General features: G+C 36.3%; 4 protein-coding genes, 9 non-coding genes and 2 pseudogenes across 15 annotated transcripts; 3 read left to right on the top strand and 12 right to left on the bottom strand.

The window, feature by feature from the left end:
• Positions 1–25,963: 25,963 nt before the first annotated feature.
• Positions 25,964–27,945, top strand: LOC143635666 (uncharacterized). The gene is made up of 2 exons (XM_077103440.1): positions 25,964–26,094; positions 26,597–27,945. The coding sequence occupies exons 1-2, from the start codon at positions 26,044–26,046 to the stop codon at positions 27,608–27,610; spliced, it is 1,065 nt and encodes a 354-aa protein (XP_076959555.1). The 5' UTR covers positions 25,964–26,043; the 3' UTR covers positions 27,611–27,945.
• An 8,558-nt stretch (positions 27,946–36,503) lies between these two features.
• Positions 36,504–38,635, top strand: LOC143635665 (uncharacterized; annotated as a pseudogene). The gene is made up of 2 exons (XR_013154102.1): positions 36,504–36,571; positions 37,793–38,635. The product of XR_013154102.1 is annotated as an uncharacterized LOC143635665 (transcript).
• Positions 38,636–48,224: 9,589 nt separating this feature from the next.
• On the bottom strand, positions 48,225–48,380 carry LOC143635699 (U1 spliceosomal RNA). Its single transcript, XR_013154115.1, has one exon. It is a non-coding gene; the product is annotated as a U1 spliceosomal RNA (small nuclear RNA).
• A 770-nt stretch (positions 48,381–49,150) lies between these two features.
• LOC143635691 (U1 spliceosomal RNA) lies at positions 49,151–49,306 on the bottom strand. Its single transcript, XR_013154108.1, has one exon. It is a non-coding gene; the product is annotated as a U1 spliceosomal RNA (small nuclear RNA).
• Positions 49,307–50,354: 1,048 nt separating this feature from the next.
• Positions 50,355–50,471, bottom strand: LOC143635694 (U5 spliceosomal RNA). Its single transcript, XR_013154111.1, has one exon. It is a non-coding gene; the product is annotated as a U5 spliceosomal RNA (small nuclear RNA).
• A 462-nt stretch (positions 50,472–50,933) lies between these two features.
• Positions 50,934–51,094, bottom strand: LOC143635690 (U1 spliceosomal RNA). The gene has a single exon (XR_013154107.1). It is a non-coding gene; the product is annotated as a U1 spliceosomal RNA (small nuclear RNA).
• A 625-nt stretch (positions 51,095–51,719) lies between these two features.
• LOC143635698 (U1 spliceosomal RNA) lies at positions 51,720–51,879 on the bottom strand. Its single transcript, XR_013154114.1, has one exon. It is a non-coding gene; the product is annotated as a U1 spliceosomal RNA (small nuclear RNA).
• Positions 51,880–55,367: 3,488 nt separating this feature from the next.
• On the bottom strand, positions 55,368–55,484 carry LOC143635693 (U5 spliceosomal RNA). The gene has a single exon (XR_013154110.1). It is a non-coding gene; the product is annotated as a U5 spliceosomal RNA (small nuclear RNA).
• A 929-nt stretch (positions 55,485–56,413) lies between these two features.
• On the bottom strand, positions 56,414–56,574 carry LOC143635696 (U1 spliceosomal RNA). Its single transcript, XR_013154113.1, has one exon. It is a non-coding gene; the product is annotated as a U1 spliceosomal RNA (small nuclear RNA).
• A 591-nt stretch (positions 56,575–57,165) lies between these two features.
• LOC143635692 (U5 spliceosomal RNA) lies at positions 57,166–57,284 on the bottom strand. The gene has a single exon (XR_013154109.1). It is a non-coding gene; the product is annotated as a U5 spliceosomal RNA (small nuclear RNA).
• Positions 57,285–58,108: 824 nt separating this feature from the next.
• LOC143635697 (U1 spliceosomal RNA) lies at positions 58,109–58,294 on the bottom strand (annotated as a pseudogene).
• Positions 58,295–60,588: 2,294 nt separating this feature from the next.
• LOC143635695 (U5 spliceosomal RNA) lies at positions 60,589–60,705 on the bottom strand. The gene has a single exon (XR_013154112.1). It is a non-coding gene; the product is annotated as a U5 spliceosomal RNA (small nuclear RNA).
• Positions 60,706–74,298: 13,593 nt separating this feature from the next.
• On the bottom strand, positions 74,299–78,411 carry LOC143635664 (uncharacterized). Of its 2 annotated transcripts, none has more exons than XM_077103438.1 (12): positions 78,296–78,411; positions 77,281–77,396; positions 76,922–76,951; positions 76,682–76,818; positions 76,258–76,440; positions 76,113–76,176; positions 75,905–76,012; positions 75,669–75,822; positions 75,489–75,578; positions 75,224–75,279; positions 74,957–75,014; positions 74,299–74,832 (listed from the first exon to the last, which is right to left on the bottom strand). In XM_077103438.1, the coding sequence occupies exons 1-12, from the start codon at positions 78,375–78,377 to the stop codon at positions 74,450–74,452; spliced, it is 1,461 nt and encodes a 486-aa protein (XP_076959553.1). In that variant the 5' UTR covers positions 78,378–78,411; the 3' UTR covers positions 74,299–74,449. The 2 variants fall into 2 exon arrangements, with proteins under 2 accessions (XP_076959553.1, XP_076959554.1); XM_077103439.1 differs by having other exon boundaries at positions 74,300–74,832; positions 76,258–76,437.
• Positions 78,412–81,165: 2,754 nt separating this feature from the next.
• Positions 81,166–90,361, bottom strand: LOC143635663 (3-beta-hydroxylase-like). Its single transcript, XM_077103437.1, has 4 exons — positions 90,353–90,361; positions 89,173–89,430; positions 88,478–89,092; positions 81,166–81,844 (listed from the first exon to the last, which is right to left on the bottom strand). Exons 2-4 carry the CDS (start codon positions 89,428–89,430, stop codon positions 81,218–81,220), a joined length of 1,500 nt encoding a protein of 499 aa, XP_076959552.1. The 5' UTR covers positions 90,353–90,361; the 3' UTR covers positions 81,166–81,217.
• Positions 90,362–128,398: 38,037 nt separating this feature from the next.
• LOC143635641 (uncharacterized) lies at positions 128,399–128,971 on the top strand. The gene has a single exon (XM_077103419.1). The coding sequence runs from the start codon at positions 128,399–128,401 to the stop codon at positions 128,969–128,971; it is 573 nt and encodes a 190-aa protein (XP_076959534.1).
• Positions 128,972–144,179: the final 15,208 nt, after the last annotated feature.

The raw sequence follows: 144,179 nt of genomic DNA, 5'->3' as shown, positions 1-144,179 counted from the left end.
GCCGTGCAATGACCCACTTATAAACTTGATGAATGGGATTCGTGAATCGGCATCTAAGAGGCAAAGAGGAAACACACCAAGTAGCGAACTTGGTCGATATAGTGGAGCAAACTATGTTGAGGGCGCAACGGTCGACGAAATTCGCAATATTGATTTGTTGGCTTGGTGGAAAGGTAAACAAAACGAATTTCCCATTCTATCCGCCATGGCTCGTGATTTGCTTGCCGTACAAGCTTCAACGGTTGCTTCCGAATCGGTTTTTTCTCTTAGTGGGAGGGTGTTATCTATGCGAAGAACAAAACTAACTCCCGAGTCTCTAGAGGTTTGCATTTGCCTAAAGGACCATTTGGATGCGGTTGATCGTGTACAACACAAGGCGAACTTTGAAGACGAAATACCAATAGAGCGTCATATTCATGATGAGGAGGCGGAGGACGGGGTTTCTTCCGATAACGAAGACGAGGGTGAAGACGAGAATGAAGACGAAGAAGAGTTGTAGTTATTTGTTTTGGTAAAATTATTTGCAACTTGTTCAACTAATATTTAGTTTTGATTTGTTTTATTATAATTACTTTTGTTACTCATGATTAATTTTTGTTACTTTTTTAATAACGACGAACATTTTATTTATTTAAAAAATAACTATTACAAACATTATTAAAACATAAACGATACTAAACATAACAACTAAAACATAAAAAACAAAGTCCGTCGTTTTAATCCGGAAATACTTATTTTTGGGTTGTAGAGCCGGACGACTCTCCCACTTCCGTTTTTTTAGCTTCCAACCTTCTTTTCTCTCGACAATACTTATTCGTATGTTTTCGTAATGTCGAGTTGGACCCTGCTTTAAGAAACTTCGAGCAATATTTGCAACGTGCCAACTCATGTGAGTCGGTCATGAGACACAAATCGTAATGAACCCAAACATCGGGGCATCTTGTTGTTTCGATCACCATAACAACGTCATCATAAGTTGCCATTTGTTGTCGGTTTAAGGTTAATTGTGGTTTGGAGTGTGTTTTATAGTTTTGGAATTGGTTTAACAAGTACACAAACAAACCTTGCTATTTATAGTAAGAAAATAACCTATTTGTAGTTAAAAAACCGGTTCCAACGGTCAAAAACGGCTATATAGCCGTTAGAACCGGTTCCTAACGGCTATAATATTTAAATTTAAAAAAAAACCGGTGGAACCGGTTTTTACGTAAAAGCCGGTTCCGGTTCATACCCTACCCGGTTCTTAAAAGTTAGCATATCTGGGCATTGGTTCGGGTCGGGAACCGAACCGGTTCTTGATTGGAACCGGTTCCATTTTACAACCCGGTGTGAAAAAACCGGTTTCGAACCGGTTCGGGTTTTCCAGTTGAACCCGATTTGTGCACGTCTACATCCGTAAACTACTAAACTGGATTAGTGTATTATTAGTTCACCAACATGGCCCAACCCATGATGCTATTCCAGAATGGCCGAAAGGAAAGCCCATAAACTTTCTTCAAAAACTTTTGGATGCCTGATTGCCTGGTATTTATTTATTTATATATATTTACAATTACAGGTGAACTTATGCATCAATCGTTGTACACTATGCAGTGAAATTTGTTAACGATCCACGTGTTCTTCACCGCTAATTTCTCGGCCACCGTATTATTGATTCGTCATGGGCTGCAATTATAATTTTTAAATTTTAATTTAGGTTTGAATTTGATGATATAAGTGTAGGTGTGAAGAGGCTGTCACAAGTTAAGTTTTGATCCTCCCTTGGCATGGCAAAAAATCCACTTGCATTGATTATCGTAGTGATCGGCTTCATTTTGCTTCTCATTTTGTTGGTTAAGGATTCTGCCCAACCTGGTTGTGATGCATGCTTGATCATTTGGTATGTTCATCTCTTTCTTTTGTGCTCACTATTTTCGATTACATGCGTTTTTGTTATACAACCCCATGTCCGTCCGTTGTTGATACGCGCTTAATCTTAGAATAATTAGGCGAGCATAAATTATTTATCAATTAAGTAAATCATGTCTATGATTTGTTACATATTGATGATTGATTAATCCAAAGAATGTTTTGGTTTATATATTTTTTGATTTATTGTTTCCTTAATTAGCTGTTAACGGTGAATCCATTAAATGTTAACCATTTGTATAATAGACACATCTATATTTGCATATCTTTGAACTGCTTGGGTAGCCTAAAGCAGCTATATTGCCTTTCCAAATTAGCAAACGAGGCCATTTTGGTGATGGAGGCTTGCAAGGCTCTTCGTGATCAAGCTCTGGGTCATTGTTTTCTTGAAAAATTTCCGTTTGTTGTCTTTCACAAGTCAACCTCCACTTTATTTCTGGCCACAGTAAGTAAAATTATTTAATATAATTTTTACTCTAATTATTAGGTTGTTATAAGATGAGTTTAATTTTTTTAATTCGTTTACTATATTACTTAGAATACTATATGTACACAACTCATGATTTTCCATCACAGTACTTCAATTTTTGCAGGTGTGAAGACTTGGTAGCGCACGCTAACATGATCAACTGCTAACAGGTACTTTAAAATATTATAGGATAATAGCTACGTTAAATTGTCACTGCGTTAACTTGGTATTCCTAACAGATTATGCTGCGAGGTTGGACGAAACAATGGATGCCACGAGGAATGGAGCCCCCCTTTTACGTGTAGACTTAACAGACATCAGGTTACTTTATGTCTTCAATTAGAAGTATATTACCAAAAACGCAACTACTTTAGCAAAGACTTAGCGCTCAATTTGTGTGTTAGTCATTTCATTTTTCTAAGCAAAAAGTGTGTAAACTCTAGAGTAATATATGTACACATACATGGGGTGGAGACATGTTTAAAAGGAACTCCAAAAAAATGGGTATAAATGTTAGTTAGCAACCTTTATTTTACAAACTCATGACTTTCTAAAGTGTAAACTCACAGCCAACAATTGCATCGCCTTTTGTGACCCAGGTAAACCTTGATCTAATTTTTTACTAAAAACGTGTTCATCAAAACTCGATTTCAAAATAATGTTGTTTCAGCAATGCGGGAATGCATTTTAGTTTGTTATATTTTCAATCTATATTTGAAAATTGATTCTTAGCGGTTTGATTTGACAAATTGGATTCAAGTATGGGAGTTTCTGCTACACAAAATACTACTGCGTTATATTGAAACCGTAACATAAAAAACTATGTCAATTGTGGACGAACGCTTGAAGCTAAATTTGAAGAACTGATGCAAGATGTTATTGCTGAACTGAATGATAGATGATGTTGAATCAAAGAACTTGGAGAAAATAATGCTCATTGTTGCTAAGATGTTTAGTTGCTAATGATGTAAAAAAATTGCAATACAAGCACTTCATTTTGATTTTTGTAGCATTACAATTTGTATTAACTAGAGTTTTAAGACGCTACAAAGCGCTAGGTAATACATATGTGTGTTTACTTTGTGATTTAGGTCACATTTCAATTTGTTTTTATAAAGTTTGGCTATATATTTCTTCGTTGCATTTACGTTTTGAGTCGCGTTAGTATTTTTACATGTTTACGGTTTTCTTTTGCTTTGTCATAAACTCTAAACCAACAGTCAGATAGTCCTTGCTTTGCCATAAACTCTAAACAACACTCAAATAGTCCCCGCAACGCTGGGGGGGGGGGGGGGTTAATAAAACTAGTTTCAATAGAAATAGAGGTGCAAATATTGGTTAGCCGGTTTTTAGAATATCGGTTATTAACCGTAACCAGTTATGGATCAAATGGTCAAAACCAGTTGTTACCTAATTGGACCAGTTTCTAGGCTTGAAAACTATTAACTATTATAACCGGTTAGGTTGTTAACCAAACAACTGAACCTGTAAGTGGTTAAACTAACCGGATTTCCAAAAAAAAAATTAGGAAAAAAAATAAATAATAAAAGTGTAAATAAACTCAGTATACACTTTTTTAAAAAGCTATTTTTGAAAATTTAAAACTAGCAAAACATAATCTTTTTAAAATTGTTCAACTAAATAGTTCAAATAATATAAGTTGTAAATAAACTCAGTTTATTGGTTTGAGCCTTTGAGGTCTTTGATTGTCTTTGGTTAGTGTCTAATTGTCTATCGGGTTGCACATATTCTTTTATCATAAGCGAGTTCATCAGATAATAGGGAAGCTACCCTGAATTACACTTCTTCATGTACATTTTCCTTCAACGGGGAGTTTGACTATGAGAATTCTAACATTTTGTACATGTTATTTCGTGTCCAAATGGTCTTTTAAGCAAATGCACCTTTCCATCAATGTTGGAGTGAAAATTGCTATTCGAGTTGATAAAGCACTGCAACTAAAAGAAAATGTGCATTCCGCAGCTACAGCTTATTTTGATATTTAACTAGTGAAAAGAAAAAAATGAAAATTAGTTGGCCTCAAGAAAATTCAATAGGAAAGTGTTTGATTTGTAGATTTAGAAATGAAACATACTGATTGTGAAAAACTTCATATATAAGGTTAGTAAAACTATGGATATAATGTGTCTAGTGTATATGTTTGCTATTGATTTAGGTAATTATTAATGAAGCTGCCCATGGGCCATAAGCAGATGAGGACCGAACAAGCTAACGCCCAACAGTTTTCGAGTCCAACCCAACATAACCCAAAAGTAGAGCCCATATCATGAACTTTGTTTGAAACAATTGGATATCTAGTGTTTCAACATAAATAAATAAATAACAAAAAAGGAAAAAAGAAAAAAACAAGAAAAGTAGGGTATGACCAACGGACGATGTTGTCACCAAGCCGGCGTTAATTGTGAGTACCGATGAGATTCTGTCCGTGAAAGTCCGTCGGTAAAATGGTTGTGAGTAATTCGTTGGTCACGTATTAACTGACGGATATTATTGACAACCTATATAGCAACGAAATCACCGATGAACTTTACAAGATAAAAAAAAGTTATATATTATCTGTACTAACGAAATAAATTAGCTAATTAGTTTTAAACCAAAAAATTGTAAACCAAATCTATGAAAAGTAAATAAGGGATCCGTCAACAATAATAGGATCATATCTCTCACATGATTCACTAATTAATCGATGACTAGGGTTGAAATTGATGGCTGACAGGTATGAACTATGAAGCATGGCTTTACAATCGACTATAAGACTAGAATTATCAATGCACGTCTTAAACGCGTTGCATTATCATCCCTACAATTAATGCTATCACGTTATTTGTACCAAATAAGTGTCCCAATCTAGGAGTGCTAAACAAATTGCAAGTGAACTTGATGTAAATTTAAAAGGTTTATACAAGTACAAACAAGAATTAAAACTTGTGTTAAAACATATATCCAAAAATCGTCTTAGACACATAAACACAAACATGACCCATGTAATCTCGAAATTGACACAAATAAATCCCTCTTAACCCAAAACTTATAATATTTTTTGCTTTTAGCTAGTACTACTTTAAATTCATAATTTTACAACAAAAAAATAACTTATAAAAAATAATTGCACTTAGACTACTTGCTATGGGGCGCAGAGGGTGCGAAACAACGTTGATGGACGTCGTAGATGGGGTCGCGAAAGGGGGGGGGGGCCCTTGGAATGGCCGCCGCGGAAGGGGCCCTTTTTCTCTTCATCTCTCACACACACATATATTATTGGGGCGCCCAAGAGGCTTTAAACCTTAGCGGAGAGGGCTTCGAAGCCCCATGAAGATGACATGGCACTGTGAAAGGGCTTGGAAGGCCCCCACCATAAAGACCAGCCTTAGAGTACATTCTTTTCTCTTTATGGCGAGTCACAATACCCAACCACTTTAAGTTCACTCAAATGAATCTTAAGTTATACCCTAGCATGAAAGTAGTGGCGGACTTAGCATGTAACAAGGGATAGCCTCCGCTACCCTCAACTTTTCTTAAGCAGCGGAAAATTTCCTTTTTTCGGTTGGTTTTTGTATTTCGCTCCCCTGGAAAAAATATAGCGTTACCCCTGTTTGTTTAAAGCCCAACCAAATTAAAAGGTAAAACCAATTAAAGCCCAACAAAATTTTAAAGACCAACCAAATTAAAGTTCAAACCAAATAAAACCATTATTCGATGTTCTCCTTGAATACTTGGTTTAGGCCGGACATCAACATTTAACAAAACAAAGTTTTATTCTGTCATTGTCTACCCGACGCTGCTTCCACCCCACACTGTCTAGACCCCCTGCTGCCCTCCTCCGATCACCGGACCTCCACGTCGCAGCCGAGTAGGCGATGGTCGGGGTTTTCTCAGTCCCTCTTCCACATTTCGACTTCTACTGTTTAGTTTAGACATTCTTTTACTTTTATCTAAATTTGTAATTGTTATTTTGTTTATATAAATTGTTAATTTGGATGCGTTTATGGGCAATTAAATCTTTGAATGACTGATTATAGTTTATTGAGTATTTGGATAATGTAAATTGTAATTGGTTAGAGATTTAGGGTTTATATTTTGTTTCTTCTAAAATTAGGGAACTTAGAAGATGAACTGACAAAACCTTACTAACAATCTTTTTAAACGAAAATTTCAAGAAAATGATAATATTGGTCTAACACGAAGTTAAAAAAATATATTGTATGAAATAAGGTAAAAAAATCAGTTATTGTATGAATACGATAAAAAAAATTTCGTTTAGATTGTATGAAATACGGTAAAAAATATTTTTTTTAGCGTTATCCCTAGGATTTCCGTCTAGATCCGCCACTGCATGAAAGGGTCAACATGCAAATCTTCATACCCATTCTGTTTCCAAGTTATAACCAAGAATCTAGATCGCCCTCCATAAATTTGGTTAAGCCTTCTGATCGTTCTCATGAAAAAAATCCATAGTCCGTCAACGGTATAATGTTAAAAATTCACCCACATGTCGTATAACTTGTTACGGCCAGATTTTCTAATTGACTTTTTACAAACATATAAATAAATAGCTAAAACAGTTTAACAATTAACTAGAACCTACTAACTTTGATTAGCTTTTAAATTATATTTATGTAGCCTAATATTATTTTCCATGAAAATAAATGAGAACTATTGTGTATGAAACTGAGTGCATATTACAAATTACAAAGGGACAAGCATGAGGGGCTTGGACCCACGAAGGCAAATAGTCCAAAGACGCACACCCCGACCCACTTTGTTTATCACACACAAACATTGACAAACCAAGGGGACTTGATTGGGTGCACGTACGTATACAATAGATATTGTCCACCGACCCTCCAGATTTGTCCGATAAGATATCCTTGACTTTCTCATGCATGACAAAACAGTTTTGAATAAAATCCGAAGTTAAAATAACAGTAATCTTCATAACCTTCAAAAGAAACATAATATTAATAAATAGTTAATTTACTAGATTATGGCATATGTAATATCTCACATACTAGATAAAATCTTATTAATTAATTATATGTATATTTCTTATAATTTATTAACAAGACACCATGTATAAATAGAGTGTGCTCGATTAACTGCAAATACCTAATCGATCAATTAAAGCTTGCGAATCAACAAAGGGTTCTCGATCAAGTACAGGTTGTGCTTGATCAATTACAAATACCTCGTCAATCAATTGCATATACCCAATCACTTGACCAATTGTAAATACCTAATCAACCGATCAATTTAGAGTGTGCTCGAACAAACTAAATTTCAAGCTAGTGTACTCGAGCTTGTGAAGCAACATAGGTTTATGAATCAAGTTAAACTATTTTTTTATTTCATATTATAATAGGATATATTTTAATAAATATTTTAAATTCTAAAATTATGTGTTTTACAAATTAAATATTATAGAAGTTAAACATCAAAATTTCAAAACTACAAAATTTAAACATTAAATAATAGAAAAATAACATATAAACATGACCTAAATTTGTAATCGTTGAAAAACGGTAACACAAAATGAAAAGAGAAAATGAAGTAAGGAAGAAAAATTCTATTATCTCACAATTAAAAACTACATACAAGAAACAAGCAAACCATATGCACACACACCATACATACACGGCCGTGTATGTTATACGGCGTGTAAGTTATAAGCCGTATAATATATACACGACGCGTACGTTCTTATACGCTCAACCCCCCCCCTCAAGTGGAGGTTGAGAAAGCCCCAATTTGTATAAAAGCGAGTGAAAATAAGGCCCTGGTAAGCTCTTTGCAAAATGTGAGCTAGCTAATCTTTTTTGTTCGTATGCACCAAAGTCACTAAACACTCCCGTAACTTTTCTTGAACAAAATGACAATCTATTTCAATGTGCTTAGCCTGTTCATGAAAGACATGATTCTTTGCAATATAGATTGCAGCCTGACTATCACATTTGAGTGTCACATGAGTAATGCTAGGAACATCGAACTTTGAGAGAAGTCTTGTTAGCCAGGCAAGTGCGGCCATCACACATCTAAGAGAACGGCACTCGATTTCAGCTGAGCTCAAAGAAACAGTACGCTTCTTCTTAGATTTCCAAGAAATCGGAGAGCCCCCAAGTGAAACATAAAATCCACTAACCGAGCAACGAGTATTAGGACAAGTTACAAAATGCCTGCAGAGCAAAGGAAGGATTATTGTTGAAGAATAATCCTTAAGATAAAGTTCCTTTGACATATGAGAGAGTGCGAAGTCCTACATTTCAATGAGACATCCTTGGATCTTGCATGAATTGACTGGGAACTAAACAACAAAAGCAATATCAGGTCTTGTGTAAGTAAGGTAATTAAGTTTACCAACAAGTTTCCTGTATCGTAAAGGGTTATCAAGAGCGAGTCCCTCATGAGCTTTGAGTTGTAAATGATGAAGCAATGGAGAGTTAGTAACAGAAAGATTTGAAGTATCAAATTCGGAAAGTATGTCCTTAGAAAACTTGCGTTGACACATGATAACACCTTTTGTAGTGTAAAGAACCTTCATTCCCAAAAAATAATTGAGACTTCCCAGATCTTTGATTTTGAAAGATGAATCTAGGAAAGTCTTGAGATTATTGATCTCTTCCAAATTGTTCCCAGTAATTAAAATGCCTTCAACATATACAACAACATAAACCACTGATGATCCCATAGACTTTGAAAACAATGAATGATCATTCTGAGAACCCACATACCCCCTTGACTTTAATGCGGAAGACAATTTCCCATACCATTTTCGAGAAGCCTGTTTCAAACCATATAAGGATTTATGAAGTTTAAGCACCTGATTATCAGGAAGTTGCATACTAGGTGGTGGTAACATATAGATATCCTCATCTAAATCCTCATGAAGAAAAGAATTATTAACATCAAGCTAAAAAAGATGCCAACTTCATTTTGTAGCTACAGCTACAAGGCTTCAAATGGTGGTCATCTTGACAACTAGAGAAAAAGTTTCACTATAATCAATCCCCTCTTTTTGAGTGTCGCCTCTCACTAGCAATTTTGCTTTACAACGCTCAACCACCATCTACGTTATGTTTAACTATAAACACTCATTTGCATTTAATAGCTTTCTTTCCAGGGGAAAAAGCAACAACAACCCAAGGATTAGTCTTTTTTAGAGCCTGAAACTCAGCTTTCATGTCATTTTGCCATTCAGGAATTCCGGAAGCTTCCTTATACGAAGTAGGCTCATGTAAATCAGAGATAGCTGACGTAGGTTGTTGTGGTCTACTCAAACAATTAATTTTAAAACTTAAATACCTATAATAAGTACGGGTAAATAAGGTCGTCTCCACGGGGACTCAAGGAAAGTGCTAATTTTAACATTACTAATTTAATTATTAAACTAAGTCGGACAGACGATGTCAAGCGATTTTTAGAAAAAGATTAATTAAAACTAACAATTACTTAAAAAGATTTGTAAACAATATTAATTAAAAAGTAGTCATTCTAGGTTCGGGTTATGTGTTTCATACGTTAATCACAGATTCTCTCGTCTTTGGTTCTATAATAATTGCTAATCCTATGGTTTGATTTATGATGACAAACAATAACCCAACCGAATTGTTGACATAAATAAACCCGGACTCCAGAATTGTCAAATTTATGTCTAGGACAACTAATTCAATGATAAGGTTTGATTATTCTAGTTCAATGACACAAGAGCTTAAACCCTAAATGTTGATGAACAACCAAAAAAACGTTACACAAATCAATAATCGCAAACACAACCTTTAATCAACCAAATAACTAATTAAGCAAGACAAATTCATATAAAATCAATCAAACTATATTCATTAAGCACAAGAATCTGTTCTCAACAGTATTTCACACAAAACCTTAGCCTAGAACGAACACGGGAATTTAGCCGAGCATCGACATATGGATTAAAACACTTATCTTGATGAACATATGATCAATGATGGAACCGGAAGCTTCGGGATGGATGAAAGTCGCCCTAGAACACCTCTTCTGCCTCTGGAAGTCGTAATAAACCGATTGGTGGGTTAATGGGTTTATATAAGGCAAAACCTAGATTTTTTCGGTTTTATGCATCTTCGTGTATCGCGAAGTTGCATGTCTAGCATCTTCGCGTATCATGAAGGTACAAACTGACTTTATATTCAGATTCGTCTCATTGAGAAACATGAAATTCATATATTCTGGATTCCGTAACTCATTTTCTAGGCCGAGATATGCCCGTTTTACTAAAAGACACTTTCCTGGTAACCCATCTTGTTCAGTTTTCACTTCGGCTTCAGGTTTCTCATCCAATCCTTTCCCAAATCCTTCTTAACCCTCAATATATGTTTCCCCATCCTTCCATCTTCTCGAGGCTTGCTTAATCTTCATCTAGATGGCTCTGAATTAGCTCGTTGAAGCTCCATAACTTCCAATGTCCTGAAAACACATAGCAATGCTTGAAGTACCAATGTTCATTCATTTATTTAACTAAAATTAACTAATTAATATATAAAACTAACTAACTTTTACCCAACCATCAATAGCTTGAGTGAGAGACTGACTGGAAGGAAGAAGATGAGAAGAAGAGCAAGAGATAGGATAGTGGCATGAATTAGTGATTGTAAGGAAACAATGATGAGAAGAATTAGAGTTATTACAAACATAGTCATTTAAGTATTAGGGCAGAAATGGAAATTCTCGAAGATCTACGAACAAGTTCAATAGGATTAATAGGAAGAAACTCAGGAACTGAACGGAGAATCAAGAACATTGGCAGGAGGAGGAGTGGAGGATGGATCATCAAAAAATTGATTGATGAGGTCGATAGATGGGAAAATGAAACTTTCTTTGGATTTAGTGATTGAAGGAAATAAAGCTTCAAAGAAAACGTCTCTTGATATGATTACCTTGTTTGTTTCAAGATCATATAATCTATAAGCCTTTTTACCAAGAGGATATCCCAGAAAAACACAAGGCACAACCCTTGGTTTGATTATCTCTTCCATGAGACAACGTGAAAGCATAAGCAAGATGATGTAACCCAAAGTGTACATCTTATTGCATATTTGTATTAAACTCCATGCAAATTCATTGGTTTTGGTACTGATTAGAGTTATTTGTGAAATTGCAGGTCTGGGCGCCCGCCCGACAAAGAAAACATGAAAAGAGGGCGTTTCGGGGACAAAATAAGCATTCTGCTAGACCTGCACGACCATGCTTGCCAGTGCGCTTGCCAGTGCTAGACCTGCACGACCATGCTTGCCAGTGCACTTGCCAGTGCCGAGCCGCACGACCGTGCCACTTTTTGGCATGACCGTTCCAAATCAGAGAAAACTGCAAAATTGGTCGGGAAAAAGCAAAACATTCACTTACTATATCTGGGCACGACCGTGCACTTTTTGGCACGACCGTGCCAAGTGACCAGATAGCTTATAAGCCTTCAATTCTCTTCATTTATGGTGTGGAGCCTTAGGGGAATTCTCTGAAATTGTTGGAAATTTATTGTGTATATTCAAGAGAGAATTCAAGGTTTCCATCTTGTGTGATCATCCTTGTAAGTAGCAATCATTATTTATCTTAATTTGCAATTTCTTGTTCTTAACAATGCTTTGTAAGACTATTTTGATTTTGTTTGTTGTATCAAGCCTTATGGGCTAATACTTTTGTTACTTAGATTATGTTGAAGCTTTTACTTATGTGATATTTATTTATGCATGATTTTGGCAAGTTGGTGGTCTTCAAGTTTATGATATGTTCTTGAATAGAGTTTTAATGGTTGAATGCTTGTTTTAATTCCTAGTCTTGTTAGTTTGATAGATGCTTGACCATAGTATGTTGGAAAACTATGTGTTAAGTATTTGTTTATGAACTTAGCTTGTATATACATACTTTGTTCATATCACTAAGTTAGGAATGACTAGTGGAAATTAATTTGGTTATGAATTTTAACAAGCATGAAACCTATCACTTGTTATTGGAAAATTGTATGGTGATAACATGATTCTTTGAGTTGGTTGATGTTTGCTAGAGATTAAGGCCATAATCCTTAGTTTATATTTTGCTAATTTAAAAGATTCATGTGTTTAACTAGTGTTCTTGAGCTTGTCTATTTTACATGATTTTAGGTGGTTAGTTTGTTGTTTTCATGCTAGCTTTCCATTAATTATGAGATTAGGTAGTTTTGACAAACTTACTAATCTATAGTTATTATCTTGAAAAACACCCATCATGATGTTGTGTTGTTAGTATTAGGTTGCCTTGATTGGAATTTGATATTGATGCTTAATACATGATGTTTGCCATTATCATTGTCATTTTGTCACTAAGTTTAAGTGGATGCATAGCCTAGGTAGCCTTGTTTGGATTGATTGTTAGTTGTATTTTATTTGCTTTATTATTGTTATATGTTAGTTTAGTAATTTGAAAAATCAATTTGATTGCTTGTTTGGTTAAATTAATTACAAAGATTTATTATCAAAAGTTCGCCGTGTCCATGGATTGACACTCGGTTCTTACCGATACTTTGCTACAAACGATAGGTACACTTGCCTTTCGTGTGTGGTTTGGTTATTGGTGAAAACCATTTTTAAAACCCGATTTGTGTGGAACTTTTATCCAAATATATATATATATATATATATATATATATATATATATATATATATGTATATTCACACACATCACAAGATAACCAAAAGATTTCATGTGAGCATAAGAAAGAGCCTTTCCAGTTAAAACCTTATAAGGGGTTTTAGTATGAATAATTCGGTAGAAAACCGATTGATTAACTGTGTTGCAGTTAAAACACAGTCACCCCCAAACTGAACTGGGAGCTTAGATTGAAACATAAGAGCTCTTGAGGTTTCAAGCAAATGTTCATGTTTTCGTTCAACAATTTCGTTCTGTTGAGGGACAACTACACAAGTGGTTTTATGAATAATGCCTTTACTCAACAAATACGCACTTTGAACATACCCAGAACCTTGTTCAAAAGCATTATTGGATCTGATGCATTTCACATTAGTGCCAAACTGGTTGCTAACCATTTCAATAATGGATTGAAGGATGGGAAAGGCATTGCTTTTAGTTGAAAGCAAATGTGTCCATGTGGTTCTGCTGTAATCATCCACAATGGTTAAAAAATATCTAAAACCATTGTAAGTAGCTGTACGATAAAGCCCCCAAACATCAATATGGGTTTATATTATCGTTCCTTAGAAAAAATATCACAATGATTAATAGATTTTGAAGAAGCATTAGAGATGAAAGTTAATAGTTTTAATATGCAGCTTGGTAAGTGACCAAGTCTGTTGTGCCAAAGTTGACAACTTACAACATAGTTACAAATATTATTCGAAACAAAAGAAGAGACATGAAAATGCTTAGTGGCCTCAAGGAGGTAAAGTCCATTCAGCATATCACCAAGAACCTGTGGAATCTTCAGAGAAGGGGCCTGCAAGACACATGTGTTTTTAGAGAAAAGAACAATACCATCAGTATTAGAACATAATCTTGACACAGAGAGAAGATTATTTCTAAAATGTAGCTCTAAAAGACCATTTGTCAACGATTATAAGTTAAAGGAATAATCCCATATTAATGGGCAGTGATAGATGTGTCATTAGGAAGAGTGATGAAAATTAGATTTTTAAGAAAAGAAATGCTTCAAAACAAATTTAATCATAGACATATGATCATTAGCACAATTGTCAATAATCAATTTGGAATAATATTTTAAAGAATTACAAGACATTATACCTCGGAAAGAGTCCTTATTGATGGTTGTGGCACTGTTAACAGCATATGTAGTAGAGGTACCAGGTTAAACTTTAGATTGCTGCAATAAAGCCATCAAATCATAATATTATTATTAAGTTATTTCTTGCTGCTGTTAAGACTGACTTTGGAGTTTAAGCGCGAGATGGTTTTCCTTTGAGATGCCGGATTTGGGAAAGCTAACTTATTATCTCGTAATTGAAGTTTCACAAAGCAAGGATGGGATAAAAGTTAAGCAAGAAGCGTATGCCAAGAAAATTTTAGCTGAAGCGGGAATAGGGATTTGCAATCCTACTCAGATTCCATTGGATCAGAGTATAAAAGTTTCTAAATTTTAAGATGAGGAAGACTTTGATGCTACGAAATATCGCAAGATTGTCTGGTGTCTTCAGTACCTTTTACAAACTTGTCCTGACTTGGCGTATTCGGTCGGAGTCGTAAGCCGGGTACATGCAAAACTCGAAGCAATCTCATGCAACTCTTATGAAGCAAATTCTTCGTTATATTCAAGGTACTCACAGTTTGGTATTTCTTACACTCGTGGGAAAAACTTGTTAGTTGGCTATAGTGAAAGTATCCATAGCATTGACCAAGACGATGGCAGAAGCACTACGGGGCATGTATTTTATCTTGAGTCTTCACCAATTACTTGGTTTTCTCATGGTTGCACTTTCATCATGTGAGGCAGAGTACATGGCGGCAAGCGCAGCCGCATGTCAGACAGTTTGGTTAAAGGAATTGATAGGTGAGTTACTCGACAAGGTTTTTCAAGCGGTGGTGTTACGCATCGATAATACATCAGCGATAGCTCTTGTGAAGAATCCGGTTTTCCATGGAAGGACCAAACACATTAAATCTCAATTTCACTAATTCAGGAATGTGTTGAACGTGAAGAAGTAAGTGTCGAGCATGTTAGCGGTGTTAAGCAATGTGCCGAATATCTCGACGAAGGCTTTTGGGAGAATCAAATTCATGGTGATATATGCGAGAATTACTTGGAGTTGAAGAATTGTCGGTTTCGAGTTTGACATTCCGAGGGTGATTGTTGAGAATTTCGATTTAAGAGCGTTCCTTGGCGTGCAAGGTTAAGTAACAAGATTTAAAGAGTGGATAATTATAAACAATTAAATGTGTTTAGATTTAATTGTTAGTATAATTATTATGTCCTGTTATTTAGCAATTCTAATTGCAGTCTAAACGTGATAGCTTAGATTATAAATACTCGTGCTTTAGGGTTTCGAGATTGCAATTTTGAGTAATTGAGTTTTGTGAAGTTTCTTAATAAAAATATTTGTGTTTGGGTGCTAGCCAAATTAATATTTGTGTTCGTGTTCAATACCTCATACCAATTCCATTAATTATGTCGGTGATAACACACCTAACAATCACAAGCAGAGCCTGGGCTAAATAGCCGAACTAGGAAAGAAATATTTCAATAGTGTATACAAATCATGTTTTTTTTACTTGGCATGTTTGACCCTTGTTTTTATAAAACACTCATCTTTTAACAGAACATACAAATTCGAATTTTCTCTATTCAAGACATCCAAAAAAAACAAATGTAAATGAACAAGGGTCAAGAGCCTCATATTATATATATATAGAGGAAGGATCATGCGAGAAGTGATACTATAGCGAGAAGTGCGAGAAATGAATATAAACCATTGATTATATTTAATCAGTGGTCCATATTATAAATGACAAATTCTTAATAAAAAACACATATTTATGACATATAATTTAATAAAAAGGTTAGATATTTCTTTTGTGGTGTATGCCTCATTAAACCATATTTTAATGCAAGTAGTTACATTTTTTGCTCATTTAATGCTCATTAGAAGGCTAATATTATTTTATTTTTTTCATTAAAATTATGATCTTTTTTTAAGGTTGTGTAAGTTGTTTATTTGTTTTTAGAATGTGTTCATAAAACACATAAGTTTTGCAACATTATATTGTATATTACGGACTTTTTTATATGGTACATAAAATGTATTGAAGTAAGCATATTTTTATTTTTTTTGCCAACACTTTATTATATAAACAAACTGATTACTATACAACATTAGTTTGCCTACACTATATTAGATACTACATTAGTTATAACTACACAACATTCAAAAGTGTTCATACACTACATTTTTTTTACCTACTACATTAGATATGTCTACACTATGCTAGTTACGATTACACAACCATTTGAAAGTGTACCTACACAACATTAGTTTTGTATATACTAAATTAGATATGTCTACTCAACATTAGTTTTGTCAACACTATGTTAGTTTTACCTACACCAAAATTAGTTTTGTCTACACTATATTAGATATGCTACACTACATTAATTATGATTACACAACATTAAAAGTGTGCCTACACTATATTAGATATGTCTACACTACACTAATTATAACTACACAATATTTTAAAGTGTGCTTACAGCATATTACGTAGCTACATCTACATTACATAATAATAATAATAATAATAATAATAATAATAATAATAATAATTGGCCATTTTTAAAATAAAATGATTTTAGATCAAATAGATTCCAATGGTTCAAACTTTATATGAAATAAAAAATAATAATAATAGTTTGTAACTTACCATTTGCTAGTAATTTTTCATTAATTATTAAACCATTAATGAGCATAAGTTACAAAATAAAATACTTTATATTTCACTAATATACCCTTGCATATAAATAATCAAAAAATAAAAAAGAAATTATGTGATTGTTTAGAATCTCTTCTCGCACTTCTCGCAATAAGAAACACTTCTGAAATGAACTTAATCCTATATATATATATATATATATATATGGGATGGATCTTGCGAGAAGTGATATTACAGCGAGAAGTGCGAGAAGTGAATCTCATCAATTGATTTTGTTTAATCAATGGTCATTACTCAAAATGACACTCTTGTAATTTATTTTCACAATTTTAATAAACTTTAATACCAAAAAGGGTATGTTAGTAATTTTTATGTACCATCATTAAAAAAAAAGGTGTAACTCTTAATCACTTAACTAGTTAATTAACTTTTCCCATTAAAGCCACAACTAAATCTCTCTTTTGAAAATCATTTAATATTTTTGGTGTACTATCATTTTAAAGGCTTACAAATGCTACATCTAATCTTATGGATGATGAATATCTTATTATTTGCAGATGTACATGAAGAAAATAGTAAAAACCACTTGTACCCATATGAAGTGTAGGTACGTACGTACACACATATATACGTAGGTGCATATGTACCTACGTCCCTACGTGTGTACGCTCCTACATACGCACATACATACATAGGTGCGTTTCTACCTACATCCCTATGTGCGGATATACCTACATGCCTGCGTACGTAGGTTCCTACGTGCGTAGGTACCTACGTGCCTACATATGTACATGCCTATGTAATTATGTAAATACATACATTCAAAAAGTGTATGGCGTACGTATGAGTTTCATATAACGGAATATAAACGATAATTTTGATAATTTTATAATAATTATTAAAAATTCAAGTAAGATATATGTGTCATCTAACAAACAAAATAAAATTTAAGTTTGAATATTTTGTTTTGTAACTTACTAATAATAATTAATAGTTGCCACAAAAAGAAAATTGTTTATTTGACTAACATGCCCTTATAATTAATAATTAAATAAATAAGAAGAAAAAATTATGATTGGTTCTGATCACTTCTCGTACTTCTCACCCTGAAAATACTTCTGAAAAGAACCAAATCCTATATATATATTAATAATTAGCAACCTAACATTGCATACATAGTTGTAATTTAGGCTTAATTGATTGTACTTATTTTTAATTTTTTTTTTTTATTTAATTTTACTTTTTAACCCTCATACTTTTATATCTTTTACAATTTAAGCTCAACACTTTTTCACCTTCAACTTTAGTCCCTATACTTTTCATCTTTTACAAATTATTCTTGTTACACATATTTTTCATGTTTAATGGGCTTTGCCGCAACCCGTGGATCCTAGATTAATTTAATTATTGTTTTCTATGTTTTATGTGTTTCGCATGCTTGGTTCAATGCTTTTACGTCTACTTTTTGTTCGGTTTTACCTTATCTTAGTTATTGTTTTCTATGTTTAGTTTCTTTTATTTATTTCCTTTTTACACGAGCCTTTTCAATGTTGGTGGTCAATGACGGCGGTGTGGCATTGGTGATACTTGGAACACTTTAAGCCCCTGCCTCAACACGAGGGTTTTTATAATGGTTCACGAAAATGACTCGCCATGAAAGAGGAGATGTTGAGTGAAGGTAATGGTGGTGACGATGGTGATTTCATGTTTTCAAATGAAATGAATATGTGAATAACAATTTTGCACCCGCCGTCGCAGCGCGTGGGTGTCAATTCTAGTTTTACTATAAAAGTGGACACAAACAGTACACAAACAGTACAATTTGTGTATAATATGCATTTATGATATGAAATGTATCATGTAGCCTCCATCCAAAGCCATGGTTTCAAACTCAAAGAGCAAAACAAAAATCTCTTTGATACATATCTTGTAAACACATATGTCCTATCCATGATATTTGAATATAATAACTTTGTTACCATGTGGTGTTGTGTTAGGAGATTTATAGTCTTGTCAGTTTTCTAACGTGAGACAAAGGTGTACTTAAAACTTGAAAGTGGTTAACGTTGTAACTTAATATGTAAGTCGATCTTGTATGTTTGGCGAGAATACCATGTGAACGCATGAGTGGAACCCACAAAGGATTAGTTTGACTGCACTAGAACCAAGGCTCATAAAGTTTGACCATATGCATCATGATGAGGTGGACCACATCTCATTACAACCCCACCGTATCCATCCGGTCCTTGTCTCCCGGTTTAATCGCTTCCTAAATCCACTTTTGCCGGCAACAATTCTTCTCAAAAAGCAACTCAGTTTCTCATAACTAACAATTATTATCAACTTTTATGATTTTAACTCACATGACAATCACATTATATTGGACTAACCTTTTGAATAAGAAAAAAAAAACTAGTGTATTTAGTAAAATGCTCTCTTTTTTCCCAATTAATTTCATTAAAGTTAGGTGTAAACTACAGAAATTGCAATGCTAGAATGAACAAAAAATATTATTTTCATAATTATTATGAGAAATATGTAGATTGTTTAAAATAAAATTGTCTAAAGTACATAGCTGTTGCTCATTACAAAGGTAAGCATGGAGATCGATTTATAAGTATAAATAAGTGTAAACAACCAAGCTATTCCATGGCTTAATATCCCAATTACTTTGTTTACGACACATCCTCACAACGAGTGGTCACAAATGGCTTTATTTACAGCACATCCTCGCTATGAGTTGTAACATTCGGTGCATGGAAATTATAAGTTTTGATGATATTACGTGTTAACTAATTGTGATTAAGTCAATTAACATTTAAAAAATTAGTTAAAGTTCAAATGAAAACCAAATAAAAGCTAAAATTTATAAGATAGCGAAAACTCTGGATAATCTTGTTACATGTAATAAAATCAAATGACATGATTAACAACTCATTTTTAACTGTTTTTTTAAATATAAATTTTTATGAACTTCCGTTTAGATCGAAACCATATATTAAAGATTTAAAGGGGCGTCAATACATTTTGAAATTTTCAAACTTTCTTTATGCCTAAAGTTCATTTTTTCCAAAAATAAAAATAAAAAAGCGAGGAATGGCTGCATCATAAATACCCATATTTTTTTTTACTTAATTATAAAACTAGGATAATAATCCGTGTTATACACGGGTAAAAAACATATCAACAAACAATATAAAATTTAAACTACGCATTCAGTCAACACAAATATTTGACATAAGTTTTTTACCCTCAAATGCTATAAAAGATATTAAACTATATCTATAACATAAAAAGAAAATACTTTATAAATAAACAATGTAATAAATAAGAAATAATATAACATAAATAAACCATTAGACTTGAAAAAAATAAAAAACACATATTAGTAAAAGATTTTGTAATATTAATTGAAAACTAAGTTTACAAATACATACCAGCTTTAAAATGTATCACATTAAGTTTTCGAAAATCTTTTTGTAAACAGCCTTATTTAATTTTTTTAAATGTTCCTAATTGTTCTGAAGAACTTTTTTTTCTTTTTTCTTTTAGAGTGTTTTCAATAAATAATTTTCAGAGATATCTATATTTTTATAACATTTTTCATGTCATTTCTTAATAAATAAATAAAGAAAACTTAAAGAACATTCAGTTTGATCACCATTCACCGGCTCTTCTTTTTTCCTCAAGAGTAAATTAAATAATTGACAAGGTGATTATTAATTGGAATAAATAGACTTAATCATGGAGTTAATTGCATTAATTTGAATAAATTGATTTACTTGTAGAATTAATTGAATTAAATTGGAATGCTTATTTTAATTTAGTGGATTAAAAATAATTGTGAATATGTGGAAACTATTGATATGGAAATGTGATTACATGAAATCCTATGTAAATAAGCTAGAATAAGAATATATGAAGTGAATCATCTTCCTTTAATATATTAGTAAGATTGTAGATAACCAAAAGAGCTCTTTTTTTATCAAGTGTGTAAATATTAATATTAATATTACCATTTAAATTGTTGAGATCGAGTTATGGTATCATAATGTACAAATATACAGATTTATTAGTAGAATTAGAGAACATTAATTTGTGTTAGTTGTTCTAATAAAGGTAAAATAATAATACTAAAAAAAATCAATCTGCAACTCTGCATTGTATATATTTTTAACAAATATACATAAAGCACACCTTAATTATCCGAAAACTATGTCTAAAACAGGGGCATGCTTAGGAGTTTCTCGCTGATGAAAGGTTGAATAATACTACAAATAAACAATCGAATACTATATGGCATACGAAAAAAGCTCATCAGTTTCTCATAACACCACCAAACCCTTGTAACACGTATGTTACAACTTACAAGCAGATATTATTTACTAGCTTTTGAATATATGTATTACACGAAATTTGTTAAATAATAAAAATAAATAAGGTTTGTTATTTTAAAGAAATGAACAAGCTTAAAAGTAAAAAGAAAATAAAATATATAGTACAAAAAATAATAAGTCTAGAATCTTATTTACAAATTTTTAAAAAAATCTCTTTATATACAACATTTGTCAAAATTATTTTTCATTATCCATGGATAGCTATGATTAATGAGATGAGAGATTAGAAAATTAGAGAAAAATTATAACATATTTTTCAAAATTGTTTTGACAAATAATCCATAGATAGATAGGATAAATAAAATGAGACATTAAAGAATTAGAAAGAAAAATAAAACTCATTTGCCAAAATTATTTTGACCAATGGCCCATGAATAAATGGAATGGATGAAATGGAAGATTAGAGAATTAGAAAGAAAATTATAACCCATTTGTCAAAATGGTTTTGTCCCCCATAACCCATGAATAGTTAGGATGAATGAGAAGAGAGATTAGGTCAAAAATGAACGTGAGATCGATTGTCACATTAATCTCAATTCCTCGCTATTTTCTTTTGTTAGGATTGTTAGATGTTAGACTAGATTCTTGGAGAATTCGATCTGTGTTCAAGAAGCATGAATATATATGCCAAAAATCATCATGAAGCAAACATATTATCAATACATCTACTTGCCATAGCAATGGTCCTTACTCCTTACCCACAAATCCAATTTTGGGTCCATTTCCTTTTGTCATTTTTGTTATTTGTGTTTGGAATATTAAAAAGATAAGAGTTATCCTGAAAGAAGGGAGAACAAAAGAAAGAGAAGAATAACATTTATGAGTGATCATTTTCAAAGTAAATTTTGGGAGGGTTTTTGGATCAAAATCGCCAAATTTTTTTGTGGGGGTAGGGTGGGGTGGGTGGGGAGGGGTTTGCATTTGATTTTGAACCCTAATAAAGCATAAGGAAACAAGATTGTAGATCAAGATTCTTAACCTCTATTAGGGTTTTGTTTCTTTTGGCAGGAAAAAGACATAAGGGTGGTTAAAAATTAAAGAACATATGTCAAACCTTAATGAATAAAGATGAGTGCTATCTTTGCTTTTTCAGGATGCATAGTGATACACTTGTACTCTAAGAGCCTAGCATGTTACTAGGTTATTGAATTAGAGATTACTGTTGGAATTATTTGTACGTGATAAGAGATCGTATTTGTAACTTTTAATTTGGTTAGGCTTTGCCTATATGAACTTAGCAAAAACCAACTCCAAAATGTCATCAAATTTATATAAAAAAGTTCTTTTTATAAAATATTAAATTTAATACAGAAATGCTAAATTGAATATAAAAAGGTTAAATATACTAAACTTATATAAAAATATCAACTTTACTTTTTACAAAATATTAAAAATATTAAATTTGATACGGAAATGCTAAAGTGAATATGAAAAGAAATTATATGAAACTGCTATATTTAAAATACAGTAGATTTAAAAGTAGAATTGCAGACAACTCTTAAACTGGATCGTGTTTGGTTGGGGGTATAAGGAGGGAAAGGCTGGTCTCGGAAACCCTAATCGAGTAGGATATGCTTCCTGGCCACACGGATGCCAATAAATTGGGTAGGTGGACGGGTTGGGTTTGTGGTTAGTTTTTCTGATGAAAGAAATGGGAGAAGGAGAGAAGTTTTTGCCACGCATTGACTCTGGATCCGACACTGCCGTTGGAAAAAAGGGTTGCTAGCAGGTTTCTTTGCTTTGCTGTTGCTTGTCCACCGGTGGTTGGTTGTTTGTCGGCTTTCTTCGGTGACCACCCCGACATAAGGAAATGAAAAAAAAAAAGGAATGATCAAAGGTTATTTGGTCTAATAAAATGGATGATCGACTACTTTCAACATTAATACATGACAATGGATTTCAGTAACTAGTGTAGTCTATACTAGATTCTTTCCTCTATGAAGAGGTATGTACCCGCCTTAACATCGAGCGGGGCGGGTCAACCCACAAGATATAGACAAGAGGCTTGAAATCAAGATATCATGAAGGCACAAAGCCAAAACCTATGCGCACGGCGCATATCACATATGCTCACGCATCACATATGCTCACGCATATCATATATGCTCGCGTATCACATGCTCGCGCACCATATATGCTCACGCATATCACATCTGCGCGTGGCGCATCTGCGCGTGGCGCATATCGCATGCTCACGCATCATATATGCTCACGCATATCACATCTGCGCGTGGCGCATATTACATATGCTTGCGCATATCACATCTGCGCATGAAACATCTGCGCGTGAGAATAAAGAGAAGACTTCGCGCATCCTCAGGATAGGCGCATATCACACGTGCACATAATCAACCTCGTCCTTATCCAAATCAGGATAAGGACAACCTTGATTGTGCTCGTCAGACAACCTTCCAGAAGGTATCCTTTAAGGAATAAGAATATGCTGATGTTGACAGCTGCCAATGAAATGTGGACAACTCAGCAAAACCCATGTGCTACCACGTGATTGCACATGGGTCAGGTAAAATGTCTGGGTCAGAGAATAATCAATGAAAAAGCACCAGGTGTCCTAAGGACACGTGGAGCAAAGCAATAGGAGGAGGCCAAAAAGGCCCTAATGGGATCTGAGCCCAATCATTGGAAACCCTAACACTATAAATACCACACCACCTCCACAAGGGGAGGTAAGCAAGAAAATACATTCCAATTCCTTACTCACTCTCAGATTATTATTATCTTCTCCTACAATCTCTTATTCTCACACCGGAGGGTTACCCCAAAGAGGACCCCTCTGTCCCTTTCTGAGGGGTAAGTTCACGGTGCTGCTCGTTTTGTAGGTGGAAGAACTCATACTCCGGAGAACCATCGGTGAAATAGCATACTCATACCCGAGGAAAGTTGATCGTCTACCAGTGAGCCGATGCACGTTTCTTCACTCTACAATGACACTTTTTGCCTTCAATAAACTAATTTAAGCACCATTTTTATATCTTTAGCTTATATATATCTACTATTTACTTTTTATCTTCGACTTATGTTCAAGTTAATTGTTCTATACAGTTTGTGGAACATAATACCACGCATTTATTATTATAATATAAAACAGGAGTACTTCGCAACTCGTATAGTTGATTAGTCGATCATGGTTCTTTTGAAATTGACGTATTCATGTTATAACAAAAAGAATCTTGTTTAATAAATATTTTTTTTCCTTATTATTTCCAAATACTTGATTTAAGAAATTAGAATAAAAGTTGTACACCAAAGATTTTGAATTACATGATTGAACTATTAATGATGGCCTACAAAAATTCTTGATTTATCGTTGAGTTGTCTTTTAATGATGAAAAACTCTTTTCAAGTATAAAGAAAGAACAAAGTGCCAATTTTTAGACTTAGAATATAATCATTACCAAAACTCATTGTTCATTGATCCCCTTATTGGTTCATTCCTGCTACAAATATAATCATAATTAATCTAAGTATTTTGGTTAGTTTTTCATTTTAAATAAAAGTTCAATATTTTTTAGGAAAATTTGGCATGCTAGACTTTACTCTTTTTATACGTACATAAATATAATGTGCGCATGTTATCAACTTGTTCTTTTCAAAGAGGTACAAAATGGTATTTTATCAAATATGATAATGTATAAGTTAATAATTGAAAAAAAAGATAAAAAAATAGGTAACTTTTTGATATTATGATCTTGCTAATGTAACTGTTTTATTTTTAAGGAATGCGATATTGGGACACCAGGGTGGTTTTCCGAAAACTATTTGAGGAGTACACGACTCGTATAGGCCTATACTACTAGTCATATAGGCCTAGCCTTTTGTTAGCTTGTGTCAGCCATGTGCTTGTTTGTGTTTATGTGCCTCGTATAGCCATATACGAGCCGGATAATTCTTAACGCTTGCTATTGTATTTTACCTAGAATACGGCCTGTATTGGTTGAGTAGTTCTTCAATGATTAACTATATGCTCAATAGAGTCTATATGAGCCGAGTAATCCTTGAATGATTAAATATACGACCCTTATAGGGTCTATACGAGCCACATAGACTACATAGATTACCACTCTGCTCTCTCCGTACACATGCCAGACATACATGGTCTATCCAAGTCATATATGCTTATACAGCTATCATGAAAGTGGCGTATATAACACCATATTTAACCATAGCTAGCGTATGGTTTCTGAAATTGATATTAATGTTAGCTATCAACTCATATTTAGAAAATAGTTCTAAATGTGAAAACTTGGTAAATAGTATAACCAAAGGTTGATATTTTGTTGTAAGCTTAATGCTGTGGATTTTATGTTTCAAAATTTAGAGCACATCTACAAGCTTCACCCACACACAGTTTCCACGTGGACACCATCCATTGCAACACGTCACCAAAAAAGAATTTATCCCTTGCGTGTTCCAAGCAACCTAGTGGGTCCTTCACAGACAATCCAAGACCCTACAAAGCATTCTGATCTTTCGGTTCTAAACAAAATAAAACATAATACTGTCCACATCAGTCATATGTCCCAAAATCCAACGGCCACAATCACACACCAGAAAAACCACACATGAGATCACAGCCGTCCATTTATGTTACCAGTTACCACCCTGTGTGGGGTCCACATCGGGAATGTGTCACCGACGGCAGCTTAGGGTACCCCCCCCCCACTCCCACCCACTCACCCCACCCCATGATACTTTTTCTTCCTTCTTATTTACATCCAGTCACCAACCATAGTCTCCATTGCACCATTGCATACTTCACATTCACGCTCTGTAACACACACACATACTCACAGTGTGTTAGGGTTTTGGTTCTATATCCATATCTTCGAATATCGAATGGGTTTAACGTCGCTTCAAGTTTGCATGGACTCACCCGACTGGTTTCAGGTATAAATTTTATCAACAAAATATCGATAAAATGTCTAATGTACATCTTTTTTAAATAAAAATTGTTTCTAGTAACCATTAGTACTCCATCCATAACTACCATTTAAAATTGTCCATCGATGATACTAAATGGTTAGATGTAATTCGAGCTTCGAAATATAGCATGTTTAATGTACAACTTATTTTCAAAATTTTGTTGTCGACAACCATTAGTAATTCATCCGTAATTTCTGACTAATGGTCACTCTTCAAAATTTTCCGTCGGTGATACTTATTTGTTCAAAATATAACATTATTTACATTTTGCAAATAGCAATTATTATAATGTGTAAAATGTAAATAATAATATGAATGCATGTCTTGTTCTTTCTGTACTACCTTCTGATAGAACGTTCTGAAAGTACAATTCCTGAAACCAAATAATCATGATGATAAAATCTAATGTCATAGTCAATAGCATTATTACTATTGTTATTATTATTATTATTATTATTATTTGTAGGGCATAATTCAAGAAGGAGGAATGGACTCATCATCACCATCAGCAATGACTGATCCAATGCTTGCATGTTCACGGCCGCTAATGGAACGCCGGCTGCGGCCGCAACATGATCAAGCTCTCAAATGTCCCCGGTGTGACTCCGCACACACCAAATTCTGCTACTACAATAACTACTCACTCACCCAACCACGTTACTTTTGCAAAACGTGCCGCCGGTACTGGACCAAAGGCGGCACACTCCGAAACATCCCCGTTGGGGGTGGATGCCGCAAAAACAAGAAAGTTTCATCTGGTGCAAAGAAATCCAATTCCACCCAGGCAAACACCAACAATGAGAGTCATAATAATATTAATAATAATATCCAGAACAACAACCTACAAAACTCACATTTGATGCATCTTAACCCTAACCCTAACAATAACCCTAATCATAACCATAATCATAATCATCAGTTGATTATGAACTCTACTGATCTTCAACTGTCATATCCTGAACCATGCATGCAGTTTTCTGGGACTAATATGTTTGGAATTGGGAATACAAGTAATAATATTATTCCGGGTTTTATGTTTGAGAATTTGAGTACTAATGTGACTAGGGCTATTGATTTCATGGAGAATAATAGTGGTGGTGAGAGTCAGATGATTGGGATGATGGGAAATGGTGGGTACGCCGCGGAGATGGGTGGTGTGAATGTGATGGGGCAAGGTTATCATGGTGGTAACCTTTGCTCGCCGTTTGGAGGGATGACGCTCGATTCGATTAATAATCCGTTCATGGAAAGGGGTTTGATTGAGTATAGTCATGAAGGGGGTGTTGTGAATGAGGATGGTGTTAGTTCTGTTGATGTAAAGCCAAAGATTTTGGCTTTAGAATGGCAAGATCAAAGTGGTGGTGGTGGTGCGAGTTCTGGTGGTGGTAGTGGTGGTGGTGTGTACTTGACGGGTCTTGGGTCGTCGTGGGGTGGGTTAATGAGTGGATACGGACCGTCGACGACGAACCCATTGGTGTAATCGATTCGAATAATGGTTGTATGCAGGGCTTTTTTATTATTCTGTTTGAAACCGATTAAACTGAAACTTTTTTATTAGATTGTTAGAAGTTTTTAGTATGAATGGAAGACCAAAAATGACTGCTTTGGTGGAATTTGGATCTTGGTGTTTTTAATGTTATCATATTTAGTGGTGTGGGTGGATGTATTTTAATGACATTCAGGATCGTAGGATTTTGTGACACATCAAGAAAGCTAATTAGTGTGTTTTTTATGTTTTTAAAACTAATATATCCAAGTTATATATGATCTTCTAAGATTCTATCAAGAGAATGTCTTTTTCGATCGTTGTGTTTTTCTAGATGAATATTTGTCTCCATCTATTTGTGTTTTGTCGGCTTCTTTAGTTTCATAGACTGCATTTAATATAACTTTTTTTTAACTACAAACTTCATTAACACAAGCCAAACATCTTACTAGCAAGAAGCTAGAAAGAGCAGGCAACCAAATAACACAAAAACAACATATTCTAGAATTGCATAGCAAGCATACTTCATCTAGTCCAATCTAAATCTAAATGTTAGTGATATATGTGTGTGTGAATGGTTTTTATTTTTGGCTAGAAATCGATCAATCGGCTTTTACTTTCTACTAAACAACAAAGAATCAAGAAATTCATAAAAAGTGTTCTTAATTAATTGTGCACCAAATTACGTTGAGAGGTCCCATTTGATGAAAACTCAGGTTCAAATCTGGACAATATGATGTAATAAAAGAAAAATGTGTGTTTAGTTGTTTAAAAATAATTACATTGAAAGGTGATGGAAAAATTATAGCATGTACAAACTGATATACAAAAGATCTTAGTATCGCCGTAACCATCTAATTTTTTGATTATTTTTTTATCTTAGGTAGAAATTGATTATATAGGATTGTATTGTATTAGAAGATAATAGATTAATAGATCCATTGAAGAAATGGTTGTTAACCTCTCCACCCCTATATCACTATATCAAAGTGATATTAAGGCAATAGTCTTTATAAGATGTTGTAAGGTTAATTAATGGCAATCAATTTACTCATTATAATTTTCTTCAACTTAATATTTGAAGGTGAAAAGGGTTATTAATACTTTATTTTGTATAATAACATCAAGAATATATGAAACATTAATCTAAGTTTCTTCTACTTTGCTATAATCTTTCTGAGGGTCATACTTATGATGCTGACTATGCTTAACATGATAATGTAGTTTCCGTCACCACGTTGTTGGAGAGATAGAATGTTTTAATTTCTTAAGTTTTCCTTTTGTGAGGGATTCAGGTTCGATTCCTGGTTCAAATACACACTTTGAATTATAAGCTAAACCACTGTAATGAGGATTCGAACTAAGGTAATATAGATGACAAGTGTTATAACTCTTTGAAAAAGACACATTAACTATACGAAAACTGATGCCTTTGAAACTGATGGGTGTTGTAAGCTTTTTAGTAACCGGTTATCACGATAGAAACACATCATTTTTTTTAAGTGGAAACATAAGATCTTGTGTAAGAGTAGAATTATCAAAAAGTAAAAGGCAATGGTGATGAAAGCAAAGCCAAAATTGTCTTGGAATGTGCGTTCTCATTAGGATTTGACTCCTATGTCTCTTTGTGTTTTGACGGCTCTCGGAATTCCACAAACAATAAAACATTTGAATTCTTTAATCATCAATAAAAACAAAAAACATAGTTGTTTAAGGATATGTTTGATTTTGTCATATAGGTTTGCTTTGTTGTTTGTTTATATATAAATAAAAAGAAAATTTATTATAAGTTATATATTGTGATGAATGTGAGGGTTTTAGACTGTATATTTAATGTGAAAGTTATCATATAGGTTTGCTTTGTTATTTATATATTAAAAGGAAAAAAGAAAAATTATGAAGTTATGAGTTGTGATGAATACGAAATTTGAAAAACAAACATGCCATGTTGGTGTTATTTATTTCTTTTTCAGAGCGACGTCTTATTTTTGGTTTCAGACCTCTACAGTCCCTAACTTGATACTATTTATTTACTGATTATAAATAATACTTTTTATTATTTAGGAAATAAAATAATCACATGTATTGAGACTCAAACACCTAAATAAATAAATATTAAATTCAAACAAAATAAGGGATACTTCCTAAAATGACTAATTTATTGAAAGAGATTTCAAATATGACTCTCTTAATTCAAGTTTTCAGGTCTGTACCCAAGCTATCTTATCGTTGACGACATGTTAGATTATCGAAATGACGAGTTAATTATCCAACGGTAACGTGTCGCGGCCTACCTATTTTAACTACTAACGCGTTGTGACCTATCTGTTTTAACTACTAACGCATCGGGACCTACATGTTTTAACTACTAAATCGTCGTGACCTACCTGTTTTAACTACTAACGCGTCGTGACCTGCCTATTCGAGATTTGTATCAAACAATAACTTATTTTTCAAAATTTTACATAAATTATTGTGTTATACAAAGCCTTACTGTCATGGAAAACGGGTTACGGGTTATAATAGGAAAATGGGTCATGGGTCATAATATAATAGGAAATACCTGACATGACATCCACTTAGTATCCTATATGGAGGGCTTAGTTGAATGTCATGTTAAGAATAGGTCTTCTTTTAATAGCATAGTTAGTTAGATTGTTGATCTTTCCATAGTTCACAATATACAAATTGTATAATAGTCAAACGATTTATATCTTTTTTTCTTATTCTTATTGATAGGGCTGTAAACGAGCCGAACGAACACGAGCAAGACCTTGTTGATGTTCATTTTCTAAGGAAATAATGTGTTCACGAACACTTACCGAACACGATTTTATGTTCGTGATCGTTCATTAAGGAAATGAATATGTTCATGAATGATTCACGAATACAGATGAACACATATAAAATCAGTAGAGTCTAGAGATTGAGACCGATGTATTTATTAATGTGAATAATGAAAGCCTGTAACGAATCGAACGAACACGAACATTAGCATGCTCGTGTTCGCTCATTTAACTTTAAATGAACACAAACACTTAATCGAACAAATATTTATGTTCATGTTCGTTTTTAAAAAAAATGAACATTTGTGTTCGTTTATGTGCGTTTGTTTAAAATCTAAAAGAACATAACTGAACAAAGACAAACGAACATATATGAACAAATGTAAATGAACACAAATAAACATGGAACATAAATGAAAACACTTAAATGAACACAAGTTAACAAATATAAAATCTTTAAGTATATTACTCATCCAGATAATATTCAATTTCAATTATTTTATATTATTACATAAACAAACATAAATAAATATTCATGAACATAAATGAATGAACGGAACATGTGCTTATGTTCTTTCGTTTAATTAAATGAACACAAATTTTTTGTTAATGTCTACTCGTTTATTAAATAAACGAACTTCCCATCAAACGGTTCATGAACAGTTCACCGAACGTTCGGTTCGTTTACATGCCTACTTACCAAAATCAAATAATTATTATGTTTTAATTAAATTTAATTATGCTTTGACATTTCTTTACTATAAAACCGTTTTCAAATATATTAGAGTTACGACATTTCTATAAATCACTAAATATGATCATTTAATTACGGCTTCTAATTTATAATAAAGTCATTAAAATGATAAGTCATTTTGGTTTTAATAACTATATAAGGTTTCCGTTATCTTACATGTAGGGCCAATATTCTATATTGTTTTTAGGATTGTATATGTCGTTTTAGTTTGCTTTTAGTCGGTGTAGTACGTACTCGGTACGTTTAGTTTGTACGTTTATTTTGTAAGTTTTGGATAAATGGGGACCCTATAAAAGGGCCACTTAACTCATTTATCCAATAAACTCCAACCCCTTTTCACAACTCTTGGAAATAAAGAAGTTTCTTTCTCTCATCCAATTCTCTCCTTTTCTCTCTTTCAAGCAAATAAACCAAACAAACTAAGATCCGAGATCCGAGTGTCGTTGGTGATTTCCGCTAACCAACAACACAGATTGATCCGAGTCAAGTCTTGAGATCCATTCAGAGGACCTACAAGTGGTATCAAAGCAAGAAGAACTTGATTACGATGCAATGCAAGAAGAACTGTTGCAGTTCAAGAAGCTAAACGTTTGGAGCTGGTGAAGAAACCAAATCACAAGAAACCAATCGGAACAAAATGCGTGTTCCGTAACAAGAAAGATGACAAGGGGGTGATCATCAGAAATAAAGCCTGATTGGTCGTACAAGGTTTTTGGCAACGAGAAGGACTTGATTACGATGAAGTTTATGCACCTGTGGCCAGATTGGAAGCAATTCGTATCTTTTTGGCCTATGCGTCGTATATGAATTTCAAAGTATATCAGATGGATTTGAAGACTGCTTTCTTGTACGGGAAAGTAAAAGAAGAAATTTATGTGAGCCAACCTCCAGGTTTTGTAGACCCAAATTATCCTGACCACGTTTACCGACTTGACAGAGCACTTTATGGTCTTCACCAGGCTCCTCGTGCTTGGTATGCCACACTGGCTGATTATTTAGTAAAGAATGGATACAAGAGAGGCATTGTTGATCAAACTCTCTTTGTCAAGAAAGTGAAGGATGATTTGATTCTTGTTCAAGTGTATGTTGATGATATTATCTTCGGGTCCACGAATGAGACTCTGTGCAAGGAGTTTTCTGAGATCATGCAAAAGCGATTTGAAATGAGTTCCTTAGGGGAGATGACTTTCTTCCTGGGCTTACAGGTTGAGCAAAAGACGGACGGGACTTTAATTCACCAAGAAAAGTACGTTCATGACATTGTTCAGAAATTTGGATTCAATGACTCAACTGCTTTTATGACATAAATCGCTACTCGTCCTGTTCTCGCTCCTAATCCATCAGGAAAGCCAGTCGATCAACATCTTAATAGGTTAATGATTGGTTCCCTGATGTATCTCACTGTAAGCAGACCGGACATCATGTTCCCTGTTTGCCAGTGTGCCAGATATCAATCTGACCCAAAAGAATCCCACATGACTGCTATCAAACGTATCTTCAGATACTTGAAAGGGAGACCACGTTTGGGTCTTTGGTACCCAAAGAATTCTCCCTTGGAACTTCATGCTTACGCCGACAGTGATTATGGAGGATGCCACTTGGACAGAAAATCCACATCTGGTGGATGTCAATTCCTGGGAGATCGGCTGATCTCATGGCAGTGCAAGAAACAACTCACTGTGTCTACATCCACAGCCGAAGCCGAGTACATCGCCGAATCCAGCTGCTGCTCTCAAGTGATTTGGATCCAGCATCAGCCGCTGGATTACGGTTTGAATTTCTACGGATCAACGATCAAATGTGATAATGAGGCGGCCATTGCTATTGTCAAAAACCCGGTCCAGCACTCAAAGACTAAGCACATAGACATCCGAATACATTTTATTCGTGATTGTTATGATCGTAAGCTTGTCGACATAAAACGAGTCCATACTGATTTTAACTTTGTTGATCTCTTTACAAAAGCCTTCTGTCGTGCCCGATTTTTGTTTCTCGTTGAGTCATTGGGCATGATCTCCTTTCAGTAAATTTTTATTGTCTATCTTTTAGTTTAAAACTGTAAATATTTTTCAAATATGTCACATTTTTAGAGGGAGAAAATGAGTTAACTCTAACTCTAACTCTAACTCTAACTCTAACTCACCAAAAAGATTTTAAATTATGTTTCAGTAAAACAAAACCAAGTCATTTGACTTAACAAAAAGATATTAATTTTATAATTTAAAGAAAATTCAAAAAGAATTGTCCCGTTTAGAGGGAGCTCCTGCTTAGAGGGAGTCGGAAAATTAAAATTTTCAAAATTTTGAGAATTTGATCCGACTATATGGAAAATGATAGTACATTGGTTTGTAATAACTCTAGCGCGTTACAAGAAAAGAACAAAAGGCTCCAAGGTCATTAATTGATGTGTAGGTAGGCTTGACAAACAAGTAAGTGTCAAGTGATATAAACTTAAATTCTTGCCGATGCTAATGGATATACAAGTATGAAGCGGTTGCATGATTCCGTGTAGTCATATTTATGAAGGCAAAAATATAACTACACATGTCATACCCAAGCCTCTCTTTACCTGATCACAGTCGTCTTATGAAAAATCAGTGTCATTTTTAATTTTCATTGAGTCAAGAAAAAGAGTCAAATAAAGCGTCAAGAAAAGCAAGAAAAAGAAAAATCAAGAAAAAAAGTCAGAAAAAGAGTTAGTTCTAGGAATTTTAACTTCTGCTTTATTTCTTCATTTATTTTGATTCAAGCCTTGGACTTTCTCCTGTGCGATAATATGGTATTATCCGACCTGATTGTTAAGGCCCTGAATCTTCTGCTTTGTTTTATTTTCTTTCTTTTGTTCAAGCCTTGGACTTTCTCTGCGCGATAATATGGTATTATCCGACCTAATTGTTATGGCCTGAACTTCTGCTTTATTTTAATCTTTCTAGATCAAGTTAAGTGTACAAAGTTTCAAGTGCACAAAGTCAAAGTGTCAAGTGTGTTAATAAGATTACTGTGATCAACTAAGAAATGTTTAAGTCAAGTTGAGGTGACATGTGAAAACAAATTAAGCCCGAGGTATGATGGAGTCTGTAATTTGTCGGATTAAATGGGGACCACGCAAGCATTGTGCCTAATTGTACCTTAACGTATCATGTTGACATCAAAATACTTGTTAAGTTTAAAGTGGACAAATTATATTTACAATCGACTTTGGGTTCTTGGCATAATAATGTCCAAATAGAAGTGTGATCTAGAACGTTAACAGATAATGTGATTCCATGTTGTGATCTTTCTCAGAAAAATAATTTAGTAAACGTTTTCTGTAAATATTATTGATATATAATATTAATTTCATATTTACTCATATCTTTTATTGTTTATTTGGATTTTGTTTTATTTTAGTTTTAACTTCAAAATGTTATGTATATATTTTCGTTATATTTAAAATATATGAAAATGCCAAAAAGATTTTAAGTTTTTATTATGTTCGTACATATTTTGTTAAACTTTCTTTCATTCAAAATCATGTGTTTGTTGTCAAGGTCGTTCATGCAAAGTTCGTTAGAAATCTGGGACTTAAACAAATCATTTACAAGTTGAAGGATTGAAATTGGGAGGGCCTGTGAACGATTTCTTCTTGACCCTCGAGAGGGTCTGTGCGCGAATCTTATCATTCTAAGGTTTGTGCAGCTATACATGGACAGGCAGATCAAGATCAAGTCTGCTTGGAGTTGCAGATGTTGAAGCACTTAAAAAGAAAACGAGAACGTGAAAGTTGGTGGTTGAACCTAAAAAAAAAACTGATTGTATCTGAAGACAAGGAAAGAAACCAGTTGGCTCAAGAAAGTCAACAAGAGAAAATTAGATGTCGAGCCTCCCGCATATGATGTTTCTAAAATTTGCTGTTGCCGATCCTTCCTAGAAAATAAGATTGAAGTTCAAGTCTATAAGACTGAAAAATAAAGAACTGTTCAAGATCCAATCTGGTTCAAGATCCTGGATCAAGACAAGTACTAAGTTTCAAGAAATAAAGACGAAGCAAAGAACTTGACGAAGGTTCCTCGACATACTCAATCCTAGAGGGAGATTGTAGGGCCAATATTCTATATTGTTTTTAGGATTGTATATGTCGTTTTAGTTTGCTTTTAGTCGGTGTAGTACGTACTCGGTACGTTTAGTTTGTACGTTTCTTTTGTAAGTTTTGGATAAATGGGTACCCTATAAAAGGGCCACTTAACCCATTTATCCAATAAACTCCAACCCCTTTTCACAACTCTTGGAAATAAAGAAGTTTCTTTCTCTCATCCACTTCTCTCATTTTCTCTCTTTCAAGCAAATAAACCAAACAAACTAAGATCCGAGATCCGAGTGTCATTGGTGATTTTCGCTAACCAACAACACGGATTGATCCGAGTCAAGTCTTGAGATCCATTTAGAGGACCTACATTACATTTTTATCACCGATCATTCTATCTCAAACTATATAGGTTGGTTTAATCACACAACCTTTTGGAAATGTACTTTTGTTTCTTTCTTGATGTCATTATGTTGTTAGTTGTTTACTATAATGAACTACCTTTATACGAATTTATCCAGTTAATTTATTTTTTTTATATTATGTTTTTCCCTTTGATTTTGAAATCACCATGTTTTTAGCTATTACTCACAACCAAATATTTATCAAATTGTCGAGAATTCCAATTAGAACTGCTAGCTTAGTCGGACTTGAATTTGCACTGACTTTTAAGATGAAGCATGGTAGTGGGCATGCATATAATATGGTCGAAAAAGGTACGTTAAAATCAGTTCAAGATACATGTTATGTATATTCTATTATTTTGTTACCACCTTATTTTATTACAATAAAAATACACTTCCAACCTTACCTTCAAGTTTGTTGTTTACTATTTAAGGTTAAAATTTATGTTAATGTTAATTTCTATTTTTAAAAAATACACTTTTTTCGTTATAAAAGAATTCTGATACTAAATGAATTTTTCAAATTCAAATTTCTCATAATAGTAAAGAAAAAATCATAATTATCGCAATCATTTTATCTAAATTTGAATTTCGGTTCACTTTTACTCATATTTTTTTTTTGTTTTAATACCAAAATAACCCGGATTTGTAGTTTTGTACACCTCTACAATAACCCGGTTCTTTGTTAGTTGTTCTAGTAACATTAATTTAGCCCATTGGCCCAAAATATTATTGTTCTAAAGCCTGTGGGCTTTTCTAATTTAGCCCAAAAACAGTTTACCAATTTATTATTATTAGTTTGATCTCTCTCATAAACTTAAAGGTCTTAAATTGACACTAGCTAAAACCCCAAGGGCCAAAAGGACAACTTAAATACTAATAATCTGAGCATTTTGGTTTCTTTGACGGCGAACAGAGGATCAATCAAGCAAGCTTCATCGAATCACGGTTTGTTGATTTAATCTTTTGCTACATGGGTTACTACTGTTCATTTCGCTTTAAGGGTTTGTTGAATAAATTTAATTTAAGTTTGTGGGTCAATTTGAAATAGATTGTTGATAAAGTTTGTGTTTTTTGGTATCTTTATGTTGTTTTATAGTTATAAGTTTGAAACATGTGATCTGGAGCTGACCCATTTGTGATTGCTGGTGTTGTTTGAGTGATGCACGCCAGGTGTTCGATCAAATGTCTCGTATTTTTCGGAATTGAATTTATTGAGTTAGGCTTGAAAGATAGATTTTTTGGGTTTTTGTTATGCTGTTATATAGATATAAGTATGAAATATGCGATATGTGGGTGACCCATTTATGATTTCTGGTGTTGTTTTGAGAGATGCACGCCAGGTGTTCGATCAAATGTATAGTATTTTTCGGAATTGAATTTATGGTGTAAGGCTTGAAAGATAGATAGGGTTTTCGTTCTGTTGTTATATGAATATAAGTATGAAATATGTGATTTGGAGCTGACCCATTTGTGATGTTATTTGTGGGATGCACTACAGGTGTTAGATAAAATGTCTCGTGTTATGCGGAGTCAAATTTGGGGTTACTTAATTGGTTGAACCATTGAAAGTAGTGTACTTGCTAGGGAAGAAGATAGATTAGTGGCATGCTTGTGTTGTTATATGTTAATTCTTCATATGGGTTGTCAGTTTGATAGCTGATTACATTTGTATTTTTTTTTAGATTTTGGTGTTTTTGCTATGCTTATATATGTATATAAAGTATGAAATCTGTGATATGGAGCTGAGTGCTGACCCTTTTGTGGGTTCTGGTGTCATTTGGGAGATGCACTCCAGGTGTTTGATAAAATGTATCATATTATGCTGAATCCAATTTAGATTCTTTAACTGAGTGTGCCATTGAAAGCAATGAGCAATCTACATATTGGTTTGTCAATATCTTTTTTTTTTTTAATGCATATGGTGCTGATTTCTTTGTTTGTGGTGCTGTTTGAGATGCACTAACGTCTCTCATTTATTACTCAATGAATTTGTTTTCATTTTTTAGTATTTGAATTTTTATTTTTTCACAGACAATGGTTACAAGTAAATATGAACTTACAAGAAATGTAGAAATACATTTGTCAAAAACTGTTATGTTTGCTTGTAACTCCAAATTCCATACTGATTCCACATTAAACATGTTAGTAATTTTATCACTTTTTCAGGTTTAACAAGATTGAGATCAGTGTCATGCAGTTCAATACAACCATTGCTTGAATCTTCTTTCAGACCAAAACCATGAAATCTTTAACACTTTTTAAATCCATTCGCACCCGGCCCACTCACCATAACATAATCGGGCCTCTACAAACCCGTTCTTTTCAACACGATTTTGTCCCCGCAGATCCCAAAGCCCCACCCAAAAAATACAAACTACCCGCATTTTATGACCCGTATGGGCCGAGACCGCCACCATCTGAGAAAATCATCCAACTAGCTGAAAAAATCTCTGCCCTAACCCCTGAAGAGCGTGTGCAAATAGGGCCCACACTTAGAGAGAGATTAAGTCACCCTTTGATGAAGTCGGTTTCGGTTGAAGGTGTTGACTTGGGTGGTAAAGGTGGGTCCGGGCCTGGGTCTGCTAAGACTGAAGAAAAGGTTGAGAAGACCGCGTTCGATATTAAGTTGGAGAAGTTTGATGCAAATACTAAGGTTAAGGTGATTAAGGAGGTGCGTGCGTTTACTAATCTTGGATTAAAGGAAGCTAAAGATATGGTGGAGAAAGTCCCGGTGGTAATAAAACAAGGGGTTAGTAAAGACGAGGCGGAGAAGATTATTGAGAAGATTAAGGCTGCTGGTGGTGTTGCTGTGATGGAGTGATGATTTGTGAACGCACTGGTTTTTTCGGTTTAGTCTTTGTTATTTGGCAAGATTTTGAATGGAATCAAAACATTGTTTGCCAGATCTGGTTTTGGAATAGGATTATAACTGACAAGTTATGTTTTTTAATAATATTCGTAACTTGTTGCCCCATTGCGTGGCTAAGTTCTTGAGTTTCTAGTCGGTTAGTACTTGTAATATTTGATCTTGTTCTGATGAGCTCATGGAGTCATGGGTCGGTTTGGTTATTGTCGTAACTCTTAGGTGAACTTCAGTTTGTAAATTTTCACCAATTGTTATGGTGAAGGACTGTGAACCGAGGCCGAAGCTAAAGGCATATATAAACCGACTGGAATCAAAGCTGAAAAGCTTGAGTTATTAGCAGATGGTTGTGACACAACATAGTGATGCATATTAAAGAATCCCATTCAAATTTCAATTCTTTGAAAAACTTTCTGCAAACCAAACGGCCCCTTTGGTTATCGGAAAACTATAACCGATCAATTACCTGTTTTCAAAAGATGGTTTGAACCGATCACTTACCTGTTTTCAAAAGATACCGAAAATTTGAAAATATTTTTTGTTTGGTTAAATCAATTTATTTTGTCAAATTGATTAGTTGTTATACCAAGACAGTTATATTAATACATAGATTATTTCTGTATGTATATTTGCTAAATACTGATCATGATGGTGCTACACATCTAAAGCCATGTTGTTCTAATAACAATAAAAAAAAATTACATATGTTTGGTCTGAATTTTGATGAAGTGAAATGCATATAACCGAAACTAGACGACTAGAATTAGTCATTAACAAGCTACAAAATAACCATAGGTTTCTAAACTGATTGGTTAATTTGTTTTCAATATCTTTCGTTAAACTGGTTATATCTGATTTATTCGGTTTTGCTATTCACCTATGATTAGATATCACATTTTAACCCAACTTTAAACGTCCTAACAAACGAAAAAATAGAAAGAAATTTACAAACCTAATATCTAAAGTTTAGTAACCCTATACATATTTGACCATAGCCAAATTGTAAAGGGGTGTTCGGAATTCCTTATTTTACATCCTTACAAGTTTTTCCATAAGTTAATAAGTTACAACTTTGTAACTTATTAACTTATCCTCTCACAATAACACACAATAACAAATACCTTATAACTTTTTCAAAAGTTAGGTCATAAGTTGCTTAAAATAAGCAATCTCAAACACCCCCTAAATTTTCAAATTACCAATTTGAAAACACACACAAATCATATCAAGACAAGCAAACAGTGGCACAGCGCCGCCATAAACGGGTCGAGCCGAACATATAGCAAACTCAAAGAAAGGAGGTAAACGGGTTGGGCCAACTTTTTAGCAAGCTGATCTCAAATAGCTCAAAAAAAAAACATATCTAGAATCATGAAAAAGAGTCTTCTAAACTCCCACAATCATATTGTAGAATCACAAGACATACATCTAACACTAACATAACCTCCATCAATCTCCCAATCTCAATGCAATACAAAACTATCACAAAGAGAGATCAAAACACAAGGTTACAAAAGGGCCCCCAAAGTTCACCATAATTATTCTTTAGCCCCCCAACAAAAAAAAAACTAACTTCACCAATCATAGACAAGAGGAGGAAGAAGCAGACCCATCCATCACACTTAATTTCTTCATCAACCCTTTAATTTCACTCTCCAATTTTCCTCTCATCTCTGGTGACAAACTCTCCCCTGACTTCTCCAACATCATATTCATCATTTCAAGATTCTTTCTAATCACTCCCAAATCTTTATTTCCCGCGCTTTTAACAACCTGAACCGCGGGTTGAACAACTCCCAAATCTTTATTTACCGGGCTTTTAACCTGAACCGCAGATTGGACGTTATATAAATGATCAACCCGATAACTTAAAAGGGCCGGCCCGAAAGGTTGATCTTTTTGGAATTTATTAATCGTGTCACCAGCAACAGACGGGTACACAAACACAACTTGACCCGTGAAATTTTGAACACATACCCGAGTTTCGAGCTCGTTTAATTCCCCATATTTACAAAATACCAAGTTAAGATCTTGAGAACTCGGTAAAGGGTAATTTGGGGAGAATTTTAGAATGAGAGCTGTACCGGTAACCGGTTCATTACCCTGTTGAACTTTGGTGTAACTGAGATAATTATCATTGGACGGTAAACGAATTTCTTCAATTGTTTGACTTCTTTTGATGATTTGGACTTCAGAAGAGTTTGAGTTCAAATCGGGCATCATGGTTGGGCCAATGACGGCTTTTGGATCGATTGGTTTGGGCCCGGATGGGCTTTTGAGTGGAGTCTTGAACGGGACCAAAGATTCAGAACCCGTGAGATGCTGAATCTTGTAGTTAACAAGAACGGGCCCGAATGGTTTTTTGTTTTGTAATCCCCAAAATGCCCCTCCAGCACTAGAAGAATCAAGAAACACGACTTGACCGCTTAGATTTTCGTTTGATACTTGGGTTTCGGATTCGATTAAAGCACCAAACTTTGAAAATACAGAATTTAAATCTTGATTAGTTGGTAAAGGATAATCTGATGAAAACTTTAACAGAAAGGCGGTACCTTTAACTTCTGAATCATCTTGCTGCACTTTGTTATAACTGAGATCGATACACTGTACCCCTATTTCTTTACTTTTTTTCTCTCGTTTTTGTTTTTTCTGCCCGGATACACTTTCATTCGAATTTGGAGTTACGATTGAACCAGGGTTAGCCTGCGGGTTCAGGGTTGAACCAGGGTTAGCCTGCGGGTTCATGGTTGAGCCAGGGTTAGCCTGCGGGTTCAGGGTTGAGCCAGGGTTAGCCTGCGGGTTCATGGCTGAGCCAGGATAAGCCTGCGGGTTGATGGCTGAGCCATGGTAAGCCTGCGGGTTCATGGCTGAACCAGGGTAAGCCTGAGGGTTCATGGCTGAACCAGGGTTAGCCTGCGGGTTCATGGCTAAACCAGGGTAAGCCTGCGGGTTCATGGCAGGGTTCATAGCTAAACCAGGGTAAGCCTGCGGGTTCATGGCGGGGCCCATGGCAGAACCAGGGTAAGCCTGCGGGTTCATGATGGAACCAGGGTAACCCTGCGAGTTCATGGTTGAGCCAGGGTAAGCCTGCGGGTTCATCGGTAAGCCAGGGTAAGCCTGCGGGTTCATGGCTGAACCAGGGTAAGCCTGCAGGTTCATGACTGAACCAGGGTAAGCCTGCGGGTTCATGGCTGAACCAGGGTTAGTCTGCAAGTCAACATTTTTTCTTTTTCTCCCTCTTTTCTTGGGCACACGGGTCAAACCGTTTTGGCCAAGACCTGTTTGTGGTTGACCAAGGTTTCCTGTGAAATATGGTGGGGCTGACCCGAATTGGTTTGTGAAAAACGTGGGGGCTTGATATAATCCTTCCATGTGGTGGACGTTCGGTGGTTGGGTTCTGATGTCAGCATTCCAGGTGGGCTTAGAAGTAACGTTGTCAGCAACGTTCTTTGGTCTTATAGGCTCGAGTTTACAGGGTGGCGGGTGTGGCGGCGGTACATGTCCATAATTAAAAATGGTTGCTTGATTTGTTTGCCATTCTGTTTTCTTGTTTTCCATTGATTGAGCTTGAAGATTAGGCGGACCGACATTCTGGAAGTTCATAAACCGTGGATCATGATAAAAATTGTTTCCAAATGCTGGTAAAATGAACTTTTCCTTCTTTTTTCTCACCTTTTTGGGTAAAGTTTCTTGCAAGATTTGGTGGTTTACCATACCAACCGGGATTTCACTCGAGAAACTGTTTCCAAATGCTGGTGAAATGATGGTTTTGTCCTTCTTTCTCGCCTTCTTGGATAAAGTTTCTTGCAAGACTTGGTTTTTTAACACATCAACTGGGATTTCACCTGTGGGATCACTGAATGCCACTTTCCTGAATCCGGATACAAACCGTTGAACCGAATCAAAATTCTTACTTTCACATGGAAAAAAACAATCTTGAGCTGCAAACCGAAGCTGCGAAAGCACATCAGACGAACACAGATTTACTTCCACCACTTTTTTCTTTCTAGTCCACTTCTTTCGTGGCTTCTTCACCGGTTGACTTTGACCACTAGTTTGACTCAAGTCAACTCCTTCCGTAACAACCACATTTGACTCATCAATTCCGAATTCACTCGGATACGACAAAAAACTACTTTTTCTTCTTTCCCTTGTTTCATTCAACTTTTCAACATCATCACCAAAATACCCGTTTTCGTCTTCGGTTTTTATCTTCGATGGAGACCCGTTTGCAGACTTGAGTTGATGCATTGGAATTTGAAGATGCCCTAATGACCGATAAAAAGCAGATAAACAATTATGCTTAGCAACATTATCAGTCTTCTGACCCCTTGAAATATCTTTTGCAAGATCTTTTACATGCTCAAGAAACACTGCGGGTTCAAACCGGGTCACTGAATAATCACCAAGATTACATGTTTTGTCCGCTTTCATATTAAAAGAAGATAAACAAGAACAAGTGAACTCTCGTTTTACACGGTAACCAAGCACGGTTACAGCTTTCTCAAATGCAAGATGAAATTTTTTGGCCGTACTTTGATTCGGTATCTGGTCAAAATACCCGACAAACGGCCTCACCTCATACGGAGAGCACCAAATAAATTTCCCATTACCGAAAAACTTAACTAAAACATCGTCTTCTCGTGTGGGCCGGTTTGCAGCTACGTTTGCTGCATTCGCAGCATCACAAATGATCCCAGGCCACCATTTCTGTCTCTTGATTATAGCCCACACGAGATCACCGACATTGACTTCCGATTCTTGTTGACCAACACCAACATCAACCTCAACCTGTGTTTCGTGCAGCAAACGATTATTACCATTAATATCAACATCAACATTAATATCGCGTACGCTTTCCACATCCGGTTTACTCGCCACTCCGCCTTTCAAATCAACAAAAAGTGAAATACCCTTAATAGGAACATCCACATGACTACTCGAATCGACCCGGTTGACTTTACACGGGTCAATGCACCGACTTTCCGCACCACATTCAAACTTTCCCCCAAATTCATCTTGTTTAGATGACACTAAACCCTCAATTAGGGTTTCTGAACTTTTTAGGGTTTCCATACAAACACCATTAACCAAATTAACCAAATTAAAACCCTAATTCAGTATCACGAGTACAGTCTTCTTGACAACTGAACAAGAATCAGACATAAATTGCATTAGATTATCTCACTTAGAACCCTAATTGTATGTTAAAAGTAAAAAAGATTCGATTTTTAGCATATTATGAAGCGAAAAACAAGTGGTGTATGATAGAATGATGCATTTGGGTACCTGGGTATTGATCGCATTGGTGAAAGATGAATTGGGAATTAGGGTTTTGATGGGTGGAATCGATTGTGTTGAAGGTGGACGAGTGTGGGGGTGTGAGTTGGAAACTGGATCTATATTATATATGTGTATGTGTATGTGTATGTGTATGTGTATGTGTATGTGTATGTGTATGTGTATGTGTATGTGTATGTGTATGTGTATGTGTATGTGTATGTGTATGTGTATACCTGCATTGTATAAGGTGTATATTTTATTATTTTGCAACCAAACTCATTTTGGATTTATTTATTTATTATTATTACTAGGTTAGGTGCTCATGTCTTATATGAGTTTGACAACTTAAATTCTGTAAGTGATAACTTTTGATAAATAAAGTTGAGTAATATATTAAATAAGTATGAATTACAACTACTATTCACAATTTTAAAAATAAATCATAAATCTCTAAATACTTCTTTCAATACAACATTAGACGATACACGGTACAATCGGAACAATACGAACCATCCATCAATATAAGAAAGCTTCAGTCGAAGAATGTGCAACAAAAGAGAATCAATAAGGTTTTAATCGGCAACTTATGAATAGAAAGAAATAGATTACGGTTACATGGGAAAAGAAGGCAGATTGGGTTCAGTTAAAGATCCACGTATTATTAACAATGAACCCGCTAAGTAAGTTTTAAAAGCTAAAATGTTTCATATACATGTAAATGTTTCTTACATATAAAAACGATATAATTTATATTCGACAAGTTAAATAATGAAAATGTTTAGTTTATAAAAATGTTTTCTAAACAAACCTAACGTTTTTTTAAATAAAATACGTTTTGCAAAAGGAATTAGAAAAATCATTAAAAAATATATATATAAAAATGTATAATTAATAGGAGAGAGAGGTGGGAAAAAAATACTAAGATTGCATAAGGGAATGATATGTGGCAAAAGAAAACTTTTGTTTATTATTTAGTATAGATTATTATTATTATTATTTTGTAATTTTATATAAAAAAATGTTATTTTTTCATATTTTAATGTATTTTGAGTAGATGTTGGATGATTCTTGAGTTTTTGAAAAGGATATATAAATATGTTTTATTAGTGTTTTGGTTATCAGACATGCCGTTGAATCTTTTGTTTTACAGGTTTATTTATGCGATAAGTTTTAAAAACTATAGGTACTTGCCGTTGAAACCAGACAAGACAAATGCCACCTAACATTCATCTTTGGTTTGGTTCACTGCTCGATAAAATTGGGGCACATTGCAAAAGCAGATTTTGGATACGCTTACATTTCCCACTCGGGTACCAAAAATTGAAATTGAAAACCTATTGCAGCATATGATGAAATGACGGTGGTGTAGCTGAAGAAGCCAATGGAACCGAAACCACCATTCGAGGGTGTCTAGGGAAAATAAATTTAGAAATTAAGAAAACAGTGAGTTTAAAATAAAATATAAAACTACTTTAACTTTTAGTATATTTTAACATAGATATACAAGAATGTAATAGAAAAATTATACCTGATTTAAGTAAGCATAAGTTGAGGAAGGTTAAAAGTAGGTATTTGTTTCTTTTTTTATTCCTTGTGACATTTAACTTTTGTGACGTAGTTAGACCTTTTTAACTAACCTTTTATTGACAAAACATTAGTAGTTTGCCTTTTCGAATTAAGTGTGTTCACAAAATGTTTGCATTGCATTTACACCTTGTTTTTGGCAAAGGGCTATGGAAAAATAGTCCATTTTGGAATAATCTTACTTTTTACTCTAAAATAAGAGAGAAAAAGAATCTATTTAATTGGTCTGAATCACCAATTTTGTTTGTCAGAACCGGCTTTTCTCAAAACTATTTGTCCAAAATTTTGTCAGGCCGTGTTAATAGAACTGTTTATCCTAAATCCTGATTGGTTAGAAATCTAGTCAGATATATTAACTTGTTGGGCCAATGAGATTTAGGGCGGATAATTTTGAGTAGAGGCGATTTTGATGACAAAATGTTGACTTTGACTAGTCAAATTATCATTTTCTCAAAAACAAAACCTCTTTTATTTGATAAATTAAGGAAGAGTATGATGAAATTTTAAGAGGTGAAATACCTTTAGCCAACCCCTTTGAAAAAATGTTGGTGCATTACCGAGAAAACAAGCTAAAGAAAATCAAACTGGTTATTCAGTATTGATTTATTATAAAAAGCTTTTATTGTTTGGTATGCTTATTTGTGTATAAATAACTAAACTAGTTAGCGCTAAAATAAATTGTTTATGCTTTTTTACTTTTTACAAATATTATATTATGTATTTGAAAAAGTATGTTATAATTTGTTGTAATAACATATATATTAACGCCTTTTCTTCTTTATAAATTGAAACAATTGTCAGTGTTATCTTATATTATATAACTGTATTGTTAACTAAAATTAGCTTGAATTCAACACACACTCGATAGAGACTATTAACTGTCGGTTAAATAACACGTGTGCATCACATACAAAAGCATGATGAAAACCTAATGGTTTGATATAATTCACTTTTGAAAGCAAGGTTTGATTGAAAGTTTGGTACAAGTGTAGCACACGTGCTATTTTACATGTAAAATACACAAAGTGAAAGATTTTATCAAATCTATGAGAATTATCACTTCATAAACTGATATTACAACAAGGGTAAAGTTCACAACATAGAGTGTGACTAAATTCTAATGATGAATAACCAAGAGGATCCTCTCAGTCACACATGTTAAAACTTCTATCTTCTAAGGTTGGAAAAAAGCCTGATTCAAACATGTTAGATTCGAAAGATGAATACGAAATCACACAAACTAACAATGAAACACACTGTCCCTTCCATCAACTTCTGTACCAAAAGTTGATTCTTTATTATTCCAAGCTACAAGATTTTCGATAATAATCCGGTAGAACATAATACGGATGTTAGTGTTATGTAACAAATATTAGAAGGATCTTAGAGGTTATTGTTGCTTTGTTTTAATTAGGGGTGGTAAATGGGTTGGGTTGTGTCGAAACGGGTCATGGGTCGGAACGGGTTGACTGAAAAAAGGGTTGTTTTGGTTCGGGTTGGAACGGGTTAGGGTCAAAAGGTTCGGGTCATATTGGGTCAAGGTCGGAACGGGTCAAAACGGGTTTCGGGTCGGGTTTTTTTTTTAATTTATTATTATTATTATTATTTTAAGAATGAGGACAACGGCGGAAACGTTTTTGTTTTTTTACATTTTTCGTTTTCAATTTATTTTTTGAGTTATGATTAAAAATCCCTAAAAAATTCAAAAAAAATAATAAAAAAATCATAACTCAAAAAATAAATTGAAAATGAAAAATGTAAAAAAACAAAAACGTTTCCGCCGTTGTCCTCGTTCTTAAAAGAAAGCCCCGAAAAATGAACTAAAATCGAAAGTCGACGAAAACGAAACATAAACCAAAACTGAACCGAATTGATCAAAACCAAAAAAATCGATCAAAACGAAACAAAAAAACTGAAACTGAACAGAATGAAACTGAAAAAACCAGCCGCAACGAAACAAAAACCCGAAAACGAATCCAAAACCGACCAAAAACAAACAAAAGAAACCGAAACCTAACCCGTCTAGTGCTCCGAAACCTACCAAAAAGAAACAAAGGAAACCGAAACCCAACCCGTCTAGGGCGAAAACTCGTGTCGGCTCGAAACCTAAACCGAATTCGTTCCAATCCAAAACCCATTTCAACCCGATCTTGCCACTTTTCCTTAAGACACTAACCCACATGGACCCATGTCTTTAAATTTGTCGACCCATTTTGAACCGAAAATAAGAAAGTGGAATTTCAAGTGACCCATCTTATTAAAATCTATGACCCAAACTGATACGATCCTATTATTATTATTATTTATCTTTTATTTAGTTTCCTTATTATAATCAAATTATGTTTCCTTATTGTTTATCTTTTCCTATTTTTATGTTTTTGTTTCCTATATATTGTAATCTCGTTTAAGAATAATAAAAAGAAAGAATTATTATTTTGGGTCTCTTTTCTCTTCTTCTCTTGTGTTCTTGGGAGATTGACGGTTGTCTCGAATAAACTGTAACACAAACCAACCCATATGATTTTTAAAACAACCCAAATTGACTCATTTGAAATGGTTTGGGTCAACATTCCCACCTCTAGTTTTAATGAATAGTTAGTTTGTTCATCTTTTACTTAAACACGAGTAATGACTACAAGATTCATTATCATTCATTCCTTAAATGAATCAAAATCGTCTACCAGAAACACAAGTTCTTTTATTTGTTATCTAACAAGATACAGTTAAAAATATAAAAAAACACTTGGAAGTCTTATAAGATATTAGATGGTGGGTTACTTTGTGTGAAAAACAAAACCTAACACTAACTTCTTAAATTATAGACTTAAGATGCGAGGCCGTAGATAATTTAAACTTAGATATTAGGTGGAGGCCGCGCAAACGCTGGCCAATGCCAGAAATTATGACGTAGGCTCGACTATTTGGGCCGACCTTAAGCTGGCACCCCTCCGGTGTGCAATGGAGGTCACCAACCTAGGCCATGGGTCTTCTTGATCGCCCACTGAACCACATCCAGGTAAGTGAGTAATCCAAAAGCCTCTTCTCCTTTTTATATACAACAGCAACCGTTGGTCTTTTCTGACGCCACCAGTGTAGGATACCCTCAAGAGGCAGCAGAAGTAGCAACTCTCTGGCCCGGTCCCAACAACCATTGTAGCGACAATTTTCACCCGCGTATGTATAATAGAAGAAACAAATGCATTGTTGTATATGGCAAAAGTTGTATAATCATTAATCAAGAACTAGACAAGATGATACACCAAATATAATACACTCAAACTAGAATGAAAGATTATACTCTGCACATCAAGAACGAAACACGCCTTCAACATAAAGAAGACAACTTTTGGCACATGTTCGTTGCTTCAGAATTTGAGAAGCATAAACTAAAGGTCAAAACTTATGTTCTATTATCAATGTGTGTTTTATTATTGGCACATGTTCATGAACACATGATGCTTTTATACAATTGTTCAAGATGAAAGACGCGAGCCACGAAATGTGGGAAGCACAGTTCAGCAGCTTCATGCCTGGCCCAAATGATGTAATACCACATTACAGAAAACAGTTTAGAAAGATAGATACGGGTTTTTAGCGCAACTTTGAACTGGTTATTATAAACAAACATATCACGGTATAAATTGGCTAAGAGTTGCTACAATGCAAAAAACTAGTACCCTCAAGGAGAAGTGACTAAGTAAAGATTTTAAATCAGTATTAGGTCAAACTAGAAATTTTAACTTGTAATATTAGGCAGAGGCCGCACGGCAGGCCTCCACTGCCACAAATTATGACATAGGCTCAACCACAGGCCTCCACTGCCACAAGTTATGACATAGGCTCAACCACTTGGGCCAACCTTAGGCAGACACCCCTTCAGAGTGCAATGAAGGTCACCAACCTAAACCATGGGTCTTCTTGATCGCCCAACGACCCGTCCAGGTAAGTGAGTAGTCCAAAGGTCTCTTCTTCTTTTTGTATACAAATCAACACTTGGGTCTTTTTTGACACCATCGATGTGGGATACCCTCAAGATGTTACTTCTGCTACATATTCAGGTTACAGGTTACAGTACCTTCCACCACTTGCACAACTTATGTTGTGTTTGGATGATCTTATTTGGTTCAAATCAAACCACCCACTAGCTAGCTGTTTGGATAACAGAAGCCTTGTCCTTGTTAGTTGTATTGTATGCTTTTGTTGCTACAACGAGTATAGCTAACAATAAAGGTATGGTGGCTCAAGAGTATGTCACTAACAGAGCTTCCTAACCTGCTAAGAATTAAAGAAAATACAGCCGGTTAGTCTCACCGTAGGAGGGGGTCTCTTACGATCAACCTCCGTCGTGGGAATCAGTGATATGATACGATAATGAGATTGTATGAGTAAGTATGAAGAGAGAGTAGAGAAATAGATTGAATGAGAATGAAAATACCTTTGGTTGAAATGTTCCTTTTATAGACATGCAGAAACTTCTCCGAGGAAGCTTAAGCTTCTTAAGGGAAAGGGTCAATCTTCTTTCATCTTATGCAGACCGGTAATGCCATTTTCGTGCAACCTGTGTTTTGCCTTTATTTGTCATGTCGTCACTTTTACTTTATGGCATGTACCAGCTTTATGCCAGTCATGACTTTTTCTGCTGTTTCACCGTAGCCAGAGCTCCCCTTGGTCAACTTAGGAATCTTGTTGGGGAAGTTTCAAGCTTCCCTATCTGGCAACTTATGTTTGCTGCTTTTTTATTCCTAATCTTCCCCAGCTTATGAGTGGGTAGGTGTACCCACGCCATCAACTTTAAAATTCATGGCAGAATAGACGAGCTCGAGGCTACACTTGTCTTAAAATATTTAGTTTTTTAGTTACAAGTCATCAAAAAGTTTCGACAGTAAACCTTCAAAACATTTTTGTGTATTTCTTTTAATTACAAAATGACTAATTTATATAATATTGCTGAAGTTGTCAACAGAAACAATAAGAGTTTTAACTATAAATATTAGTTGGAGCCCTTCGATGAAAGGTCTCTCCAAAAGTAGCCATATGCCACTTAGCGAAACAAGCACACGGTATTCTTTAGTAAAAGGCGAAAGAATAGTTCGCTTTGTGCTCACTGCACGGCTGCATGCGTTTCAAACCACCCACCTTCTTGCCTTAGTGGGTTTCATATGATGCAGGAGCATCGGTCCATTAAGTAGGCCCGGCCCAAATGTTATTTTTATCTATAAATATGATTGTTAGGTCTTTTCATTAGTTAGTTGATTGATTTTAGTAAAGAATTTGTAAGCTTTTAAGCTTTGTTGACGGAATCATTCGGTTTGAATCGTTTGAATAGAATCATTGTGTTCTTGAGTCGTTTGATTGCTAGTCGAAACTGCATCAGTTTCACTCCTATAGTTACTCTAATACAACTTTGTGGGAGGGACTCCAAATGCCCCTTTGTTACCTTTTTTTCAGCTTCCATACCGGTTTCAAATCATGCATCAGTGTCTCAGGGTATCGGTTAAGGCTTTATTAAAGCCGTGAGTTTAAAAATAGACAATACGCAGTTAATTATTTCACAGTAAATCTTAAAACAAATATTAGGCGGAGGCCGCACAAACACAGGCCTCCATTGCCACAAATTATGATGCAAGCTCAACCACTTGTGCCTACCTTAGGCGGGCACCCCTTCAAAGTGCAATGAAGGTCACCAACCTAGGCCATGGGTCTTCTTGATTAGCCATTGACTCAGTCCAGGTAAGTGAGAAATCCAAAGGCCTCGTCTCACCTTTATATGGCAACACTTACTGCTGGTTTTTTCTTCGCAATGATGTGGGATACCCTCAAATTGCTACTTCTACTGCCTCTTCAAGTTTCATTACTTTTCACCACAGGCACAACTTGTTATACATTTATGTTTCTGTTATTGTATGTTTTTATTTTAATATTAGTTACATATCATTTTCTAAGCTAATGTCTTAGGATTAGTTTGAATTTTCCGGGTTTAAAGGGAAATGACCTTATTTTGTGATCGGATAATCTTATTTGGTTCAAATCAAACCACCTGCTATAGCTATTATACATTTATACCAAAAACATCAACGCAGATAAGAACTTCAACTTAATTCTAAATAAAAGTTTCAAACTATAAACATGTGTTCTGCTGTGGGGATATGAAAAAAAAAATTAAAAAAAAAGGCTTCATTCTTGATGGACTCCTTAGGAGAAGTAGAAAATTTAGAAAATTATGCTTAGTCAGAATGTGTTCATGAAACCTTTTAACTTTACTTAAAATAACCTGTTATAACACCACAAGAATTATTCACAATATAAGATAGTGGTATGTTTGTGTGAAAAGCAAAGCCTAACACCAACTTCTTAAATTTTAGGTAGAAGACGTTACACACAAGATATTTTAACTTACAAATTATGACGTAGGCTCGACCACCTGGGCCAACCTTAAGTTGGCACCCCTCCAAAGTGCAATGGAGGTCACCAACCTAGGCCATGGGTCTTCTTGACCGCCCATTGACCCCGTCCAGGTAAGTAAGTAATCCAAAGGCCTCTTCTCCTTCTTATATACAACAGTTCCAAAGGCCTCTTCTCCTTATATACAACTGTTGGTCTTTTCTGACGCCACCAATGCGGGATACCCTCACGTTGCTTGTAAACGATAGAAAAACGCTTTGTGTCTTTGCAGGCTGTTGGTAATACTGTAAGTTTGAAACCTGAAGAGGCATTAAAACTAGACAAGATGATACACCAAATATATAACAGACTCAAACTAGAATGAAAGATTATCAAGAACGAATCTAGATAAGAACGCAATCTAGATAAAGAAGACAATTTTTGAATGTGAAATGGTTGTAATGGGAGTGAAGAAAACTCGCTGCGATTTGGATTCTCAACTGATATTAGAGTTTCAAACTGATGAGGTGATGTTTTTATACTCCCAGATTGTTAATGTTCCACGACCTGTCGACTTTAACCTATTGTAGCACGTCCTCATACTTTGCTCATATAAAGCTTTAGTCCTTCTGGCTCAAGAAAACACCTTTCAATTTAGATATCATTTATTCTCAAACAATTAAATTACTATGCAATAATATATTGATTTTTTTAATCATAGAAGTGAACCTCTTTTTTCTATAAGGCAGAAAACACAAAGTCCACCCAAATGTTCAGCAGCTCTCTTACAAACACATGATTACCTCCTTATTATTATTAGTAGCAACACCTATAACCAAATATGATTTGAGTTCGATGTTTTATGAACTGAGTTTGACAATTTTAACATATCTTACAAATTTAAAATGCAAAAAACAAATGTTTTTAATGGCTTTTACTAAACAATTAAAAACAAGCCTTGAGACTTTTGTAAAGGTTAAAAATTAAAATACAAACCCCTCAAAAAAATATTCAAAAAAATTAATAAAAAAATAATAACTCAAAATATAAATCGAAAACGCAAAAAGTAAAATAACTAAAATGTTTCCACCGTCTTCCTCGTTCATTAAAAAAAAAAAAAAAAAAACTCGGTTTTGTCTCGGTTCAGGTTCGGTTTTTTCAATTTTTTTCCGGTTCGGTTTTGCTTTTTTTTATTTTGGTCGGTTTCGGTATATGTTCGGTTTCAATGATTTCGGTTTCGATTTCTCGGTTTCGATTTCTCGGTTTCGATTCGGTTCCGTGGGTTTTGTTTGAAATAAAATTGGATAAAACTTGTTTTAGTCCATTCTAACCTATAAACAAACCCATTCAAACCTATAACCAAAAGTCACTAGCATTTTCTCAACCCATCTTGACCCTCTTGCAAAATTCTTTTGATCCATCCTGACCCATCTCAATTTTAAAAGTTATCCAAATTGACCCAAAACAACCCATTTGGGTTTGATTTGCCACCCTTAGATAGTATGCATGGTCAGGATGTGTTCATGAAGTTGTATGTTATGCAGCTTGATGAGATGTTTGAAAAGAGAGTGGTCAACATTGACTAGTACTTGAAGGTTAACCTCTAGCACTGTCTTAATTCATCTTCCCAAAATCTTTTCTAATCAATAATGGCCGGATCTTTTCTAATCAATAATGGCGGTGAGTCGTGCCATAAGTACAGTTGAAACCGTACAGTGATAAATCAGCTTGAAATGCAACAATACACAGATGCGGTCAGTGGTCATATGGGTTGATTGAATTCCAAAAATTTCAATCTGTTGCTTACTGTTTAGATTTCAAACTGTCTGATTTCTTGTAAAATGTCCAATTTTTAAAATATAAATTGAAAATATTGGTTGTAGCCCTTCCAATAAAGAAAGGTCTCTCAAAAAATAGGCATATGCCACTTAGCACAGCGAGCACACAGTTAAAGAATAGTTCACTTTGTGCTCAATGCGTGGCTTTAAAATGGCCAACCTGCTTACCTTAAATATTGAATTTCAGTCTTATGTTTTCTTCAATCAACCGATGTGGGATGGATTGCAGATACAACTCTTTCAATTTCCAGACCATTTTGCTGGTTCAAATAATGCGCTCCTTCCCTAAATCTTAACATCGCCAGGTTTGTTGAAGAATGCTGAGTACCAGTCCGAGCGTTGCCAATATCGGGGTATCAGATGAGGCTAATAAAAACCATGAGCTTGAGATTGGAGATATTGTTTGATCAGATGAGTTGAATTTTCAAATAACTCACTATAAATCTTATGTTTGGATATCAAACTCACATGTCCAATTTTAATAATACTTGATCACTTGATTCCTGTTTTTATGCATCAGTCTCAAGCTCACACAAGATTCTGATACAACAGATCTAACTTCTTGTTCAGGCAGACTAATGTAAAAAATTTGTAGGAAAATGGAAATATAACCAACTTGATATATATACCAACTTATACCTAAGCCATCATGTGCTTAATGGACCATACCCATACCAATACACCGTACTCATGCATGTATGTTATAAGTATACGATTGACGATGATAATTATAGAAAGGATGATGAAGCCGGAGGAAGCCATCTTCATGACTGTCATGGTGACGACACCGTTAGGCAGCTAACCCCATGACCAATGAGATTCATAAGCAAGTTTCTATTAAGGTTGGGAAAGCTCTTCAACCACCATTCGGGTATTTATGGAGGAAATGCAAGGGTGAGATGGATGCATTCATCTTTCTTCTCCCCACCAATGTGGGATACTCTTAATTTGCTACCTACTTTAATTTACAGTTTTACCCCCAACAATAGTCAAACATACATATATTTATGTTTTTGTAATTAGCTCAGGGTCATTTATGCTAACTACCACGAACTTGTTTAAAGTGATATAGTGTTCTAGAATCTTAAATCTTGTGTTTATAAAGTTATGTTTGCAGGTGGCAGATGGTAACCCTTCTTTTAGCAGAAAAAACTTAAAAAAATCACTTCAAACAGTTTTTTTTAAAGAGTGCCAGAGTGGGAGTGTAACTCTAAATAAAAGTTTTTAATCATTTTTCTCTCATTTGTTTGCACAGTTTTATTTCATTGAAAACGAAGCGGGTGATGATTTACATTTTTGCTACTTTCCCAGACTCACACATATGGCTACATTTTCTTATCTATGTGCAATATGCGGCTGGTTATTGATTACTACAAGAAAAAGAATAATGTTGCAGACCACCACAAGAGCTCCAAAATGTGATTGCTCGCCAGAGACCCGTTATCAATTGCAGATTTCAATCTTTGCCTGTTTTACCCTAGGGGTTTTTTTTTTATATTTGAGCTCAAAATATCATGGGTCAACGGCATGCAGGAATTCCTTTGATTGAGTCATCGAATAAAAGACGAGCACTGTAGAGACAATGAATGAAAATATCCTTACTTTTTCTTACCTATTGCCCTATGGACGAAGATGCAAGCATATATGTCACAGATAATAAAATGGATTATTATTCCAAGAATGAATTAAGAATACATGTTAAAAACATTAAGTCGCAATGCGATTCAAATTTTATACTAACTTTAGGATGTGGTAAAAATGAACAACTTTGAACTGAAAAGATTGGTTGGAGACCTTCAATTAAAAGAAGGGTCTCCAAAAATAGGCGTATGCCACTTAGCGCAGCAAACACACGGTATTCTTTAGTAAAAGGCAAAAGAATAGTTCACTTTGCGCTCACTACATGGCTGCATGCCTTTCAATTGACCAACCTACTTGCTTTAAATAGTGGATTCCAGTCCTATGTTTTCTCTAGTCAACCGATGTGGGATGAACTCACTCTGATACAACTTTTCAATCCCGATCCTTTTTACTGGTTCAAATCATGCACTCCTTCCCAATATCTTAATATTACTAGTTTTGTTGAAGAAGTGTCGCCAATATCGGGGTATCAGTTAAGGTTTCATTAAAACCGTGAGCTTGAGGAAGAACGATATGCAGTCAGTTGAATTTTAAACTCAGTTGTCCAATTTTAATAATACTTGGTCACTTGATTCCTTTATTTATGCAGGCTCAAGCTCACCACTAGATTCTTGAAAAATTGTATATTGTTTGTTCAAAGTCCGGTCATCCTCAAACCGAACACACTAATCTAAAACAATACTGCCTCGGGTTTTATAAATTAAGAAGTTGGTTTGGTTAAGGTTTTGAAACCAGACCATACTGTAACTTAGTTAAATTGTTGCCTATATATTGTCTCTAATCTGTCTGCAACTGTAATTGTAAAGGTTGTATTAAGTTAGCAAACACCAACTAATCTTCCAAACATGCAGCTTCTAAACATGGGTATTATCCCTTCAATATTGAACCTTTTCGTGACCCGGAACCCGTTGACCCATAAACAACCCCGATTAACCCAACAGTTTTGAATGTCGTTTTATAAAGAAAAGTTTCCTTATTAACAGAAATGGAAAAAGAAAAAAACACAAAATCGACAAGAAAACCTGAAATAGTCAGACGGTAAACGGGTATGGTATTCGTTGATGTCTCCAGTTTACCTGAATCCATTTTATCTGAATTGAAACTATATCTTAATATATTGTGTAATCTTAAAATGCAGTTTCAATGCAGAAGCTTAGTAAGGCTGCAAAAAATAGTAATTTTAGACTAAGATATTAGGCAGAGACCGCGCAAACGCAGGCCTCCACTGCCACAAATTATGACGTTGGCTCGACCACTCGGGCCAACCTTAGGCGTGCACCCCTCCAAAGTGCAATGGAAGTCACCAACCTAGGCCATGGACCTTCTTGATCACCCATTGACCCCGTCCAGGTACTTAACATTATAACATTGGAATACTGGTATGCTCGTTGCATTAAGTGACATACACCTATTTTTGAATAGTAAAGGAGAAAGAATAGTTCGCTTTGTGCTCACCGCGTGGCTGCATACCGTTCAATTGCCCATCTGTTTGCTTTAATAGTGGCTTTAGTCCTATGCTTTCTTTTACCAACAAATGTGGGATGGACTCCAGTTTTTTAGCCTCTAGACCTCTTTACTTTACAGGTCAGTTTCAAATCATGCATGGACTCTCTTTCCAATATCAGTTAAAGCTTAAATAAATCCATGAGCTTGCAAATGTCTCTAAAACTGGGTGTTTGGATTTCATGTCACATGTCATTTTTTTAAACACTTGATTCCTTTATTTATGCAGCAGACTCAAGCTCACACAAGATATCGTCATGTCTGAGTTTCACCATTCAAACTCCTCAATTTAGACCCAATACTTTTGTAATAAAGTAAAATTTATAAATATTTAAGACAATCAATGCATTCACCAAAGAAAAAAGAAGTATCATAAACCTGAATACTAAGAGGCATCCTAAGTAAAGAACGTGAAATAAAATTTGGAACTAAAAAAATTGATTGGAGCCCTTCAAACGAAGAAGGGTCTCTCCAAAAATAGGCGTATGCCACTTAGCACAGCGAGCGCACGGTATTCTTTAGTAAAAGGCGAAAGAATAGTTCGCTTTGTGCTCACTGCGTGGCTGCGTGCTTTAAAACTTCCCATCTGCTTGCCTTATATAGTTAATTTCGGTCATTTGTTTTCTCTTATAAACCAATGTGGGATGGACTCACTCCAGACGCAACTTTTTAGTTTCCGAACCCTCTATGCAGCTGACCCCCGATAATTAAATTAAAACCATTGGATTCTTCAGCAATTGTCAGTTGCTTCATCTACATAGCTATCAATGACTCCGTTGACATCCACATGCGCAAACCCAACTGGTTTATTGTTTGTTCAGAACCGTATCATTCTCAAACCGAACATTGAGACAAATCCCATGGTTAGTTTCCCCAACACACAGATCTAAAACAATGTTGCCGCGTGTTTTATAAATTAAGAAATTGGTTTGGTTAAGGTTTCGAACCAGACAAAACCAAGTACCATTTTTGAGGTTGTAAAAAGTTTACCCAGGGCAACTCTTGTAGGGGTGTGCACCTTTACAAAACTGCATAATACTGTAACTTAGTTAAACCGTTGCCTATTGTCAACAGTATGGCTGCAACTGTAACTGTTGTATCGAGTTACCAAACATCTGTGGATTAATAACAAAAAGTGTGCATTGACACAGATTCTTGATCAGGTGTTTCTTGAATCTTGGATCAGGCGTGTGGTTTCTGTCTTGAACCAAATATAATTTTTAACTATTCTTAAAACATACCTTATAGCTAGAATAAAATTAGCTTAATTGTTATTTACTACCAGAATACAGCAAATAAAAAAAAACCATTCATTACCACAAGAATAAAATAAAGCATAAACATGCATAAGGCAGCAAAACAACAGCAACTTTAGACTTAGAAATTAGGCAGAGGCCGCACGAACGCAGGCCTCCACTGCCACAAATTATGACGTGCCTCCACTGCCACAAATTATGACGTAGGCTCGACCACTTGGGCCGACCTTAGGCGGGCACCCCTCCACAGTGCAATAAAGGTCACCAACCTAGGCCATGCACCTTATTGATCGCCCATTGACCCCGTCCAGGTAAGTGAGTAACCCAAATGCCTCTTCTATCTTTTATATGATAGCGCTTATCCCTGCTTTCTTCTCCCCACCGATGTGGGATAACCCTCTAATTGCTGCTACTGCTCTTCTCTCTCAGTAATTTGTATAAAAGTATTTTCTTTCTTTAACCAAGGCCATGGACAAGTAGAAAAAGGTATGATTTGCTTGTCAGGATGAATTTGTATGTTATGCAGCTGCTTTGTTAGATGATTAAACGAGAGTGGTCAACGTTGACTGGTACTTAACTTTGGAATAGAGGATGTTGAGAGGCGGCATACTAGCTAGCTGTTTGATTCAAGATCGATACATCTTGCGATTTTCATTAGCATGAATGCGTCCATTAATCACGAGTTCACGACCATAGGATCGTAATATCTCCCTCCTCTCTCTCTCTCTCTATATATATATGGAAGGGATATTTTGAGAACTATGTTGAGTTTTAAGAACTTAATAACTCAATTCTTAGCCACACATTTTATTAAATAAATTGGATTGTGTGGTTGAGATTAAATCTGACGAAAAAGTCAAAGTAGGAGAGAGAATAAAGTTGTAAGTGATTACACTAACTTTTACGTCCGTTACACATGTGTAATAAGTCGACTCGGCGCGTAAAAAATTCTATAATTTTTTTTACGTATATCTAACCTACATATATTACGCATGTGTAAAAAAATTTCGAAAAAAAAATTTGTTACACTGAGTTCTTTCGAGTTCTTAAAACTCAAAGGGGTTCTCATTTGAAATCTCCCCTATATATATATATATATATATAGGGTTATGTTAGAATAAAAACCCACTTGAGTTGTGAAAACTCTTGAAACCAATTCTCAACCACATGTTTTTAATTAAAGATTAAACATTGTGGTCCACAATTAAAGTTAATAAAAAATGTTAACATAAATATAACTTTTTCTCACTCCTAAAAACATATAAAAAACTTAGTAAAAAAATATTAAAAATAGCAAAACAATTTTTTTATGTTTCGATGTTTTGTATTAAATGTTACAACATATATTACATGTAACAAAAAAAAACGATGTTACATAGGGTTTTCGCGGATTTTCACAACTTAAATGGGTTTTCATTCTATACTTTGCCTATATATATGTGTGTATATATATATGTGTGTGTGTATATATATATATATATATATATTTGCTTGACTTGAATTAATGACATACAAACTACAAATCATCTAACTTAACTTAAAAATTTGGTGGCTTGTAAAGTGTAAACTTTAAGGCGGGTTCATAAATCGATAACATAGACGGGATAGACTACAGTTTACTAGCCTCTAGGCTCCTTTACTGCTCGGATTTAAATCATACATGCACTCTCCTTCTGGAAATCTTTTCTACTCAAATAATATCCTAGTTTTTCTGGAGATTGGCGGTCCCACAACTTGTTAGCTATAGCTTATTTAAACCGTAAGCTTGAAAATGGACGATATGCTCAAGGCCGTCTCTGACAGTTGCGAAGTTTGGACTAAGACACCGGGGGGACTCAAAATGTATAGAAGAATTCATAAACGAGGGGGCTCAAAATTCGGTCGAAAACGGCTAAATTTTCACTACATATAACAAATTTATGGTGAAAACAGGTAAATTTACACTACTGGACCCGGGGGGGGCACCCCTTGCCCTCACTATACTTCGCATGGTCTCCGAGAATCGTGAAAATTTTTTAGGCCAAAGGCAAAAAAAAAGATGGGCCTTAATATAGTTGACCTATTAGGTTTAAACATTAAGAATGCATATTTTGTTTTCAAAAAAATATATACATATAATTTTAAAAAAATCGGCCTATCGGGGTGTCGGGCTGGGGTCGGTCGACCACCCGACCCTACCTCATAGCCAGCATATGCTGTCATTTGTTTTCATCGATTGAGTTGAATTTCACTCTAAAGCTACCTGTTTGGATTTCAAATTGTTTGATTTCCCGTCACATTAATACACTTCGTTTATGCAGCAGGCTCAAGCTCACACAAGATTAACAATTGTTGCTTCATCAACTTCCTCATTTTTATTCAGGTTCTTAATTAGGTCTTGTTCCTTCTTTGAATCATGGCAAGATCCTGCTGTTTAACCTTGAGGCATTTAGGTTCTGCCCTGAACCAACACAGTTCAACACATATTTGGCTATAAGGCTTGCTAAATAAGTGAAGTTATAAGTAACATTTTTTATACATAAATACAATTGTTCTGTGCTTCAATTTCTGTAAAAAGATTAAGAATTTAAAATTATGAAAGCCAAAATAATATCTTATAAAAATTTGGTTGGAGCCCTTCAAACATAGAAGGGTTTTTCAAAAAAAATAGGCGTATGCTATTTTTGAAGCACATGGTATTCTTTAGTAAAAGGCAAAAAAATAGTTCGCTTTGTGCTCCATGCGTGGCTGCGTATTTTAAAACTTCCCATCTGCTTGCCTTATATAGTTGATTTCGGTCCTTTGGTTTCTCTAATAAACCGATGTGGGATGGACTCACTACAGAATCCAGATACCACTAGATTCTTGAGCAATTGTTGGTTGCTTCATCAACATAGCTATCAATGACTCCGTTGATATCCACGTGCCCAAACCCAACAGGTTTATTGTTTGTTCGAAATCGGATCATTCTCAAACCGAACATGACCAATACATGTTTAGTTTCCCCAACACACAAATCTAAAAAAACAATATCGCCTCGTGTTATATAAATTGAGAAGTTGGTTTGGTCAAGGTTTCGAACACAGAACAAACCATCATTTTTTAAGTTGCAGAAATTTACGTAGGACAAATCTCGTAGGGGTGTGTAACTGTGTACCGTTACAAAAGTAGACCATATTTGAAGAAACACTAAGTGACCCGGTACATATTATAGATAATCTGGGGGTTAAGTAATGTTTCCCACGGATGAGGTCTAGCTGAGAAGGCTGTTCTTCAGGAGACCTGCAAAACAAACACCGTAAGCTCGTCACTGAGAAGGGGGGAGTTCCTCCTTGTGACCACCCTCCGGCGTGAGAATCAGACTAGGTTGCTCTGAATATAAGTGTATATTAAGAGATTGCTAGATAACTGGATAGCAGATGATCTTACCATTCCAAGATATTGGAGTATTTATAGCCGAAGGTAGGTTTCCAAGAAGGTACAGCCGGCTGAATAGTATTCCTGTTCAACCAACAGTGGACTATGCACAGGCCATACTGGTTGGTGGGTAGGTTACGGCCAACAGTAACAAAGTCGGCTGCACTATTCCACCAACTGTAGATTATGCACGTCCCACTTACTGTGGATTGTACGCAGGCCATGCTGGTTGGTGAATAGGTTACGGCCAACAGTAACACTATTCCACCAACTGTAGGCCGCGCATGCTCCTCAGTAAGGGTTGGTGAGTAGGCAGCGGCTAATAGTGACAAACAGTACTAGAGGGTGCTCCTCCTCGCCCTGTTGTCGATGAGCTGTCACCCTGTGATTGGCTCATGGGCTGTTCTGGTCAGATCGTCTGTCCTATCCATACCTTGGTAGGTATGGTACAAAAGATCTTTCAGAATCAGACTGGCTCATTTAGGCGGGATTGTTCCCGCCTTGCTCATTCCTTCATGTGACTACTGAAGTAGCTAGTGTCTTGTGCGTGTAGCCCTGCTGTCTGCGGGTAGCCTTCCCTGATGGCTTGTATCCGCAACTGCGGGAACAGGCGGGGTACTTCACCATTGGGAGGCTTTCCCTGCGTGTTCAGCTTGTGTACTGCGCGTAAGATCCTATGAGCATGGTGGGTCCTGCGGGAGCAGATGGCCTTTGCGCAGACGTCCCTGTTCAAGGTGAGTCTTGCGGGACCAACTGGTCTCTGCTGGGACCTACCTCTTCAAGTCCCCCCAGTCCAATGTTCTTCTCCTGAATGTTTAATAAAGTGAGGTGAACTTTTGGACTTTAAGCAAGGGGTTTTGAAAAGGGTTTCTAGTTTTAAGGTTCTCCGTGGGAATTCTTCCCGCGGGTTTCCTAATGTCACTTGCAAAAATTCCCGATTTTTTTGCTTGATCTTTGGGTATGATGCGGGTAGGTATGTAACCTTCTCGCAAGTCAGGAGCGTTGAGTCTCACTTGTGTGGATTCTCCTTGAGGTTTTAGTGGTTTTGAACATAGTGATCAATTATGTTTAAACCACCAATTCCATCCTGGAGCCTCAAACAATGTATTTCTCGACGTTCCCGCTATGCGGGGATGTTATTTCCGTTTCCACAAGCATTGCCCAGAAGATCCTTCCTGGTTTCAATTCCCTGCCGGGCGCTAGGTATGTGAAGGGTTTTGCCTTAACACTGTACCCGCGCTCGTCTTACGGTTACTTTACTTTCAAGGTACTCCTGGCGTCAATTCCCTGCGGGTGCTAGGTACGTGAAGGGTTTTGCCTTAACACTGTATCCGCACCCGTCTTATAGTTACTTTGTTGCCGGGGTATTCTTGTCTTCAATTCCCTGCGGGTGCTAGGTATGTGGAAGGTTTTGCCTTAACACTGTACCCGCATCCGTCTTATGGTTACTTGGTTGCCAAGGTAAGGGGTATTTTCCCGCTTACCTTTGAATCTTTTTGAATTTTGAATTTTGAAATTCGAAAGGTTGGTGAGGATAAGAACAGTCCAAACATCTGAAACGTCGTGTGACGGTTTCTTCTGACTGTGTCAGGACGTGCAGGAAGTTATGGTGACGTGACAGAACATGGTCATTCCAGTCGCTTTTTCAGGCGCGTGGGCATGATTTTTCGGGCGCGTGGCCGCGAAATTACTGGCACACGTCCTTTCAACAGCTGTTGCCAGCTTGCTTTTTGCCACGTGTCATAGTTTCATTGCACCTTTGATTTCTCTCTCCTCCGCATTAAATTCACCGCATTAATTGCGATTACTATATAAAGGGGGAGAGGGTTATTTGCAATTCACACTTTTCACTCTTCTTCTTCTTCTTAGTGATTTCCGGCAAATACTCCCCTTTTTCAGGCAAGCATTTTCCCGAAATCACTCTTCTTTCTGCAAAAATGTCCTCTCGTGATGCTGAAGCTATAGCTGACGACAGGGGTACTGCTGGTGAGTGCCAGTGTGCTCTGCCCGGCGATCAGTACCGGTATGTTGTCAGGAAGTTCATGCTCGATCATCTCGAGCCTGAGTTTCCTGAATCCCACCAGACCGTGTACGATGCCCCCAGTGGCAAGATCGGGGTTTATGCTGCATTTTTTGTCTATGGGAATCTTAGATTCCCATTGACAAAATTTGTTTACCGTGTCCTTGAGAGGCACGGTGTCCATTTGACCGAGCTGCACCCCATGGCGATCGCCAAGATTCGCCATTTTGAGTGGGTGTGCCGGATTTTGGGCATCGAGCCCCATGTGGACCGCCTGATGACCTTCTATACCTGGAGGTGCATCCAAGGGTGGTACACCCTGACGACCCGTATTAAGGGTCTGAAGATTTGCGACACCGAGCGCAGTCTTCGCGCGTGGAAGCAGGAATTCTTCTACATTTCTGCCCGCGCCATCCCCCTTACCATGAAGTTTAAAAATGGCCAAGCGATACCGAGCCTTCACGCCCCCAACTACCAGGAGGCGGAATGGTTTTCGAAGATATCCCGGATCCAATCTCCGGTTTACCGGTTTGCGGAGTCCGGGATGGTCATGTTAGGGATGAGCCGGGTGTGGAAAGATGCATCTCTGGTTCCCATCCTCCTCGAATACGGTTTGAACTCTATTCCCTATGGTATGTCTTGTTTTTCTTTTTTGATACAAGTTTGTCTTCTAACTGTTTCTTTTCTTTCAGAGGGAAATGATTTGGAGTCGCTTCTGTTTCCGCGGGAAGCCGACGGTCCCGCGCGGATGGGTACTCGTGCTTTGGACGAGGGCGAGTTGCCCATCCTGGAGCAAACAGCGGATCGGTTTGTGGAGGTCTATCCGCTGGGCCACGAGATCCTGAGCCACCGGCGGCCAGGTAAGGCGATATTCTTTCCTCAACCCCTTAATGCTGTACCCGCTGTTGGAATTCTTGACCTGTCTTCTTCTGAGGAATCCTCAGATGCTCCTCCATTGGTGCGGAAGAAGAAAGCTGCTGCCGGCGGGAAAGGGAAGGAGAAGGCCTCCACGGCTGGTCCGGTGGTTCTATCTGACTCGGAGTCAGATAGTGAAGAGGTGGCGGGGAAGCCCGGTGGTGAGAAGACCACTGTTCCGGAGGCTACGACCGTTACCTCCGGAGAACCAACGAAGACGACGGTGACCGGTACCAAGAGGCCGGCTCCATCGGGTTCCTCCCCGCCCGTCCGTACGTTCAAGGTCAAGAAAACCCGTAAGTACAATCATAATGTCTTTGCAGATTTATTACTTCTTAAATTTATCTAACACTTTCTTCTTTGTGCAGGCGTGGATGTTGACGCATTCCGGGGTGAAGCGCAGGGGAGTACCTCCCCGCCAATGACGGTAGGCTCGGTCAGCCTTCCTGAGGCGTCGACCCAGGCGCCTGCGCCTGCATCCGCTGGTCCAGTTGCTCGTTCCTTTGAGCCAACTGTTCCGGCCGAGATGACGTCACCGCCGGCCGTGAGTGCGATTTTTACAGCATCCTTCACGGAGCCGGCGGTTACTGCTGCTACTGAGGAGGCGGCGACCGCGGCGGCGACCACAACGGCGACCACGGCGGCTGCCACCATGCCCGCGCCACCGGCACCTACGGCCGGACCATCAGGTACGCGCAGGGCTTCCCGCCGATCTTTGCCCCCTTCCCGTCTGCCTGACCTGTTGGATGGATTTCCTTTAGGTTCAGGTGATGGGTTTGGCGGCTATCGGCCTGTCATTGACCCTACAGGTGCGTAGGGTTACTTTCTTTTTCCCTTATGTTTTTTATCTTTTCCTTACTGCCTTTGTTTCTTTTGCAGTGTCGGATTCCAATGAAGTGTATGTTCCGCGATGGAACATACGCCGAGGAACAACCCTTCGTACCCCTGTGGAGTGCGTGGACTGGGCTCGCCACGCTGCTCCTCATGGTGCGTTGGGGGAAGCCATGGCTAGCTACCAGGAGGGTAGGCTAACCAATGAGCTTCGGGTTCTCCAAGCCCGGATGCAGCCGCGCGTCGAGCTGCTTTGTCGTGAAAACGACAAGTTGAAAGCAGCTCGCGCCAAGGACGTATCTGAGGCGCGTGCTCTCCGGGAGGAGAACCAACAGCTGGCGGCAGCTGCCGCCGACAAGGAGAAGGCCTTCAAGGCCCTCGAGGTTGAAGTTCAGGCGCGACTCGAGGCCCGCTCCAAGGCTGCCCAAGCTGTGAATGAACAGCTTCGGCTGGCCAGGGAGACTGCGCGAAACGCAACCGAGAGGGCTGCCAAGGCTGAAGCCATTGCTGTGCCTTTGCGTGTGGAGAATGAGGAGCTCAAGGCCAAATTAGATGCTCTCCAACGCGCTCATGATGCCTTGGCAATGGAAGATGCCAAGAAACTCCAGGAAATCTTGGACCAAAGAGGGGTGCTTGACCACACCGAGCGGAAGCTTAAGGGCGTCGAAGAGGCTGCCGCAAAGGAAGTTTTACTTGCCAACCTTAACAAGAGCGAAGCCGAACGCGCCCATAACGAAGCTCAAGCTGCCCTCCAATGGCTTCTTCGAGAAGCGTTGCCTCAGGTATGTTTAAATTTATCTTCTCGCTTTTCTTTTGTAAGAAAAGGTTTTAATACTTGTATTTTTTCTTTGTAGGTTGTGCGTCGGGTCTTTTCAGAGACCTCTTACGATGATGCTATGACCGCAACCCTCAACGCTTCTCATGAGGATGGGGAAAAGGCCGGCTTCCTGCTTGGTCTAGGGTTTGTTGAGAAAGGCGTCCCGCCTTCCAACTTCCCTTTGTTCGATGTGGATACCGAAGCCATTTATGACCAAGCATTGAACCAATACGCCGCCTTCCCGCATCCAGTGGTGGAAAAGGTGGACGAAGTAGCTGCTGCTGATGATGGGTTAGCTGTCCTCAAAGCGTTCCTCGAACCACCCCGTTCTTCTGACGGAGCGGGTCCAAGTGGAAGCGGCCCTGAAGCTTGATCCTGAAGATCCCTTTCCATTGCTAAGATAGACTTGTATAGATTTACTCTTTCAGGCGGGTAGTAACCCGGCCATTCTTGTAATATATCATTGAAATATAAATCTTTTTGCGGATAAGATAGTTATTTCCTTCTTTGGATTCCTTGCTTTATAAGCTCATGACTTAGTTTAAGTTAGCAATTTTCCAAGTTTTTTAGAATAAGTTAACCTGTTGAACGTGGTTGATGATGGGTTAAAGTTTCGCTTCCTCCTTCGTGATTGTGCGGGTAGAACCGTCACTTGCACTTGGTAGGATGGCTAAATTTTAACCGTCATCTGACCTGCGTGTAGGTTTTCCTCATTTTTCCTCGAAATTTCTAAGTATTTAGGATAAGTTAACCTTTGAACGTGGTTGATAGTGGGTTAAAGTTTTGCTTCCTCTTTCGTGATTGTGCGGGTTGAACCGTCACTTGCACTTGGTAGGATGGCTAAACTTTACCCATACCTGACCTGCGTGTAGGTTTTCCTTATCCTTATTTCTAAGTATTTTTTTTTTTTTTTTTTTTTTTTTAGGATAACCTTTGATCGTGGTAGATGATAGTTTGAAGTTTTGCTTCCTTATTTGTGATTGTGCGGATAAGACCGTCACTTGCACTTACAAAGATGGCTAAACTTTACTTACATCATACCTGCGTGTAGGTTTCCCTTATTTTTAACGTTGTGTTTATGCGGGTTTTGCCGCCTTCCACACGCAATGACTTACTTCTCCTCATTTATGCGGTAAATACCGGCACCAGTGGGGAGTTCATAAGGATAAAGGTAAACACATTATGAAAGGAGAATCATTTCCATTAGAAGTGGCTCTTGGCCTTTTCTTTACAAGTTTTGGAATTGATCTACATATAACATTTGCGTAATTGAGCTCCATTCCATGTTCTTGGGATGGGAGTGCCATCGAGCCTTTCGAGCCGGTATGCGCCCTTTCCCAGAACCTGTTTGATAACGTATGGCCCTTCCCAGATCGGGGCCAACTTTCCTGGGCGTTCTTGGTTCGAAGCCTCGTTGTTACGCAGTATGTAGTCTCCTTCCTTGAAGTTGCAGAGTTTTACCCGCATGTTGTAGTACTTTTGCATTTGTCGTTTGTAGTTCTCTTCACGCACTGCGGCTAAGTCTCTGCGTTCCTCGGTTAGCATAAGATCCAACCGTCTTTCCGCATCATTGTCTTCTGGCTGACTCAAGACCCTTGGTGAGGGTAGACCAATTTCGACCGGGACCATGGCTTCAGTGCCATAAGTGAGGCTGAACGGGGTTTCTCCCGTACTGGCCTTCTTCAACGTTCTGTTTGCCCAAAGGACGTGCGGAAGCTCGTCCACCCAGCCGGATCTGTGTTTCAAGAGTCTTTTCTTTATGCCTTCGACGATGCTTTTATTTGCTCTTTCCACCTCACCATTTCCTTGCGGGTGTGCCACTGAGGTAAAGGTGTGGGTGATTTGAAGTTCTTTTAGCCATTGTTGTAGCTTTTTGTCAGCAAAGTTGGTGCCGTTATCGCTCACCAAATTCTGTGGAAGTCCAAAACGACAAATTATAAATTCCCAAATAAATTTTTTGATATGCTTTGCGGTTGTTTGGGCTAAAGGTTTTGCTTCTATCCATTTGGTGAAGTAGTCGATGGCTACCACTAGGAACTGAACATTTCCTGCTGCTGTAGGAAATGGGCCTGTCACATCGATGGCCCACTTCTGAAATGGCCACGAAGAAGTGACTGGAACCAGTTCGTTTTTCGGGCGATGCGTGTTAGGTGCGTAAAGCTGGCAAGACCTGCATTTTCTGATGTATGCCAGTGCATCCGTATGCATCCCTGGCCAAAAGTATCCCGCGTTGTTTAGCTTGGCTACAACAGCGCGGGGACCTGCGTGTACCCCACAGATGCCTTCGTGTACTTCCCTTAGGAGGTAGTTGGCATCTTGGTTGTCCACGCATCTCAAGAGTGGGCCAAGAAAGTTACGTCTGTAAAGGATGTCATTGACGAGTTGATAATTCAGTGCTTTACAGCGTAGTTTTCTTGCCTGTGTTTTTGACTCTGGTAGTATTCCTGCTGCAAGGTAATTTATTATTGGTGTCATCCACGTTTCTGTACTGGTTTGGATGACACAAATTTCCTTGTGCGGGACTGATGGCGCTTCGAGGAGTTCAATGCGGATGTCCTTTCCCAGGTGGGTGAAGGCTAGTGATGCAAGCTTGCTTAACGCATCCGCAGATTTGTTTTCGCTGCGCTTGACATGTATGACTTTACAATCACTAAAATCACGCATAAGGGTTTTTGCCTGGGCGAGGTATAGGGCCATGGTGTCGTTCACAGCCGTGTATGTTCCATTTATTTGGTTGGCCACCAGCATGGAATCCACATGGGCTTCCAAGTTTTTCACTCCCATCTTACGCGCAATTCTCAAACCGGCCAAGAATGCTTCATATTCGACTTCGTTATTCGTACTTGGAAAGTCCAGCCGAATAGCGTAAGTATATTCTTGGCCCGCTGGGTCGGTTAATTTTAACCCTGCGCCTGAACCCTCGTTACTGGCTGCTCCATCAGTATAGAGTCGCCAGACATCATTGACGTCCTGTGCTGGGGAGGGTTGAGCCTCCTCCTGGCACTCTTTCTCCCGCGAAGCGGGGACTTCTGCAATAAAATCGGCCAGGACCTGGCCTTTTATGGCTGGTCTTGGCTTGTACTTAATTGCATATTCTCCCAATTCAATTGCCCATTTGGCTAGACGTCCCGATAATTCGGGTTTGCCTAGGACGTTTGAGAGTTTGAAGTTGGTGAGAATGGTGATTGGGTGGCCCTGGAAATATCGTCTTAACCTGCGTGAAGCATGTATAAGTGCTAAGACTAATTTTTCGAGGGTAGAGTACCGGGTTTCTACGTCTGTTAGTACACGGCTAACATAATAGATTGGCATCTGGATGCCCTTTCGTTCTACTAGCAGGACTGCCCCGGTTGCTCTATCTGTTGCGGAAAGGTATAGGATTAACTCCTCTCCCGCTTGTGGTGCTGTAAGTGTTGGGAGTTCGATCAGGCGTGACCGAATCTCCTGAAAAGCTGCTTCCGCTTCTGGTGTCCAGCGGAAGTGCGTTTTCTTCAAGCAGTTTCTCAATGTTGACACGAAAGGAAACGACTTATCTGCATGGTTTGCCAAGAAGCGATTAAGTGCGACTAGTCGTCCATTCAGTGTCTGAGCCTGTTTGATGGTGGTAGGTGATTCCATTTTAACAATGGCTTCGACCTTTTCAGGGTTCGCTCTAAAGCCATCTTTAGTAACAATGACTCCCAAGAACTTCCCTTCTTCCATCCCAAATGAACACTTGCTCGGGTTGAGCTTCATGTTTATCTTTCGGAGCGTGTTGAAAGTTTCTTCAATGTCTTTCAACATCGCCTCAGGCTCGAGGCTTTTGATGACCAAATCATCCATATAGACTTCCAAGTTTCTCCCGATTTCGGCATGAAACTCTTTGTCCATTAGTCGTTGGTACGTGGACCCTGCATTCTTAAGTCCGAATGGCATCATTTTATAACAAAATGTACCATCGGGCGTCCGAAATGCGGTTTTGTCCTGGTCATCAATGGCCATGTGGATTTGGTGGTACCCCTTATACGCATCCAAGAAGCATTTAAGGCGGAATGGTGCCAACGAATCCACTTTGAGATCAATTTCTGGTAACGGATAACAATCTTTGGGGCATGCTTTGTTCAAATCTTTGAAATCTATGCACATGCGCCATTGTTTGTCATTCTTCGGTACCATTACGGGATTTACAACCCATGTTTGATATCTACTAACGCGTACGATGCCTGCGTCAAGGAGTTCCTTGACTTGGGTTCTACACGCGTTAGTTTGTTCAGGCCCCATTACTCTGCGCTTTTGTACGATTGGCGTAACAGCCGGATCGCATTTGAGCTTATGCTCCGCCTTACTTCGGGGTACACCAGTCATGTCAGCTGGTGCCCACGCAAAGATGTCAGCGTTTTTCTGCAGTAAGCGTTTGAGTAAGGTGCGGGTGGGATCAACGATTGTTGGTCCAATGGTAACGGCCTGGTCGGGGTATTTGCCATTGAAGGCCCATTTTTCTGGTTCAGTGATGGTTGGTTTAGCCTTTTTCGGTTTGGGTTTAGATGAAACAGATGCAATGCATACCTGGGGAATGCCAGAGATCATTGCTACACCCTCAGCTGTTGGCCATCCCATCATGCCATGGACTGAAGATACCACGGCGTTGAATCTTGCCATCCCGTCTCTTCCGAATAGGATGTCGTACGTATGATGTGGCTTTTTCATTACGACAAAATCCACGTCTTCTGTGCGTGAATGATTCCCATCAGTAAGAGTAACGGGGAAAGATAGGATACCCAGGGGTGTTTCTGTACTTCCGTCAAACCCTTCCATTGAAGCGTAGACTGTTTCCAAGCGTTCTTTGTCTTCATCATCCAGCTTATCAAAGAACTGTCTGTACATCACTGTCGACGAAGCGCCGTTGTCAGCAAGAGTGCGTGAAGTGATGTAGTGCCCCAGCTGGCTTCTGATGACGATGGGGCCTTCTTTGCTGGGGCCTCCTGGCACTCGCGGGAAGCGCACCTCAGCTTCTTTCCACGCGCATGGTTCTGCCAGCCGTCTTTTTCTTCCTCTGACCTTGCCATGAACCATGTTGATGCTGATATCGACGGGCTTTCGTCCGTTACCTCTGTACCGGTTGTCATTCCTTCCTCCATTCCTGATCGATGCCACAAGATGTGCAAGCCTTCCGTCCTTGACAAATGTCTCAATAATATCCTTCAAGGATGTGCACTCTTCAGTACCATGACCCTTTGTCCCGTGGAAATCACAGGATTTGCTTTGATCCGCATTAGGTTTCTGCCGGATCATTGGGGCTTTAGGCCATGGCAATTTTTCCGTGGCAAATATCTCCGTGACGCTCTTCGTGAGTGGCGTCCACCGGTGTTTTCGGTTTGAAGGGTGTGTGTTGTCCCTTCCGCCAACAAGAGGGCGAGAGCTGGATGAGGTGTCAAAGTTTACCCTTGACTACCAAATACCTAGCCTCCTCTTTTTGTTCTGCCGGGCGATCCGGACATTGTTCTCTCTGGTCCTCTGCGTGTAGAGGTGTGTACTCTGGGGAAGATCTCTTCCCAGTTGCTTTTCCGTCTCGGCAAAGCGCTTTGCCGCCGTCATGATGGCATCCCAAGTTGATGGCATGCCATCCTTACCCGTCAATGTGCGGATAAGTTCTGGGTATTCGGCGCCTTGGATGAAGGCGGCGCGAACCAGATCTTCACTTATGTTGCCGAGACTAAGCTTTTTGGAGTTGAAGCGAGTGATGAAGTCTAGTAGAGATTCATCCTCCTCTCTCACGCAGTTAAGGATCGTCCACTGCTCTTCAGTGTACTTCCTCTGTTGGCTGAAATGCTGGCTGAACTTGTTCTGAAAGTCCGCCCAGTCATATATGTGGTGGATCGGTAAACGATCGAACCATGCCCTGGCCGCTCCGACCAGAGTCATCTGGAACATGTAGCACCACGTGGGTTCCGTCCAGTTGCTGACGGTAGCCCCCGCAATGAACCTGTTCAAATGGTCGTCTGGGTCGGATAGACCATCGTAAGTGCCAATGTTGGACATTTGTTTGGCACTTCTCGGGGCGATTGCTTCCGCAATGTCCCTTGCGAACTTTGACTTCCCTGCATTTGTAGCAGTTGGTCTAAAGGTTTTGGAAAAGTCACGCGGGTTTCTTTCCACGATTGGTTTAAAGGCTTCCCCAAAATTCCTTTTTGGTTGGACGTCCGTTTCCTTACGCTTCCCTTTCGCCTTATGGCGAGGGTTCGCGTCGGTGTCGGATTCCAACTCGTCGTCTGAGTACTCGCAGTCACTGCTCATATTGAGGTGTTGGCGAGTACTGGCGAATTCGTCAGCCTGTTGAACTGAACGCAAGCGTTCGTCCAATTCGGCTTGGAATTCTCTTTGCCGTGCTTCGGCCCACGCCTTCACTTGATCTAGTGTTTGGCGAGGAACCTTCGTTCGTTTTTCCAGTTGGGTATCGGAGAACCCCAATGGAATATTTACTCCACTTGCCCCGGCTTGGGTAGTCGGGGTAGTGTTCGTAAGGATTGTATAACCGCCGGTGTTCCCCCCAGTTGCTGGGGTTGTTACCGGGGTTTCTTGGTCGGTTACTGGCCTTTGAACCGGAGTAACGTTAACCATTTCTTCAGAAATTGTGAAAAAACTAAAGTAGTTCTAGCTTTTATACACGGATGGCGCCAATGAAGAAACACTAAGTGACCCGGTACAGATTATAGATAATCTGGGGGTTAAGTAATGTTTCCCACGGATGAGGTCTAGCTGAGAAGGCTGTTCTTCAGGAGACCTGCAAAACAAACACCGTAAGCTCGTCACTGAGAAGGGGGGAGTTCCTCCTTGTGACCACCCTCCGGCGTGAGAATCAGACTAGGTTGCTCTGAATATAAGTGTATATTAAGAGATTGCTAGATAACTGGATAGCAGATGATCTTACCATTCCAAGATATTGGAGTATTTATAGCCGAAGGTAGGTTTCCAAGAAGGTACAGCCGGCTGAATAGTATTCCTGTTCAACCAACAGTGGACTATGCACAGGCCATACTGGTTGGTGGGTAGGTTACGGCCAACAGTAACAAAGTCGGCTGCACTATTCCACTAACTGTAGATTATGCACGTCCCACTTACTGTGGATTGTACGCAGGCCATGCTGGTTGGTGAATAGGTTACGGCCAACAGTAACACTATTCCACCAACTGTAGGCCGCGCATGCTCCTCAGTAAGGGTTGGTGAGTAGGCAGCGGCTAATAGTGACAAACAGTACTAGAGGGTGCTCCTCCTCGCCCTGTTGTCGATGAGCTGTCACCCTGTGATTGGCTCATGGGCTGTTCTGGTCAGATCGTCTGTCCTATCCATACCTTGGTAGGTATGGTACAAAAGATCTTTCAGAATCAGACTGGCTCATTTAGGCGGGATTGTTCCCGCCTTGCTCATTCCTTCATGTGACTACTGAAGTAGCTAGTGTCTTGTGCGTGTAGCCCTGCTGTCTGCGGGTAGCCTTCCCTGATGGCTTGTATCCGCAACTGCGGGAACAGGCGGGGTACTTCACCATTGGGAGGCTTTCCCTGCGTGTTCAGCTTGTGTACTGCGCGTAAGATCCTATGAGCATGGTGGGTCCTGCGGGAGCAGATGGCCTTTGCGCAGACGTCCCTGTTCAAGGTGAGTCTTGCGGGACCAACTGGTCTCTGCTGGGACCTACCTCTTCAATATTCTAACTGTAGAGGTTGTATGGAGTTACCAAACATCTGTCGGTTAATAAGAAACGTTTATATCCCGTTTGTCATCTGGATTCAGAACACTTCAGCAACAAGTGCTGACATCAACACAGATTTTTTATCAGGGCTTGTTGTTTTCTTAATAAAAACTAGTTTAAATGTCATAATGCTGTCACTAAACAGACAAAACAATTAAGCTCATGTATATATATATATATATATGAAAGGGGTCAAGGTCGAGCTAACATGTTACTGTGACAAAACTTTTATCATTTTTAGTGAGCACACGGTTGGGACGATAACTATACCTATCTCCAACGTAGAGGTCCATGGAGCCAAGAGCATTGACATGGAGAGAGACCGCAAGGTGGACATGGATCATCTGTCAAACCAACATACATGAGTAATTTGTGTTTTGAATGATGGATTCGCCATAAAACTTGTTTATGGGGTGTTTGGGATTTGCTTAGTTTAAGCAACTTATGATTTTTAAAAAGTTATAAAATCCCGTTTGGTTTTGTGTGTTATTGTGAGAGGATAATTTAATATTACAAAGAAGAGATCAAAATATTCTCAGATCAATCCGATTTTGTTTCATACAAAACCTATCTTCTCATAAGTTAACCAATTGTTTTTACAAAATAACAAAAAACATACAATGAAACTTAAGTAAGAAATAAAGTTGTTTAGACATTCATAAAACACTATTATCATTTAATACCAGAAACATATCCTTGAAAAACCTGGTTAAAACAAATACTTCAAAACTGTTGATTATCTGTCATCATTCTTTTCTTCACTAATATATCATTACATATCAATACTTTCATCTTTCCGTTTCTTTGACTTCTTTGACTTCCCGTCCTTGCTTCTGACCTTTGACTTTTTTGGCTTTTCCTCTTCAACCGATACCGATTCTTCCTCATCATCATCTTCATCTTCAACGGTTCTTGATTTTTTGGCCTTTTTTTGTTTAGCAGAATGCGACCCATCATCGTCACCATCTGATTTCCGTGATTTTTTGGTCTTTTTATGTTTAGATGAGGGTTCCACTTCATTATCTTCATCTAAAGAGCGGGATTTTGATCTCTTTTTCTTTTTCTGTTTAATGACAGGTGGCAATTCCTCTTCTTCTACGGGCTCATCGTCGGTTTTTTGTTCATTAGTAAGAGGTGCCAAAGAACCTGCAACTTCTATTCAGGCAGATTAATGTTATATAATTTACAGGCCGTGATTCACTTTTTGTAAAATATTTATGAAACCGATATATATGAGTAAAAGAAAGTAAGAACAACAATTAACTAGAGACAGACTAACCTTCATCAACAAAATGAGAATCGAAGACGACATTTGTAAGATGCTGCTTTAAAAAGACCTGCAACAATTTACATTCATTAATTTATGTTCATTTAGAATATAAATGAATACTAACACGTACAAGAAAATACATTTGTTTAAATGTTTGTGTTTTGTCTGTTTATTTGGTTAATGTTAAACGAACGAACATACACTATGAAATTATGAATCTTGCACTTGCTGATATATTTCTATTCAATTTCCTGTATGAAATTTGCTATTGCATACCGCGGAGAGTAACTGCCTAGACTTTATATCCCAGATGCGTAAATAGCTGTCGAGCCCTACATCAAAACATTAAATTAGTCAAAACAAAGTTTTTAAAGTTAAAATATTCATCAAATATGAAAAACTTCTTATAAACAAGATGAATACTTTCAGGAATGTTATGTCACATAAAAATGGTTTTTTTTAAATAAATTAAAATACTAATTACCCATGCCAACAAAACAAGATTGTAACAAAATATGAAGTGCTTATAAAAACAACTCACCACAAGAGGCTATAACTGGGAGATCTGGATGTCTCGCTATCGATCGGATGCTTCCAGAACATTTTCCCAAAAAGCTTCCCAGTAGTTTCCCTAAAAGCATAATTATCAACCGATACGAATACCAAAACACTCAAAACTTGAATATATCAGAACTCTTTTAACATTAAAAAAACTGTGCACCTGTGCGTATATCAACAGATGCAAGATCACCAGATCCATTGCCGATATATATTGTATTACCATCTCCATCTTCAGCGACTGCCTTGATAGGCGTCTCACGGAAGTCAAATGACATCACAGGTCTTCTTTGAGCAGCCATATCATACAAACGTACCTGCATATATGATAATATATTTGCATAACTAATGACAATGCATGTAAATCACATTTCCATATAAATGGTTTCGGTAAGAAACCTGATGATTGTGGGTGCCTGCCACAAACTTGCGATGATCGTCTTTGCTTAAAAATGTTGCTGAAGTAAAACAAGTAGGCGTAAATATACCGAGGCTGTTTTTAGGAGGCTGCAATGTAAAACAAAAACAATCATACAAAGTGGGATGAATTCAGAAAACATTTGCCTTATAAATCATAAATATGTAAGTGAAGAACAAGTGAACTTACAGATTTCGCTGACCAGATTTTCGTGTGCGTTGCAAGATCCCAGATATTAACCTCTACTCCCTTCCTGAGGTGCAGCAAACCGTCACATTATTTACGATGTTTGAAAAATATATAAATATATTAATAAAGTATATACAAAACTTACCCTCCAAACAAGGCATAGTTTTCACTTTCATCTACTTTACAGCACAAAACATTACCAGCGCCACACACGTTCCATGCTGTTGGAGTATCATCAGAAGTTGAATCCCCTACTAATTTTAGAATTATTACAGATCTCATAGTTGTAAGCCCTTTTGTAGTGCAAGTAAGCAATGTGCACGACCTACTTTTAAACACAACACATTTTAGAAAACACAAATAATAAACTGAAAACGCATGGACAAATTAACAAATAGAAAAACAGCAATTGCAACTAAGCAAAAGCACGAAAATGATTCTTGCGAGACGAATAAAACTAACTACTTTTTGAAATGTCACATTTGAGAAATTAGTAAGACAAACTATTCTCAAAAACAACATATGAAGCAAGGCTTTTAGGTCAACAAAAATATAACCTAAACAGATACCTGGATGATGACTCGGATGGCTGTTTTTTGAATAAATGCAATCCAACAATGTCGTTTTCTTGAGACTGAACGTCTGTTTGGTTAGCAGAAGGTAACGAAACCCGAAGATCACCAGTAATAGGGCTAAGCAACTCAATCTGTGTGGTATAGAAAACTATAGTGAGACAAGTGACAATGTAAACACTTAAACAAACAAATATTACTTGATGACTAGAATTTATGATGATAATGCGAACTTACCACGCCATTTTTCCTTGCAACAGCTAACAACTGTAAAAAAGGGAAAAATTATCAAAAGTAAGATCAAAAGCTCTAAAGAACAGTACTCAAATGAAGAATCAGTCAAATTTCGGTGAAAATCTTTTAAGTATTTGAAAAATTATATATAAAATTTTTTGTGAATATATATCTTCCGAAGAACTACATATAAATATCCAATCCGATTAATGGCTAGTCTGTACACCCTCCGACTAGAACCTAGCGAGTTCTACAATGCTGGAAATCTGACACTTTTACATATGCAAATTCATACCGAAAACTAATACCAAAGTACACAAGTCTTAACAACTCTGAAATGGAATACAATATCCAGAACATACAGGATCAACTTTACGGTCATTAATAGAAGCTGCAAGCACACATCGAGAAGCATCCGGTTCCCCCCATCTCTCTACTACCTTAGCAACTCCTCCTTGCTTACTCCGAGCTTCCGTAACTACAATCGTAAACCACACATGAACAACCAACAATCTTTATTCTACGCAACCAACATTTAAATATAAGATTAAATACTTCAATTTCGCAAATGCATAACGATACATAATTGTCAATATGATAAGAATGTGCATGAAAACCGAAACTGAAAAACAAAACCGTATGATTTTGTAAAAATCAAGCATTCGGTTCGGTTTTGGTTTTGCATGTAATAAAAACCAAACCTGCCCGAATTATAAATTTTTCAATTTTAATTTTTTACTTTAAACAATTTATATGGATATATTAAAATTGTAACTTAAATAATTTAGCTCCAATGTTTTAACAATCAATTTGTTATTAATTAACAAAATGATTGATGCTCAAATTCATCATTTTTAGTCAAGAATTTTTCCGCCCAAAACTCTCAAGCTAAATTGAGAAAACCAAAACCAAAATCAAACAGTTTTCAAAAATTAAAAAAACCCAAGCTAAATTGTTGAATTAAACCGAAAAAAACCGGACCGTAATAAAAACTTAGTTTTATGTTTTGTAAAAACCGAGCTTACTGAAACAACCCAAATTTAAAAATTTTAATTTTTGTCTTTATTTTAAAACAATTTATAAGAGTTTAATAAAAATGTAAATTATATATATTTTAGCTCAAATGTATAATAAGTTAATAACCCATTATCAATTGGTTATTAATTAACAAAATAATTTAAGCTCAAATTTATTATTTTGGGTCAATTGTTTGACCCAAAAATTCTCAAAGCTCAATGACAAAACCGAAAAAACCCGAAAACCGAAACCGAACGATTTTCAAAAACTAAAAAAACCCAAGTTTGGGTTTTGGGTTTTTGTTTCGACTTTCTATAATAAGTTATTGGAACTAAGTACGCTAGTATTGTTGAATTAAACCTTTGATTAGACCGAGAACATCAAATGTTATGGCGCGAAGTGGAGGACACCCAGGAGTTTCTACGGTGGTTGTTCGTGGCATTGTTTTCCGGCAACGGAGTACGGCGGCGTGGTGGCGGAGGCAGCGGCGGAATAGGTTTGTTTTCCGTTAATGTGAAGTTTATAAGGCGTTTGATTGATCAAGTGCAGAATAATAATAAACCCTTTGGGCTGTTTTGTATAAAGCCCAGTCCAGTAGGCCCAGAGTTAGACTACTCAACGTGAAGATTGAAGCCCAGTCCAGTTAAAGGGGTTACCATTTTGAATAAACGGATCCGGGTCGTAAACGAGTTGGCTCGTTAACGCGATTACAAACATAGGGTTCAACCGATTTATGATGTGCGTAGCGTGCTTTACTTATTGTGTTAAATAGGTTTATAGGTTGGCATTACATGTTTATGACTCATTTATCAAAGTGACATAGTTTTAAAATTTTGTTGTTTTATAAAGGCAGATTGGATTTTAATAATCCTTCTTTTCGTAGTTGGCCAGTAATAGTCTCACTTGAGAATGATCTTGCTACCATTTCCACTATTTTTCCTCTTTGGAATTACATTTGAAAAAAAAAATCATCTCCGTTAAGTTTTATGTGGATTTCGAATTGATGTTTTAGGGATTTTGACTTGAAGTAGGATGCGAGTCAATTGATGTAAACTTATCTCAAAATGGTGCTCCAAACAATAATTAAGATTAAGTGTCTTTTAAGTGGTTTGTCGGACTTGACTCAATATTGTCATTTCTTTACTTCTTTCTCATGACTGCAGGGGATTGTTAGTTCGTTACCTTAGTTTTTCGGAGAAATCCATTATATCGTAACATTAATCATGTTTTTTGTGACACAAATGACATTGTTTGCAACATGCTTGAAGTCATGATTGCTATCTATACTATTTCATTTTCTTTTGCGAATTTGATTTATTCCCATTTCTCTTTGCTAGACATTAGGGGGTATTATATAGTTCATTTTTCCTATTCTCTTATAACATTTCTGCAAATTTATTTGAAATATAGTTTTAGCAATTGTTTTTTCGGCTCTTGGATTGCACGAGGTAAGATTGAACATGAACGAAGGTGAATTGAACTTGTTATGCGTTTCAACTTTCAAGTTTGGTTACGGAATCTAGCTTGAAAGCTCCAACTTTGTTAGACGCGAACTCAAACAAGTTACTAATTACATGCTCCAACTTTGTTACACAGGTTTAACTCAAAACATTACAGTTTTTTAAAAAGAGAAATTAGTTGCTTGTGTATGGAAGAATCATATAGGGACATTGACAAGCTTTTGGAAGAACGAAATTAAGACAGACTCCAACCAACTCTTTTAAGTTTAACCATTTGCCTCCCACTAATTAGTTATTGTTATTTGAATTTTTGTGTACATCTTTTAACGTGTTAGCGTTATGACATGTTCATAGTTAGTGACAAAACAATTATGCATGTGGTTTCTTTCTATTCTATTGTGAACTTGAGCGTGAAACACACAAGGTCGTATCATGGGTAAGCTAAATGAGACCAAGGCTTTAGGCCTCTTGCTTTATAGGACATTCATCTTAAACAGGAGTTATGTACTGTGAGATTTTAAAGTAGAGTTGTTTAGAATTAATAATCATTGATGGGTCACAAGTTAAGGGGGATTGTCTCATATCCACTATCACTGCATATGATCCAAATTCCATAATTATTGGATACTCTCTATACGCATAAAGAAAATGAAAAAAAGACTTCGCCATTTTTAGTTAGTTTTAGGTCTCCGAAGACGTTGAGTCAGCCCTGAAAACACGAATGTATCCAGGGCCGGCTCTCAATGAGGGCAAGGTGGTTGACGGGCCACGACCTGACGCACCGCTAGGCCCAAATTTTTTTTTTAATTACATATATATATATATGTGAAAACAATATCTATAGTTAATGAACTCAATTACACAACCACTAGCTTGGTCTAGTGGCATAGGGGAATGACTTCCAACTAAAAGGTTATGAGTTTTTATCTTACTTGAGGCATGTTTAAGCCTTTTTTTTATACAAAAAGTTTTATACACAATCCAAATTATAACCAACTAAATCCATTTAAAAGCCTCTTTTACTTAAAGCCTAATATTTTTAAACCTAATAAAAACCTTTTTTACTTAAGACCTGATATTTATTTTCGTCTTAGACCCAAAAAGTTTTATTAACAATTCTTAGAGACGGCCCTGGCGCCCTGCATGCATCGAGCTTTAAAAGCTCATGAAATTTACACCTTAAAAGGCAAATAGTAGCTTAGCACATTAGCTAATTTTAACCTTGGTTGCTGTAAGTAGCTACCCCTATAGATACTCTAAAACCCTCTAAGATATGAACTTATTGAATGCTCACTTAAGTACTTGAACCTACCACATTCTCATGCCATATGGTGGCCCGGGTTAGAAAAACGTTTGTTACTGTTTTGTAGGATCATGTCTTGGAAGTTGATGATACCAAGAAGTAAGAAATGTTTTTGTTAAGATACTGTTTTGACATAAATTTATCATGAACATACTATAAAAATATTGTTTTTATTTAGCTAGCCCCCTTGCTAATTCTTAAATAAAAATTTGTGACAAATTAGCTAGAATATATTCAAACACTCTCTAATAAAAACCTACAATATTTTACCAATTGTCACCTTCACATTAATCTAAAATATTTAAAACCAAAATCATTCATGATCATTTAAAAGACGAAAATAGCTAAATAAGTACTTAAATGGTTGTCTCTTGACAATGTATGATAAACTTATTATAGTTTTTGTATTTCGCTTATTTGGTTTTATTATTTAGTACACAGGTCTCAAGCCATCATACATATATAAAGTAAAATACAACGGTTTATTACAATATATATAAATAGAAAAAAAAGGATTCTTCATAACAAACCCTTGCAACAATCAAACAACTCACAAAGAGTTAGTTTGACAAGTATAGGGAGCTTCCTTCGAACGGTGGGACCATCTCTTTCTGTCATATCCAAACCCTCTTCACCAGGTAATGCAAATTCAAACTTATAAACTAAATTTGCTAAAGCAAGCTCATTAATAGCCATTGCAAATCTAATACCAGGACACCCTCGTCTTCCAGCACCAAATGGTATTAACTCGAAATGAAAACCTTTATAATCTATTGACGTGTTCAAAAACCTCTTTGGCCTAAACTCTTCAGGTTCTTCCCATATTGAAGGATCTCTACCTATCGCCCATGCGTTAATCATCACTTGTGTACCTAATGGGATGTCGTAGCCAAGCAGTTTGACATCTTTTGTAGATTCACGGGGGACGAGTAGTGGATTTGGAGCATGAAGTCGTAAGGCTTCTTTGAGAACGGCTTTTAGGTAAGGCATTTTGTCTATATCATCTTCGGGGATCATTGGTCTTCCTTGTCCTATTTTGTGTGCCTCGCGTCGCAATTCTTTCATTGCACTTGGGTTTCGTAATAGCTCACTAATTGCCCAGTCTAGGGTGGAGGATGTGGTACTAGTGCCAGCACCAAATATGTCCTAGAAATAATGAATGAAATTACATATATATTGGTGATAGTTAAAAAGAGAACAGAATACATGCAATGTATATGATATCTCAATTCTCAAATGTGACTTACGTCACATTGTACATATAAATGAAAAAGACACACGGGCACACACACATAGGTTTAAACAAAAACTCTAAAAAAATGGAAAATTGAGAAACCTCATTCCTAGCTCTTGATTATCTTCTTCTATCTTATAGTGCACCCTCGATAAACATATATTGCGTATAGAGTAAAAAAATATGTTTAGTTTGAATTATAGCGATAGTAACTGGTACTTGAGATAGGAAATATTATTACGTTTATATTTATACATAGTATATGTTTAATATTTAATTTTTATAAATATCGTATTTATGTAATTTGTCTCAATGCACATTTGTCACATACATGATATATACATGTGTTCATATACTATATATGTACAGGTACTTGTATATATGTATACTTTTACATTTTTTATGAAAAAATTAAATAGGTCGAGAATAGAATAAAATAAAGAGTGGGGGTAAATAAGTAAATCATGGTTTTATTTAATTTTATCCTAATACATTGAAGTGACAATATTAAGAATTGACATTCTCAATATATATTCTATAACTAGATTTTATCTCCCGTATTACGGGGTTGTCTTACATCATTCGTTTTTAATATATATATGGATTTTAATTTTATTTATTGTAAGAAAGTTAATAATTAATATACTTGAGGTTTGATTATAAAATTGTTTCTTAATTATAAATAATATATTTTTTAAATAAAATAGGATAATTTTTAGTATATCCCTATTTTATAGGATTTTCATATCAAATATTTGATATGATTAATTTTTAATATAATGAGATGTTATAATCCGTTTAAAAGCTATCTGAGTTTGGTGAGATCTTTACCCGTGAATTCGGGTCAAATGCGTGAGAAGCCTTCATTTACAAATAAAGTAATCTTATGGCTTGAGAGAATGGTTGTTTTACATTTTTCGTTTTTTAATATTTATTTTTTGGATTTTAATTTTCTTTATTGTAAGAAAGTTAATAATATACTTAGGGTTTGATGATGAAAAGATTTCATAAATAAATGATATGTTATAACCCGTTTAAAAGCTATCTGGATTTAGTGACCCATGACCCGCTTATATTTTTTACTATAAAATTGTTTATTAATTATAAATAATATCTTTTTCTTTTTAAATTGGATATTAAATTTTAGTATATCCGCATTTTATAGGATTTTCATATCAAATAATTGGTAAGATTAATTTTTTATTTAATGAGATGTTATAACCCGTTTAAAAGCTATCCGGTTTTGGTAAGACCCATACCCATGAATTTGGGTTAAATCAATAAGATGCCTCCATTTAAAAATCAAGCAATCCGGTGGCTTCCATAAAAGGGGGAGCGACCATATCGCGACACGTAGGATTTTAGGGTTTTCATTTATATATATTATAGATTGTTTATAAAAATAATATGGCCTTATCAATAAACTTTTATTAGATCGACATATACAATTATTATAGTTAATTATTAAAGTTATAGTCTTTTTAGAATGGCGACTTTCTTATGTTTAGTCTATCGCGCTACCCAAATTTGGAGAGTTCCGTTGTCTCACTTTGGCTAGACTATGTTGTCTTAATCGAGCCACGCCGATTTCAGAGTCTGGCTTAGGCGTTTCCTGGGAAACCATACCATGACTGCCACTTGACAATTGTTGTGCTTTCATAAGAGCATAACTCTTTAGCGTAATACACAGTGGGACGAAAACCCGGGTAGGCTCGGAATTCGAACTTACAACCTTACACATTGACTAACTCAAATCCTTCATTACCCAACTATCCAAGACTCCTACCACTAAACCACAAACAATTAATTGATTCTTATTGAGAACATGTTATTAATAGTAAAAAATTAAAAGATGCAATATTTAAAGATCAACAAATAAATAAAATTAATGAATTGTCATATTTAAATAGTTGAATTAGTTATGAAATAATTTATGATGATTAAGAATTATCGTATTTAAATAATTAAAAATTTAAAATAACAATTAAGTAATTTATAAAAAGATCATCAAAATTGTATTATTTTAAAGTGTAAATAGATATCAAAGGTATAATCACAACCTTATCAAAATCAAATATGCACCTTCAACTTGATATAGTTAAGTAGTTAATGGTTCAGGAGGATTCAGATTCTATTTCTTATATTTTGTGAGTGGTGTTTTTATAATATAAAAAGTTATTTAGGATATTATAAGAGAAGGAGAAATAAAATATAGTGATTTTTTTAATATTTTAAAACGTGATTATTTTCAACCCCTATATTTTTAAAGGGATTTTTATATATACCCCTCCCTAACTTTCTTAATTACATATTATCTTAATGCTAAACCTTAAATTACATATTTTCCTTTCAAGTTTTCAATTATCATTTTACCCTTTTACAACTATATGTAAATGCCCCTATATTTATTTGAGCTCAAGTGAATTTTATGTAATTTGATATTTTGACTTTGATACTTTTTTTATAATACTTTTTTTATTGTAATTAATAAAATCAATTGACATAAATTTATTTCATAACCTACATATAGAAAAGCAGTTGAAATTTTATATATTATATATCCATATCAGTGTATTTTATAAATTACTACGTAATTATTTGCTATATTTTAGGGAGAAGATATATGTAAAAAAATCCCTTTACATAATATTATGTGATATAGTTTGTTGATATCTTATGTTAGAAAAGTTTAACCTATAAACCATGTAAAAATTTTTTTATATTTGCTAGCGATTAAAAAAATCGACCCCAACTGAATTTATTAGCTTCGATGTGTTCGTCCTAAAACCAACTCGGTTTGGGTTTAAATTGAGGACATATGTAATTGCTACAATTAAGAAGGAGATATATGCGAATTAGTTCATTAAGGGTAAAACGGGCATATAGTTAGTTAATTTAAATAAAATGGGGAGATATGTAATATATGTGGTTTAGGGAGGGGAGATATGGAAATATATAATAAGGGAAGTTAGGGAGGAGATATATGTAAATGCCTATTTTTTAATCATTTTTAAATTGATTGTGTGTGAAGAATGGAGAAAAGATAATGATAAATGTATAAAAATTTATTATTTAATTGAAATGAGATAGAAAATCTAATGGTTTTCAGTATAATTTTAGATTTTGAGATTAAGAAAGAGACGAGAATACCATAAGGATGCGTTTGGTTCGCAGTATCTATTTGAAAAGAATTAGATTTGGAATTGGAATTGGAATTAGAATTACAATGGAATCCTTTGAAAAATCATATTGCGATTGGTATGAAACTATAGGAGGGCAAATAAACCAGTGAACCGAACCGACCTGAAAATCGAACTAAACCGAACCGGTTTGAAACCGATTATGTTGACTCCGGTTTGGAACGAATTGAAACCATAGGTTCGGAACCGGTTTGTAATTTTCTCCACCAAAACCGGTTAACCAAACAGAAACCGTACAAAACCGGGGAAATACCGGTCAAAACCCGAACCAAACACGATCAAAACCTAAACCTAAACCAATCGTAACCTGGTCAAGGAACCAACTTCAACCCGAACCGAAACCGATCATAAACATGTTTTGACTTTTGTTGACCAAACCAAACTGGTTTCAACCCAAACCGGTTGAGTTTTAAACCGATTTGTGCACCTCGATAAAGATGAGCATTTGGTATTTGGTAACCAGTACCGGTACTGAAATCGGTACCGATTTGGTACCGTTGGTACCGAATCGGTACCAAAGTTTTGAGTTTTGGGATCGGTACGGTATCGGTACCGGTACAGTACGGTACCGGTATTTCCCGAATTTTTACTTTCAATGCCGGTACCGTCCCGGTACCGGTACCGAACCGGATATTTTGGTACCGGTACTGTTACCAAGATTTGACGATTTTCGAGATCGGTATTTTCGGTACCGGTACCAGTACGGTACCGAGGTCATCCCTACACCTCGATATGCAATATTGTTGAAGGAGTTAGAATCTTTAAAAATGAAAATGACATTATTACCCTTACTAATGTAACTCCTTCAATTAGTTCGCTCCAAGTTCATATCCATGTTAATTTTAAAATCCGGTTTTCATCAATAGACTTTTATTCAAGTCGATTTCTTCCAATCGAGTTCGCATCTTCCATAATGTTCTAATTGATTTAATTTTATTTGTTTTTTTTGGAATCGTTGGTCTGTTTGCGCTATTCGTTGTGCACTTATTCCAGTTAATTTATAGTTCTATCTTATTCAAATTGAGGTTTTAGCGACATGTATGTTTCAAAGGAAAATGGATTTGTAGAAGGGATAAATAATAAATAGAATATGGGAAATTTGTGTGTGAAGAAACAAACCAAATACGAATGTATGTAGTAGTGAATGAAAAAAATATGGATCATATATGTTATAGTGATATATTAGGATAATAACCTGTGTTACATACAAGTGGAAAATATATCAAGAAACAATATAAAATGTAAAAAAACATATTCAATCAACACAAATATTTAACATAAGTTTTTTACCAGCAGATATTACAAAAGATGTTAAACTATGTCTATAATATAAAAAGAAAATACTTTATAAATAAATAACTCAATAAACATAATTCTAACAATAATTAGAATAATTAATATCATAATTACATTAATAAGTTATAAAAATATAAAAGTCAATATTATTGATTAAAATTTTAATGTGAATATGTGGAAAATAGATTTATGGAAGGTTGATGACATGAAAGCCTATGTGGACAACCTAGGTGATGGACATATGGACAAAATTGTGTTGCTTTGATATATTAGTTAGATGGGTATTTTAATTTTTAATTATGAACCTGCATATATGAAATTCTTCGAACAAAATGAGGTGTTTTTGGTAATTTTCAAACATTCCATTGGAATTTCAACAATTCCTTCTCTTATGAAGGATCCTGAAATTCAATGAATGATGGAATTGATTCCAAACACAATTCTATTTTACGTTTTGTATGTTTGAATGAGAGTTGAAAAGCCTGGAATGAAATGGACCATTATGATGTAATAAAAAAAAATATGTTTGGTTAGTCAATGGAATGGATTCACCCATTACCATGTTCATTCAATTCCTCCTAAAACGCCCCAAATTCATTCCATCCCCCCCGCCTTTTTTTTTCCAATCCATCCCTCTTTCACACTATATCACCTCCACCACCATTACGCGTTGCCCTCTCACCACCCACCACCACCCGCCTTCGCCACCACCACCAAACACTCACCACCACCTACCAACGCCACCCATCACCGCTACCACCACCCATCGCTCCCGGCCATCACCACCACCGCTTACCACCTCCACCGCCGCCACCACCACCCACTATTACCACCACCAACAATCGTACCCAGCTCTTGCCCCTCGCTAGCGCCGCCAACCACCGCCACCACCCACCACCATCATTACTACTCGCCACCCACCACCACTCACTACCATTTTTATTTTATTCCGGTTTTTTCTAGCTTACCAGAAAATAAAGACTATTAATTCATTTCATTCCTATGCAGTTATGCGGTAAAAAATCGGTTAGCGGTCAAGGGCCGCTATTTGAGATATAAGTTATCACAGTCGGATAGCGGTGGGAAAGCGGTAATTTTAATATCATGCATCATATATATATATATAGTAATATCAAAAGTAAAAAAACACAAAAGTATCAATAACTAAAACATGATTCGATCATAAGTAATGAAATCTTCCTCCGAGTCCACATCAACTAAGGAATCGTTAGTAGACGAAAGAGTGAGAACATAACTTTTATAGGGTTTGGATAAAAAAACTGGTTATAAACAAATAAAAGATTAAATTTGAAGTTTGAGCTATTTTGGTTTTTTCTTAATTTAACCCAAATATACCAACCTTGAAAATCGATGCTATAACTGCTATCTAGGAATAAAAATTCGGTCAAATAGCGGCCAATAGCGCCGCTAATAACGGTTCCGCTATTCTAGACCGCTATTAGCACTGCTATTTTTCAAAGGTTCACTAACCACCATCCCACTGCTATCTCACTACTATTGATTGCATAGTTTCATTCCCATATGGTAACCAAACCTGCCAATGGAATGGTAATTATTCATTCAATTACCTCGTTCATTCCATTTCCTCGCTCATTCCATCTCATCGTCAATTTCATTACCCCATACCAAACATGCCCTTTATCTCAATCAAACATTATATTCTATTGGAATTAATTCCAATATCAATTCAATTCCTATGAATTTCACAAACCAAAAGGGGCCTAAGTATCTTTTATGTTCTTTCTATAAAGCTTACTTAATAGTAATATTTTCATTCATGCATATATATGAGCCAAGAGAATATATATGAGAGCCAAGAGAACGACAGAAGCGCTAAATGGGGCGTCACATGCATGAACATTAGTTTAATTGGATGCTTGAATGGCTAAAATGGTAATCAAAACACCAATTTTTTAGCCTTTATCTATTTCTATTAATTTCTTTAAACTCAAATAATTTTTATATGCATCGTTGTTCTTAAAAAACCATGTATGTATGTATGCATAGGAATAATGAGAGAAATCTTACCACCATGATTGCTTTAATCGTATTTCTTTCAAGACAAAATCCCGTCGAATTATTTCTTTGAATTTGTAATAAAATATCAATAAAATCTTGGCTTTCGACATGAAACCCCTTCTTGTTCTCGTGTTCAACAATGGCACCCTCATAAAACTCATCAATTTCTTTAGCAAGTTCATCAGCTTCTCGATGTAATCCCGTCAACCTATCCACCCAAGCTAGCGAGGGAATATAAGTCCCAACAGAACGTTGGGACAACTTCTTAATCCCATCTAGTATGTTCTTAACCTCTGACCCTTCATATGTCCTCCCCAAAGCCACCCTACAAATCACATTATTTGCAAGTGAAATAAGCAACTCGCTCAAATTAATAACCGATTCATTGGCTCGTTGAATCCTTTTGAGCATTTGAGCCACCTCATCTTCTCTCACTTTTCGATACGACTGAACCCTTTTGTTGCTTAAAAGATGGAGTACGGAAATGCTTTTCACCTCCCTCCAATACTCCCCATATTGGGCAAAAGCTATATCTTTAGAGCCATAAGTGATTCTATTAGGGATGCTTAAAAATGGTCTATTTGAAAACACAATATCATGGGTTTTCATAATCTCTTTAGCTGCCTCGACAGAAGAGGCTACAATAACCGGCACGGTACTAAAGTGAAGCAACATGAGTGGGTTTTCATAATCTCTTTAGCTGCCTCGACAGAAGAGGCTACAATAACCGGCACGGTACTAAAGTGAAGCAACATGAGTGGACCATAGGTTTGAGCCATGTTCTGAAGAACACGATGCGCGCCAAATCGTAATTGGTGAAGGTTTCCTATTAGTGGTAACTTTGGTGGAGATGGTGGTAGGTTTTTGTGAGATTTTAAGTTATAAAAGTATGATCTCAAAAGAAGTAAGCCGACAAGTAAAGGAAAAGAGTAGAAGAGAAAAACTTGAAGGTCAAAAGACATTTTATTTTTATTGTTTTATCCAAGTACAGAGACGAGAGAGTGTGTTGCATGACATATTTATTTATATGAAAATCAAAGTTACTACTCCAAATATAATTATAAAATGTTCTAAATATCTCAAAAAAAGAGTCAGATGCAAGATACCTTGTTGTATTAATTTATTTGGAACGGGACATTGTCATATTAATTATTGTGGGCAAACATATATTAACTAGGGTCAGAGATGCAACCCTTAAGTACCCCACTTTCCATCAATAATATTTACACTCTAAATTACTATAAAACTCCAAAAATCCAGGGCAACAATCCTCTCCACTCAAGTACCTCCAATCTCTCTTTTTTGTTTTTTTTTTTAATTCTAAAAACATGAAAATAAAAAATTAAACACACAAAAATAACAAAGTTTTCATTTAAATTATATAGCACATGCATATTGTGACATTCGTCAATTTCGGTTAACTATGACTCTACTTGGGATTGTATTTGAATATTTGTTATTAATGAAATCATGTATTTATTAGTATTTTATGGGTTTTAATGTATTTTATATCATTTGGATATTTGAAAGTGTCAAAACACTTAACTCAGGCTAAAAACACATTTCCGAAAGCTATATGGACCAAAACTGCCAAATCAGGAAAGTTGCTAAAATCACCTCGCCGCGTCGCGCGACGAGGATGGTAATGTTAGCCACACGAAGTGGCCAACTAGTTGCAGCACTTTGGCTCGTTTTTCAGCTTGTTTAACTTTTTTTGACTCGTTTAACCTTCAAACTCTTTCCTAATCGTGTTATAATTCAAACTCAAAGGTTCTGGAATATTCCTAAGCATATTCTATTATCAATCTACGAATTTTATCATCTAATCTAAGATAATTATCAAATTTGAGTGTTTATCTTGCTCATTTTTGAGTTTTAAACAAAGTTTAGTGATTTGTTGATAAACACTAAGCCTAAATCCGTTTCCTATATAAATCAAGGTATCTTATCATTATCTCTCTGCTACACAACTCATGAACCTCCTCCTCTTTCACGAATTTAAGATCTAGCTCTAGTGTTCTTCACGATTTGACTTTCAAAAGTCAAACGGGTCTTTCAAGTTTAATTCTTCTACTTCCTTATTCAATTATCAAGTAAGTTTTGATTTGTATTGTTAGTTATGAAACCTAGAACAAAAGCCCTCAAACAATTTCAATGAATTTGAGGGATTTCATGGTCATTTTAATCGATTTTTGATCAAGGGTTTATTTTAGGAGTTAAATTGGGGCTTTTTAATTTCACTAAGAATTAACCCGAATTAGCTTATAACTTTTAAATATTTTATGTTTATAATCAAGTATTGGACATGTTGTACCCGAATTCAATCATAACGACATTCGGAACGACTACGAACCGAACACTCGCTTAAGTGGGTTTTCTTCTATTTTAATCATCTTCTTTCACTTGCCACTATTTAAGGTGAGTAAATCGCATCCCTCTTTTAATTTTAAATGTTTGGGGACAACGTGTATTTTATAAACCTCAATATCATTATTACACAACCTCAATTACAATTCTAATATATGCGTTTCTGTATATTGCTCAATCATTTGTTAGTATGTAAGGTGCTTAATTGTTTATTGTTGGTGGCCTCATCCCCATCATCATTAGTAAGATCTTACGCCGTCTTAGTAGCTTAACTTAGTGTCATGATAAACGGATTTTTATATGTTATTGTTACAATTTAATTGTTGTGATTACGCATCCGCATGAGAATTGATTTTATTATTATTATATTTATCAAATTGTGTTTTTGTTCACCAACCTTGTGTTGATCAATTATTTTCATACATGTTGCAGGTATTTTTATGGGGTGAAAGAGCATTAAGCAAGTAGTTATTGGATACCTTTAGGATATCAACAAACAATTATCATGAAGTTTTATTTTAAATTTGGTTTATTTGGATAATGTTTTATTTTGGATTTTGTGATGTACTTGAATATTTAAATTTAAATAATTAGATATTGTCCTGTTAATATTGATAGTGTCTTACGAGCTACTATGTAATCAGTTGCACCCAAACATTTCCGCCGTATGTAGGGTTGTGACACATAATTCAAAAAAAAATCCCAAATAGAAGAACATGCATAAAAAAAATATTTACTCATCCTCGTCCGAGTCTCAGTGCATCAAATCTAAAGTTTAATGATGAGCCACATGTAACATCTCGGAAAATCCCATATTTATTTTGGGCTACAAATATCAACTTTGAAAGATGAAGGATTAAATATATTTACAAGACAAGTAATATGAAAAATGAGATAAGTAAAATAAGACATCTCATATTTAAGGAAATAAGAAAATTTCATCCCACATGGAAAAATGAAAGAAAATGGAAGCTCTTTATAAGGAAGAGAGCTTCCATAGTAATATTCTTATGTGGCTAACCACTATCCTAGTCCTAGCGAAGGGTGCTTCACACATGCACGGACACGAACATGGACTAGGAGTCAGGCGATGGGCGTAATGTGGCGTTTTGATGGCGCACTTTGCACTTCGCACGCTCGCATCGTCGCGGGCCGCTTTAGTATTTTGAAAAGTATATGGACCAAAAGTGAAAATCTGAAATTAATTCCTTCGCGCTACGTGAACGAATCAGGTTATAAGTCTTCACGCTACGTGAAAGACAAAATACTTTAACCGACATTAAGTTGCTTCACGCTACGCGAAGTGCCATTTTATTATTCTTTTTCGCTTTGCGAAGTACCCTTTCTGCATGTGTGACACGTGGAAACCTGCCAGATGACTCAGCAATATAATGCCAGTTCGCACGACGCGAACGGCCAGGACATTTTTCCTTCGCACTACGGGAAGGAGCAGAAAATCAGGTATAAATAGGAGGGTTCACGGCACTTCCCAACTCACACCGACAGACACCACTTTCATACGTTCCGCCTCGGGAAGCGTGCTGGTTCTCGTAGTACGTGCTAAGCCTCAAAGTTCCGACGGTTTAAGCCTCAATACGCGATAGAGAGTAGAGGTGTTACTCATACAAACTTAGGCGTATAAACTCCAAATACCCGTGTAAGGTAGGGGTTCTGCTTAAGTCATCATTTCATTACTATATTATATGGCTTAGACCATAGTCAGAGGTATAGCCCAAACCTTGATCACATTTAAGCATAATATAACTTTTTATAAGTAGAAGTTATGGTCAAACTAATGTTTCTTCATGTTTAAGAACGTAAGCATTCACATACAAAGGATATAGTCAAAATAATATTTCTTTATGATTAAGAAATATAATATTCACATACAGAGGTTATAGTTGAAATATTGTTTCTTCAACATTAAGAAACACCGAATCTTACATACATAAGGATATGTTCAAGATGTAGTTTCTTTACGATTAAGAAATATAAAGCTTCATACACAACATAAATAGTCAAACTAATGTTTCTTTATGACTAAGAAACATTAGATTTTACATACAAGGGTTATAATCAAATTGACGTTTCTTCATAAAAAAGAAACTCAATACGTAAATGATAACTAAACAGAAAGATCGCATGTACAAATATTTTATTCAAACAATGATCAATCAAGGTTTAAAGCTATCAAAACCAGACTAAAGGTCTATAGCTGGATCAAGAACTGATCCGGGTATTTATATAAACCTATTTTATCATAGGTCAATCATCAATCATTCATAAGGTTTTCAAACGAGATCACCATATCATTCAGACAGACAATCATAGGTGAATACGTTAAACCTTTACAAAACAGTCAAAACATATTTATATTCTATAAGATAAATGGATAGTTTATCTTAGAGAGTCAATCAAACGTTTACATGAGATTAAGTGATCTCTAAAACGTTATAATACAAATTAGAGAATAAAAGCAACTTAGACCGAATACACATGTGTCTGGATTCAAACATAACTGGTTAGCCTAACATTCAGGCTGCGTGGCTGCGGGTTAAACAGTCATAACTAGTTCTCCGGTATGGGCTATGTGGCTTGGAGAAATTGTGTGTGTGTAGGGCAGTGTTACAAATACCGGAAATAGAAATATTTCCGCTGAGCAATGTTAAGAAAACTATATTTGTATTACAATTGTTATTTAAATACTTTTAGAGTTAATGATTCACCAGCATATCGCTGACGTATTTTTCCCCACATTTCAGGAAACAGATTTAGCCCAAGTAGCAAGGAATTAGAATAACTCAAGGAGCTAGATGCTCGCTACAAGAAGATGGCTCAGTTTTTAATTATTTAAATATGGTAAACAGTTTAAATATAAATTTCAAATTATACACTTGGGTAATTATTATCCGAAAAAGTGTTCAAAATAAATTAATATTTTCAATAAAGTCTTCCGCAAAAATAAACCCGCAACTCTGATATATTTACAAAACATGTACCAACTGAGAGTCACATGCCTAGAACCTAAGTTGAGGTGTGACACCACAAGATCAAATCGAAGTCGGTAATGAACAATGCCATCCACCAACTCCTGAAGGACGGTATCGTCAAAAACGGGTACGGTAGAAGGATCCCTTATGTATATTGGTGATATCGCATATCCGTCGTTCTTTATAATCATGTACGTTGTGTAACAAAACACATGAATACTCAACTCTCCTAATCTTGTCTACAGTCCTAGCCCACATGGGTCGATTAAGAAAAGCTCATATGGCCTTTAGCACACCGTAATATCTCTCCACATATTTTCTTTCTGACTCTTGAGCCTTCTTGAACCTCTTTTCACTAGCTTGACGGGTGTGACATTCGCCTTTTTCCGATTCGTATTTGTTACCCGACCTAGGTTTTGTAATTTAGATTGTTGATTCATTAATAAAAGTTCACATTTATTAGTATTTATTGGTGTTTATTGTTGTGTTCTCGTTGACAATCCTCAAAATGGTTTATTTTATGTTAAATTGAATTTAATTAATCAAAGTCCAATGGCCATTTACGTCAAACCACCTATCTTATAGTCACGACTTTGATACCATTCTGTCCCTGACTTCGGGCAGATTATACGCCGGGATGGTCCATAGATTGTTCACAAGCTTGTTACACTGCTAAAGCAGTCATAAATAATTTATTTAATTTCAAATTGTCACAAGTACATGATTGAAATTTCAAATAACTAAGCGATATAAATAAAGAACTATTATCGAATTTAAATGAATCTTAAAGTCCATCTAGGTTTGCTTCATCCTTACACGTTGTCGATTCAAAATGTAACACGTTGAAAGTAATAATATTTTGTTGATGTATTGGTGAAATATCGTGTGTTAAATGATTCATGGCGTGTGTTTTGTGTGTTTATATGCCGGAAACACGATTACTTTGAGTAATTTTATGATAACAGGTGAGCGGAGTTTCAAGGAGCTAAATTGGAACATACGATATGGAATGGAAATGAAGATTTTACTGCATGGAATGATAGAGAATTTGAAGACGAAGACGTGGCCGAAAACGGTGCGTAAAACGGAGCTATAACGAAGAAGTTATGGGCAAAACAGTGCAAGGGGGGCTATCACCGCAAGCAGGGGCGCTGATCAGGCAATTTTAGAAGAGAGGCCGCAAGTTGCGGCCATATGAGCACAAATTGCGGCCTAGTACGTAAAAAGACGGGGATTTTAGGTTTTTGCCTCCATATATAAATATAACCTTAGGGTTACGAAAAGGGGACTTCTCCGAGCCGTTTTGGGGTATTAGGAAGCCATTTTCCACCATCCTAACACCTACTAATCACCACAATCATTCGTGCTTTCATCCTTCCACACCATAATCAAGCTCTTCACGATGAAGATGCATGGCTAAAGCTTCTGTGACCATCTCTGGGAGTAGGGTTGTGTTTGTAAGCAAGACCTTTTGTATTTTGAATCTTTGCATTGGAACTATAGTTGATTAGTCATTTGGTTGATTAATCTTTTGCGTTTGTTTGTGCATTAAACAGTTTTTCGTAATTGAATGTTTTGTGATTTTATCAGTTAATAAGGTCATCAACTTTCAGGATTAGGTTCTTAGAGTCATTGACCCGTTTATCTCTAGCCATTAAATCACTTACATTTATCAAACCCTATAACTGGTAATCAATTAGGTTATTATTCAACCAAACCAATTGTTCATATCAAGTTCTGTCAGTCAGTAAGGTTTAATCTCTAGTCTTCTGATTGTAGGTGTAAGCAAACAAGTTTTCCAAATAAGTTTAATCAATTGGTCTAGTTGCTTCACAACCTGAAACCTGGAGTTTGGTTACTTCTCTTTTAATTGTTTTACAACTTAGGTAATTGTGTTCTCATATTTAATCTGCTTGACATCGTCTGTCCGCCTAGCATATATAATTATTTATTAAACATTAAGCTCGATTAGCACTTTCCACTGATTCCCTGTGGATTCGACACCTTACTTGCCATAGCTAGTAAAGGTAATTTATAAATGTTTTTGATTGACTTTTCGACATCGATCATTTGTCAACAATTATGTTCGTGAGATTTCATAAGATTAATATATATGTAATACAAAAAATGTTTAACTATTCGCATGCCATAATTTAATAATTCCAAGCATAATGTAAATGAAAACAAATAATAAGTCATCCCATTCTCTCGACCGAAGCCGAAATACTAGGGGAGAGAATCACCATGCTAAAGCAATTAATCGTGTTTGTGTATGTGCATACGTATGAGTACCAACCATCATAAAGCAATTAACACATTGCACGTAAATCACGTATACCTCATAAACAGTACGAAGGAATAATATCAACATGCATGATATAAACGTGAATCGGTTTGTAAACATGAACCCACGAGTAAAACTTGTAACTTGCTACACCCCAAAAAAATTAAAAAGCATAAAATACGGGTTATTAAAATCCACATGAAATGAGGAATAGGGTAATGAGTAGACGGTTGAAGCAAATTAGTTGATCTCTCGAGAAGTCCCGACAATTTGTCCTAATTTTTAAAGTATAACAAGAATAAATACCCCAATGAAATAGTCAAACAAGACATGACAAAACGGGTTTATAATGGATTTGGAATCGATAAAGCGCTATATATATATGGGAGGGTTCAAATGAAAACCACTTTTTTACTTAAAAACTTTGAAAACCAATATTAACCAATCATAAAATTTTGTTTCTTTTTTCCTTATTTTATTGTTAAAGGGAATTTACGTAATTTAAGGTCCTAAAATTTTGGAATGTTCAATCTGTCTCCACAATTATTTTTATACCTAATCGTTTATCACATAATCTCTTAAACAAATGATGATTTGCACGGTGATTTTGATTCATATACCACGACTGAAAAATAGGTCATTGGATCTTTTGCATCTCGCCAATCTAATTCTAGAATGTCACTGTTAGAGATCTTCAAAAAACCCAACTACCTGAGAAAGATGATTCAGTGGCGGAATCCTAGTCGCCGCCACCATGAACTACCCATCTCCACCATGGTGAAACAATGAAAAAAGTTAGAGGAAGAGCGATTGACGAGAGGATCACCATATTTTATATTTAGGCTTGAGTATTCTTTGAAATTTTGAATAAAAATTAATCTAATAGAGAAATTGTTTCTAGTTCACGTTCTAAACAAAGATTTTGTTTTTAGCCATCAATTGCTGGAAAATGGGGTATGCATATTAATTATAAACCAATATGTTGACAAAGCAAAGTGCTCCCATTTTTATTAGTAGTCTTCATCAGATCAATTTATTAATAACAAATATTCCGATAGATGAGTTGTTTCATAACGAGATGAATTTGTTTTACAATAACTTGGATAACAACTATATGCACATGTATGCATGAGTACTAAAATAACATCAATCATCATCGAATATGAATTTGTTTTACAATAGTCTTTTCCTTAACATATATGTAACTTGTAATAATACATATATGTAAGTCATAGTAATACATACATGTAACGATATGAAATACGTATATGTAATCGTAAGATATGATTTGGTATTTGTCTTATATAATTTGTTCTCAATGTTGTTACATATATGTATGCTACCTAATTTGGGTTAAATTCAACAATTACACAAATGTATCTTATTCGTTTCTTCAAAAAGTCCGTTTTCTACGTTTAAAAAAGATTCATTTGAGCTCTTCAAGTTAGATTACCTGATTTTAATGTAAATAAAATACATGGATTTTTTTATAAGAATAACTTAGAAGAGATGAATGAGGGTTGATGAGAGAGAAGAGTAAAAAGTAGGAATTTTTTATGGTGGGTTTCAAAAACTTTATTTTCTTAGTTCTATATTTGTCCTTATTTCATTAATATAATATCCTTTAATTTTGAACTATTTACTATCATATCATTGTAATAATAGCCATTGATCTAATAGATTAATGGCCAAGATTTATGTAGGCGGTTATGAAGAAAACTATAGTTTTCATTTGAGTTGTGAAAACGTGTGTGTATATATATATATAGTTAAAATAAAAACCCACTTTAGTTGTGAAAACTCTAAAAACTCATTCTTAATAATATGTTTTTAATTAAAGTTTAAATCTTGTGGTCCATAATTAAAATGAATAAAAAATGTAAATATAAATATAACTTTTTCTCTCTCTTGAAAACATATATAAAAATTAGTAAAAAAATGTTAAAAAATAGCAAAACAATTTTTTTTAAGTTTTCGATGTTTTGTATTAAATGTTACAACATATATTACGTGTGTAAAAAAAAAACGATGTTACATAGGGTTTTTACGGGTTTTCACAACTTAAGAGGGTATTTCATTCTATACTTCTCTTTTATATATATATATATATAAAGAGAGAGAGAAAGAGAGAGAGAGAGAGAAATAGCCATTGATCTAATCGATCAATGGCCAAGATTTATGTAGGTGGTTTTGAAGAAAACTTTGGTTTTTATTTGAACCATCCCCTATATATATATATATATATAGAGAGAGAGAGAGAGAGAGAGATGATCAAGAGAGAACTCTTTATTAAAGAAAGAACTAGAGAACTAATACAGAAGTATTTTTAATTTAATGAAAAAAATATTTTAATTTTTTTTCTTTCATCCTTCTTAGATGTTATTTTTCACCAGAAAAAAATATAAAAATAATAAAAAACTCATTGTAGTGCACATATGAAATGCGTCGACTTTATTTTTTATTGCAAATGTGCACAAGCATGTATTTTATTTGTGCAATAATGCTGAATATCATATACGCAATTGTTTGTATTATATATGCGCAATAGTGTTATATTTTATGTAAAAATAAAATATAATGATATAATGCACATGTGCATTAGTTTTATTATTACATATGTACAATAGTGTGTATTGCATACAAGCAATAATATTGTATTTGTATATATTCAAAAGTATGTATTGTATACAATTGTGTTGTATATATGCAATAAAAAGCTATTGTGTATATGTAATGCCCACTATTGCACTATCCACTACATTGATAGTTATTGTTTTTAGGAACAATATCAACTATTAGAAGGATGAAAGAAAAAAAAAATTACAAAATAGTTTTTTAAAAGTTAAAAATAATTCTTTATTAGTTCTCTAGTTCTCTCTAAAACACAAACACACACATACACACACACATATATATATATATAGGGGATGGTTCAAATGAAAACAATAGTTTTCTTAAAAACCACCTACATAAATCTCGGCCATTGATCTATTAGATTAATACTTATGATATTGTAGTAAATAGTTCAAAATTAAAGGATATTATATTAATGACATAAGCGCAAATATGAAACAAAAAAATATAGTTTTTGAAACCCACCATAAAAGCTCCTACTTTTACTCTTCTCTCTCATCAATCCTCATTCATCTCTCCTAAGTTATTCTTATAAAAACAATCCATGTATTTTATTTACATTACAATCAGGTAATCTAACTTGAAGAGATAAAATGAATCCTTTTTAAACGAAGACAACGGACTTTTTGAAGAAACGAATAAGATACATACTTGCAATTGTTGAATTTAACTCAAATTAGTTAGCATACATATATGTAACAACATTGAGAACAAATTATATGAGACAAAAACCAAATCATATCTTACGATTACATATACGTATTTCATATCGTTACATATATGTATTATTATGACTTACATATATGTATTACTACAAGTTACATATATATTAAGGAAAAGACTATTATAAAACAAATTCATATCCGATGATGATTGATGTTATTTTAGTACTCATGCGTACATGTGCATATAGTTGTTATCCAAGTTATTGTAAAACAAATTCATCTCGGTATGAAATAACTCATCTATCAGAATATTTGTTATTAGTAAATTGATCTGATGAAGACTACTAATAAAAATGGGAGCACTTTGCTAACATATAGGTTTATAATTAATATGCATACCCCATTTTCCAGTAATTGATGGCTAAAAACAAAATCTTTGTTTAGAACATGATGAACTAGAAACAATTTCTGTATCAGATTAAATTTTATTCAAAGTTTCAAATAATACTCAAACCAAGATACAAAATATGGTGATCCACTCATCAATCGCTCTTCTTCTAATTTTTTTTTTGCATCATTTCACCATGACGGAGATGGGTGGTTTGTGGTGACGGCGACCAGGGTTTCGCCGCTGAATCAGTCATCTTTCTCTGGCAGTTAAGCTTTTCTAAGATCTCTAACGGTGATGCATTCTAGAATCAGATTGGCGAGATGCAAAAGATCCGATGACCTATTTCTTTAGTCGTGGTATACGAATCAAAATCACCATGCAAATCATCATTTGTTTAAGAGATTGTGTGATAAACGGTTAGGTATAAAAATAATTCTGGAGATAGATTGAACATTCCAAAATTTTAGGACCTTAAATTACGTAAATGCCCTTTAACAATAAAATAAGGAAAAAAGAAACAAAATTCTATGATTGGTTAATATTGGTTTTTAAAGTTTTAAGTAAAAAGTTGTTTTCATTTGATGCCTCCTCTATATATATATATATATATAAACATGATCAAATACATTTTATTTTTAAAATGAAAACAGTAAGAACCAATTTGTTGCTATTATTAGGCTTATTTTTATAGGTGTTTGCTGTTATTTTTTGTTCGTATTTGCTAATTTTCGATTATCAGACGTTATAAGTATTTGCTGATTTATATTTTGTTGTTATCATTAGATTTTTTCTTTTGATGTTATAAGTATTTGTTGGTATTTGTTGTTATTATTTTGTTCTTGATTTTGATTTTTTTGTTGTAAGTTGTAGGTTTTCTTCTTCGTTGTTATAAATCATTGTTTATGCAGATTGGTATTGTAGTTTGTATTGTTTCTTACGTTCTCCTTTTTTATACATTTGGTATTATTTCCTACGTTCTCATGTTAAGATTAAAATGCACATGAAACTTCCCCTATATATTTATGTATGTGTGTATGTATATGGGTGAGATCAAATGAAAACTTCTGTTAAAGGGAAAACTTAAAAACTCCTAAAGAATTATTTTTATTTTTTCTAACTTGTTTTTTGTAGTTTCTTTTTATCCATTATTCTTATATATTGTTATTGTTCCAAAAAACAAATAATAATAATAAAAAATTGTCGGTAATCTTATCGGTGTAGTGCACATATGTAACACTGTACATCACATATATACACAAGTGTTGTATTTCATAGAATACAACACTATTGCACATATTTGATACACACTATTGTATATTAGCAATATAAGAGTAATACTCACATCGAATATACATTATAACGTATGTGTAATACAACATTAACGCACATATGGACTACATTGACTTTTATTTTTTTTATTTTTTGCATACAATACAACACTAATGTACATATACAATACACAAATATTGAATATATGCAATTAAACACTATTGAACATAAAAATACATAGTATTACACATGTATAATACAACAGTATCGCACAATGATACGTATATGCATTACATCGTTTCTTTTTTGTTTTTTTTATTTTTTGCTAATGAAGGGTAAGAAAATATAAGAATAATGGCAATACGGAAATTTAAAAATATTTTTTTATTTTTAATTAAAAATAATTCTTTAAGAGTTTTTAAGTTTTCTCTTTAAAAATAAGTTTTTTCTAAATCCTCTCCTTATATATATATATATATATATGAGATAGTTTAAATGAAAACCACCTATATAAATCTTGGCCAATGATCTATTAGCTCAATGGTTATTATTACAATGACATTGTAGTAAATAGTTCAAAATTATATGATATTATATTAATAAAATAAGGGTAAATATGGAACAAGATAATATAGTTTTTAAAACCCACAATAAAAAATTCCTACTTTTACTCTTCTCTCTCATTAATCCTCATTCATCTCTCTTGAGTTATTCTTATTAAAAAAATCCATGCATTTTATTTACATTAAAATCAGGTAATCTAACTTGAAGAGCTCAAATGAATATTTTTTAAATGAAGACAACGGACTTTTTGAAGAAAAGAATAAGATACATATGTGTAATTGTTGAATTCAACTCAAATTAGGTAACATGCATATATGTAACAACATCGAGAACAAATTATATAAGACAAAAACCAAATCATATCTTACGATTACATATACGTATTTCATATCGTTACATATATGTATTACTATGACTTACATATATGTATTACTATGAGTTACATATATGTTAAGGAAAAGACTATTGTAAAACAGATTCATATCCGATGATGATTGATGCTATTTTAGTACTCATGCATACATGTGCATATAGTTGGTATCCAAGTTATGTAAAAAAATTCATCTCTATATGAAACAAATCATCTATCAGAATCTTTGTCATTAATAAATTGATCTGATGAAGACTACTAATAAAAATGGAGCACTTTGCTTTGTCAACATATAGGTTTATAATTAATATACATACCCTATTTTCCAGCAATTGATGGCTAAAAACAAAATATTTGTTTCAAGCGTGATGAACTAGAATTAATTTCTGTATTAGATTAAATTTTATTCAAAATTTCAAATAATACTCAAACCTAGATGCCAAATATGGTGATCCGCTCACCAATCACTCTTCCTCTATTTTTTTTCATCGTTTTAATCGATAATATTATGTTGAAATTGAAAAAAAGTTGAGAAACCACAAACCCTAAAACTAAACTATGAAATCCTTATTTGGAATGAATTGTTGATCCAACATTGGTGGATGGATATTTTTCGATGATGTTCTTCGTAGGTTAGTGCAGAGAACATTGGTGGCGGAAAATTTTTTTCAGTTAGCCAGAAAGTAGAAGAGAAAGAATAGTATTACAGTAAAGAAGTTAGAGAATGAATAAAAGAGGAGGAATAGGAATCAATGATAGAGAGAGAAATTATAGATGAGAGAAGCATGGAAATTAGAATCAAATCAAAGTGTTAAATTACACAATTAACTTTTTAACTAAAAAACAAATTAAAAAAAGAAAAACATGTGATTGGTTGAGAGGAGTTTTCTTTGTTTTTAAATTAAGGAGTGGTTTTCATTTGAACCATCCCATATATATATATACATACTAACTTTTATCTCTGTATTACGGGGGTTGTTTTACGTTATTTGTTTATAATATTTTTATATTTTTTTGGATTTTAATTTTATTTATTGTAAGGAAGTTAATAATATACTCAGGGTTTGATGATGAAATAGTTTCATAAATAAATGAGATGTTATAACCCGGTTTAAAAACTATCTGGATTTGATGTAACCCATGATCCGCTTATTTTTTTACCATAAAATTGTTTCTTAGTTATAAATAATATCATCCTTAAAAGAATCGGATATTAATTTTTAGTATATCCCTATTTTATAGGATTTTCATATCAAATATTTGATGAGATTAATTTTTATTTAATGAGATGCTATAACCCGTTTAAGAGCTACATGGGTTTGGTTGTAACATCTCGGATTTTGCAAACCCGTATTCGTTTACATAAAACCCCATCTGGGAACATTTTCGGGTCTTTAATACTAATCAAATCAAAACATTTGTGAGTATTCTTTAATATAATTTCATTTTGTATCCCTTAAGTTCCTTAAATTTGTCATTTCTTGATTTTACTTTAAAGATAATCAATAATTAGGAGTTTTATAAAGTACAAGGACTAGAATTGTCAAAACCCAAAAGTTCCCGTTTGTATCCCGGAGAGCTGCGCGGCCGGAGGGCTCTTTGGCCACCGCGCGCCGCGGTGGACTACCTGCACAGATCATTTTTGGTTTATATTGTTTCCTAGTTCGTTTTTGGCCCGAAATCGTTTATTTTAGGACATAATCGAGTGTTTTAAGACCCAAGAAAACTAATATAGCTTAGATACATGTCCATACTCATTAACCCTTGATCAAGAATGAAATTTACTGGTTATAATATTGATTTGATCATTAAAGGCCCATTCGGTTCCTTAAACGACTAAGTTACCATATTTAGTTCGATTTAGTGTATACTATATAAATATATCATATATTCTCTGCCATAAATCATCCTTAAACCCTAATACACTATTCCTAGTTGTCATCCCTTTTATTCATCACCAAACTTCTTCGGTTTTTTCATTATTGTTAAAGATACACGCATAATCGGTTGACTTTGTTTATGCACCGACCTTTGACTTCATCTCTTGATTAATTCTTTCACTTTCCGGGTAAGTTGTAAACATAGGAATCATTCATATATATTCCCTAGTCAATAACCTTAAATCAATTTCGGTGTTTGAAGGGTGTTGACTGGTCAGTTAGTTTAAAACTTGTTAAAGGGCAAAATAGTCAACTAGTTTGACTTAACGTTTTCTCATACTTCTGGTCGGATTCAACGTTCAGTCCAGAAGACTTTTATTCTCGTAACATAATTTTAAGACTACTGCCCAAAACCCAACTTCTGACTCGCTGTTAGGATTTTGGTCAGTACCAGCTCGCTTAAATCTTAAAACAAACATTACTTAAATTCTAAAGATCCGTTTGGATTGATTCCAGTGGCCACGAGTTCGTTTTTAATTTTATTATCATATCTCACAAAATTATATTTCGATTGTTTATTGCAATTGACGTGTAGCCAGACTCGCTTATTTGTTAGCTCGTTTAATCGCATTTATTAATCACTTGTCATTAATCTAAGGTGACTTTGATCATTCCCCTTTTTATATACTGTTTTCAAATGTTTTGGGGACATATACATACTTACTCATATTTTCAATCATATATATATCTCAAACAATTGCAAACATAATCATTGTGTGTATATCAATTAAATGTTATGTGCTAATTGCTACTTGTTTAATTGTTTACTTTAATCACATTTGGAGAGGTCCAACATATTCCCTTGTATAGGGTTCTCATTAGTATGATCATACTACCATCTTAGTAACCGGAGCCCGATTCGCTTGGCGAAGGTAAAACGACAATTTTAGTCATTGTAATCAATGCCCGATTCGCTTGGCAACGATTCATTGGCACACTAGCATGTCTCTTGTTGTGTTTATGGTTGATATATTTTTTGTTATGATTTGATTGATTACTATCACATGTTTTTGTTTGCGTATTTAATATTTATCATTTATTATTTATTTATTATATAACTATTTGTTGTGTCAAAATTGGTGATCATCTCACTCAACATGTGTTGACCAAATCCGTTTTCTACGCATATACAGGATGCTTTGTATTGAAGATTGAAGTTGGACTTTGACAAGACCTTAGGATATAAAAAAGATAATCATTATTTGAGCTTACATTCATGTATTTAAATTGTTTGTTCTATTTGGATATTGTGTGTATTTATTTTCTATAAAATAATTAATTAGATATTGTCACCTTTTATGTATCATAGTATCTTCGAGCTGTGAGCAATCGGATCACGCCTCGGCATTTCTGCCTTAGGTTGGGGCGTGACATTGGCGAGACCCATACCCGTGAATACGGGTCAAATGCATGAGAAGCCTCCATTTACAAATACAAAAATCTGAAGGCTTGAGAGAAAGTAGGAAGCAATCAGAGAGCTTTTAAATATTTTGTTTATATATATTTAAGATATATATACAACTTTTTACATGGACAAGATAGTAATTTGACAAAATTAAGACAGACACTGCTAAGAGACGCCGTTATATTAATTTTAATCTTCAATTTCGTCATCCCTCTCTCCCACCGTTCACACTCCTATTGAATGCCCTAACGTCCCTAATTAATTACATCTTCAAGACTATTCAATTTATTAATGAATCATCGTTTGTTACAATCGCTTTGGCACTTGATTAGGGCACGAATGGGTATTCAATTGATTTCAGTTTCCATTGATTTGATAACTATTAGTGGCTAATATATTCATTAGTATCATGTCTCTCTCTAAGGAAATCAGTTCTTATTGTTTAGGTTCAATGAAATTGTGTGAAGCGGAGGAGAAAACGAGAGCGATGAGAGAGAGAGAGAGAGACCGGTGAAAACGGAATCAGGCAATTGTTTTTTACCTAATTGTAAGCTTTATGTTCGATTCTAATGTTGCTATACTTTTTGTGGTGTTAAACGATTGACTTAATTGTTTTTAACCAATTTGATTGTGTTGGTGTTGTTTCATTATTTTCAATTTTGTAAGGTTACTGATATCTGTAGCTGTATGTAAGTTTGTTCTTCATTCTTTCAATTTAATTTGAAGTGGCGTGCAATCGCTTCAACTAAATGTCATCCCAAAATTGCCAAGTATCGGATTTCATAGGTTTACAGTAATGCTTTGTTATACATCAGATTTGAATATATGTTCATGTTATTTTTTTTATTCCCATTGTGTCTGTGCAAGAACACGCTGATTTTGCTAATGGCAAACTTAAAGATGAGCTTCTCTACGTCTGATTCTGCATTAGTTAATAGGATTAGAATTTGGAACAAACGATGATAAAGTTTCACTCCTTCAAGAACATGTTAAACACGCGAAAGAAGCAATTGCTGTAGATGTCAATGATGGGAATTCATGGTAAGATTCATTATGTGATTTGTGTCTCAATCTTAAACTTGCAATTAATACATTTATTAGTAATTACTTGGTTTATTTCATTAGTTGGTAAAAAATTTGTATAACATTAACACGTCGATTTTGTGTAGTTTTGATCAATTAGCAAAAAAACACCTAGTAACGGGTAAAAACTATAGTATTAACGAATCAAAATTAATAAGGTAATAGCGGGTCAAAATAACTTTTTTTTATTAACGGGTAAAAATGAATCTGGTAGTAAGTAGTAACTGGTCTACATAACTTCTATATTAACAGTTCAAAATTAATAAAAATAATTTAGTAACCATACGAGTGACTCACCTGGCTAACCTATACTAAAGTTTATTTATCAAATGTGGTTAGTGTTTCTTCCTTTTGCTTCAACACAATTGTATAATATTACTTAATTTTATTAATTTCTAAAACAATTCTTGATCTTATTCTTTTTGTTGTAGAGGTAATTTAACAAATTTATAGTGGTAGGATGATTTAAGTGATAATTAGGTTACAAAGTCCATCTTTGTCTCTAATGCAACATCAACTGACCTCAACTCAAATTTGTTAGTTTTTCAACTTTAAATTGATTAATTGTACTTATGCATGCTATATTTATGTCATTATGCAACCATTTGGCAAATAATGGTTATTTGCGCTCATTTGGCAACTTTTGGCCCGTACTACATGCCAAACTTTTATAGATTAACTGACCGGTTTATAATAATCTTTGTCATCTGCTATTTACTGTTTGACCTTGTAAAGCCAAACTATATGTTTAACGATAAGTTTTCATGATTTACCCTGGTTTCTTGTTGTTTTAGACTGAGCTTGATTGGTTAATTGTACAAATTTGCATTACTGTAGTTGAGATATTATAACAAACCATAATAAAGAATAAAATCATCAAAGAAAGAAATGAAGAAATGAGAAAGAAAAGAGAAGAAGTAAAAGGAAGAATGGAAAATATAAAGGAAAATTCCATCCCACATTGGTGAAGGAAATAAAATGGAAGGTACCGTTACAATAATCCGAATAATAACTTAAAATAAATTGTCTTTTAATAAATCCTAGGGTCTCGACTAGGTGTCCATAACTTCAATATTCAATCAAGCAAAAACCTGCATATGCGTAGAAAATAAAATAGAGTTGTCAACAATAAAGTTGAGTGAGATTGTAAGTCCCGTTACAGGATCTTTCAATGTGATATCAAGATACTCAATGATTAGGCGGAAACTAATCACCAAGCCGATTCTATGTAACAAACAAGAACACACATAAGAACAATGAACAAGCTTCACACACATGTATATTATACGTCAGGTGCTTAAGCCCTTAACAACATACACGGGTGAATAATACACTTGAACGAACAACAACCCTAACTTCGTTAACATATGTTCTATATATATGACTACCAACTAGGCCTAAAACAAACTAAAAGCCCACCAAGATCAAATGATCTCGGCTTACATATGAAAGCCCACCGAAGCCCAAAACTAATTCTATCAATACAAAGCATAAACCACAAAATACGACCCAACATTCTCCCCCTTGGTTTATTGCTTGATTCCAGGCACCCTCAAAATGTCAACCGTAGACGTCTAACATGCTTATATACCTCAATTTCTTCCTCGCGGCGTATATACTGTGGCTTCTAAATAGACACTTGGAAGTTGAGTGTCTTATTTAGTGCCTTTATTCCGCTAACATTAACGTTGACTCACAATCCAGCACAAGTCATGCTACTTCCCAATAGAAGTAGATGTTCATGATGTTTGTTAATGAAATCAGTATGGATGACCAAACCTGTAACTGCAAGCAATGACTAAAAAACACTCAGTAACTTCAAGAGAAATCAAATAAACTCATTAACTCATGGACCGATTGTATCTCAAAATCCAATCAAATCAACACCACCGTAGATCCTTCAACCATATGGATCATGGATACACCTTAGTTAGATTTTTTTACCTCTTAATGGAATCCGCTTGAAAACCTGAGGAGACAAGACAAGATTGATGGAGGCGAGCAGGTGAAAAATTAGATGGTTATGATTTCGGAAGATCTTGGAAGATTTTGGAAGATGCAAATTTCAAGAATGATTAATAAGGTGCAATGAGTGGCTTTTAAACTTCCAAGACACATCCATCTAGGCCGAGAACACATGTGGACTGAGAACACTATTTTGGGCCGAGAACTTATGACAAGAAATTTTGGTTGGACCAAACAGAAACACTTTGGGCCAATTTGACCAGGCCGAGAACAAAAAACACCCGTTGGACCAAAAGACTGGCCCACAAATCAAGACCAGCAGTTTTATGATCAAAAATGATCCCGAATCATGAAAAATTGATTTCTTAAAGACATCTGTTTCGACATGAGTACACATGAGGAAAAAATAAAAATTTAAAATAAAAATAAGTTTAAAATAAAAATGAAATAAAATTACAATAAAACTAAATTAAAAACAAAATTAATATACATGTCTAGCAGATTTATCAAATTTTGGGATCAAATTTCAGCTGTTTGAAAGCAGCCATTCCATTTTTTTAAAGAAAAGATCCGAACATGAAATCATATTGATTAAGATACTTTCATAATGATTCATTTTCAGCATTATTATGACATAGTGAAAAGGTTGATAGCAGGTAATTAGAAACTTAGCATGACTTTCATTGCGCCAGTGATATGCTTAGATTCAATTAGGCATAAAGCTTATATGGACATCACTTATGGACCTATGATGCCCCCTATCTATTCTCAAAGCTTATTTGGCTTTCCACATATCACCCCAATTTGACTCCAACCCCCTAGGGCTTGATCAAAAGAATTTCTCTATACAAAAATAATTTTGAGCTTTAAGGTTGAACGTTAGACTTACATGCCATCCTGACTTACAAGCCTTACATTCAGGATGTTTAGGACTTACTTGTATCCCCCACCCTTGTAGTTCCCTGGTGCCCCTTTAAGCTTTAAAAACAAATTTAAATTTCTACAATTTCATATATATATACAATTTTTTTTAAATAATACATATAGTATTTTTGGCGATCAAGACACTAACGGGCTTGTGTATGACTGAGTAATTGCTTTTCTGCCTATCATTCGAAGAGATGTATCTAGAGACATGCAAATATCTTCAAAATGACTTTCCACAGTAAGTTTAGCAGATTTAGTTTATATCACTTCAAACTTTTACTTATCATGGAAAGCTACCATACGTATCAATGACTGTTCAAAAGCCTTTTTAGCTTAATAACTTCACACGTTAGGCACACAAAATCAATTTATCTATCATTTCTCAAAGGTTGGATCAATTTTCATTTGAAAACATTTTAAGCTTCTAAAAAGCTTTAGCTGAATAATAATATCACTTCCTAGATGATAACTTCGAAGACAATTTTAAATTCAATCACCTCAGTCACTTTCAGTTTTCAGGTAAATGGCTATCCCATGTGTCTACAGGTAGACTATAGGACCAAACACATAATAGTATATGTCCCTCAAGCTTAGGTGGCCAACATAATTTTTAGTGAAAGAACTTAAATCAAATTTTTATGTTAAGTACCCCGGTGACCCCGGTCACTTTCAGTACTAAGGTTAATGCCTATCCCGTGAGTCAAGAGTTGATAAACAGGACCAAACATATGAAATATGTCCGTTGAACTTGAGCAACCGACGTAATTTTAAGCAACAGAACAAAACATTTTTTCTTTGGTTAAAATTAAGAACGCACACACACTCTTTTTGTATTTTTCTTTTTTTCTCCCCCCCCCCTAAATTTGAACATAAATTATGATAAAATCAAAAAATATTTATGTACAAAATTTAACCTCAAAATTACTCAGTCTTCAAAACGTAACATCTTAAGAAACCCTACAAGCACATTGAATCTGGCTATTTCGACCGGTTTCGTAAATAGGTTTGCCACATTATTATCAGTGTGGACCTGTTCAAGATGAATTAACTTCCGGTTGTAACAGTCACGAATAAAATGAATTTTGATATCGATGTGCTTGGTTTTAGAATGTTGAACCGGGTTTTTAACAATGGCAATTGTAGCATTATTATCACAGAAAATAGGAGTGTCAAGAAATTCCAAACCGTAGTCCAGCATTTAATGTTGCATCCACATGACCTGTGAATAGCAGGCAAAAGCAGCAACATATTCAGCCTCAGCAGTGCTTGTGGACACCGTTTGTTATTTCTTGCATTGCCACGAAATGAGCCGATCCCCCAAAAATTGAAATCCAGCAGACGTCGATTTCCTGTCAATATCATCACCTCCATAATTGCTGTCAGCAAAAGCACACAGATCAAATTCTGAATTCTTGAGATACCAAAGACCGAGCTTCGGTTGCCCTTTCAGATATCTAAAAATTCGTTTAACAGCAATTAAATGAGAGAGTTTAGGATTAGCCTGGAAACGGGCACACTGATAGACTGCGAACATGATGTCAGGGCGACTTTCGGTAAGATAAATTATGGATCCGATCATCGACCGATAATACGTTTGATCTACGGGTTTCCATCAGGATCTGAAGAAAGAAGAGGTCTTTCAGCCATAGGAGTTGCCGCACTTTTGGGGTCATGAAACTCAAACTTTGCCAACATATCATCGACATATTTTCCCTAATGTAGCAGAATGCATGTCGAGCTTTGACGAACTTTGCAGACCCAGAAACATTGTCATATCTCCCAACGAGCTCATCTCAAACCTTTTCTTCATCACCTCCTCAAACTCAAAACATAGGGCAATTCTTGTAGAACAGAAGATGATGTCATCCACATAAATCTGAACCAGGATGAGATCCTTTCCAACAGTCTTTATAAACAGTGTCTGATCAATGATTCCACGCTTATACCCGTGCTCCAAAAGGTGAGCTGTCAACGTCGCATACCATGCTCGAGGAGCCTGATGAAGGACGTAGAGAGCCTTGTCTAACTTGTAGACATGTGACGGATGCTTGGAATCCACAAAACCTGTTGGCTGATCCACATAAATTTCTTCCTTCACTTCGCCATATAGAAACGCTGTCTTGACATCCATTTGATAGACTGTGAAACCCATGTACGATGCATAAGCCAAAAAGATCCGAATGGCCTCAAGATGAGCCACTGGAGCGTACACCTCAGTATAGTCCAAACCCTCAAACTGACGAAAACCACGAACTACAAGCCTTGCCTTGTTTCTGACAATGACCCCAGAATCATCCTGCTTGTTGCGAAAAACCCATTTTGTATCTAGCGACTTCTTCCCAGCGGGTAGCTCTACAAACCTCCAAACCTTGAGTTTTTCAAATTGATTAAGTTCCTCATGCATGGCGTCAACCCAGCTTGGTTTTTCCAGAGCCATGTCAATCGACTTGGGCTCAATTTGTGAAATGAAGCAAGAATACAAGTAGTTGTTGATTGTTCCAGTCTGACTTCTGGTTGAGACGCCAGCTTCAAGGGGACCAATAATACTATCAATGGGGTGATCCTGTTGAATTCTTGATGGAACAGAGTGATCAGGAACATAACAGTTTGCTGGTAAATTGGTTGGATCTTCAAGGGGTTCAGTGAGAGGGTTTCTCCACCCCGATGTTGCAGTACTGTGCGAGTACGAGGTAATGGCAATATACTTGTTTGGAATGGCATCAGGGAATAGGGTGCTACCGAATATCTGACAAATGACACTCTCCCCATAAACTGGTGACATCTTTGCTGTAGAGGGTTCTTGTGGGGATACAGTCTCGGTGATAGGCTCTTCCATATTCTCTGATGACGACTGAGTGGTGTCTGAAGGTTCAGACGGATCCACACCCAACATAGGAAACTCTTGAGTATTAACAGAAATATCTTCATCATCATCAACAACAGTAGAAATTCCTCCCCCTGAGTTATCTTAGTCAATCACAGGAAACAAATTGAATGGCTTTAACAGCTTGTCATAGTTAAATAACCAGTCAGGCCCCACGCGAGCATCTGTCTCATTTTCTTCTAGCCAGCGCACATCATATGATTCTACGATATGTTTCGATGCCTTATTGTAGACTCTCTAGGCAGTTCGACCAGCATAACCAACAAAGTAACAGTCATCTGCCTTGGCTTCAAACTTCGGAGTCTGCTCAAGATTTAACAAGGTGCATGGACAACCAAAGGCTCGAAAATGTGCGACTGTGGGCTTGTGACCATAAACAATTTCATAGGGAGTATTCATCTGATATTTGTTGATCAACACCCTATTTTGAACGTAACAGGCAGTGTTGACCGCTTCAGCCCAGAAGAATAATGGCAACTTTGAATCACATAACATCGTTCTTGCAGCTTCGATCAAAGTACGGTTCTGTCTTTCAGCAACACCATTTTGCTGCGGAGTACGAGCTGAGCTGTACTGACGAAATATTCCCTTTTTGGCACAAAAATGATTCAGTGTAGAGTTCTTGAACTCCGTGCCATTGTCACAACAAATTCCCTTGAGCTTCAAGTTCAACTGATTTTCCATAAGCACCACGAACTTCTTGATTAAGTCAGCTGTCTCACCTTTATTCGACAGGAAAAATACCCAAGTGAAATGAGAGTAGTCGTCGGTGATGACCAGATAGTGATTACTACGAGATATACTCAAGACATGAACTGGACCGAACAGATCCATGTGGAGCAACTGAAAGACACTGGAAATTGTATTGATCAGCTCCGGCTTGTGTGCTTTTCGATGATGCTTGCCTAACACACAAGCCACACACTTCTCTATAGTCACAAAATCTTTAACTAGCAAGCCACGTACAATATTGTTCTTCACAAGATGATTCAGGGTTTTGACATTTTCATGACCAAGGCGACGATGCCAGAGCATGGCATTATGTTCCGACACTTTAGAAAATAAACATGTAATTTCATCGGGAACATTCTTGTTTATGTCAATCAGGTAGGCATTTTCTTTTCTCTGAAATCTGACCAGAACCCACTCCTCTGGTATCATAATACCAGGTCTCAGAATCAAGTATTCCTTGTTGGTAAAATGAGCAGAAAAACCCTTATCACAAATCTGTGACACACTGAGCAGACTGTGCTTCAATTCTGGAACATAGTTAATATTTTCAAATTTTAAAACCCCATTACTCACGGTACCCTTTTGGGTAATCTTCCCTTTCTCTCCTCCCGCAAATGAGACACATCCACCGTTAAACATTTGAATATCACTTAGCTGGGAAATGTCCCCCGTCATGTAGGGGTGAGCAATTCACGGTTTCTGAACTAACAAGTATCAGAATTTAGTCATCTTCCGAGTTAAATCTACATACCCCACTAATGAGGTTAAATGGTGTCTACAATGAGTATGAAAGATTGGATGAAGAGTATTTCATCAATTTCTTGGATTAAATCAAAGTTTGCTCTTCCCCTATCTTTCTCCTTTCTTCCGGTCGTCATACACCAATACACAACATATAAATCTTTGTTTTTATTTATTAAAGTCAAAGACACTCCATATTTTCACTATAACCCCTATATTATGCCATAGTTTCAATAAGGTTTAAGTATAAGGTTAACCTTATTAAACCTCAAAACACTTTTATTCTCTAATTATCTTTCTTACAAATTTTAGTTTGAAATATGATTATTTTAACAAAGATTGGAGTGTTACAAAATAAAACCCAGTTAAAGCACGTAAATTATTTCGACCATAAAGACAACTCGTAAAACGCCAATAATAATCTGTAATAACATCACAAAATGGGTATTAAACCCAATATCCGATCGGTGATATAATAAAATTTAAGTTACGAACAATAACTGTCAAACGCTCCAATTAGGACTATAAATAGGGTCTAAACCTTCATCTAAACTCGTCCCCAACATCAATTTACACTAATACACTCTCAATAATCACAAATTAGTCCGTCAAATATCGTTTTCAGACCAAACTCAGTTCGTCGTCATTCCTTCACGTTACCAGCTAATTAATACATGCTTTTGAATCATTTTAAGCCGCAAAACAAAACTCCTAACATAATTTGGCCAAACATGGAACCAATTTGCAGAATTAAGAAGTTAGGGTTTAAATGATAAAGATGAACTTAGAATTAAAGTATAAATAAAATCATTTCTATTCTTTTATCAACTATCAGGCCTAGTCCATTGGTTAAATTGTGTGAGTGTGGTCATAAAGACCCGGGTTTTAACCTGGGTTAGACCGTTTACTGTTTATTTTTTTAAAAATTAACTTATTTCATTATTCTAAAATATTAAATAAACTAGTTTTGGAGACCGTGTAACACACGAGATGATCCAAATAATAAAGTTATAAATAAAGCAAATAAGTATATATTGTATATGGAAAAATGATCACATCTATGCTTATATCTATACTATGTGTACATCAATTGATTATATTTATATTAGAAAATGATTTTTTTCAAAAAAATAAATGAACTTAATAAATAATAATAATAATAATAATAATAATAATAATAATAATAATAACGCAAGTGCAAAAACATACCCAGAGAACGGTCCATTAATTGGAAATTTGAGGTACACCAATTTCAAAAAAAAGAAGAAAGAATTTTGGTTGTGAACCAATTTCAAAAAAAACTTTTCATACAATAATAGTTCTGAGCTACACCATGAAAATGATTTTTATAATTTTGAGGGGGCTTCTCAACTTTGTTATAATGACAACACGTAAAAATAACACGTTAACCTGCTCAATTTTGTGAATGTTTTCCTTCACTTGATTATAATTTTGTATGACATGTTTCACACACTACATTTTAATCACCATTAAAGAAAAAATCAAATGTTTCAAATTTGATAAAAGTTAGAAGCATTTATAGGCTTAGGGGTAGCATGTCGAAAGTGTTCGCCGTCTTTTCTTAAATTTTAATAGTTGTGGGAAAATATTTCAATTAACCAAATCCCGAATCTTTTCATTATTTCCATAAATGTCATTGAAAATAAATTCAAAACCTAAATCACGTTTAAAATTCTAACTTTCATTTGTTTGGCATTTTCAAGTTAAAACTCTGAACCCGTAACAAATTTGATGATAAATCTACTTGCATTCTAAAACTTTTTAAAACTACTCATACCAGTAGTAACCATCCGTCAAGTTTTCGTGAAAACCCGAATAATATAATATTATTATTTCCAACTCGTTATTATTTTCAATTCGCTAAATAATCATATTCGGGAATAAAATCTTACCGATAAAACATGTGTTCTGTAAATTATATACTTCTCATATTAGTGATAAAATATTAATTAATTAATATTAAAATAATGATAATAAAATCGTTAAAATTCCGTTAAAGCTTAAAAATAATAGTATAATATAAAATGGCCATAAGATAATAAAATACATATTTAAAATAATGCATAATCTTTAAAACCAAATTATTTAGGGAAAATTCCCACAATGGCCCTATTTTGAAAATGGATTCCATTTTTGTCCCTCAAACTTAATAATACCAAAAATGTCTCTCTGTAACTCGTTTTCAACCATGTGTTAAGAAATCTAACACATCTTTGACGACATGTTAGCATAACACGTCGTCAAAGACGCGTTAGATTTCCTAACACATGGTTAAAGACGCTAGCATCTCGTCAAAGACGCGCTAGATTTCCTAACACATGGTTAAAGATGAGTTAGGCCTCCAAACACGTAGTCAAAGATATGTTAGCATCAAACGGGTAGTCAAAGATATGTTAGCTTTTTGTTTGTTTTTTTTAATTACTTATATTTGTTTTTATTTTATAACTTTTAATATATAAAGTTTTATATTATTTCGAATATACCGACGAAACATATTTACTTTTACCTACTGATCGACATAAACTTACTCAAACTCGAGCCGTACCAAATCAATATCGAAAGTCCAATAAAATTTGACCACGCTTAGTTTTAAATAAAATTTATGTTGGCCCGTAGACAAAAGTAAACATTTCTCGTCGGTATATTCGAAATAATATAAAATTTTTTATATTAAAAGTTATAAAAGAAATACAAATAGAAGTAAAACTAGTTATAAAAATATAATATTAAAAAAAACAAACAAAAAACTAACATATCTTTGATTATGCGTTTGTTGCTAGCATAAATTTAACTACGTGTTTGGAGGCCTAACTCATCTTTAACCATGTGTTAGGAAATTTAACGCGTCTTTGACGACGTGTTATGCTAATATGTCGTCAAAGACGTGTTAGATTTCGTACACATGGTCAAAGATGAGTTAAAGATAGCCATTTTTGGAATTATTTAGTTTGAGGACAAAACTTGAATCTATTTTCAAAATAGGATTATTTTGGGAATTTTCCCAATTATTTAACGTTTATAATCCCGTTAGTTAGTCTTTAACTTGTATTTTTAATTATAGTTCGTGTAACATCTCGAGAAATACCCTAATTAAGACTTGGGTTAAAAATGTCAATTTCGAAACTTAAAGAGTATGAAATAAAAAATTTTGGTTTTTAGACCCATCGCGCTACGCGATGGGTAAGTTAAGTAGAACATCGCTCTACGCGATGGTGTTTCCCAGAAATTAAGAAAATAGGGCCGTCGCGTTACGCGATGGTCCAAGATGAATGGGGTATCGCTACGTGATGACCACGTTAAGTAACTGAGGCCACGTGTCAACATGTGGCAGGATTTTATATATTGCGGCGTCGCGCTATGCGATGGCCTATGGAAAGGCCCATCGCGCTACGCAACGATGGGCAAAACTCGTCCTGTAAAAGGGGGCTACGGGTTTGAAGCATTTTCATCCCACATTCACCTTTCCTTACACACACATAACTTTGGGAAGCGTGCCCGACCATTATGAGGCTCCGAGGTCCTGATTTCTCGTGATTCGTGCAAGAATTGGAGTTCTGACGCCCTGCAGATTGGTTAAGCGAGTTAGAAGCAAGGTTTTGACGGTTTAAGCTTCAATACGAAAATAGAAGTGCTGCCCATAAAAGCTTAGGCAAATAAACTCCGAATACCCGTATGAGGTAGGGATTCTGCTTACGTATTATTTTATTATTATAATAGCTTAGACTATAGTCAGGGGTATAGCCCGAACCTTGATCACAGTTAAGCATAATATACCTTTTCATAAAATAAAGATTATAGTCAAAGTATTGTTTCTTTGTGATTAAGAAACATGAGGAAGAAAATAATATTTCTTGATGATTAAGAAATGTATGCAAAGGTTATAGTTAAATGTTTCTTCTTGAAGAAGAAACCCAACATAGATGTTTCTTCCTGAGGAAGAAATATAGTATATGATTGATAAACAAACAAAGGTATTAAAGGTCCAAATGTTTTATAGGAAGAAATGATTTGTCAAGGCTAAAGCTATACGAAACAGACTATTGGTCTAAAGCTGGATTGTTGATCTAGATATATATTGTTCTCGTACTATAGGTCCGAGAAAGAAAGAGTGCATAAATCAGTAGGATACACTGATCAAGAACCAAAAGTGAATACGTCCAACCTTTTTATAGTGTGAATTGTTTTATGACGTGAATACGTCTATGTACTGTCTTTTTGAAAAGATATTTACTCTTTAAACTATGGACTGTTATTCATATGTAAAAGGGTTATAAAAGTATTTTCATGAGGGTTGGTTCAAATCCTCTAAAAACGTTTTGATACAAGGTAGTACTAAACTCTCAGGCTAAAATACATGTGTCTGGATCCATACATATATGATTTGTAGTGGGCACACTACAAACATACTGACCATGAGGCAAGTGACTGTCTCTAGGGCGAGTGAAGTTCAATTATGTGGTCTATGAGTATTTTTAGTTCCGATGAGATGGGATGAGGCCCACTGAGTCGTTGAACACTATTGGTGTTGTGTAATACGAAGGTGATTTTATGTTAAAGAATGTGATTATGTTATGATGAATTATGAAACCTTTTATTGAGTCAGCGTTATTCACCAGCATATAGCTGACATATTTCCCCCCCACATTTCAGGGAAACAGTAACGGTTAGAACAGACAAACAAGACAGATTAAAAGAATGGGGACATAGTCATTAAAGGTGATCTGATGGCTCAGATATTTTATTTAAAATATTGTGAAGATTCATTTTTAAAAAGGCATGTATTTGAAATATCAAAACGGGTATTTAATTCCCGAGATTTCAATATAATGATATTTTATTCAAAAGACTTCCACTAAAAGAACGTAACTTTGATATTTTTATAAAACAGGTACCAACTATTGGTCATACATCTAGGCCCTAGGTCGGGGTGTGACAGTTCGTGAGGTACAATCGCTTTGGTTTCTTTATCGCGCTTTCGGTTTTTATTTCAAGTTTATCTTTAATTTCAAGGTGAGTTTCTCACACCCCTTTTTAACGCTTTTATACATTTTGGGGATAGCATATACATCTTACCTATTCAACTGTTTATCGAGCCATTTACAAAACTACAATTCATTTCATGAACTTGTGTGTTTACTAGATTACTTGCTTAAAGCTTACTTGCACGTGGTATCCTCAATAAGTATGATCATACGCCCCCCATTTGCACTCAGGACCATTTTGTTATGAGTGGATAATGGCCTCATTATCCGAGTACGTTGGTTGTTACCAACTAGAAAAGACCTTCCTTGCACGATTATCCGAGTACGTTGGTTGTTATCAACTGGAAATGACCTTATTTGCTCAATTTGCACATGTTTCATGGAATTGTATGGTTTTTATATTATACATATCAAACTTGTGTGAACTCACCAACTATTCATTTATTTGACTTTATTTTATATATATGCTATAGGTACAATCATTAGAAGATAATACAAGGAGAAGACATTAGTACTTAGGATATTTTACACAAATGGACAAACTGTTTAGTTGTGTTTATTTTTCTTGTATTTCTTTGTTTTCAAACTTATGTATTTGATGTTGAAATTAATTAATAATAATATTTTCACTTAATAGTGTCACATGTGTTTTGAACAATTTGTACGTCACACTCAAGCGTTTTTCCGCTAAAGCCGGTGTGTTACACAACACCATAACAAAGCTTGTGTAACCCTCTTTTTCTGTCGTCGTTAACTTCGACAGTGGTTCTAGGATTATGGAAACCTTGATAACTGGGGATTTTACTAGAATAATGAAATGCTTTGAATTCTGCATATTCCATTACACAAGATACAAACCATTTGTAGGCAATTTACAACAGGAAAATAGGAGTGTGGTGATGGCAAAATAACCCAAGCACGACGCGTATACCCGAAACCCAAAGTAACCGGGACGGGTATACCCGAAGCCCGATGAGTATTGGGCTGGGTATGGGATTAGTTTTGAAAATTTTTCACATGTACGGGCCGGGTATGGTGGCCCGATTACCGTGAAACACATACTGATGGTCTGGTATTATGTACATATATTAGCATTTTAATTGCATAGTTTTTAATTATTTAGTGTGTGAATTTCGGTACTTCTTACATGTTTATTATGTTGCAGATCACAGATGATTAATGCAGCTAATTTGGGCCTGAAAAAGCATTGAATGAAGACCCGGGATGACAATACGTGAAACGAGACAAGAAAACAAGTTGGCTGGTGAAAGAAGCTCGTCACGCTAAGCAACGGGGTTAAAGACAGTCCATCGCGTATGAAGACTTCCAGCATGATACGCGATAGGACCTGATTACGGGAAAATTAGGGTTTTACATTTTTATAACATTTTGACGACCCAATGATATAATGCTTAATATACATAATTCTCGTGTACATTTTATTTAATATTTTATTAGTATATGTTCGGTTTTTGTTAGGATTTGTATACTACTAACTTATTTGAATAAATTTAGGTCCCGGTACTTGTTCGTGGTTATAGAGGGCGAAAAACGATAAAAAACGAGCTAAACCGGCGGACCGGAGCATCAGGAAACAAACCGGACCGAACCAGGAGTGAACCGGACCAGACCGGACTGGGTGACACCCCCCCCCTAGCTGGAGCACCGTGCGGCCAAGGGGGTGAGGGCCACCACGAAGCGCTTTGGATGTACATGCTTCTAGAATCTTCCGTTTTATGGGTTTGGGCCTTGTATTTTTCTGTTTAAACACCCCTAAACTCAACCTTAAACATAACTTGAATACCCTGGTCGTTTTGGAAGAATTTGGGAGCTCAAGAGAGGATATTTCCAAGGGTTTGAAGGCTACGAATCAGTCGGCGAAGTGCTTATTATTCAAGGACAAAGACTCCTGGTTTTATCGCCTTTTATCTTCCGTTCTTATTTATTTTTGCCATAATTTCGTTTAGCATTGTTTTGTTTGATGTTATGATGTTAGGCTAAACTTTATAGACTACCTAGGCTTATGATAAACCTTTGTTGATGTTTGATTTTGACTTGGGATTTATTTATCGTTATGGTTTTTATGAACTAGTTAAAAGGTTTGATTATATTAAATTGATGCATATGTATGCTTGAGGTTGTTTAATTAAGTTTTATTATTCCATAGTTGCCTTGATTATTGTTTGTCATTATGATAGATTTCTATTAGGTCATCTACTTTGTGTTTTTGACTATTTTATGATTGATTTCGCGATAAGATCATAGGAATAATATTAGTTAATCAAATAAACCTAAGTGTGCTGATAACCTAAATAGCTGTAAGATGCTAGGTTATTGATAAGTTTTTGTTGATCAGGATTGCTAGATTTAGTTCTTCGTAAGGAGTCCGTCTAGGTTTGATTGATTAACTTTGTCTATCGAGTCAATTGAATATATTAGACTGCCTTTGATTTCCGCCTTGTAATGTAGGATTTCGTATAAAGGAACTAGTTTGTAATTAATTAGGTGACCGTAAGGAAGCTTGATTTTTAATATTTGTCACACCCCGACCAAAGGCGGCGGAACATGCCGAGGTGTAACGATTGTCCATAAGCACATGACACTAATTAAAGTGACAGTATTTAATAAACTCATTTCATTTCACAACATCGAAAATGTCACATAACAATTATCCATAAAATAACCATAAACAAGATATCACAAAATATGGCAAATTGATATTGTTCATTTTTACTAATATCCTAAGGTCTTTGATGTCGTTTTCTTCACAATCATAAATCAACCAAGATGCAAACCTACAACATTTCATAAAATAAAGTTTGTCAACACAAAGGTCGGTGAGCAATTCATAAGTTTAATCATATTAGTATATAATAAAGATAGCCACAAAACTTACATACGAAACGATAAATAAAAGTGGTAATTTGGATAAATAGATATCGCTAAACACATTAGCGACACCTAGCTATAAGGGGATGCCAAATAGTCTAAGATTTTATAGTTATCGTTAATTGCATTACGTTACCGACACCTTGCTATAAGGGGATGCCAAATAGTCTAGGATTTTATAGTTCCACCAACCAAAAGCGATAAACACATAGGCATATAAGCATAGAACACCAAATCGAGCAATTATTTAGGTAAAGTATACAACTACGTTTGTGGTTTAAGATTCAAATATAAAGCATTTTGTTGAATAAGTATGAAATGTCACCCCAAAATAAAAGATGGAAAATGGGGTATGAAGTACTCACCTTCAAGTAGTAAACTTGAAAGATGATAATTTGGAGATTTGTCGGAACGACGAGTTTAACGCACAATGCCTAAAAAGAAAAGAAGTCTTGAATTTAGAATGGTTGTCTTGAAGGTCTTTAAACAAAATAAATGTTGAGAAATGTAAATAATTAAAGTTCAAGGGTTTAAAATGTGACTATTTAAGAATTTATAATAATAACCCACTAAAAATGTAAGTTTGCTCGAAACCGGGTTAAAGTATCTAACCTTAATATTTACTTAACCTATGTTAAGTAATAAGGTGGGTAAAATGCAAGAATGCAAATCCCTTTGGAATAAAGATACTAAAACGGGTTTTTTTTATCGAGTGTTCGGGTTGTCGGTTCGGGTCTTGATAATTGGTCAAACCCAAAGTCAACTTTCCAAAATATTGAATGTTATGAGATAACTCAATAAAATTTAATAAGACTTAACCAAGTATGTAGTTCCATTGTTTTAGAACTAACAACGCACGTTAAGCGAGTGTTCGGTTTTGTCGGTCCAAACTTTGTTATGAGATCAAGTTGGATCCAACATTTCCAAGTACTTAAGAAAATATTTAAAAATCAATTTGTAACAATTTTTAAAGAAATATACAAGTGTTGATGGCTAAAAAAAAAACACACTTGAGTGTCTTAAGCGAGCAAGAATCGGTTTGGTTCGGTTTCCATCTCACAACAAGTTCATAGATGGTTTCCACATGTCCAAACACTAAAGAAATTGTATAATAATGTACAAATAAAAAATACCAAAAGTTAACAATAAAGTCCTTAAACAAAAGTTTGGTTTTCGGTTCGGATCGTGTTTCGGGTTAAGACCGAGGTAAGATTCTACAAACCCATAACCATAGAATTTGTAAAAATGATTTTAGAAACTTAGATCTAACACTAAGTATGTTTAAACAAACAAAACTAGTAACAAAGTTCGGTTTACGGTTTAGAGTTATTTACGGTTAAACCGAAGCATAGACTTTTAAAAACCCATAACCATGGAACTTGTAAACATGACCAACAAACTAAAATAAGCAAGATTAATATGTATGAACAAGTTATATAGATGTATATATATCAAGGACACGAAGTCCTCCATGAAGCCTTGCCTTATGGGGTCCGAAACCTCACCGACCGGAATCGGAGAAGTAACTACCAAAGGTAAACAAGGGGTGTATATTATATATATGTTGCACAACCATAAACAAGTATTAATAAGGCTACATAAACTAATTAAGATGAAAGACTAAAATCCTTCAAGAACACTTAAGAAGATAACCTTGAATCTTTGATGTTTGAGAGAGTTTTTTTTTTGGAGTTGTAGCAAGGGAAAATGAAGAGGAAAGGTGGTGTATATATAGGGTAATGTTGGTGGTCAAATATGGGTGTGAGACACAAGAGTTTTCATGCAAAATGGATCAAGACAAAAACACAAAACAACAAAAAAAAAATAAAAAATAAATAAAAATACAAATAAAAACAGGATGTTTTCAAGACCCAACATGCGTGAAACAATATTGTAACATAAATCCATCATTTTGATTATAACATAAGCTTCGGTTTACAAATCGGGTCGGTTTACATAATAAACAAATACAAACAAGACCCGAAATTGACAAATGTCACAATATTGGTGTGCGTTAAAACTTTTTAGAAACCCATAGGTGTCTCTTGAGAAGGGTCAGGGGACCTGTTAGGGTTTTCTCTTAAGCTTCTATTTCACGATCCTAGTTCCATAACTAAATAGTCTCCCGGTTAATTGATAACTAAAACTTAGGGGATTCTAGCCTAGGTGGTTGTTCATCATCATCTGAATTAAGTCCAAGTTCTAAGTTTATTCATCTTTAGTTTTCTTAATTAGTTTAAATTAGCTTAAAATTAGCTTATTAGTAAAACCTCCCTTAAACAAATAATAAATAAATAGTCGTGTCTGTAGTTGAGTCTAATTTAGCTAGTTTACGTAATTAAAAGGGTCTCGTGGGTTTGATATCCGGACTTACTTAGCTGTACTAGAGTCGATCGGTCCACTTGCCGGTTAGTAGTTTAGTTAAGTGTAAGAGTCTAGAATTTATTACTTAGTGTCTAGATTAGCGTAATTTTAGTTAATAATTATTAAGACTACTTTTAGCACATAAAGTTTTTTGCGCCGTTGCCGGGGACTCTTGGCGATTGCGTTATTAGCTTTGTAGATTTATTTGCTACATACGTGCTACTTGTTTTGTTTTGTTTTGTCTTTGAGTCGTAGGAGTCTAATTAATTTAGTCTAAATTTTAGTTTAGTTTATTGTATTTATAGTCAAGTTTTATTTTAGTGTTTTCATAGAGTCTACTCAGTTGGCCATGTGTGTTTTTCAGGTTTATGCCACATCTTCGTTCGCAAGGACCACTTCCGTTAAAGTCTGAGGCTAGTTCATCATCACCAATCATCATAGATTCTCCACCGAAGTCATCACCACACAGTTCACCGCCATCGATTCCCAGAACCATTCTCGATATTCAAATGGCCGACAACCAAACCGTTTACCAACAAGCCTTCGAAGGTTTCAACGAAGACCACTCGCCCATCATCACCCCCGTAATCGATAACCCAAATTCCTGGCAGATTCCCTCAGTAACTTATTCCATAGACGCACCAGCACACATCAACCATCTTACCCGTGTGCTTAGAACGTTCAATTTACAAGGTGCTAATGGAGATGCCATTTTCCTCCATTTGTTCCGTTTTCACTTACAGGTCGTGCCGCTACTTGGCTCGATTCACAACCTGCTGGAGCATTCACTACTTAGGAGGCATTGCGTACCGCTTTCTTGAAAAAATACTTTCCACCTGCCAAAGCATCTCGTCTCCGTGATCAGATTCATTCTTTCCATATGGTGTCGGACGAGCCATACTATCAAGCTTGGGAACGTTTTCAGAGTTTACTGGCCCGTTGTTCACAGCATGGTCTTACTCCGTGGGCCCTTGTTGAGAAGTTTTACAATGGGCTGACATATGAGACTCAAGCTCGTTTCGACACTACTGCTGGAGGTAACTTAATGGATAAGAAAAATGTAGTTGAGTGTAATGAATTGTTTAAAAGTTTTGCCCCGCCCGAATTTGCTAAAAAGCCACAAAACGGGAATTCAAATCCCGTCACTAGCACATCCTCATTTGCTCGAGGTGTACACCAGGTTAATCTGGATAATGGTATGGCTGCTGCTTTGGAAAGTCTTACCCAAGAGATAATGAAATTACAAGCTAAGGTGGATAAGTGTGAGATGTGTAGGGGTGGTCATGGTACTTTGGAGTGTTCGTTGATGAACAATCAAGATGTTGATTTCATGGCTGGTCAGAAAAGGTTCTCTAATGCGTACAACAACAATAATCAGAACTGGAATAACCATAAAAATCAGAACCAGAATCAAGGGCAAGATAACTCGAATTGGCGTCCAGCCGGTTGGTGTAAGGCCCTGAACCCGGGGAACCCTACAGTTGGTATTTATACAAAATACTTGTAAAAATGTTTAAGCTTGAAAATAATTCATTTCATTAAAATAACCAATTCAGAGTATAATTCAGCGGAAAACATAAATAATAAAATAAGTTCCCAAAAACCCGGGAATTATGCCCAAAACCAATTTAAATATAATTTATAAACTTTTTAAAATAAAATGTTCAATGATAAAATCTTCTATCCACGTATGCCCATCACCGTCCAAGTAGCTTCGTGCACGTCCAAGCAATAAGGCATCCTCCTCCTAACCTGAAACTCACACTAACATGCATACAAAGTCAGCTTGAGCTGAGTGAGTTCAAGTTTTAATAAATAACATCAATAATAAGACTCATAATAGTCATTCCAAGAGTTTAAAAGTAAAAGGAGTACATCAGTTAAGCCATCATCATTGGTAAATAATCATTCTTATATATATATATATATATATAAACATCCTTATAAGTACATTCCTATATATACATAATTATATATATAACATCCAAGTAATAACATCAGGGTCAAGCAAACGTACAACCCAAACACGTAACATCTCATCAAAGTATGCAAACACAAAGTAGGCATACGTAACATCCGTAGTCGATACGACTACAACATCGCCAAATATTGGCCATACAATAATATATATATATATATATATATATATATATATATATATATATATATATATTACTATAACATCCCAAGGCCTACCATATACTAGCAAGCCTATATAAAATAGTTTAAACGTTTCATCAAGCAAATCGCTTAGGTGTGCATGCTAGCCCAAAAACTTAAAAAGAGTTAAAAGGGGGCATCATTAACTCACCTGACACGAGACATGGATTCACCCCGAGCTAGAGAATCCCTAAGTAATCCCAAGACTCAAACACCTGCCGGTTTACATTCAATCAATACTAATGACATCAAGATGACTCGTTTATCCTACGAGACGTTCTAACGGGGCTCGGGTCACCTAAAGCCTCGACCTCATCAAACTAAATCACAACAGCCCCTGAGGCCTCACATTCACCAAAATGACCCTTAGTTACTCCCGGGAATAAAGAATTCCCAAATTACCCCCGGAAGCACTAGGTGATACCACTACGCGCGTTTAAGAGTCGTTTAGGCCATTAACATCCAACTCAGCCCCGTGTGGACCCAACATGATAAAATCACAGCCAACAAGTCCACACGACGCTACACGAGTCAAATGGGTCGGTAACTCGCAAGTACAACGCACCAACTATTCAATAAACGCAATTGCGTGTTGTACCGACCCGTTGGAGTAACCGACAACCAATTCAGCCCCATAACTTATAAAAATGATTTTTCAACAGCCCGTACATCAAACCAAGTTTCCCCGAGTTGAATTGGTCGTTAATCACTTCGACCCTCGCGTTAAACGCATAAAACTACAATTCTAGTCAACCAAACACTAACAATCAAACTACAACTAGTTGACCAATCTAACGAACACCAATGAACATGATTTTAAAGTATGATATATGGGACATACCTAGGAAGATTGTGATGCAAAAACTCACTTCAAACAGCCTCGACAAGAACACAATTGAACATCCACCGGTTAAGCCTAAAACGAACCTATCGATCAATAACAAGTAGAACATGCAGATTTTAGCATACGAAGATGAATTTAATTACATAGGATAACATTTGAAATAAATTATTAAATTTTTACCAGACTTTAATAAATGTCTTAGGTTTATAAAAATATTTTTATTATATTTTTCTAGTGGACACAAAAATCATAAAAATTCCTCAAACACAGAAAGGTACGTGCAGCTATTTCAGTGCGCAACAAAATGGTTTTATTTTTATAAAAATCATTACCCAGCCAAATTAAATGATTCAAATTGGGTTTTGTTTCTAACTCAAAATACTAACTTCCAGAAGTGGAACAACCAATTTGGACTTGTCGAAAAAGGGTTATGACGTCGGGAAGACAGACCAGAATCTGTCATCCCGCATCAGCTTTGACACTCAATCTTATAAAATCATAAAACGCATTCAAATCTCGTCCAAAAATTACATATTATACCTTTCTGGAAACTAGACTCACAGTAGAACATCATAGAAATAAGAATTGATCAAAAAAAATATATTTTCATCGAGTTACAGACCTAACAATAATCGAGTACGAATCTGTCAGAAATCGTTATAACCAAAACTCAATCCTAACGACCAATAAGCGCGTTAATATGATCAATTAAGGTGTAAAAGACTTGTGGAATCGTAGTACTAACCTTTAATTGATGTTTTACGCTCACGACTTGGCCGGAAAAAAGGAAAATCACGGGGGGGGGGGGGGGGGGAATGGAGCTGCCGATCGGGATTAGCAAGAGAGGGGGAGTTAGGGTTTTAAGTATTATGTTATAACATAAAAATATTTCATTCTAGCCCCTCTAATTTGAATAATAAGGAAACTTGGAAGAAATTTAAACGATTAAACGTACCGGGATGGCGTAAAGGTTTCCTAGAAACGTTAGTTAAATCCCGAGAATTATGCATACTTTACAAGCTTTAAATCTTTGAGCCCGGAAATGAACGGGTGTTATAGTTGGCCACCTGGTTTCCAAGCTCCCTATAACCGAATTCAGGGACAGTATAACAATGAAGGTTCTAACGGTCAAGGTTCAAATAATGGGCCAGATCTGAGAAAGAAGTTGGATGAGATGATGCAGCAAATGGTTTCTAGAGATCAAGTTACTCAAAAGACTCTTGCCGATCATAACCTGCTTTTTAAGAATCAACAATCGTCTCTACTCGACATGCAAACGTCTATTGGAGATATTGTTCGATGTTTAGATGAGAGACCCCTAGGTCAGTTTTCGGGTTCCATTCAGCAAAATCCGGCAGCTCAGTAAAATGCCATCTCCACTCGTAGTGGTAGGGTTTTAGGTCCAGTGAGAGATGTTGAGGTAGAGGAGAGATATGAGTTAGTGGATGAGGAGATAGTGATGGAGACTCTTGGGAGGGTGCAACCTAGGCTAGACCTAGCAAGTACCGCACCAACCGGTGAGCCCATAGTTAGAGGAAGTGAAGAAAAGAAACCGAGAGAGGTTAGGCCATCACCACTTATAGATCATGCTCGTGTCCCGTATCCAGCCCGTGTTAAGAATAAAAAATTTACTAGAGAGTACGGGAACTTCTTAGATATGTTTAGGCAACTTAGGATTAACCTTCCGTTTATCGAGGCCCTCCAGCATATGACGAAATATGCCAAGTTTTTGAAAGATCTTCTTAAACGAAAGGAAAGTCTGGTGGAGCTTTCGACCATTCCACTGAACGGAGAGTGTTCGGCAGTAGTTCTCAATAAGGTTCCGGAAAAGTTACCCGATCCCGGTATTTTTACTGTTCCATGTTTGTTTAGTAGGGATACCTCGTGTCAAGCGTTAGCGGACCTAGGAGCTAGCATAAACTTAATGCCATATTCGTTGTTTGAGAAGCTAGGCCTAGGAGAACTTACACCCACCCGTATGTCATTGTCTTTAACGGACCGTTCGGTGAAGTACCCTAGGGGAATCATATAAAACTTGCTCGTGAAAGTCGATAATTTAGTTTCCCCTGTAGATTTTGTGGTTTTAGATATGGAGGCCGATGAGAGAGTTCCTATTATTTTAGGTCGTCAATTCTTGTGTATTACTAGGGCACTTGTAGTATTTGAAGGTAAGATCACTCTTAGAGCCGGCGATGATAGTGTCACTTATGTTGCTAAATCCATGAGACACCCGAGTGGTCAAGACAGTCTCATTGATCCATGTCATCCCGTTTATGTGATTGAGTCTTTTATTCCCGGCATGGATCCACGTCTCGAGCACCCCCTTCCCGTCAGAGTTTGTTTGGAGGAGGGAGAGGTCGTGAGTTCTCGAGAGGTGATGTAGTTTGATAGAGAGAGAGGTGGTGGTTTACAAAAGTTTGTGGAGTTTGGAAAAGTTGGAGATAATAGGAATAAGATTGAAGATGAATGGTTGTATCGTGATGCAGTTTCTTCGAGGACCATGGAGTTTGACCGTGGTGGAGGAAGCTCCACTTGGACAGCCGAGTAGTTTACACAGTAGAGTGTCTTGAGTGAAAACTCACGTGTAGAGTTTGTATAGTTATTCCATTTTTATTTTTGAGTCTTGTCGTGTCACTAACATAGATTTTTGTAGTTTTCTTTGTTTTTGTTTTTAAGTTTTGCAGGTTTTGAGCTAAAAAATGACCCCTGTGAAGTTTAAATGCAAAATTCAAGTGTGGGGATGGAGCAGCCGAACTATATACTTTTTATTATGTGCTGCTATTATTCATGTTTTATACATTGGGTGGGTTGGTTGGTTTGGTAAAATACTTAAGTGCTTAACATCTATCAAATTGATAAGATATTTTTAGATATTGTTTGTTGTGCTTGCCGTTTCCGTTCGTGTGTGAGAGAAGGAGATATTGTTTGCTGAGTACGTTCAGAGTTTAAGGGCATTCATGGAAGAAGACTTTAGCATCATATTATTATACGCATATTACCAGCTAAGTCTTTTCCATTATTTATCTTGCTTGTTTATTTTTTTTTTTTAATTTTTAGGTTTTTTAGTTTTTTTTGTAATCCGAATTTATTTCGATTTCTAGTCCTTATCCTTGCATTGAGGACAATGCAAAATTTAAGTGTGGGGATAGGACACTTGAGTCGTAGTTTGATTATAGGTAAAAAAAAGTTTTAAAAAATGTCCGTTGATTTTGTCTCTTTTGCATTTAAATGGGAGATGAGGATGCTTATCAGGAATCGGTTTTTCAAACTACTAATAATATGAGATAATATTAAAGAAGACTTACTAAGCTAGGGATGTGTCGGTAGGCCCAACTAGTCTTGAAAGGTTTTCCATTGCATATTCTTAATAAACCTAATTAATCTTAGATTTTGTGGGTTCTCATCCTAATGGGGGACAGCGAAGCTGAAAATCGATAAGGCATAAAGAGTATTACCATAAGCTTATTACCCTAAGGTGGTGAGAATTGAATGCACTTTAAAATTAGCACGCCACTCCGTTTTATGAAAATAAATAAAGAATGGTGGCGCCCCGCCTTGTCCAAAATTTTTACGAGCTTAGAATTTAGTTATATATTTACGGTAAAAGATGCCTAAGTGCACAATAAAAAAAATAAAAAAATAAATAAATAAATAAGCATTCCAAACATTGATTTGAAAAGAAAAAAAGTGAGAAGTTATGTAATGAAAAATGTCAAAGAAGCATTCTCAAAAATAGAAAAGTGCACATACTAGACGAGACTGAGAGTTTACGTGTTACCAAGGGGATGGCGACTCTGAGGATACACTATTAGGGCTCGAAAGTTTCTAGTCAGTAAATTTCTTAGGGCATATTTAGGACAAAGTCCAATAATATTTAGGGCATGCTCGTACGACCTCATTTGACCTACCATCCATAAGTCCATCTAAGTGTATTTTCTTCTTACCATTAAGGGGTTGTTATCTTACGGTGATATGTTGAACCAGTTTGCTTCAAATCGATTATTTTTAATTGTCTTTACTATGCTTGAGATGGGGTAGGTGGATCCTAACTCTAAAGTTGTGAGACCCAAAGGTTTTTGATATCACTTAAACTTAATTGCTTAATGTAAATGGGGGCTTGATAGGCTGGTGGCTGGGTTTAAGTGGACAACAATATCAGCAATCGCGGTTTTTACATCTAAAGGTGTGAAACCCAAAGGTTTTTGATATCACTTAAACTTAATTGCTTAATGTGCGTGGGGGGCTTGATTGGTTGGTGGCTGGGTTTAAGTGGACAACAATATCAGCAATCACGGTTTTTACATCTATCTGAGCTTTAAGATAACCTTATATGTTTTTTAAGACTGTATTTCTTTGATTCTGATCCCATTGCAATGAGACTTTTTCAGGGACGAAAAATAGATAAGTGTGGGGATATTTGATATAATGCTTAATATACATAATTTCTGTGTACATTTTATTTAATATTTTATTAGTTTATGTTCGGTTTTTGTTAGGATTTGTATACTACTAACTTACTTGAATAAATTTAGGTCCCGGGACTTGTTCGTGGTTAAAGAGGGTGAAAAACGATAAAAAACGAGCTAAACCGGCGAACCGGAGCATCAGGAAACGAACCAGACCGAACCAGGAGTGAACCGGACCAGACCGGACTGGGTGACCCCCCCCCCCTAGCCGGGGCACCGCGCGGCCAAGTGGGTGAGGGCCACCACGAAGCGCTTTGGTTGTACATGATTCCGGAATCTTTCGTTTTGTGGGTTTGGGCCTTGTATTTCCTATTTAAACACCCCTAAACTCAACCTTAAACATAACCTGAATACCCTGGTCATTTTGGACGAATTTGGGAGCTCAAGAGAGGATATTTCCGAGGGTTTGAAGGCTACGAATCAGCCGGCGAAGTGCTTATTATTCAAGGACAGAGACTCAGGTTTTTATCGCCTTTTATCTTCCGTTCTTATTTATTTTCGCCATGATTTCATTTAGCATTGTTTTGTTTGATTTTATGATGTTAGGCTAAACTTTATAGACTGCCTAGGCTTATGATAAACCTTTGTTGATGTTTGATTTTGACTTGGGATTTATTTATCGTTATGGTTTTTATGAACTAGTTAAAAGGTTTGATTATATTAAATTGATGCATATGTGTGCTTGAGGTTGTTTAATTAAGTTTTATTATTCCATAGTTGCCTTGATTATTGTTTGTCATTATGATAGATTTCTATTAGGTCATCTACTTTGTGTTTTTGACTATTTTATGATTGATTTCGCGATAAGATCATAGGAATAATATTAGTTAATCAAATAAACCTAAGTGTGCTGATAACCTAAATAGCTGTAAGGTGCTAGGTTATTGATAAGTTTTTGTTGATCAGGATTGCTAGATTTAGTTCTTCGTAAGGAGTCCGTCTAGGTTTGATTGATTAACTTTGTCTATCGAGTCAATTGAATATATTAGTCTGCCTTCGATTTCCGCGCTGTAAGTGATGGTTGGGTAAAAGTTAGTTTATTTTATATATTAATTAGTTAATTTTAGTTAAATAAATGAATGAACAATGGTACTTCAAGCATTGTTTACGTGTTTTCAGGATATTGGAAGCTATGGAGCTTAACAAGGATATTTACGGGCTTGAAATGAAGATAGAGAAATGAAAGATTGGAGGTGCACGCATCACGAGGAATTCAAGAAAAGAAAAAATGAAAATTTGATATTTTACATCTTCGCGTTACGCGAAGATGCAAAGAAGGGCAACTTCGCGATAGGCGAAGTTGCAGGATGTCGGCCACGACTATTTTGTCATTCGCGATACGCGAAGAAGCATGCTGGGACATCTTCGCGATACGCGAAGATGCCTACGATCGTATGTTTATCAAGATAAAGTGTTTTAACGATTATGTCGATGTCCGGCTAGTCGTGTGTGTTCGTTCTAGGCTAAGGTTTTGTGTAATATACTGTTATGATTAGATTCTTGTGCTTCATGAATATAGCTTGATTAATTTTATATGATTTGTCTTGCTTAATTAGTATTTGGTTGATTAAAGCTTGAGTTTACGATTATTGATTTGTGTAACGTTTGTTTGGTTGTTCATCAACATTTAGGGTTTAAGCTCTTGTGTCATTGAACTAGAATCATCAAACCTTATCCTTGGGTTAATCATCTTAGACATAGAATTGGTAATTGTGGTGTCCGGGTGCATTTGTGTCAACAATTCGGTTAGGGTATCGTTTGTCATCATAAATCAAACCATAGGACTAGCAATTATTATAAAACCAAAAACTAAAGAATATGTGATTGACGTATGGAATACATAACCCGAACCTAGAATGAATACTTTTAATTAATATTGTTTACAAATCTTTTTAAGTAATCATTAGTTTTAATTAAATATTTTCTAAAAACCGCTTGACATCGTCTGTCCGCTTAGATTAAATATTTAGTTATAAATTAAATAAACTTGCACTTTCCTTGAGTCCCTTTGGAGACGACCTTACTTACCCGTACTAGTTATAGGTATTTAAGTCTTTAATTAATTTGTTTTTTAGTAGACCACGACAGCCTACGTAAAAAATGGCGCCGTTGCCGGGGCCTCAACGCGCTTAGTTTAGTTTAAATTAGCGTAATTTAGTTTAAATTTAGTTTAATTTCTTTTCTTGGTTGATTTTACGCGGGTGTGCTTGTTTGGTGTGTGCAGTTAATCTCTTAGGTTGATGCATACGAGATTTGCTCGAGACACGGAGGTGTTGCAGTTTGATCCCGAGATTGAGAAAGCCGCGAGAAGAAACCGAGCAAAACAAAGAAGGGGTGAAACTTCAAGACCGAAAGAAGAAGACATGAATCATCAAGACGATAACCCATACCCGGTTCCACCTGTGTTTCTACCCGATGACCTTAACCCGCTGCACAATCGAGAACAACCCATTCCACAAAATATCCCACAACACATTCCACAAAACCCACCAATCCATGACCTACCACCATTCAACCCAACAATTCTCCAAAACTGAAACCCGAGAGCTCAAAGAAGATATCAAATGAAAGATGATCGTTCAATCAGGTCTGAACCACCGCACAATAGAGTCGAGTTCGAGTATGATCGGCGGAGGGGATATGACGATTTTGATGAGTTCGAGGATGAAGTGGAGATGGAAGACGTGCAAGGGGATCGGTATTATAGAAGACAACAACAACAACCTCCCAGAAACCGAACACCCGAGCCCGCTCAACCACCAAGAAACCGTCGAGAAAGAAGAAGACAAGATCCCCCCGAGCCACAGTTTCCCGAGTATGAATTTGACGATGGAGTCCCGAGGGCGTTCATTCCACCGCCCGTTCGGGGGGTTCAAAGCCACTTCATTCCACAAGTGGCCACAAACCCGCTTCCCATTGTAATCCCGGTCTGAGAAGGAAGGTAAGGCAAAGTAACCTGACCGGGATGCCTACTTTTCATGGGAAAGCATCAGAAGAGCCGTACTTGCACTTAAGCGAGTTTAATGCGATTTGTGCCACCATCTCTGTAAGACCCCGAACCCCGGGAACCCCACAGTTGGTAATCATTCAAAACACTCGTAAAATTAAATAAACTCAAAAAACCGTTTCTTCCATTAAAATAAACATTTTAGAGTATCAATTTTGCGGAAAACATGAAAAATGAAATAAGTTCCCGAAACCCGGGAATTTTGCCCAAAATCCAAAGTAAGTATAACTTTTATAAGTTTCCTTGAAATAAAACATTCATAACAATTCTTCCTTCCGGTATGCCCTTCACCATCCAAGTAGCTCCGTGCACGTCCAAGTGATAAGGCATCATCTTCCGAATCCTGAAACTTACACTAACATGCACACAAAGTCAGCTTGAGCTGAGTGAGTTCAAGTTTTAAGTAAAAGATATCAGTAAAAAAATCATGATAGTCATACCAAAGGTTTTCTAAAAGTAAAAGGGTACATCCATCTAATCATCATTACCGAACTTAAACATCCTCATACATACATATACAAAATGTATATATGTAAACATCCATTCAATAACATCCCTATATACATAACAGTATATATATATATCATCCACGTATAAAATCAGGGTCGAGCAAACGTACAACCCAAACACGTAACATCAGTGCATGCAAACACAAAGTAGGCATACACAACATCAGTAGTCGAAACGACTACAACATCGCCAAATAGAGGCCATGAAATAATGTATACACACACATATATATATTTAACATCCCAAGGCTTACCATATACTAGCAAGCCTATATAAAATCATTTTAAAAACATTTCATCAAGTAAGAAAACAATTAGGTGCGCATGCTAGCCCAAAAGTAAAATGAGTAAAATGGGCATCATGAACTCACCTGAGATCGATCGAATACTTGCAACGAGCTAGGAAGTTCCTAAGGGCAAAATCACAAGCAAGGGCCTGTAAATTATGCATAACGCGTTACTAAACTAGACTGTAGGAACACTCTAGCCTAATGGGCCGTACAAGCCCAACCCTTTGGCCCAAGGCTCAACAACTTAGCCCAAGGCCCAACAACTTGGTCCAAGGCCCAACACTTGACCCAAGGCCCAACAACTTGACCCAAGGTCCAATACTTGGCCCAAGGCCCAACAACTTGGCCCAAGGCCCAATACTTGGCCCATGGCCCAACAACTTGGCCCAAGGCCCAAAGATAGTCAAATCGGGTCGAATGCGCGTGAAATAATCCTTAAAACCATTTGTTAACCGAATCAGCCCCGAATGGACCAAATTCCATCTTAAACCTTTTCATTCATCATAATTATGTCACCCGAGTTGATAGGGTTGACGGTTCCTTTTTACAACACTTACTTTAACATATAAATGAAAATTCGCGCACCGCCAACTTGATTGACGAAGCCCTAACCCCGATAGCCCCGAGCACCAAAAAAATAATTTCTCCACAGCCCTTAAACCTCCCTAGGGCTGCACGAACAGAATCGGTCGGTCACCCGATCAACTAACACATCAAACTCAACAATTTGCAATTCTACACCCGATAAACCCTAGTTTTCGAACTAAAATCGATTGACTGACCTAAACACCTCCAATGACCACGAAATTTTAATATGATGTAAATGCCATACCTGGGGATCTTTCTACACCGGAACCTCTAATTTTTATCCATGGGAAGTGGGTCAATTGCACTCTAGCCGAAATCTGCCCAACGAAAAGTTTGGGCAAAATTGAGCATCAAAACGATTAGGGGTGAGCAAAAAGTGTGTAGGGGATTGTAGTACATACCTTGAACTACCTCTAGGAGCTTGGAATCGATAAAAAAGTCGAAGCACGAAAGGGAGGGGGTGGCTGGAAGTGCCGATCGCAACAGTGGCTGGAAAAACGGTTTAGGGTTTTAGTTTAGTGTAATAATATAAAACTTTTTCATTCTAGCCCCCGGAAAATAAGAATAATGCAACTTGGAAGAAATGTTAAGCGGTGAGATGTACCGGGATGAATTAACGGCTTCTGAGGAACGTCGGATAAATCCCGAGAATTATACATACTCTACAATCCTTAATTCTTGAAACCGGAATTAACGGGCGTTACAAGTCCACCCCCCTTACAATGGGATTCGTCCCCGAATCCCGATGCGACAGGAACAGCTGCGGATAATGCTTCATCATATCGCCTTCGAACTCCTAAGTGGCCTCGGAACCCCTACGGTGTTTCCATTACACCTTCACCTGTCTAACCACCTTATTTCTCAAACGCCTCTCCTGACGGTCAAGAATAGCAATCGGTTGCTCAACGTAGTTCAGCTTACTATCGAGTTCGATATCATCAAAAGGCACATGGGCCTCTTCATCCGCCAGACATTTCCTCAGATGGGACACGTGAAAACTAGGATGAATCCCCGCGAGCTCCTCGGGCAATTCTAGTTTATATGCTACCTCACCGACTCGGGCCAATTTACGGAACGGACCAATAAACCTCGGACTGAGCTTCCACCTCTTACGAAAACGAATAATGCCCTTCCAGGGAGAAACTTTTAACATAACCCGATCCCCAATCTTAAACACAATAGGCCTTCGCCTTTTATCTGCATAAGACTTCTGACGATCCTGCGCGGCCTTAATAAATGCTTTGATCTTGTCGAGTTTCTCAGTCGTAGCCTCGACCACCTCTAAACTACCTAACTGCTTTTGACCAATGGAACCCCAACAGACAGGAGTTCTACACCTCTTACCATACAACATCTCAAACGGTGGCATCCCAATCGTAGCGTGATAACCATTATTATACGAAAACTCCACCAACGGTAAGTGACGGTCCCAACTACCACCGAAGTTGATAACACAAGCCCGCAACATATCCTCGAGAGTCTGAATGGTCCTCTCGGACTGACAATCCGTCTGCGGGTGATAAGCAGTACTAATGAGGAGTTTGGTGCCCATCTCCTCGTGAAACCTTTTCCAAAACCTGGAGGTGAAACGTGTATCCCTATCTGAAACAATAGACACCGGCACCCCGTGCCTAGAGACGATCTCACGAATAAACACATCGGCCAGCAAGCTGCTCTGAGTTAAAAGTCTCTCGAATCGGAAAGAAATGAGCGCTCTTGGCCAGTCTATCCACAATTACCCAAATGATGTCATAATTGCCCCTAGGAGTACGAGGCAGTTTAGTCACGAAATCCATGGTAATATGTTCCCATTTCCACTCAGGTATTTCCAACGGCTGAAGTTTCCCAAATGGCTTCTGATGCTCGGCCTTAACCTGTAGACACGTCAAACACTTACTCACGTACTGAGCCACCTCAAATTTCATTGCAGGCCACCAATAATTTTTCTTCAAGTCTTGGTACATCTTGGTCGCGCCTGGGTGAATAGAATAGCACGACTTGTGTGCCTCATCCAAAATTTTATCTCTGAATCCTCCATACCTCGGTATCCATAAACGACCATCCTTATATTTCACCCCATCACCTACGTCTTCCAACAACTTTTCTTGTCCCCGAATACGCTCTGACATAATCCATTCCACCTGCAATGCTTCATTCTGTACGTTGGCTATTTGTTTCAAAATGCCAGGTTTGAGAATAAGCTGGTAGGATTTCACACGAATAGGTTTTGGTCTCTCCTTCCAGCTTAACTCATCGGCCACCACGTTAGCCTTACCTGGATGGTACATGATCTCCAGGTCGTAGTCCTTAATCAACTCCAACCATCGACGCTGCTGCATATTCAGTTCCTTTTGCTCGAAGAAATACTTTAAGCTTTTATGATCGGTATAAATAACGCAAGGAACACCGTACAAATAGTGCCTCCACAACTTAAGCGCAAATACAACCGCTGCCAGTTCTAAATCGTGGGTAGGATAATTCGCCTCGTGAAGCTTCAACTGTCGTGAGGCATAAGCGATGACTCGACCTCGCTGCATCAAAACACACCCAAGCCCCTGATAAGAGGCATCAGAATACACCACCAAACCGTCGGTGCCATCAGGTAAAGCTAAGATCGGGGCATGCGTCAATCTGTTCTTCAACTCGAGAAAAGCTTCCTCCTGTTCCGTACCCCAAACAAAATTAACACTTTTCTGAGTTAGCTTGGTTAGTGAAGAAGCAATTTTCGAAAAATCGGGAATAAAGCGGCGGTAGTACCCCGCCAAACCCAGAAAACTACGGATTTCGGTCGGAGACTTAGGAGACTCCCATTCATTCACGGCTTCCACCTTTGCAGGGTCAACCAGAATACCACTCGGGTTAATGACATGTCCCAAGAATTGAACCTCAAGTAACCAGAAGGAACACTTAGAAAATTTCGCATACAATTTGTTCTTCCGCAGAGCCTCCAACACTTCCCTGAGATGACCGGCGTGATCGGATTCACTTTTAGAGTATACAAGAATGTCATCGATGAACACAATAACCGAGCGATCGAGCATCGGTCTACACACCCGGTTCATAAGATCCATGAACGCAGCCGGTGCGTTGGTCAAACTGAAAGACATCACCAGAAATTCGTAATGTCCATAACGAGTGCGGAAGGCAGTCTTAGGAATATCTTCCTCCCGAATCTTCAGCTGATGATACCCGGACCTAAGGTCGATCTTCGAGAACCAACTAGCTCCTTGGAGCTGATTAAATAAATCGTCGATCCTTGGGAGAGGGTACCGATTTTTAACGGTGAGCTTATTCAACTCACGGCAGTCAATGCACATCCGCATGCTACCGTCCTTCTTCTTAACGAACAAGACCGGGGCACCCCAAGGTGAGATATTCGGTCGAATGAAGCCCTTGTCGAGCAAGTCTTCCAACTGGGCCATAAGTTCTTTCATCTCATTCGGCGCTAGGCGGTAGAGAGCTCAGGCAACAGGTTTGGCGCCCGGTACAAGGTCTATTTGGAACTCGACCTCGCGATCCGGCGGCACATCTGACAAATCATCTGGAAATACATTCGGGAAATCCCGAACAATAGGAACATCACCGACGGTAGCCACCTCGGTATTCACATTCATAGCATACGCCAGATACGCCCCGCACCCCCGCTGCATCAACTTCCCCGCCTTAAGCATGGATATAATATGTGGCGTCGCAACTTTCCGATCACCGAAGACCGTAATTCGAGTCCCATCCGGGGCCCTTAAACGAACGAGTTTCTGACCACAAATGATCCGAGCATCAACATTCGCGAGCCAATCCATCCCGAGCACCAAATCGAAACAACCAAGCGGCATCAAGTACAGTCGCACCGGAAACCTATTACCAGACAACTCAATGGAACAGCCCTGAATAGCCCTAGACACGGACACGGATTTTCCTACAACAACCTCAACCTCAAACCCATCGACTATGCGCTCGGGTGATTTATTCAATAAGGAACAGAAAGTGGTAGCCACGAAACTCCTACTGGCGCCCGAATCAAATAAAACTGATGCCTGTAATTCGTCAAGTAGAAAGGTACCTGAAAGGACATCCGCATCCTCTTTTGCTTCCTTCTTGGAGATGTTGAAGGCCCTCGCTCTGGCCTTCGGCTTCTCATCAATTTTCCCCCTCGAGGAAGTCCCCTGCCCGGACCCCCCCTTAATGGAAGGACAGTTTGATGCCAAGTGACCCGAACCCTTACAGCGGAAACAGGTCAATGTCGGGCACTCGAAATGGGGGTGTCCCACCTTATCACAACAAAAACAAGTGCCAGAACCCATCCTACACTCCCCCATATGCGGCTTCCCGCACTTCTTGCAAATACCAGACGCTACATCCCTTATAAACTCAGAAGTCTCAGTCTTCACCCTTTTCCCGGACGAGTTAAAATTGTTCCCCCCTGGCCGCTTACCGTACGAATTTGAGTTCCATGCCCTCCTATTCTCGGTAGGCGGTAATTTCTCCCTCTGATCATAAAGCATACCTGCTAGAGTGACCACCGAGTGAAAAGAGTTCATGTCGGTAGTCAACACACCCCTACGAATATCCACCGGAAGTCCCTTCACGTACTTCTTAATCCTCTTGGCTTCGGGAGTAACCAAGTCAGGACATAAGCGAGCCATCTTGTTAAACTTGGTGGTATACTCCCGATGCGACAAAGAACCAGCCTCCAAGGTCAAGAATTCCTGTTCTATTTTATCTAATTCATGCGGAGGACAAAACTGATCAAGAACCGATTTCTTCAACTCATCCCACGTCATCCTCCTAACCGCATGATCCCCCATGGCTTGCGCCAAGTTATCCCACCAACATAGTGCATCGGAACGGAACGAGGCAGTAGCATAAGTCACCATGTCATCCACCTTGCACTTATTGACCCTCAGAACAGACTCCATCTCCCTCACCCACTGATGTGCTGCCAATGCATCTTTAGTACCATCGAAAGAAGGGGGGTCACACTTCTTAAAGTCACCATACGAGCAACCCCGGGTCGATACACTAACGGTCCGCACCTCATCATCATCCCCACTCGGCACATACACTTCCTCTTCCTCTTCGACCTGTACCTCCTTACTCTTCCTTCCCCTATCCGAACCCTTACCAGCTAGTGATTCTTCCATGACCCTGACGGACTCAGCAACGATTTCTGGAATGGCGCTATGGAGCACCTGGTAAACCTCATCCGCGATAGCCGCGCGTAAAGAAGGATCTAAGGCAGGGTTACCCCCTCCTCATGAATCGGAGTTTCCTGCTGGGGAGTAGGAATCTCAATCTGTTGGTACATGATGTCAGTAGTTCAGTATATAGTGTCTGTAATCGAGTTAGTTGGATTTGTGTTTTGGATGTAAGCGAAGTTCTCACAAGCTCGCTGATATAGGCGAACTTGTGGAACAAGCGAAGTTAGGGACAACTTCGCCTAAACATGCTAGGCGAAGTTGTCGTGCTTTATAAGCTGTTAGGTTACGGCTTAGTGGTATTGATACAGTTTAGAGAATTAGAGTACGAGTTGTAACGAGTTTACGAGTTGTGTAATCGGTGATCAGTGAATCACGTGTTTCTAGTTGCAATACAACCTGTCTTTGTTTATTGTAACGTGTGTTTGATCGTGTTAACGTGTATCGTCTTCTACGCTCGTAACGTCTTACGTAGGGATTCCGCACCTACGCAGAACGAGATATTCCGTGTAGATCCGGCTGGGAACCTACAATTGGTATCAGAGCTTTTGCTCGTGATTGTGTGGTTCGGGATTATCACGCGGGTGTAGAAATCGTTCCGTTTGACTATTCGCGAGACGAGTTTACCGAGTTTTTGTGTCCTACTCACCTCCCACCATCAAAAACAACCCATAACACCTTCGCATACCTCGCAAAATCCAGAAATCAAACCTGCAAATTCATCGTGTTCATCAGGCGAAGTTGCCGCTACTGTTTGTAGGGTTTAGGCGAAGATATAAGGTTAAGCGAAGTTATCCACAACTTCGCCTTCCTCACAAGTTCGCTTATCTCAAGCGAAGTTACCCACAACTTCGCCTACCTCACAAGTTCGCTTAACTTAAGCGAAATTATCCACAACTTCGCCAAATCAGGCGAATTTAGAAAAGAGTGCGAAGTTACGAATTCAAGCGAAGTTCAGACTTAAGCGAAGTTAACTTCAACTTCGCCTACAGTACTGTTAAGAATAAAATTTTTATTTTTCGGGTTTCTTTGTGTTTCGTGAAAGATGACTTCTATAAACATTACGGAACTGGTGAAGATGGAAGTGGAAGCGGGTTCAGCTACTAAGGCACCGAAGATGCTTAAGGGAACCGATTTCGTGGCGTGGAAGGATCGGTTTGAACAATATATCAAATACCAAGATGCTAAGATGTGGGTGTGCATTCAAGATGGATACATTCCACCAACTGCTGAGTATGAGGGTCGTGATCAGATTAAGAAATACAACAAGATGGAAGAGGCAGAAAAGAAAATGTATGAGGCTGAAAGCAAAGCCCATGCAGCGATAACAATGGCTCTTCCACAAGAGATTCTTCACACCTTCAGGAAGTATAAAACTGCTAGAGAACTTTGGGAAGCGCTTGAAAATCGATTTGAGGGTAATGTGGGGATTCGTGCATCAAAGAATAAACTACTTAAAACCCAATTCTCGGTGTTCAAGTATTTGAAGAATGAACCACTTGATGATATCATCACGAGATATTATCACCTGATGACTGAACTCAGTAATTATTCTATTACTTACAAAGAAGAGGAGATCGTCAAAAAGCTTCTTGATGCTCTCCCACCGAAATGGGAGATGCACACTGTCTTGATGAGAGAAGACAAAGAGTTTGCCGACTATGACTTGGAAACAGTAGTCAACAAACTACGAACTTTTGAACTAAACATGGTTCGAAAAGAGACACCAACTGATCAGGTTCAGGATCCGGGAATGTATGGTGCAAAGGTTAACTCAAGTTCAAGTTCGAAGTCTGAATCATCTGCTTACTACTCAAAGGGAGACTCGGGCGCTAACTCAACACATGAAGGTCATGTAACTCTCAACATGGATGGTGATGTGTGTTTTGTAGCTGGAGGAACAAATGCTTCTAAACCTCAAGCAACCAAGGGTAGTTTCGCTTCAAGTGTTCCTAACAACAACTACTCTAAGATGCCCATGAGTGTTAAATCTGCTGAACAGCAGTTTGCTCTTTATGCATCTTTCATTGCTTCGTATGAAAATTACATTAAAGGCAAGATTGTTGATCCTGCAACGCTAGACGAAGACTATGATCAGATCGATGCTGATGATCTGGAAGAGATGGATCTGCAGTGGCTGATGGCGATGATTGTAAGGAGGGTTAAGAGGTTTATGAAGAAGACAGGTAGAAAGTTTGTTGGTGAAAGACCAGGTTTTGATAAGTCAAAGGTGCGGTGTTATAACTGTCAACAGAATGGACACTTTGCTAAAGAGTGCACAAATGAACGTGTAGAACGCAGTCAAAACAGGTCTACACAACAGAGTGGGGGTGGTAATGAGAATAGGGCCATGATATCCAGACAGAACGGGGAGTACAACTGGAATCTGCATGTGGAGGAAGTGTTCGAACATGCCAATTTGGTGACCATCGAAACTGCAGGAAGTGAGAAAGTGAATGGAGAAAATCAAGCTTACATGGCAGAAGTGACAGACCAGCTCTCCGAGGTAAGTACTAAACTCCCTTGTACAAAATGTGAAAATCTGTCTGAACAACTGACAACAATAACTGATCAGCTTGTTAGTTTGGATGCTCAATTTAAAACATTAAAAAAAGATCATCATTACACTAAAGCTAGAGAAAATAGTTACAAGGTAAAAATAAAAGCTAGTGAGAAAGATATTAGAAGTCTTAAAGCCAGTCTAGCTGAGAAAATACAAGTAATTGATCTTAGCTATGAGGTGTTAGAAGAGAAAACCAAACTAATAGCTGAAAGGGATAAACAGATAGCTGATCACCAGGTGAAAGTGGTGGAACTAAACAGAAAACTTGAGCAATTTAGAAATTCCTCCGCTATACTTGATCACCTCGTAAGTGATCAAAGTTCCCCAGTTAAAAGGGGAGGAATTGGATATCATGAACTTCCACCACTTTATAATCATAACTACACTTATGATCCTAGTAATCAGAAATCTGTTGATGTTGATTTTGGTCAGACAGTTCCGGTTAAGGTTACAATTAAAGATCCAGAAGTTAGTAAAGGCGAAACATGTAAGCCTGTTTCTAATGTTAAGATTTCTGCTCCTAGTCCTGTCTCATCAAATTCGGACAAGACATCCGAGTCTAGTGAGACAAAAGAAGAGGCAGTGTTACCAAAAAGTGGAGAGAAACATAAAACAACTGAAA

Source organism: Bidens hawaiensis, unplaced genomic scaffold (assembly GCF_021521415.1).
Source record: "Bidens hawaiensis isolate Kalapana, Puna unplaced genomic scaffold, B.hawaiensis_p1.1 tig00007641_1, whole genome shotgun sequence".
In the NCBI taxonomy this organism is placed as follows: Eukaryota; Viridiplantae; Streptophyta; class Magnoliopsida; order Asterales; family Asteraceae; genus Bidens; species Bidens hawaiensis.
This window is presented reverse-complemented; position numbering and strand designations above follow the sequence as displayed.

What these genes read in the sequence shown, in the direction of transcription:
- LOC143635666 (XM_077103440.1), top strand. Translation starts at nt 26,044, where the DNA reads ATGGGTTTAACGTCGCTTCAAGTTTGCATGGACTCACCCGACTGGTTT. An exon ending in ACTCACCCGACTGGTTTCAG is followed by an intron (nt 26,095 to 26,596) that starts GTATAAATTTTA and finishes TATTATTTGTAG; the next exon opens with GGCATAATTCAAGAAGGAGG.
- LOC143635664 (XM_077103438.1), bottom strand. Translation starts at nt 78,377, where the DNA reads ATGCCACGAACAACCACCGTAGAAACTCCTGGGTGTCCTCCACTTCGC. An exon ending in TGTTCTCGGTCTAATCAAAG is followed by an intron (nt 77,397 to 78,295) that starts GTTTAATTCAAC and finishes TTACGATTGTAG; the next exon opens with TTACGGAAGCTCGGAGTAAG. An exon ending in CTAGGCAGTTACTCTCCGCG is followed by an intron (nt 75,015 to 75,223) that starts GTATGCAATAGC and finishes AAATTGTTGCAG; the next exon opens with GTCTTTTTAAAGCAGCATCT.
- LOC143635663 (XM_077103437.1), bottom strand. Translation starts at nt 89,430, where the DNA reads ATGTCTTTTGACCTTCAAGTTTTTCTCTTCTACTCTTTTCCTTTACTT. An exon ending in TTGTAGCCTCTTCTGTCGAG is followed by an intron (nt 89,093 to 89,172) that starts GCAGCTAAAGAG and finishes TCTTCTGTCGAG; the next exon opens with GCAGCTAAAGAGATTATGAA. An exon ending in CGATTAAAGCAATCATGGTG is followed by an intron (nt 81,845 to 88,477) that starts GTAAGATTTCTC and finishes CATTATTTCTAG; the next exon opens with GACATATTTGGTGCTGGCAC.
- LOC143635641 (XM_077103419.1), top strand. Translation starts at nt 128,399, where the DNA reads ATGGAGACTCTTGGGAGGGTGCAACCTAGGCTAGACCTAGCAAGTACC.